Raw genomic sequence first — 144,179 nt, forward strand, 5'->3', positions numbered from 1 at the left:
CATAATGTATGGAGCACTGGGTGTGGTGCATAAACAATGAATCTTAGAACACTGAAAACACTGAAAAAAAAAACAAGTAAATACATGGAAATGATGCTCAACCTCATTAATCATTAAGAAAAAGCAAATTAAAACCAGAATGAGATATCATTACATTAAAAAAAAACTTATTTCCAAGTAGTTTTAGAAGATACTCTTTATTAATGAAGAGCTGTTATTTTGCTTTGCTAATTAATCTCATCTGTGATCTCTTCTCTTTTCTCTCTCTCATGCATATTGGTTTGAGCACATCAAGTTAAATAATCAGGTGAAGAGGAAAATATTATCATCCAAATATTGTCAACCACAGGATCATACCAACAAAATCTTGTTTTGATAGCAGACATGCTACATCTATCAGAATTTAGTTTCATTGTGTTATTGCATGAATAACCTTCGACAAATCATTTAAATCTTATATGTTACATTTTTCCAGGGCAGTAAAATCTAAAGCTGATACACACGACTTTTGCTTCCAAAGAATGTTGGTAAAATGGAATTGATACATCTGTACATATTCTGTGTTTCTTTCAAGCTATGTATGAGGTAAATACTGAACTGTGGTTAACTTTCAGTTGGAGAAACAACTCTATTCTTCTGGGTTTCTGTGAACCTGAATCCTCTTTCTTTTCCTTGGTAATAGCATCCTCCTTGTCTTTGAGGATAGCATCTTTCCCTCTTTCAGAGCTTTCTGAAGGGGCTACCAAATACAGAATCTCATTCCCCTGGCCAAGAGTGTAAATGCATACCTCAGGCCAAGCTTATTAGAATTGTCTACATCCATACCTCTAGTCCATCCATCCAAGTTTTGAGACATAAGTGAAACCAAGTCACTATAAGCCTCTCCCTGAGATTTCTGTATGCTTAACAGTCTCTTTCTTGCAGGGCAATGGCTTTCTCTCAATTTTAGAATACTTCAGGATCACCTGGATGTATATTAAGATATAGATTAAGGATGGGGAGCCCAGGTCAGAAGTTTCTGAGTCAATAGGTCTGTGATGTGACCTTAGCATTTGCATTTCTTTCTCTTTTTTTCTTTTTTTCTTTTTTTTAGTTGTGTTATGTTATTCACCATAAAATACATAATTAGTTTAAGGCATTTGCGTTTCTAATAAGTTCCTAGGTGTTGCTGATGGTGCTGGTCCAGGGGAAACACTTTGAGAACCACTCCTCTGGGATCACTAAAATGATGCAAGCCTAAAACCACAAGGGACAAATTCCCCTGCTATGTGGATAAAGTCTTTCAATTTTTAAAGGCATGTGATGAAGTCAAAGCTCGTAGAGGTGGGGAAAAAAGAGAACAAGGAAGACATGAGATACAGAGAGAGAACGGTGAGGTCACCACTTAGGCTCTGGGTCCAGTTGACCCTATGCCTGGCTCCAGCTGTTTTTCCCAGTTAAATAACTAAATAAGTGTCCTGTCTAGCTTACTCTAATTTGGGTTGGCTTTCTAATTTTTTAGAATAAACAAAAATTCATGTTCACTCAGTTTCCAAAAAATGAAGGGAATTTTATTTTGATAGTGATCATTTAATGACCAAAGTTTTATTTAAGAAAGTCCCCAGAAAAATGTATGGTACTGTGGCCATATTTGAGTATATGAGAGAAAATGCTCAGGCATCTTTATATATAACAATATTTTGTACTAAAGTTTTGCAAACAGGTTTACCATTTTCATGCATCATACACTGGAATATATTAGATAGTACAGAGCATCAGTGCATCCCTGATTGGTTTCTTAAGAAAGAGAAATACATAATTATTTTGAATTACCATTAAAGACGATATTTAAATTCAGCACAGTTTTTTTTCTTTGCTCATCATTCTCAGTTGGGTTTTGAAATAGTTCATCAACAGAGTTCAAATTATAATAATATAGGGGCAACATAATATTTCCCTTACTTACAAACATATTTCTAGTGCTCTAGCTTGGAAAATACCCAAAATGAGGGGAGAATCTCATTTTTTGCAAATTTGCCTTGTCAGTTTTACTAATTCTTAAGTGACTCCAATCACAGAATCTATTCAAAAGTTTAAATTCCTTTCCAAAAATAAAAGTAGAAGGGCATGAGAGTGATGCAGGGAAGGTGCAGCAGAAGAATTTTGATGATCCTGCTAGGTAATTAACACAATAAGTAATGCCTTCTTTGCATGAGCTCTCAATCCCCCCACAGAGCCAAAATCAAAGCCTTTTCATCTTCTATTTCACCCCCATTTTTAAGGATCTTTTCTTTACACTTCACTGAAAAGTCCTCCATTCCTCATTAATGCTTTAAGTACAAAGCCAGCTCTGGTGATGATATAATTTTTCCCAAGTCTAAATTGGATTTCATACAGAGCATTACAAAGTCAAAAGGCAGAACTCATGCTGTTCTGCTATTTTACTTAGAGTTTATATGAACGAACAAGCATGGAGTTTCAGAAGTTTGTTTTTTTTTTTTTCCTTTTTTAAAATCAAATTTTTGTAGTTGACTTAGCATTTACGAGAGTGAAAATAGCACAAGTGATCAAATTCAAGTATTTCTATCATTAGACCTGTTTACCTGCAGATTACAAAGAATACATAGAGTTTCATTCAACAGAGAATGTTTGTGTATGTAGCCAAGAAAAGCCATTTAAATTTTAGTAAAAACTTTCCTTGTATTTGCATCATATGAGACTCTATTAAATTCAACTTCCTGCTGCTATTAAAACCCAGTTTTTATTGGTTTCTTATTGTTCTGGGATTTCAATTAATCAGAACTATCTTATTCTACAGACATTGCTGATACTAAAGTTGGCCAGACACCATGAATCAGTTCTTTTATATTGTCGTTTATATTGTGCTTTAAAACATTGGTCATTCATTAGCAAACATATATTAAATCTGCTTAAAACATATATTATATTAAAAACAATTGAAGGGCACCTGAATGGCTGTCAGTTGAGCAACCAATTTTTGTTTTCAGCTCAGGTCACAATCTCAGTCAATGACAGGGAATCAATTCCTGTGTCCTGCTCCACACTCTGTGGGAGTCTTTCCCTCTGTCCCTCCCCCACAACTCTTTCTCTCTCTCTCTCTCAAATAACTAAATAAAATCTTTTTAAAAAATAAAACAATAAAAGCAGTCAAGGATATAAAAATTTTCTCTCTCAAGAAAATTCCAGGGGCACGTGGGTGGCTCAATTGGTTAAGCAGCTGCCTTCAGCTCAAGTCATGATCGCAGGGTCATGGGATCGAGCCCTGCATCAGGCTCCCTGCTCAGCAGAAAACCTGCTTCTCCCTCTCCTTCTGCCTGCTGCTCTGCCTACTTATGCTCTCTATCTCTTTGTCAAATAAACAAATAAAATCTTAAAAAAAATTCCAATCAACCATGAAAACAATATACATTATACATGCAAACACACACAGATACAACACACACACACACACACACACACACACACACATATACATAAAGCACATTTTTAATACTTTTATGTTACTGTTTAATTTCTGTTTAGTTATTTGCCCATCCAATATTATGGGTAAATATTGTAATATTAATCAATTCTTTGTACACAGTCATTTCTTTCAAAATCAGTAAACTAAGAATTTTTCTCTTTCCTAATTGCTTCCTGGAAGTAACGAATTCCTAGGATTTATTTGGTCTTCAATAGAACATTGTGTGGTAGGGGAGTGGGAAGAAAGGTATTTGGACCTCATCATCTGCATCTGTCTCTACTGGCATATGCTGACATTATGCTCATGTTTTTGTATGGTTTTGTGCAGGATCAACCCTCAATCTGTTGATATGTCCATCTCATTGTCATTCTCTGGTCTATTCTCATTTTGTCCAATTAGTTCAAACTTACAGACCACTCTTGCTATTTCTCTGTCCCTGTAAACAGGGCAGAGGAGTTTTCAGTCTCTTCTATGTCACTCCATATCCATGGAAGACTTGTGGTCATGCCATTTTAACATAACTGAATGTGAATTCTTGGCTTTATGTCATGATCTGCTTTTCCTCATTCTTCCACATCTCTGTAAATGACACCATCAATCCAACTGGTTAACAGAAAAACAAGTCTTTCTTAATTACACACCTAAGTCCTCTTTCTTTCTACTTCTCCCTATTTCCCAGTCCTTAGTTACTGCCCTGATCAGAGCTTCTTTTACCTCTCAGCTGGACTACTGCAATAGCTTGCTTACTGGTTCTCTTTCCTTGTCTTTAGTTCTCTCCAGTCCATTTTTCCACAGACCAGTTCAAGTGATAATAGTTGCTTAGGAACTTCCCACCACACTGAAAATAACACCTAACCTCCTTACCATGGCCTCCACAGTCCACATGAATCTGTCCTGTTACTTCTTCAAAATTACGTTGGTTCATCCCCCATCCCATCTCATCCCTCTCCGTACTCCAATCCCCCCCTCCAAAATAAAACTTTCCACACATACCCACGCTGTCTGGCTAAATCCTCCTTCCTCTATCTCTGTTACATGTTCCTTATTAAAGCCTATCTTCTTTATAGCCCTTAACTGCTAAGTAACCCTTGTTTTTTGTTCTTTTGTTTGTTTTCTCACTAGATGATAGAAATCATGTCTTTTTTTTTTTTTTCCTCTGTGTGGCTAGGATTGTTCTCAGTAGCTTGCAAGATTTTATTTGTTTATTTGACAAAGGCACTCAAAAGTATCTGTTGAAATAGGTACCAGATGGGCTGATGCAGAAGAATCAGACTTAACAAGTCAACATTCTTCTGTCAAAGCAGTATTTCAAGGACAAATTCAAGAAATCCTGGAGATTCACTCTGAAAATTCCCGAGGTCTAATTTTGTTTAGTAACCCAAAACTCTAGAGTCATTCTAGAATCTCCTCTCTCCCTCATTACCACATTAGTCCTAAATCAAGATCCTTAAATATTTTGTAGACCTAGACATTTCTCTTCTTCACTTCTCAAGTCTATACCATTGTCAACTTAAACCCCAAGCTTCACAGTGGGCTGCTGACCGGTAGCCTTGTCTCTAGTCTTACCCTTCTCAAATCTGTACACTGAACAGCAGCCTTAGTGACTTTTCTAATCCTTTAATACACTCACCCCGCATTGCTTTGGGAATAAAGACAAAACCCCTTAACATAATTTCTACAGCCTTTACAGTTTGTTTGTTGTCTGCATTTCTGGCATCCTCTCTCCCAATCTTTCTCATTCACTCACAAAGAAACTTTACTTGGCTTCTTTGAAATAACTCCTTCCTCCAGACCACACTAAAATGTAATTATTTGTCATTTAGGCCTACTTTCTCTGGCCAACTCCCACTTTTCCTTCAGGTATCAATGTAAACGTTCCTCTTGAAGACACCATCACGAACACTCTATACAAGTTTCTCCAGCTATAGGTCCTAATGACGTGGAATTTTCCATCAAAATATCCCTTAGAATTTCCTGAATTTATTTAATGTCTATTTCTTTCATGCCAAATTGAAATCTACATTAAATTATGGCCTAAGTCTGACTTTTTTTTAAGATTTTATTTATTTATTTAACACAGAGAGATATCACAGGTAGGCAGAGAAGCAGGCAAAGAGAGAAGGGGAAGCAGGCTTCTCGCTGAGCAGAAAGCCCAATATGGAGCTCAATCCCAAGACCCCGAGATCATGACCTGAGCCAAAGGCAGAGGCTTAACCCACTGAGCCACACAGGCGCCCATAAGTCTGACTTTTTGCTCCAAATAACCCCATATCTGGCAGAGGGCATAACACAGAGCAGGCCCTTGATAAATTTCTATTTAAATAATAAATTCCCAAACTTGGACATGAAAGAGACTCCTACTTCCAAAGTTCCAAAAAGCCACCTCCCCACACCACACACACACACATCTCCCCCACCTCAACCCTACCCCTGCTCTTGGCAGTTCTTGAGGACAACTTAAAAACTAGTAGTGATTTGATTCTGTCTTTTTAGAGGCCTACATCACAGTATCCATGGGTCCTAGATTTTCCAGAGGAGTTATAGCATCCAATAGACTATTTCATTACCTCCCTAAGTGCTCTTGTAGATACCTGACTGGGCATCCTGATGATTGGCTCAGAAAATATGGATGCTGGAATTACAAAGAACTACTCTGAGGGCAAACTGCCTACTCTTAGCCACGATTTCATCTTTAGGAGTAAGAAAACAGCTTCAAAGATTTCAAAAGATCTGCGTTCTCTTCCTTCTGCCTTCCCTGCACCTGGCGACATGTTAGCATAGAGACACTCTATTTTTAAAGGAGCTATAGCCTATGCCCCCTTTAAGTTATATATTTTTTTGAGCTGCATGGAAAACCTACTCAATTAAATGAGAGAATGTATGAATAGCACTTATTACATCATTCAGTCTTTAACAAAAGCTCAAAAGTATGTTAGTAGAATTCATATTTAACTTGGTTGAACATGAACAAATAAAACAATAGAGGTTTGTAACTTCCCAAAGGTCTTAAAGCTACTTTACTTGATAATATTGAAAAAAAGGACTGAGGCCTAGTTGCCTTTCAACACTATATTAAGATAGAAAAAATGTTATTCTTATTACTTCAACTATGTCATCATCTTAATCATTGTATAATCCTTTTAAGTACTGTTCATATGCATGTCAATATAAAATTCTCTGACAAATAATCAAAATGGATATTTTTTTTACTATGGAGTTATTTCAATTTTAAATAATATTTATTTCCAAGGAATGCTATCTCATGCCATATTAATTCATGAATCAAAAGTATAATTTAGATAGAGTTGGTTAAATGCTAAAAAGAATACAAATGGCAATTATCAATGGTAATTGCAGTGATAAAAATAAAGCTTACTTGTTTTGAGCAAATATCTCTTTCTTTACTAGAACTTACCTGGGAATTCAACATATCAAATTAAAATAAAAATACTGGGCGCCTAGGTGGCTCAGTGGATTAAGCCTCTGCCTTTAGCTCGGGTCATGGTCTCAGGGTCCTGTATCAAGCCCCACGTGGGACCCTCTGCTCAGCAGGGAGCCTGCTCCTCCCCCCACCCCACTCTCTGCCTGCCTCTCTGCTTACTTGGATCGATCTCTCCCTCTCTGTCAAATAAATAAGTAAAATCTTTTAAAAAATAAATATATACAATAAAAAATACACCTTAAAGAGAGACAGAACACACCACAAAATTTGAAACTGATTTTTGTAGCCTAAGTCATTTACATCTTGGCTGGCTTTCTTGCTACTTTATTTTCTTTGTTGCTATCAGAAAATAGTGGGCTAAGGAAGGAAGGACCTATGACTTGCATTTCTTGAAAAAGAGAAAGTTATCACCTGAAATTAAAGAACTAAGATGTAACAGCCAGGCCACAGAAAATGGTTCTCCCTTGAAACATGACTTTTATGGATAAGTGCATCTGTGAACAAGCCTGTTGTGAATTTTCTAGTTTCAAATATATATTAGACCCTAAATGACTAAAATGTGTTTCTTGAAACACAAAGTACAGTGCAGCTGGTTATCAAATCATTGTGTTCATATCATGCTGTTTAATTATTCCTGTATTGTATTTAAAAACTCATTGAATAGAGATGATCTAAGATGGTACATGAGAAATAAAATATAACTGCCATTGATGCAAGTTTTCTCCAAGTTTGACTATTTAGAAAACGTGTTTTCTTTTTAAACAAGTAATTATAAAGAGCTAAAGGAAGCAATGATTATACTAAGAGGCATCATTTAGAAAGCACCGTACATAAATGCTTAAATTAGAACACAAGAAAAACTCAAAATTAATAAACTAAGAATCCGATTTAAGAAGATAGAAAAAATGTTTTATAAAAAATTTATAAATGCAAATAAATTAGGAAGAAGATAATAAAGATGGGATTAGTCATTAATTAAACAGAAAACAAAGATACAGAAGAGAATACAATTAAACTAAATTTTTTCCTTTGAAAAGGAAAATGAAATAGACAAGTCTCTGATAAACTTGTTTAAGAAAGAAAAATAATGCATAAATTAAAGAATGAATAGTATGAGGAAGAAAAGTAAGAAATAAATGCAGATCCAAAAAGATTAAAATATTAATAGTAAGAATAAGATAAACATATTTCAATAATACAAAAACATATGAAATGGATATACATATACACATATATACATATGTATACACATATACATTTGTTGTTTATATTTGCTACAAATATTTTTTCCTCATTTGTCTTGTCCACTTTCTTTTTTCCTGTCTTTTGATGAGCAATGTTTTAAATTTCATGCAAAGTGTAGCAAACTTATTCATTCATGGTTAAGGCTTCCTGTGTCATCTTATATATTTCTTTTTGAGTCGCTTGTTATAATATTATACTTATCTATGTATATCCATATTTATATTCATATATTCATCATATGAAATATATAAATCTATTATTTATACAAATATATCATAATTATATAAGTTACATGATATATAATTACATATATAGTATATAAATATATATAAACAGTGACTCAAGAAAAAAATAGATAGTAAGATACAGAAAGCATTAACCATGAAATGAATAATTTCGCTACATGAAATTTAAAGAACACTGTTCACCAAAAGGCAGGATAAGGAAAGCAACCAGACCAGGCAAATAATTCAATAAACTGAGTTCATAAGGAACTAAATTTCACTGAGTTCAAAAAGCTTTTCTTTTTTTTTTTAATATTTTATTTGACAGAGAGAAATCACAACGAGGCAGAGAAGCAGACAGAGAGAGAGGAGGAAGCAGGCTCCCCGCGGAGCAGAGCGTCCAACACGGGGCTTGATCCCAGAACCCTGGGATCATGACCTGAGCTGAAGGCAGATGCCCTAACCGACTGAGCCACCCAGGCGCCCCTCAAAAAGCTTTTCTATATTTAATGAGTTTAGCAAATCATTTGTGGCTTACCAAAAGAAAGCTATATACTTTCTAATCAGAAAAATTTTAATAATTTTTGTAATTAAAAACAAAGCTTCCTCAAAACTTGTCAACAGAAATTATTTATGCCAGACACCATGCTAGGACTAGTCATCACATAAGCATGTTCCATGCCTTCTAGGAAATGATATTGTAGTGGGGATACAAGGAAGTAAAGTAGTAATGACACACTGGTGTGATAAGTCAAAAGCAGATTTGTTTCAGAATGATGTTTTTGACATTCATTCACTTAATAATTTATTTAGAAAATATTTATATATATAAACTGTGTTTGCTAATGCTAATAGGAATACTGAAAAATAAGGAATAGTCTTTACCTTAGAGCAGCTTACAGTTTCCTGCATATCATGTTACTAAGCCCTTATGATTATCAACTTAGAAAATAGAAAATATGCTCTAGAAATTGGAAGATTTAACATTTAAGGTTTTTTATTCAAAAGAAAATTATAGGTCAAGGACTTCCACAGACTTAATATCCCTGATGCAAAGTTCTAAACACTGTAAACTATGGCCCAGTTGTAAGAGCAATTGTAACATATATTAAAAGAAAGTCACCTAGGGCACCTGGGTGTCTCAGTTGATTGAGCTACTGCCTTTGTCTCAGGTCATCATACCGGAGTCCCACATTGGGCTCCCAGCTCCATGGAGAGTCTGCTTCTCCCTCTGACCTTCTCTGCTCTCATGTTCTCTCTCACTCTCTCTCTCCCTCAAATAAATAAATAAAATCTAAAAGAAAGAAAGAAAGAAAGAAAGAAAGAAAGAAAGAAAGTCAGTCACCTACTAATGTTGACCTTTAAAATAGGAATGATTAAGGGGGGGCAATTTAGCTTTGTGAGATTTGACTAACCTAAAGAAAAAGTGAGCAGTCTACAAAGACGATGACTCTTAGTCATTAATCAGAAGTCATCTATAACTTACACAGCAGAAGGTTGGAATTATTGGTATTCTAGATCCATGGTAAGATTCCTTCCACCATAATGATCATAAAAATAATGATGAGATTGGTGACGATAATAGGTGATATCTATTTACAACTTACTCCATGACAAGAATTTTTGCATATACTCTCAATTACTACTCATCATAGCAAGGGTTATAAGTATTTATTACTCCACTTGACAGATTTGGAAACTGAGTCTCAATGACTATAATTTGTTGACATGGGGCTTTCAGCATCTAGCTCACTGTCCTACAGAGAAAATGTACCTGGAAAGAAGCCATATGGTGTAAAAGCTGAGACCTTGAGAGAAAGGCAGAATATAAATGGAATCATTTAAGCACCTGGAACCAACCATGTGTAAAGCTAGCTCCCCCTCTTAATCACCTCTATTTCATAGGCCAATGTCATTCCTTTGTGGCTTAAGTTGATTTGACTCAGTGTTCTGCACCATATTTTCAAATGAGGCTGAGTACAAATGTTGGACATTCACAACCGTCTTGTGATGTATACCTCACAGATGATAACATTTGTCCTTCGCTGGTTAAATTTAGGAGATCTTTGCTGTAAGGACCCTGGAATCTTGGGCTTTCCTTAAAACACAATTCAATGACGCACAGATCTCTTACATAGTTTAGTGGTATTAATACCCCACAGTCCTTGACTCTAAATACTAGCACACTGTCATAAGACATTTCAGACTGGCTCAAACCTAAGGTACATCCAGCCTAGGCTGCATTCTGAGAGTGGCACCAAAGCTGATTTGTAGCCAAAGGTAAGTTTCCCACTATATTAATACTCAGAGGTTAGGGTATACCAACTTCTCACTAAAAGCTGATTATGGAACTTATTATTTGAAACTCTATCTAGGTCAGTGTCTGACAAAATTCCTTTTACAAAAGAGTACTTTGTGAGATAAGACAGGGCAGGACTGTCTATCTTGAGTCCTCCTCAATCTACCTAATCTCTCACATAGTAGCTAGCACCTTGTAGGGATATAATAAATACTGAATGGATAATGTGTGATTTCATGGGGATTTTTAGGAGAAAAGAGTCTGTAAGTAATTGTACTTATTGGTCACTGCTGAAGAAGGCCTGGCCAAGGTGAACAAGGACTGTATCTGGGTAGTGCTTTGTTAGTGGTCTATGAACTGTGAATCTCTACTATGATGGATATAATACAAGATATATCTTAAATTCTATGGGATTAGATACTTGTTCCCCTTATAATCTCAGAAGAAACATGGAATCAAACAGCTTGTTTTTACAGGCGTGGTATTTACAGAGAGGGGACAGATGTTACAGGAAAATGTATTGCCAGCCACTCTTTTTCTAAAGAATGAGACTCTTACTGGTGGTGTCTAAGGAGACATTGCACTCTATTGGACTTACCTGTCAATGACTTTTAAATTAGTTCCTTAAGATATGTTAGCAAAATGATACAATACTGTTCATTGATGAAAATGGAGAATATTTTCCTCTTCATTCAATTACCCATTCTTGACAGCGTTAGATGGATTTTTTTTTTTTTTCTTTTCTGCCTTCATTGACTTTTCTGGGCAGGGATGTATGTGTGTCCTGTAGAAAGTTTCCTTTCTCAGACCGTGGTACCTGACAGATTCATGCCTTTCTCTCTTGAAACATTTCATAAAACAGCAGTTTGGGAGATGATACTCACTTTTCCCTCCTTCCCCCGCCCCTTTGGAAAATGGGATCAACTCCTTCCCAAAGATAAATAAATGTCTTGAGCTCAGATTATCATAATCCTTTTGATAGGCAATGATGTCAAAGCAACATACAAAGTCCCCAGAAACTACTGTGAAGAACATGGGAAAGAATTTTTCCCTACATAGAATAGAATATATTCCCTAGAGGTTGAGGTTAACAAGACATGTAACAAGCCATGTTTATAAGACATGAAAGACCAAGCATTGTAGTACTTAGGACCCATGTATTAACCAAGAAATTGAGTCCATGAGCTAATCAATCAGTGAGAAACTGTTCCCTTATGTAATCTTAGTTCCTGTATTTATATGGGATGAACCAAAAACATATTTTCCATATTTATCTTCTTATTTATCTCTTGCCCTTAACCTATTCTCCACTGCACCTGGTAAAGGATGAGCACTCACCCTGCTAGCTTAATGTCATAACCTCCCAAATCAGTTGTCTTTCATCAGGATCAGTCAATGAGAGCCCTTGATGATAGTTTGGAAGGCATGAAGGAGGCTTACACCTCAGTGTTCATGTCCCTTTCTCTCTGCCTCACGTGGCAAACTGGTAAACAATGTTTTTTTCATGAGTCCCCCTTCCATCACACAGGCTAGTCATGTTTCTAGTTACTCCCAGGAAAGCACCAGCCCCTAGATTCCAGTAGTGCACCTCTTGAATTTGTTCCTTCACGGTATGATGGTGACTTCCCACTGTTGCTCATCCTGGAATGCTTCACCATCCTGTTGCCTTCTCTGCTCCTCCATTACCCATGCAACCAACTCTTTTCACTATATTCCTTCTGTTGGAGACACTTAGAGAGGTTTCCCTTCTTTTCAGTTGAATACCAACTAACAAATTTAATTCCATTTTATGCATTTTTAAGACAATTTGTGAATATCCATTTTAGAAACTTGGGGGGAAAACTTGTCATTGTCTACAACAGAATAAGGTAATATTCAAATACAGTAAAACAGGGAAAGACATGAGATCTATCTTCAAAATCTTCCCCACTATTTCTGAAGTACATTTCCTAATGACACATGAAGAAAGAAGCATTATTCAACTGAATAGAGGAGGAAAACTTTAATTCAATGTACTTCATGGGGACTATCTCCTCTTTTTCCAAGGAAAAACCATACACAGTAACCAGTTTAGACTGGAACCCATGAAATATATATAAATGGCACAAACTTCTGATTGGACAGTAAGAAAACCAGGTTTTGGTGCTCGCGGTATTTTCCAATCTGAATACATTGTCCTGGATGGGTTATGGACAATGTTTACCTCATATCTCTGCTATATTTTTTTCTTCTTTTTAAAATTTTATTTACTTTAGAGAGAAAGAGAGAGAGGAAAGGGACAAAGGGAGGTGGAAAGAACCTCAATCAAATTCTGCCTGAACATACAGCCCAATGTGGAACTCGATCTCACGACCCTGAGATCATGAGATGAACTGAAAACACAAGTCAAATGTCTAACCAACCAACAAGTCAAATGTCTAACCATTCAGGTGTCCCTTCCCTTGTATACTCCTAACACAAAATAGTAAGACCCCATATATGCAAAAAGACTAGAATTTTAAATACATATGCACCAACTGTGTGGTCTTTCTCATTGCTCAGTCAAGCTGAGGTGAGTAGGGCATACCTGTGGGCCAAGAAAACCACAGTGCAGGAGAAATCATCCAGTCATCAATCCAATAAATTCTGCAAATAGTTCCTAGAGCTGGTGAAAGAATGTGCCAACCACTATTTTCTAAAGGTTGATTCAGGAACTTTGGATAATAAAGATAGCCAAACATGCTCTTCAAAGTTGTAAAAATGAGGGAGTGCCTGGGTGGTTCAGTCATTAAGCATCCACCTTCGGCTCAGGTCATGATCTGAGGGCCCTGGCATCAGGAAGCCTGCTCTCCCTCTCCCACTCCACTTGCTTGCGTTCCCAATCTCTCTCTCTTTAAAAAAATGAAAAAATAAAGTTGTAAAAATGAGAAGCAACATTATTCAAAGAAAGACACTGTGTTGACAAACCTCAAGAATAGTATTTTCCTTGTCTCATTAGTATACTTCTGTCCCAACTAACCTTCGTCTTTTTTTTTGGTCGTAGTCTTATTACTGGACAAACATATCATATGTATTCTTATGGGGCTTACAATTATGGCATTTTCCTTCTTTCTTTCTTCACATCTCTGGGGTTAGCTTCCTTACCAGTTAGGTTCCTTCGAAAGGTAGCAGATTTTAAAACAACAAAATCTAGGCCTGCACTCTAGATTCACAAACCACAGTGTAAAAATCAATTCCAACAACTTTTATCCATCCACATAAAAATGACAAGAGTCTATCAACTCAATCCTATATGTGTTTTTATTCTTTCCTTTTTTCTATTTTATTTAAGTTCAATTTAGTTAATATATACTGTATTATAAGTTTCAGGAGTAGAATTTAGTGATTCATCAGTTGCATATACACCAGTGCTCATTAAATCAAGTGCCCTCCTTAATGCACATCACCCAATTACCTCATTCCCCACTTACCTCCCCTCCAGCAACCCTCAGTTTGTTTCCTAAAGTTAAAAGTCTCTTATGGTTTGTTTCCCTCTCTGTTTTTCTTATTTAAATTTTCTTACCTTCCCCTAAGTTAATCTGTTTTGTTTCTTAAATTCCACATAGGAGTGAAATCATATGGTATTTGTCTTTCTCTAACTGACTTATTTTGCTTAGCATAATACGCTCTAGTTCCATCCACATTGTTGCGAATGTAAAGATTTCATTTTTCGATGGCTGAGTAATATTCTATTATATATATTATGCATATATATAATAGTGATTATATATATATAATATCACATTTTCCTTATCCATTCATTTGTTGATGGGCATTTAGACTCTCTTCATATTTTGGTTATCGTGGACATTATTCCTATAAACATCGGGGTTCATGTGCCCCTTTGAACCATTTGAACATGGAGGTAAAAATGATCACTAAGATACTAGCTAATAGGATCCAACAGTACACTAAAAGGATTATTCACCAGGGCTGCAGAGGTGATTCAAAATCCATAAACCAATCAATGTGATACACCATACTAATAGGAGAAAGGACAAGAACCATATGATTATCTCAATAGATACAGAAAAAGCATTTTACAAAATATAGCATCCTTTCTTGATAAAAACTCTCAACAAAGTAGAGATACCTGGAACATACTTCAACATCATAAAGACTGACAGTGAATATCACCCTCAGTGGGGAAAAACTGAGAGCTTTTCCTCGATAGGGAGGAACATGACAGGGATGTCCACTCACCACTATTGCCCAACATAGTACTGGAAGAGTTACCCTCAGCAATCTATAACAACAAAAAAATAAAAGGCATCCAAATTGGCAAAGAAGAAATCAAACTTTTACTCTTCACAGAGGATGTGTTACTCTGTGTAGAAAATCCAAGAGACTCCACCCAAAAATTGCTAGAACTAGTACAAGAACTCAGCAAAATGGTAGGGTATCAAAAACAATGCAAAGAAGTCAGTGGCATTTCTATACACTAACACTGAAACAGAAGAAAAAGAAATCAAGAAATTGATCCCATTTACAATTGCACCAAAAACCATAAGACACCTAGGAATAAACCTAATCAAAGAGGTTAAGGATCTGTACTCAGAAAACTATAGAATACTTATGAAAGAAATTGAGAAAGACACAAAGAAATGGAAAAACTTTCATGCTCATGGATTTTTTTTGAAAGAGCAAATATTGTTAAAATGTCTGTTCTACCCAAAGCAATCTACACATTCAATGCGATCCCTATCAAAATACCATCAGCATTTTTCACAGAGCTAGAACAAACGATCCTAAAATTTCTATAGAACCAGAAAAGACCCCAAATAGCCAAAGTAATTTTGAAAAGAAAACCAAAGCTGGAGGCATCATAATTTCAGACTTCACGCTATTTTTCAAAGCTGTAATCATCAAGATCGTATGGTACTAGCACTAAAAGAGATACACAGATCAACAGAATAGAACAGAACAGAGAGCCCAGAAATGGACCCTCAACTCTATGATCAACTAATCTTTGACAAAGGAGAAAAGAATATCCAATGGAAAAAAAGACTGTCTCCTCAACAAATGGTGTTGGGAAAATTAACAACATACAGAAGAATTAAACTAATCCACTTTCTTACACCATACACAAAAATAAACCCAAAATGTTTATTTTGAGGATGAAAACCTAAATGTGAGGCAGGAATCCATCAAAATCCTAGTGGAGAACATAGGCAGCAATCAAAGGTGCTTTTAAAAGTGAGGTTAGTCGTCTGCCATTTTAGTGCATTATCATGTATTATTTCCTCAGTCTTTAGCATCTAAGGAATGTTTTAAAAATATGTTAACATCTGTGACAGAGACACATCACCTCACCTGTACCATTTCAGTGGACATCAGCCTGACATCCAACTCCCAGAACCTGCTTTTCTTTGCCTGTGGGTTTTTTCTTGACACTACAACCTGCCAGACCAGACCAACAGGAAATTCATGGCCCTCTGGAGCAATCCTGAACCAACACACATCCTTCATGGGTGACATTTATCTGAGGAATATATGAACTGTCACTAGTGGGATATGAACATTGCCTGTGGTACCACTTTGCTTCGTAATGCAGCCTTTGTTGTCTGCCTTCAATGACTCTACATCACTACTCACTCTCTTCAGTGTTCTCTTCACTGCTCAAACTGTGTGCACTCAAACCTTCATCTCAGAGGCTGTTTCTAGGGGAGTCCACATTGGAACAAAATCAAATAATTTCTCAGTCCTCTGGGGGAACTTTGGTCAAGGTGAATCAGCCCTGTGGGTATAATCTAGGGCAGAACCAAGTGAGAAGATGCTGCTTCTGATGAAGTTGCAGCGATTAATGGAGAAAGGAACTGCAGCTACACTCACCTTTTTGTGCTCAGCTTTCTTACATTTTCAGCTTGTCTGGTTTATCTAATCAGGGCACCTTTGGGCACAAAAGCATAGAAAAGTTCCACAATGAAAATTCTGATGACATGGTGCCCAGAAATTGGAGGCCACAGATATCCCACCATTGTAATTATAATCGGCCATGTTCACTTACTGATCAGCTTTGCTTTTTCATTTGTTAGTTTGCCATTTAAGATGTCAGTGAATTATTAAAAGATTATATCCTTTCCCAACAATTATAATGATGCTATTTTTGTTTTTCTGACTGTAAAGAACTAAAATAAAAATTAGATGCAAATTAGTGCCAATTTAGTTTACTTTTTAGAATCTCAAGTACTGAACTGTGAAATGGTTGTGATAAAAGTCTATTTATTCTTTCTGACTCATAGCATCAGGTGGCTGTTTTGTGGAGTAAATATGTTATCTTTCCAAATATAGCTTTGCAACTGGTTTTAATAGACTTTACACAAAGTGTACTGGATTCCAAAGAATAAGGGTAGTGTGTGTGTGTGTGTGTGTGTGTGTGTGTGTGTGTGTGTGTGTGTGAAGACTGTACTTCCATTGTTTGTTAGTCTCTAAACTTTTCCATTACTTACCAGTGATGGGGTTCAGGGCAGGCTGCCCCAGCATATGCCACTTTGACATATTGATCACTTTGAATTAAAGTTACTTGAGAATAGCCAGTACAATGATACTCTGACAACCCTCTCTGTAACCCTGAAAAAAGGAAATGAATCTCCTGTGTGAAAAGTACCCTCCAGGGTGCCTGGGTGGCTTAGTGGATTAAGCCTCTGCCTTTGGCTCAGGTCATGATCTCAGGGTCCTGTGATCGAGCCCTGCATCAGGCTCTCTGCTCAGCAGGGAGCCTGCTTCCCCCCCCTCTCTCTGCCTGCCTCTGCTCTGCGTATTGTGATCTGTCTGTCAAATAAATAAAGTCTTTAAAAAAAAAAAAGAAAGAAAGAAAAGTACCCTCCCAGAACCAGAAGATAGATATCTTTAGCATCAGAGATAGGGTATTCAGGGCTGAGAAAGCTATGTAAACAAACTCTGCTTACTTTCTCACCTATTAGTACCCAAACCTGGGTTTCTTTGTCTTGTCAGTTCTTCACAAATTTATTGTTCCTTTGTCTAGGACTTATAAAAGATGCCTGTTTCAGTCCTTTGTTTGAGTCTCATTTTTTCTATGGGGCACCTGTACCCATAGAAAATATATTAAAATATATAAATATATTTTAATAAATATATAAATATATTTTAATAAATATATTAAAAATATATTAAATATTTGTTTTTCTCCTGTAAATATGTTAATATAATTATTAGACTGGGCAAAAGAACCAAGAAAGGTGGTGGGAAATTTTCCCTCCCAGACACCATCTTCTTTACAGCACAGGCCATTACACAGTACAAAGAGTAAACTACCATAACAAATAGTTATTTCTTGTGGAGAGTTACTTTCCTTTTGAGTTCAGATTGCAAGTTAGATTAAGACAAATGAAAAGAAACAAATGTTAGCTCATTGAGAGAAAAATTAATATCTATTTCTACTGTTTTTGGCAAATCAAAAGCAAGACATGAATTAAGACAACATTCTTTGAAAAAATCATGAAGATGGTAAATTGGGGTTGCCATTGTTCTGTTATTTGCTTGTTGTTTTTGTTTCTGTATTTTGTCTGAAATACTCATTGGTTAAAGAAAGAAAGTGCCTCATTTCTACAAAAGAATGTCATGAACTTTTAAGACAAGTGCTGTCACACTTTTTGTGAACTATCAAAGTCAAAAAGGACATTATTATGAAAGAAAAAGAAAGACAACCAGAGAACTTTAAAGGCATTTAGCTGTTCTGCTGTCCTCTTTTAGTGTTTTTATATGCTCAGTGATATAAAGGAAGCAGAAGCATGGAGCCTGGGGTGAAACAAGAAAACAGTCACATTATAATAACAAGGTGAAGAGGCAAAGATTCCACTGTCACAGAGAACCTCACATTGCTTAATTTCAATTTAAGGGGTTACTTAAATGCATGGCCTTATGGAAATTTAATGATGTGTTATGGTTCATCTGAACTTGTCAGATGGCCCCAAGCTGCGATAATCAACTTTTCAATGTCAGATTCATTTACTCCTCGAAGAATCCTGAAATAGCCATTCTCTCCCCATGACTTTCCCCAGGAATTGGCAGCAATCTGTAGGGAAAAAAAAAGAAAATAAGAAAAGCTGAGTAGCATAGTTGGATATTTAATTCTGACTTTAAAAAACACAGGGAACTCACATGTAGCTTTAGATGCTTTTAATTTATTATAGATCATAACTTTAAGTGCCCAAATATTTTCTAAATAGGAATAAAAGTCATATTATTTATCAATTACATTAATATTCATGCATACTCAAGTTCACAATAACCAGAATTTGTATAAAACCTCTCTGTTTCCAACCATACAATGGAAATATGGGGTTCTCTGGGTAGCCCAGTCATTAAGCATCTGCCTTTGGTTCAGTTCCTGATCCCAGAGTCCTGGGATCTAGCCCCACATCAGGCTCCCTGCTCAATGGAAAGTCTGCTTCTCCCTCTCCCACTGCCCCTGCTTGTTTTGCCTCTCTTGCTGTCTCTCTTTCTGTCTCTCTTTCAAATAAATAAATATTTGATTTTCAAATAAATATTTTCAAATAAATTCAAATTCTCAAATAAATAAATAAAATATTTTTTTGTAAATGGCAGTATATTTGTGAGAGTTTGAAATACCACATCAAAAGATGATACACAATTTGCAATTATAGGGTCTCCCATATGACTTGTTCTGTGCTAGGCACCAGAGGAACACAGATAGATAATATCCATGTTCCTCTGTTCAGGGATGTAACAGAGGAAATCCACTGTTCAGAGAGACAACAATCTAATGAAGGACAAAAAACGTAAGCCAAGGACTAAGGTAAAACTATGCATGGAGAGCTACTGAAGATAGTTGAGAGGCATCTCATGGTTCAGGAAAGTTGTCATGGAAGAGGTGCCACATAGGGTGCATATTAAAGCCTGGGAATAAATTAACCAAATAAAAACAGGAGGAAAAGAAGTTCAGGTAAAGGAAAACAGTAAAAGCATAAACAGCAAAGGATGAAGCAGCATGAAACATTGAAATGAAGCAATGAAATTATAATAATTAGATCATAAAGCAGAGACAGGTTGGTAGGTTATGAGGCTGAAAGGAAGTTAAGGAAATACATACTGAGAAAATAATGGTGAAAATGATGACAAGTTCTTGAGTCCAGCAGGAGAGCAGGGTGGACAAATTTATATTTTGATTACATTACTCTGTGTGAACTGAAAAGGATGGATTTAAGAGGGTAAACACAAGATTCAGGGAGGCTAGCTAGTAAATTTGTAATAATTGAGTCAGATGTCTTAATGCGGATAGGGAAACTAGGAAAAGAAATAGGGAAAGTATTTGAGAAATATCCAGAATAAATTCAGTAAGAATTAAACATCTTCTTTCTATTTTATTTTTAATGTAATTTTATTTATTTACTTATTTAATTTAATTTTACCTTTTCAGTGTTCCAAGATTCATTGTTTATGCACCCCACCCAGTGCCCCATGCAATACGTGCCCTCCTTAATACCCATCAGGCTCACCCATCCCCCCACTCTACTCCCTTCCAAAACCCTCTGTTTGTTTCTTAGAGTCCAGTTTCTAATGCTTCATCTCCTCCTCTAATTTCCCCCAATTCACTTTTCCTTTCCTTCTCCTAATGTCCTCTATGTTATTCCTTATGCTCCACAAGTAAGTGAAACCATATGATAATTGACTTTCTCTGCTTGACTTATTTCACTCAGCATACTCTCCTCCAGTCCTGTCCAGGTTGATACAAAAGTTGGGTATTCATCCTTTCTGATGGCTGTGTAATATTCCATTGTACATATGGAGCATATCTTCTTTATCCATTTGTCTGTTGAACAGCATCTTGGCTCTTTCCACAGTTTGGTGATTGTGGCCATTGCTGCTGTGTTCACATATGGCCCTTCTTTCCACTATGTCTATATCTAAAACTATTTCTATTTTTAATTTCTTAAGGAATCTCCACAGTTTTCCAAAGTGGCTATACCAACTTGCATTCCCTCCAACAATGTAAGAGGGTTCCCTTTCTCCACATCCTCTCCAACATTTGTTGTTTCCTGTCTTGTTAATTTTGGCTATTCTAACTGATGTAAGGTAGTATCTCAATGTGGTTTTGATTTGAATCTCCCTGATGGCTAATGATGATGAACATTTTTTCATGTCTGCTAGCCATTTGTATGTCTTCTTTGGATAAGTGTCTGTTCATGTCTTCTGCCCATTTTTTTGACGTGATTATCTGTTTTTTGAGTGTTGAGTTTGAGGAGTTCTGTATAGATCTTGGATATCAGCCCTTTGTCTGTAGTGTCATTTGCAAATAGCTCCTCCCATTCTGTGGGTTGCCTCTTTGTTTTGTTGACTATTTCCTTTGCTGTGCTGAAGCTTTTGATCTTGATGAAGTCCCAAAAGTTCATTTTTGCTTTTGTTTCCTTTGCCTTTGGAGACATGTCTTGAAAGAAGTTGCTGTGGCTGAGGTCAAAGAGGTTACTGCCTGTGTTCTCCTCCAGGATTTTGATAGATTCCTGCCTCAAGTTGAGGTCATTTACCCATTTTGAGTTTATCTCTGTGTATGGTATAAGAGAATGGTCAAGTTTCATTCTTCTATACATAGCTGTCCCATTTTCCCAGCACCATTTATTAAAGAGACTGTCTTTTTTTCTACTGTATATTTTTTCCTGCTTTGTCAAAAATTATTTGACCATAGAGTTGTGGGTCCATATCTGGACTCTCTACTCTGTTCCACTGGTCTATGTGCCTGTTTTTGTGCCAGTACCATGCTGTCTTGGTGATCACAGCTTTGTAGTAAAACTTGAAATCAGGCAACACTATGCCCCCAGTTTTGTTTTTCTTTTTCAACATTTCCTTAGCATTATGGGGCCTTTTCTGGTTCCATACAAATTTTAGGATTGTTTGTTCCAGCACTTTGAAAAATGCTGGTAGAATTTTGATCGGGATGGCATTGAAAGTATAGATTGCTCTAGGCAGTATAGACATTTTAACAACGTCTATTTTTCCAATCCATGAGCATGGAATGCTTTTCCATCTTTTTGTGTCTTCAATTTCTTTCATGAGTGTTCTGCAGTTCCTTGAGTACAGATCCTTTACCTCTTTGATTAGGTTTATTTCAAGGTATCTTATGGTTTTTGGTACTATAGTAAATGAAATTGATTCTCTAATTTCCCTTTCTATATTTTAGTGAGTTAGTGTTTGAGAAAGCAACTGATTTCTGTGCATTGATTTTGTATCCTGCTTCATTACTGAATTGTTGTATGAGTTCTAGTAGTTTGGGGTGTGGAGTCTTTTGGGTTTTCCATATAAAGTATCATGTCATCTGCAAAAAAAGAGAGTTTGACTTCTTCTTTGCCAATTTGAATATTTTTATTTCTTTTTGTTGTCTGATTGCTGTTGCTAGAACTTCTAGTACTATGTTGAACAACAGTGGTGAGAGTGAGCATCCTTGTCATGTTCCTGATCTCAAAGAGAAGGCTGTAAGCTTTTCCCATTTAGAACTATATTTGCTGTGGGTTTTTCATAGATAGATTTTATGAAGTTGGGGAATTTTCCCTCTACCCCTATACTTTGAAGAGATTTAATCAGGGACGTGTGCTGTATTTTGTCAAATGCTTTTTCTGCATCAGTTGAGAGGACCATGTGGTTCTTCTCTCTTCTCTTATTGATTTTTGTTCTATCATATTGATTGATTTGTGAATGTTGAACCAACCTTGCATCCCAGGGATGAATCCCACCTGGTCATGGTGGATAATCTTTTTAATGTACTGTTGGATCCTATTAGCTAGGATCTTGTTGAGAATCCTGGCATTCATATTCATCAGGGATATTGGTCTGAAATTCTCCTTTTTGATGGGGTCTTTGTATGGTTTGGGGATCAGCATAATGCTGGCTTCATAGAAATGGAGTTATTTTTAATTTTAAAATATGAGGATGATTAGAAAGTTAGACTAGAATGTCCCCTGGGGTTTAGAGGTTGAGTGAATAAGTCTTTGGGGGGGTGGGTAGCAAAAATATTAATGGAGTACGTAAGAATATCATGAATGCCAGAAAGGAGCTAGTTGACCACAAGTAAATGTAACAGAAACAGCCTTGAAAGATATATAACCAGACATGAAATTGCTAAATCAACAGTAGTTCTATTTTTAATCTCCTGAGGAGTCTCCATACTGTTTTCCACAGTGGGTGCACCAGTTTGCATTCCCACCAGCAGTGCACTAGGATTCCCTTCTCTCTACATCCTCACCAACACTTGTTTTCTCCTGCCTTTTTGACATTAGCCATGCAAACAGATGTGAATTAATATTTCACTGTGGTTTTGATTTACATTTCCCTGATGGTTAATAATATTAAGTACATTTTCATGTAACTATTGGCCATTTGTATTATTTTCAGGGGAGGGGGGGATGTCTATTCATGGCAATTGCCCATTTTTAAATAAGATTATGTGTGGTTTTTGCTATTGAGCTGCATGGATTCCTTATATATTTTGGATTTTAATCCCTTATCAGATAAATGGTTTGTAAATATTTTCTCCCCTTCTGGTGATTGCCTTTTTATTTTGCTGATTTTTTGCTAGGCAGAAGCCTTTTAGTGTGGTGTAGTTCCACTTGTTGATTTTTGCTTTTGTCCTTTGCACTTTTAGTGTCATACCCAAATAATATTTGCAAAGATCAATGTCAAGGAGATTTTGTCCTATGTTTTCTTCCTGTATCTTTGCAATTTCTAGGCTTACATTTAAGTCTTTAATCCATTTTGACTTAATTTTTTGTGACTGGTGTAAGATAGAAAACCAATTCCATTCTTTCTGCATATGGTTGAACAGTTTTCTCAACACCAGTTATTGAAAAGACTATCCTTTCTCCACGGCTTCTTCCTGGCTCCTTTGTCAAATATTAGTTGATTATATATAAGTAGGTTTACTTCTGGGCTTTTGATCCTGTTCTATTCATCTGTGTGTCTATTTTTATACCAGTAATGCTGTTCTGATTATTATAACTTTGTAATAAAATTTGAAATCAGGAATTGTGATGTCTCTAGATTTGTTCTTTCTTAGGATTACTTTGACTGCTCAGGGTCTCTTGTGTCTCTACACAAATTTTAGGATATTTTTCACTTTTGTGAAAATTGTCATTGGAATTTTGATAGGGATTGTATCAAATTTATAGATGGTTTTGGGTAGTACAGACATTTTTCTGATCCATGAACATGGGATATCACTCCATTTATTTGTGTCTTCTTCAATTTCTTTTATCAATTTCTTCTAATTTTTATTATATGGACCTTTCACATCCTTGGTTAGATTTATGCTAAGTACACATTTTTTATTGTATTATAAATGAATTATTTTTTCAAATGGTTTACCATTCATGTATAGAAATGCAACTTATCAGAACTGAGTGGTTCAGTCCGTTAAGCATCCAACTCTTGATTTCAGCTCAGGTCATGATCTCAGCTCAGTTCATGTTGTGAGATTGAGCTCCACACTGAGCATGGAACCTGCTTAGGGTTCTCTCTCTCTCCCTCTTTCTCTGAGCCTCCTCTTTCCATCCCCCTGCTCATGCCCACACTCAAAAGAAAGAGAAAGAAGAAAGAAAGAAAGAAAGAAAGAAAGAAAGAAAGAAAGAAAGAAAGAAAGAAAGAAACTGAATTTTGTGGTTGATTTTATCTTGCCACTTTGTTATTCACTCTAATAGATTTTTGGTGGAGTCTTAAGGTATATATATATATATATATATTGGGAGTGTTCCCTCCTCTTCAAATTTTTGGAAAAGTTTGAGAAGGATTTGGTGTCAATTTTTTAATGTTTTGATTGAAATTCCATTTAATTAACATACAGTGTAATATTAGTTTCAGGTGTAAAATAGAGTGATTCACCAATTTCATAGAAAAGCCGGTGTTCATCACAAAAGTGCACTCCTTAATCCCCATTACCGATTTCATCCATCTTCCCGCCCACTCCTCTTCTGATAGCCATGAGTTTGCTCTCTATAGTTAAGAGTCTGTTTCTTGGTTTGTCTCCTTCTTTCTTTTTATTTCCCCTTTGCTCATTTGTTTTGTTTCTTAAATTCCACACATGAATGAAATGGTATTTTTCTTTCTCTGAATGACTTATTTCACTTAGCACAATACTTTCTAGCTCCATCCATATCATTGCAAATGGCAAGATTTTTCTTTTTTATTGCTGAATAATAAGGTATTTTACACACACACACACACACACACACACACACACCATGTCTTCTTTATCCATGCATCAGTCTATGGACACTTGGACTGTTTCCATAATTTGGCAACTGTAAGTAATGCTGCTATAAACATTGGGTTGCATGTATCCCTCTGCATTAGTATTTTTTTGTACTCTTTAGGTAAAAACCTTTCAATGTAATTGCTGGATCATAGGGTAGTTTTATTTTTAACTTTTTGAGGAAACTTTATACTGTTTTCCAGAGTGGCAGGACAAGTTTGCATTCCCACCAACAGTACAAGAGGGTCCCTTTCTCCACAACCTCTCTAAGACCTGTTGTTTCTTGCGTTGCTGATTTTATCCATTCCTATAAGTGTGAGGTGATATTTCATTGTAGTTTTGATTTGCATTTCCCCGATGATGAGTGATGATGAGCATCTTTACATGTGTCTGTTGACCATCTGCATGCCTTCTTTGGGAGAACGTCTATTCATGTCTTCCACCCATATTTCAATTGGATTATTCATTTTTGGGGTGTTGAGTTTTTAAGTTATTTATAATTTTGGACACTAACCCTTTATCAGATATGTAATTTGCAAATATCTTCTCCCATTCCATAGGTTGCCTTTTAGTTATGTTGATTATTTCCTTTGCTATCCAGAAGCTTTTTATTTTGATGAAGTCCCAAAAGTTTATTTTTGCTTTTGCTTCCCTTCCCTTCCCTTCTAATGCCAATCTACAAAGAAGTTGCTACAATTGACGTAAAGAGGTGCCTGTGTTCTCTCCGAGTTTTAGGGTTTTAGTCTCATATTTAGGTCTTTCATCCATTTTGAATTTATTTTTGTGTGTGGTGTAAGAAACTGGTCTAGTTTCATTCTTCTGCATTTGGCTGTCCAGTTTTCCCAACACCATTTTTTGAAGAGGCCATCTTTTTTCTATTGAGTATTCTTTCCTCCTTTGTTGAAGATTAGTTTCCCACATAATTGTAGGTTCATTTCTGTGTTTTCTGTTCTGTTCCATTCATCTATGTGTCTACTTTTGTGCCAGTACCATACTATTTTGATCCCTACCTCTTAGTAGTATAACTTGAAGTCCAGAATTGTGTTATGTCTCCAGCTTTGCTTTCTTTTTCAAGGTTGCTTTGGCCATTCAGGGTCTTTTATGATTCCGTACAAATTTGAGGATTGTTTATTCAAGCTCTGTGAAAAATGCTGGTGGTATTTTGGTAGGGATTGCATTAAAAGTGTAGATTGTTTTGGGTAGTATAGGCATTTTAACACTATTTATTCTTCTAACCCATGAGCAGGGAATGTTTTTCCATTTCTTTTTGTGATCTTCAATTTCTTTCATTAGTGTTTTATAGTTTTCAGAGTACAGATCTTTCCCCTGTTTGGATAGGTTTATTCCTGGGTATCTTACTGTTTTTAGTACAATTGTAAATGAGATTGATTCCTTAATTTTTCTTCCTACTGCTTCATTATTGGTGTATAGAAAATGCAACAGGTTTGCATACACTGATTTTGTATCCTGAAACTTCCTGAATTTGTTTATCATTTCTAGCAGTTTTTTGGTGGAGTCTTTCATATAAACTACCAAAACTGAAACAGGAAGAAATAGAAAATTTGAACAGACCAAAAACCAGCAAAGAAATTGAATCAGTAATCAAATAACTCTTGACAAACAAAAATCCAGGGCCAGATGGCTTCACAGGCAAATTCTACCAAACATTTAAAGAAGAGTTAATACCTATCCTTCTCAAACTATTCCAAAAACAACAACAACAACAACAACAAAGAAAGAAAGAGAAACAAAAAAAACAAAAACAAAAAGAAAAAAGAAACAGAAGGAAAATTTCCCAATTCATTCTATGAAGCCAACATTACCCTGATACCAAACCAGATAAAGACTCCACTAAAAAGGAAATTCAGGCCAATATCCCTGTTGAACACAGATGCAAAAATTCTCAATAAAACACTAGAAAACTGAATTCAACAATACATTAAAAAAATTTCCATCATGATTAAGGGAAATTTATTCCTATGTTGCAAGAGTGGTTCACTATTCACAAATCAATGTGATATACTACATTAATAGGAAAAGGATAAGAAACATATGATCCTCTCAATAGATGCAAAAAAAAAAAATCATTTGACAAAGTACAACATCCATTCTTGATAACAACCCTCAACAAAGCAGGAATAGAGAGAACATAACTCAACCTCATAAAGGCTGTATATGAAAAACCCACAGCTAATATCATCTTTAATGGGGAAAAATTGAGTGCTTTCCCTCTACAATCAGGAACAAGGCAGAGGTGTCCACTCTTACCCTGTCATGTAACATAGTACTAGAAGTCTTAGCTTCAGCAATCAGACAACAAAAATAAATAAAATTCATCCTAATCAGCAGGCAAGAAGTCAAACTTTCACTATTTGCAGATTACATGGTACTCTATACAGAGAACCCAAAAGACTGTACCAAAAACTGCTAGAACTGGTGTTGGTTTTTATTTAAATATTAGGTAGAATTCAGCAGTAAAACCATCTGGTCTTGTGCTTTCCTTTGTTGGGAGGTTTTTAATACTGATACAATATTTTCACTCCTTATTGTTCTGTTCAGATTTCCTGTTTCTTAATAATTCAGTATTAGTAGGTTGTGTGCTTCCGTGAATTTATCCATTTTTTTCTAGGTTATCCAGTTTGTTGGTATATACGTGTTCATAGCAGTCTATTTTGATCCTTTATATTCATTGTGACATCTCTTGCATTTCTGATTTTTAGTTATTTCCATCTTCTCTCCTTTTTTATAACCTACCTAATTTGTCAGCTTTGTTTGTCTTTTAACACACACACACACACACACACACACACACACAAATACACACACACCTCTTAGTTTTGTTGATATTTTATATTGATTTTCTGGCCTCCTTTTCATTTACTGCTACTCTGATGTATATTATTTTCTTCCTTCTACTAACTTTAGGTTTAGTTTGTTTTCCTTTTGCTAGCTGACTGAGGTATAAAATTATTTGTGATCACTCCTCTTTCTTAATGTATGTATTTAATGCTGTAACATTTCTTCTTATAACTGTTTTTGCTGCATTCCATAGGTTTTAATATGCTGTCTTTCATTTTTGTTTATTTCAAGATACTTATTAATTTCCCTTTCGAATGCTTCTTTGATCCATTGATTTTTTTTTCAGAAATGTGTGTGTATGTTTTTCCAGAAATAATTTCCATACATCTGTGAATTTCCATTTTCTTTTTGTTGATTGATTTCTAGTTCCATATAATTGTGGTCAGAAAATATACTTGGGGGGTGGCTGGGTGGCTCAGTCAGTTAAGCATCTGCTTTCAGCTCAGGTCATGAACCCAGGGTCCTGGGATTGAGTCCCAAATTGGCCTCCCTGGTAGGTGGGGAGAATGCTTCTCCCTCTCCTACCTGCTCATATTCTCTCTTGTTCTGTCACTATCTTTCTCTCAAATAAATAAAAATCTTTAAAAAAAAAAAAGAGAGAGACTTGGTATGATTCTAATCTTACATTTGCTAATGTTTTGTGACTTAATATATGATCCACTCTAGAGAATGTTCTGTATGGGCTTGAGAAGAATGTGCTTTATGTTGCTTTTGTTCAGTATGTGTCTGTTAGGTCCATTTGGTCTAACGTATAGTTAAAATCCAGGGTTTCCTTATTGAATTTCTGTCTTGAGTAATCTGTCCATTGTTCATGGTGGAATACTGAAGTGTTCTGATGTTATCGTATTGTCTATTTCTCTCTTCAGATAGTCAATATTTGCTTAATTTATTTAGGTGCGCCAATATTGGGTGCATAGCTTATATCGTCTTCATGAATTGATCCCCTTTTCATCATAAAGACCCTCTTTTCTCCACAATTTTTTACTTAAAATCTATTTTGTCTCATATAACAATCCCTGCTCTTCTATGTTTTCCATTGTATGCAATATCTCTCTCCTATCTTCACTTTGAGCTTATATGTGTCCTTAAAGCTGAAATGAGTCTCTTGTAAGCAGCATATAGTTGGGTCTTGTTTTTTAATCCATTCAGCCATTCTATGCTTTTGATTAGAGGATTTAGTTATTTACCTTTAAATTATTGATAAGTAAAAGCTTACTAATGCTATCTTAATCGTCTCTAGCTGTTATGTGGTTCCCTGTTTCTTTGTCATCTTTCTTACGGGTGATGATTTTCCATAGTGGTGTGCTTTAATTCCTTTCATTTTAACTTCTGTGAATCTACTATAGGCTTTTGCTATATACTTATATAGCAAAAAATATACTTAATATAATATATATTATACATACAGCAAAAATTTTCATATATATGTCTATTTTGTATTGATAACAACTTAACTTTGATCACATACCAAACTCTATGCTTTTATTCCATATATAATTTATGTATTTGATGTCATAATTTACTTCTTTTTATATTGACTCTTTGCTTTCCTTATCAGTCCTAACATCATAAAGGAACACTTTCAAAACTGTGTCTACAATTCTGACTTCAATTTACCATTTCAAAGATAGAATGGCCTTAAATTATCTAGAAATGAGCCAGAAACAAAGTGTGTTTTAGCAACAATGAGCTAAGCTGAATTCCAGTTTCTAAACTTTTTATTTGGTTCCAATATATATACTTTCAAAGATAAGAAGTCAAATAAAGTCATAACTTAAGATGAACTGTCAAAAATAATATTTTTAAATTCTTGTAACTATGATATGTAGTACTATACCTATTCTCTTTTGTGAGTCTGAGAATTATTACTACCCACATTTCATTATTAGACTTTGGTAAAATCAGAAGACTACGTGAACTTTTACAAGCAAGTACAAATTTATGTACTAATGAGAAGTAACCCCAGGAGTCTGCAAAAAAGACAATATTATAAATTACAAAGAGTAGTACTTAGTAAACCATCCCTAATAAAACATATCTAGAGTATGTGTTTTGTTCATTAATCTTATTCTTCCTACTGTTCTTTCTTCTATCCCTTCACCAGTTTTTTGTTGTTTCTTCCAAATGCCTGAATTTTTAAAAATTTAATTATAAGAGAATGGGTAAAAATGTAGGAAAGAAATTTTCTAAAGATTTAAATTTCTAAAGATTTTTAAATCTTCTTTTGAGATGTTTAGCATATTAATAATAAGTGCACAGTTTAGTGAGTTTATACATGTTTGTGAGGTTCATGACTATGTAAGCTCCATGTAGTCAAGATAAAAACTACTTCTAGAATTCTAAAAGGTCTGGAATGTTCCCTCTCTGTCAATATCTACCTTCTTATCTATCATCAGTTCTTCCTGGAATTGATATTTTTAATAAAGCAGTAATGCATTCTTTTATTCAATAAATAAATAAATGTATATGTTATAGCATATATAACTAATTTGTTATTTTAATTTCTCTGTATTTTTATATAACTGTACCACAATTTGTTTATCCATTCTTCTGCTGATAAATACAATGGACATAAGTTGTTGTACCATCTATACATTTAATGGTAGAATGAAAAAGTTCTAGTTACTCCATACCCTTACCCATACTTGTTAATATCAATACTTTTAATTTAAGCCAAGCTAGTGAATGTGTGATATTATCTTACTGTGGTTTTAATTGGTATTTGCTGGACAGCTAGTCACATTGAATACCTTTTCGTATGTTGGCTTGCCATTTGGATTTCCTCATTTGTGAAGTAAATATTAAAATATGTTGCCTAGTATTATTATTGATGTGTTATTTATTTTTTATTTCTTCCTGTATATTTGTAAGAATTTTATATATTCTACATATGAGTCCTTGCCAGATAGATGATAGAAGATAGATAGATAGATAGATAGATAGATAATCTTCTGTCAGTTTGTTTTACCCTTTCTATCACATAATTCTGTCTTCTGACAGTTTCTATTTTAAAGTAATCTGATCATTTTTTCTTATACAGTTTATTAATTTTCTGTAAAATTTAAGAAAGCTTTGCTTAATTGATATTATTAACATATTTGTTTTCCAAGTTTTCTTCTAGAGGTTTTATTATTTTGCAATCACACTTCTGTCTATGTTCCACTTCAAATTAGTTTTGTATGTATTTTGTGAGTTAGGGGGTGAAATTTCAGTTTTGTTTTGTTTTGTTTTGTTTTCCACATGAATAGAAAGTTGCTATATAGCTAAGCCATTGGCAAACTATGGCTCATGAAAAATCTGGTTAGTAATGTTTGGTACAAATCATGAATTAAGTGTTTTTTTGTTTTATCTTGTTTTGATTTTTTTCCTTAAAGAGTTGTGAAAACAACTAAAACAGAGTATGTAACAGACTTTTTGTGATCTCCAAAATGTAAAATATTTGCTACCTGGCCATTTACAAGAAAAACAAAAACAAAACAAACAAAAAAACCCCTGCTAACCTTGGTCTAAAACTGTTTATTATAAAGGTTCTCCTTTCTCAGTTGAAATTCAGAGGTTTCTTTGTTGTAAAACAAGTAACCATATCCTGTGTTTAAATCCAGATTATTTATTTTGTGATATCAGTCTATTACTATATTCTTTTGTTAATAAAATGATTTTTCCAGTTGTATTGATATATAGCTGACATCCATCAGTGTATAAGTTTAAGGTATACAGTATAATGGTTTGACTTACACAGATTGTGAAATGATTACCACAATAAGTTTAGTTAGCATCTATCACCTTATATAGGTGAAATAAAGAGAAAAAGAAAAAAAAAGACCAAAAAGTTCCTGATAAGAATGTTTAGAATTTACTTTCTTGACAACATTCATACATATCATACAGCACTGTTGCCTATAGTATATGTTATATATACTGTAAATTATATCTTTAGTCCTTATTTATCTTATCACTGAAGTTTGTACCTTTGCCACTTCTCTCCTACTCTCATCACCCTCAAACCCTTCTTCTATTAATCACAAATCTGATCTCTTTTTCTATGAATTTGGGGGTTTGTTTGTTTTGGTTACTACACATAAGTGAGATCCTATAGTATTTGTTTTTCTTTGTCTGACTTTATTTCACTTAGCATAACGCCCTCAAGGTCCATCCATGTTGTTGGAAATGGCAAGATTTCCTCCTTTTTTCTGGCTGAATAATATCCCATTACACATATATATCACTATTTTTTTTATCCATTGATTGGTTTATGGACACTTAGTTCCATATCTTAACTATTATAAATAATGCTGCTATGAAAATGAGGGTGCTGATATCTTTTCAAGTTAGTGTTTTCATTTCCTTTGGATATATTCCCAGAAATGGAATTTCTGGATCACGTGGTAGTTCTGTTTTTAATGTTTTGAGGATCCTTCATAATGTCCTCTATAGTGTCTGTACCACTTTATAATTCTGCCAACAATGAACAAGGGTTTCCTTTCCTCCATATCCTTCCCAGCATTTATTATCTTTCGTTTTTTTGATGATGACCATTCTAACAAGCGTGAGGTGGTATCTCCTTGTGGCTTGACTTACATTTCCCTAATGACCAGTGCTATTGAACATTTTTTCATGTACCTGTTGGCCATTTTGAAAGTCTTCCTTGAAGATAAGTCTGTTCAGATTCTTTGCTCATTCTTTAATCTCATTATTTGTTTTCTTGCTACTGAGCTACAGGAGTTCCTTAAACATTTTGGATATTAACCCTTTCTCAGAAATATGATTTATAAATATTTTCTCCATTCCATAGGTTGACTTTTATTTGTTAATTTTGTTTTTATTTTTGCCTTACTATGTGGAAGCTTTTTAGTTTGATGTAGTCCCACTTGCTTATTTTTTTGTCACTTGTGCTTTTGGTGACATATCCCAAAAGTCACTGCAAAGATCAATGTTAAGGAGTGTTTTCCCTGTTTTCTTCTAGGAGCTTCACAGTTTCAGGTCTTACATTTAAATCTGTAATCCATTTTGAGTTAATTTTTGTAAGTGGTATGAAATAACAGTCCAATTTTATTCTTTTGCATGTAAATATCCAGTATTTTCAACATCATTTACTAAAGACTACCTGTCCCTAGCCACCCATTATTTAATACTACTTTTTTCTGAAAGAAACCTATCCTTTTAAAAGCTCTGGTTCCTTAAAAATTTTTCTTGTTTATCTTTTATTTTCAGCTATTTGATTATGAAATTCCTGGGGGATTTCTCCTTCATGGAGTTTATTGAGCTTTCTGAATCTTTGGATTTATGTCTTTCAGTTTTGGAAAACTATTGGCCATCATGTTTTTAAGTATTGATTCTGGCTCATTCTCTCTCTCTCTCTTAATCCTTCTGAGAATACAATTACGTTTATGTTAAACCATTTGATTGTGTCCTACTATTTGATTTTTTTATTCACATTGTTCTATATTTGCTTTTGTTTTTTTCATTATATTTTTCTGTGTAGTACAAGTTGGATATTTACTGAATTTTATTTAAGACCACTAATTCTGTTTGCTATTTAACTTATGCAGTGAGTTCTTACTTTCAAAACATCACATTCACAAGTTCAATGATTCATATTCTAAATATATTTAAATCCTTTGTTAAAATTCTCCATTTTTCACCCATATTTTTAAAATGTTTCTTACAATGGTTATTTAAAAGCCTATGTCTAAACTATTATCTATTGCTTCTATTCATAGTTTTTCCTTTAGTTACTGGTCACATTTGTTTGCTTTACGTGTCTTCTAATTTTTAAATGTATGCTGGATATGTTGTCTTAATAAATATAAAGATTGACCTTGATATTATTTTCCTAAGAAGGTTAGCCCTTTCTTCTGCTAAAGAAATACAGTGAGGGACTAATCACCTTAGTTTGTGCAATAAACTAAATTGAATCAGGGCTGGAGATAAGCTTTTGTTGAGCTTACTCCAAACCTGATTTAAAATATTGTGGGGGGCAATGCCTATTATGTGTGTGTTTCAGCCTATTTTCCTTTTTTTTTTTTTAAGAATTTATTTATTTATTTGAGAGAGAGAAAGAGAAGCAGACTCCCAGCCAAGCAGAGAGCCCAACATGGGACTCAATCCCATGACCCTGAGATCATTACCCATGCCGTAGGCAGATGCTTAACTGATTGAAGCACCCAGGCACCCCATCAGAGTATCTTCTAATGCAACTCCTTCCACAGGTCTTCAAGACTGCAGACTTCCTTTCACTACCCTTCTCAGCTACTTACCCTGTTCAAGGGTGAGTGCTGTTCAAGCACTCAGTTTAAGTATTCCATAAGAAAAAATGGCTGTGTTTCAGGTTCCTCTAATTTCTAATATGGCTGGATTCTCTTTTTCTTAGAAGTCTCTCTCTCTCTGCATATTCAAATATAATCAGCTTGTGCCCAGCCCTACCAAATGCTCACAGGCAGAAAGTCTTCTCAAGATTCAGGTTTCTCATTTCTTTAAAAATATGAGCTTGGAAAATTAATTCTGATGTTATTTTCAACTTATTTAGTGGAATATATGACATTGTTATGTATTACATTTTACTTAGTAATGGAAGTCATCCATTTTTTATTGTAATTTACTATATTGTAGGCCTACTTGTAAATATTTTAAAACATTCATATATAATTGTGGCCAAATAAATCTTCTCTGAACTTCTCAGTGCCCTTGCAAAAAATTCTAATCCCCTGACACACAAAAAGTGTATATGCTATAGAGATAGAGAATATTTGCTTTCACTTCTGCCAAAAATATTTTATCTTCACATTCAATGAGAATTAGATCTATAGCCATTTGTCTAGTTAACTGATTTGATCCAAAAGGATAATAAAACTTCTCTTATCTCCCCAAGAGGGCCAAAGAGTCAGAGACCAGACAAGGTCCTAAATTAAGCCCATGGTGCCAGGAGTACTGGAACATTATTTCCCTTGGCATTTATATGTTAAAAAAGATTGAGTTCAGCATTTAGAGACATTATCTGTATTTATCTGGCCCTTGGAAAGACATATTTATATTCCTGAGGGTAAGGATAAGAACACAAGACCCTACCCATCCCATCTTAATGGAATTTATTTTTCTCTCCTTGCAAGAAATAAGGAGGTTGCCTGTCTCCTATACAGATAGTTGGAGAAAATCCACTGTTCTCTGTTTATGAGGTTTATGAGATATCAGGTGCTACCTGTATGAAAAAAGGTTGTTGCCTTTTATCATTGCGAGACTAAAGTGTGAGGACCTATGTGGTGACATGTGGCTGTTGATCTGGATGTGAGCATCAGTTAAGTACTCTTTTCTTCTGACCCAATTCCTTAATTCAAGTGGGATAACATCTCAGACCCTTCATAATTCTTTGCAAAACAGTAGTACTACTTAAAAATTTCATATTTAATTAAACCAAAATATTAATTTTTATGTAAAATGAAATCTATTTTAGTGAATTGACTAATTTTTTCCTGAATGCACACAATGTTATTCACTCCCTCATTCAACAAGTATTGTTGAATATAAGCCATCATCCATAGCAAAAAAATTGTAAGAACACAAAATTGACATATGGGAAAAGTTTAACCATTAATATAGCTGATAACAAAATGTTTTCCTGTTGATTCTCACTTTGAAAAAAAATACTGATTCTTCATTTATAATTTGAAATAAGAGGAATAGAGAAAAACTATTACAATAATATAAATGATTATAATGATTTTTCTGCTGGACAAAATACCATTATAACAAACAATATTACAATGACTTAAGATAGGACTAACACAAATCAGGAAGTAGAGACTCAGATGATTCTAAAATACTCACTTCACAGTAGAAAGTCAGTTGGAAAGAGTTACATACCCAGAATTTTTCTTTCTGTCCTTGTGCTCCTTTTAGTGTTCCCCATCTACAAATAATACAAAAATACTGGCATGGTTAAAAATGTTTGATTTGCACCTTGATAAAATATAAATTATTGTCAGAATTTTTTTGTTGTTGTTGTTATGGTCCGGTCTTGGCTTACTATGGAGTTGTCATCATGGCCCTCCAAAAATGTGCCTGTGCAGTTTGCTTTTTGACCATAATGTTATTTACTTGCTCAGAATATACTTATTTATGTCCAAATGGCTTAAAATCAAATTTGTTTATCAAAGAAGATAAATTCTAGGGCAACTGAGGTATGGAGGTTTTAAAGTACTTAACGATGCCTCCCCTCTTTATATCTAGCCCTCTGAAACTCTACCCTATATGGTGTAAGCTAAAAATCTCCAAGACTACTGATAACAATAATATAAATACAGATAAAAATCATAGATAAAATAATTTATGAGAAATATGTATTTGTATATATTACCTCAAAAATTGCTATGTGTCTAATGTGAGATTTTTGTTTACACATGTATGTATGTATGCAAACCAAATCTTTTACTCCTACAACTGGTTCATTTTCAATGTAGCATATAACAAACCATAAAGAATCCAAACTTACAGTATCTCATGTTTTCTTTTGACTAAACCCAGTAAGGGAGATGTTAATAACATGTTCTGTTTACTAATAAAATAACAAGCCTTGTCTAAGAACATAGAGTGGGAGATGTTGAGCCCAGACTCCAAATCCTATGTACTTCTTCATCTTATAAATATCCAGTCTCAAACTGCAGTGTGTCCTGAACAGCAACAGAGCAACAGTTTTATGTAGAGAAAGCATAAGGACTACCATTTTCACATGCTGTGATGGATTGTGAGAAAATAATTCTGCCCACATATCACCCCACTAATCCCAATATGCTTCTGTATAACAAACATTCTTTGGGGGGAAAAAACATTATTGGAAGATATACAAATTCATTCAAATATTTTCAACATTTCCATTTGCTTGAAAGCTGTTCTTAGAAGGATATAGAATAAAATGATGGCACCACAGCACAGAGATATTGCCTAAAGAAGGCAGGTTTATGGTAGAGATCTTGGGGGCATTCAAGAAAATATATTAATCCATATAGATCCTTTGGCACAAAGGGGAGGGAAGAAAAAATGATGTGGAAGATGGGATAACCCTGAAAAAACAACATTTCTTTCTCTTTTTCTTGGTAGAGGCTAGGAGTGGTGATTGCAATGCTTCCCATCTCTCTCTTGGTTTTCTGCTACACATAGGAATAGTAGACTAGAAAACTTTAAGGTTTCAAATATTCTGGGCAGCTTAATGTATAAGTTCAAGCAAGTTTAATTTTGAAAACCATTCTGTAGTTTTATAATTATATTTATATCCTTGTACTTTTCTATAAAATACTATTATCACCATTGACAAAAATTACTGCTTACAATAAGGGCCCCCAAATCTTCAAAGTCATTATGTACTTCAAGTAGTATGTCATATTTGAAACCTTGAGTTGCTCATTTTCTACTCATTTATCATTATTCTTATAACAAGCTCAAAAAACCTTTACCTCAATCAAATTTCCTTTCAGGTGGTCCAGCTACTAGTTACTTTAGCTATTTATATAAAATACAAGAGCAATCAGAAGTATCTAAGGAAACATTCAACTTAAAACAGGCAGGAAAGGAATCCTTTATCTGAGATTCCACCAAATACTTGAGAAGTTCAGGGTAATTTTCCTTGAGGCACTAATGAGCCTCCTAAGAAAGAATGCCTAATCAAAAAACAGTATCCAGACAGGACAAGCTTGATCCAGCACCTAAGCTGAGGTCAAAAGACAGGAGGAGCAACTGAGAGGATGGTTCTCTGTCACTCACATCTATCCACACTGGACTTAGCTAAGTTTAGACCTTCAGAAAAGGCCAGACTTGTAATATAAACCTCACAGAGCTACTTCTCTAAAAACTATATATTGTATAAAACCCACTAATGATACTCAAATAGAGAGTAATACCAATTTCTTCCCCTTTTGTAAGATCTCTCTAACTTCTTGGGTTCCAGCTCACCGAGGAAGGTGCATGGGAAGATGAAGGAGAATTGAACAGAGGGAACAGAAAAGACAAACAAGGAAAATAAACCAGGAGTTGAGTATTGCATTTACTGTTAAGTCCTTTTCAGAAACCCCTAGGCACTCTCAGAAATACTGAGACACTGTTTGGGGGCATGAAGATCCATAATCGCATACAAGGTCCAGATTTAGCAAAACAATGACTATACATAATTCTATTAACCAACAGATCAGAGACAAAATTTAAGGAAACAGAACATTTTCTCACAAAGGAGAAGAGACTTCAGAATGTAGTCATTTGTCTTATTCTTGTATTAGCAAATAAATTAAAAGTAAAATAAACTAATTTGAAGACATCTAAGAAATACAAACTATCATTTTTACTATTGTACAAGTTTTTCATATGCTTCATACATTTTGATAGGATTATCTAAATAATATTTTCAATTGTACAATAGACAGCAGTAATACTTATTTTGTAAATCTATCAACTTTTTAGAGTTGCTCTAAGTTTCAGGAAACAACACTGTTCATTGTAACTTTAAGATGTCTTTATGAAACCTAGAGAGAATGGCAGCATTCAGATTATTATAAATATTCTCAAAGTGGACATAAAAACAAAACATGTCTTCAAATAGAGGTGAAAGAGGAAAAAGAAAGTAAGTCCAATGAGGTTGAGAGTTTCAAAGACTTGCATGTTTGTGAAAGAAAATTATAAACAAAGAATACTAACCTTGACACGAAATTCAGATAAAAAGAAAATATCACACCTCACCAAGGAAACTATTGTTCAGTTCCCTATGTTATAGCCTCTATGTCAGATGACAGGCAAGGTCCATTCATCACAGGATCTAATGTTGGCACTGCAAATGTCCTTTATCTTTTTTCACCTGTATCATTTTTAGACAGTTTCTATGATGGTAATCAGCCCATGGAGTCACAGTGGGGTATTGCAGAGAAATAAACCTGTGGGTTGTTTTCTCAATATCCCATGCTTTCTGAGAGACTGGAAAAAAATCACTTTACCCTAGGTGATTTTCCACTGGTATCATAGTAAACTCATGTAATCAAAACCTTTATCCAAGCAAAAACAAAGTTTAACTGGTACAAAACAAGAAGACTACTTATATTGCTCACTTATAGGAAAGAGTTCCTCTTTATCTATGAAAGGCATATATATATATATATATATATATACACATACATACATATATACATATTCCTAAAGTACTAGACTTTGTCTTGCCTTTTTACCAGTAGGCTGAAAATTCTAGAAACAGGTATGTATTTTCACAGATATCCTCTTGTAAATCAATGGCTGTCCTTGGGGACATAAGGATCTTCACTACATTCATATATACTCTAAACATAACTATTTACACTTTTTTTTCACTCACTTATACATCTTCATTTTAAGGACTATTTGTAAACATTTCTTTAGCTAGATAGACCAGAACCATAACCGTATTCTGCTGAGATAGTTTCCTTAACCCTGCTAATTTGAAACAAATAATACAACAGGATCACAAGTTTGAAAGACCTTGATAGTGGCTTTTCTTGCTTTAAGAAATTCTACTTTATATGGACTTTATATTGTTCTTTTGAATTTTTTTCTGCCTCATTAAGTTAAATTGTTTCAATTTTCAAGATATATTAATACTTATTTTATCTCAAAATTTCATGACACCTGGGAAAATGCTGGTATTGGAAATATCTGGGCAGATCTCACCACATTCCCTGAGGAGGCCTGAGAACTGAGGGCTCCCTATGCTGAGTCTATGTTTACATCTCTCACTTCAAGCATGTGATCCTTTAAGCTCTTCCTTCTGGACTGGTCTCATATGCCCTCTTTTAGGTAGTTCTGGAAATAACTCTTTTGCATAACATCAATAGTCTTTCTGGAGAGACCATCAATTCTGTAGGGTAAAGCATCAAAACCCATTCAAGGATGATATAACATTTTGTATTACTAAGGTTATGAATATCTTGATGGATGTCCTCTGTAAAAAGGATGCTGTTCTTTTCAAATAACTGTGCTAATCAATACTAGAATTATGAAAAGCATATTTTAAGCTATTTCTAGATAACAAAATTATTAGAACCAAGTAACTACTTTGCACAGGATTTTAAATTGTAAGTGCTACTGTTGTTTCTCCCTTAGTTTTGGTTGATTTTGTGCTGGAGGTGCATATATTCAGTGGCGGTCATATTAGATACGGTACATAAGAGACAACTGAACATATGACTTTCTTTAGGTTATCTTTATATTCCCCTAAATATCTCTTTCAAAAAAGAAAAAAGCGCAAAATTTCTGTGTAATTCATCCACTTATTTCAGCCTTTATTCAGAAAACTGTTGTTTAGTACAAAGAAGATATCTTTTGCCTTCAAGAAGCTGACAATTTAATGAGAATGATTAAAGTGTTTAAATTATTTAAGACCCATTAATACTTCTTTTCTCTTAAAATTTAGTGACACCTGGGAAAAAGCAGTTTTGGAAAATCTGGGCAGCCACTGCACCACATTTCCTGAGGATGCCTGAGAATGGATAGTTTGCTGTAGTGAGTGAGAAATACATCTAATGGGAGTGAAATGAAAAATAAACAAGTATAAAAATAATCAGAAGCCCCCGAAGAAATAATTTGAATCCACAATTGCTACTTTTATAAAAGCAAGTTTTAAAAATTTTTATGGGTTACAGACAAAGACATTAACTGTCTGCAGAGGGCAAAGTTGACTCCCTTCACAGAATTAAATAGAAGTTCTTATGGTACAAATGAAACTGTAGAATTTTAATTACAATAAGTAAGTGCAAAATCACAAGAGAGCTGGTGAAACTTCATCTTATTCTAAGCCCATTCTAAGACCAGTACTTGGTCTTGTGGGATTCGAGAACAGTGAAGGGAGGAGCAGGAAATCAAGTTAGAAAAGCAGATTGAGATCAGGCCATAAAGAGCACTCATAGCCACCAGACTTGGCACTTTGAAAGTTGGTGATAAAGAGTCATTCAAATATGGTAATGCCATGATCCAGATAGTCTTTCAGAGAGAAAACTCAGGTGTTAGAATGAGAAAGAGATTCCAGGGGAAGGAGATTAAAAGCATGAGATAAATGTTAGTCATCAAAGCAAGAAATAATGTAATTCTGAATAAGAATGTAAGACCCAGAAAGGAAATCTTGTTTATTCTTTTAATACCTCTATCTCCAACACTTAGAATAGTGACTAAGACATTCATAGTCAACCTTAAATATATTTGTTGAGCAAAGGAATTGAACTCTACTGGCAGCAAGTGAATTGAATGAATAGGAGGACACAGATATGAGAGCTAGTTTGGAGATAAAATTGATGGAGGGTATTACGTTAAGCGAAATAAATTGGTCAGAGAAAGACAAATACCATACGATTTCACTCATATGTGGAATTTAAGAATCAAAACAAGTGATCATAGACAAAAAAAAAAAAAAAAAAAGAGGGAAACCAAGAAACAGACTCTTAACCGTGGAGAAGAGACCAATGGTTAGCAGAGGGGTGGTGGGGGGTTGGGTGAAACAGGCGATGGAGATGAAGGAGCACACTTGCAGCGATGATGAGCACTGGGTGATGTATGGAAGTGTTGAATCACTAAATTGTACACCTGTAAATAATATTACACTGTATGTTAACTAACTGGAATTTTAATTAAAACCCTTTTAAAAAAACGTGATGGAATTTGTTGTCCAAGTAGAAAGGGAGAAAAAAGAATCAAGGTTAATTCTAGGATGTTAAGGTTGAAAGATTAGGTTCCTCCACGGTGGTGTTATTTGTAGTGCACCTCACATTACTCAGAAATATGTTCCTGACGATCAGGTTGATGTGTTATTGCCTAAGACTGTAATTACAGAGTGGTTTCATCTACTCTTGAGCTCTCTACTGATAATGGTTCTGTGTATTAACCTTTAAATTCATTACTTTTCAAGGTTTCTGACAGGTAAAATACTGTAAGAATCAAGGAAAGCTGATTATTAAAAGAAACTGTGAAAGAGCCTTTCTACAGATTGAGGAATTCCTCTGTGAAGAGAATGATTATCTCCTAACTCACATGTCAAGATCACATTTGCTTAAGAATCAAGTTCTTTTTTTTTTTTTTTTTAATGTTGGGGGTTTTTTGTTTGTTTGTTTGATTTATTTATTTGACAGAGAGAGATCACAAGTAGACAGAGAGGCAGGCAGAGAGAGAGAGAGAGAGGGAAGCAGGCTCCCTGCTGAGCAGAGAGCCCGATGCGGGACTCGATCCCAGGACCCTGAGATCATGACCTGAGCGGAAGGCAGAGGCTTAACCCACTGAGCCACCCAGGCACCCCAAGAATCAAGTTCTTTAAAGCATATCTCACATTCATCTAAGAATCTGGAGTTACCAGGAGGGGAAAAAAGTTTTATTTTGTATCGATGGTAGGTGTAATATACTGGTGCAGAATCATCTAGACCATAATTTTTCAATGTGCCTGACAATTTACCACTTCTGGGATCCCAGTATGTACGCAATAGACTAATGATAGGAATTCAAACTCATGTTTTCTGGACACACCAATTCTGTATTAGTGAATATAAATCCACATAGATAAAAAATTAAGTTTATCAACAGTGGACATGTAAAGAAATTTTGTGCAGTACAGCCTACTAGAACAGGAAATTTAGGAGGAAAACAGGGAACCAATATATAAGAGCCTGATGTGGAACTGCAGCCCTTACTAAGGAAATGAAAGTCAGATAGGATATAGGTATAAAGAAAACACCAGATGAGCCTCAAGCTGATAAAAGTGATAGGAGTACTCTGGATATAGGATTTTGCTTTTAAAGGTGAGATTGCAGATAGACTCTCAGCTCCCTTTACACAAAGATTTAAAAGATTAGTGCAGGAAGAATGAGGAAAAGATAAGCAGGCTTTTGTTGCCTTATGAATGTTCTCCCAGAGACACTCAGTTAACTTCATTCAAAAAAATGCTCAGGCCGGGGCACCTGGGTGGCTCAGTGGGTTAAGGCCTCTGCCTTTGGCTCAGGTCATGATCCCGGGGTCCTGGGATCGAGCCCCACATCGGGCTCTCTGCTAGGTGGGGAGCCTGCTTCCCTTCCTCTCTCTCTGCCTCTTTCTCTGCCTACTTGTGATCTCTCTTTCTCTCTGTCAGATAAATAAAATCTTTAAAAAAAAAATGCTCAGGCCTAGTGAGTGTGGCAATGTTGAATAGGACAGAGAGCTCTAGAAGGCGCTAATTAAGACTAGATCAAAGATAAAAGAAAAGAGACTGCAGGGGAAATCAAAATAAAATGAGGGCACTCCCCATCTCCCTTCATTTTCCACTGAAGCAAAATGTAAATCAAGTCAGGTTTTACTCAGCTTAAGATCAGGTACTCTTATTGATATGTTCTGCCAAGGGGCTACCAATTTTGTCATAGTTTGGAGAAGCTGTGAAGATTTGTGAAAGATCAATTTTTTTGTGTGTATGAAAATGTCAAAAATGACTATGTGCATTCCTAATATTAATTACTCATCCAACCAACACAATTTACTGAGTTGCTGATATATTGCTTTTCCTACCCCACCCTAATATTTCAGAAAACAAAAATATTGTAAGTATAATGCTGTAAGGGCCTGCCCCTCCCAGAAGAGCTGGCTTGTGGAGCCCGGATGTAGGGCCAGGGCAGGCCTGGTGGAGACGTCCAATCGGTGGGGCGCGCGTATATCCACTGGGGTGAATTGGGATTCAATTGGCCACCTGTGTAGGGGCGGGGCTCAACCACCCCTGTAAAGGTTGGTCTGCGAGGCTGTCGAGGGGAGTAGAAGGAGAGCTGTCAGAGGAAGAAGAAGGAAGAAGAAGAAGCAGCAGAGAGAAGAGTCAGCGGGAGCAGAAGAAGAGCTGTAACAGCTCTTGTAAGAGCTATAAGCCACTCCAGAGGTCCCGACGCCGGCGGCCCCGAGCCACCAGCGGTCCCGACGCCAGCAGTCCCGATGCCAGCGGTCCCGACACTTGCGGCCCCGAGATGCCTGCGGCACCAAGACACCAGCGGCCCCGACGCCAGCGGCCCCACCCACACACTGTGACCCTCGGTAGCGGCGCCTCGGGGAATGGCCTAGACGGCAGCAACCTCGCCCGCAAAGCCTGAGCCGCTGCCTCGCCGGAGCTGTGTCATTCCGGGGAGCAGCTTCGTCTGGGAAGAGGCCTCCTCGGTGAGCAGCCCTGCGGGAGCAGCATCATCAGGAAAGAGGCTTCCTCCAGAGCAGCCTCACCGGAGCAGCCTGGTCTGGGGAGCGGCCTCGCCAGAGCAGCCTTGTCAGAGTGATGTCATGGGGAGCAGAGTCTATGTCATCAGTGTTGTCCTCCCTGTCGTCACTGTCATTATCGCCTCTTCGTCATTGGGAGCGGCCTTGTCCTGGGTGCAGTTTCCTCCAGAGTGGCCTCTTCTTGGAAGCAGCCCTGTCCCGGGAGCGACCTCACCAGCAGCGGCCTTCCTGGGAGTGGCCTCTTCTTGGGAGCGGCTCCAACCAGGGAGCCGCTTCCAACCAGGGAGCGGCCTCCTCTGCGGAGCAGCCTCGTCCGGAGCGGAGTGACCTTGTCGGAATCATCGTCGTCATCTTGTCGTAAGAGACAGCCCTGACTGGTCAGTTTGATTTTTGATGCTTGGCGTGAAATAAAGCTTTGTTTGATTTTTCGCTTTATATCAGTCTCGTTCCTTTGATCACAGACCCTAACAATGCCACATGGAATTTGACCTATAATAAGACGTATGGAAGAAAATGACAAAACAGTTGTGCCCAGGTATGCTCTGGTCAGAATGATCGGCTGTGGAACTGAGAAAATGAACCCTCTGCATTTGCTATATTGACAGAATATATGTTAAGATATTCATAATCATGTGAAATGTACTTGGGAGAAGGAGTACAAGATCAAAAATTTCCATCATCACCAATGACAATTAACTAGGGTGGTATATTTTTGGGGGAAGGGGGTAATTTTATTTTATTTATTTTCAGTGTTCCAAAATTCATTGTTTATGCACCACACCCAGTGCTCCATGTAATACATGCCCTCCTTAATACCCACCACCAGGCTCACCCCATCCCCCACTGCTACCCCCTCCAAAACCCGCAGTTTGTTTAGTATCTTATGAAGACACACTGTGAGGGAAAACTTCAGTCCTTTAATATTAGGAATAGAAATTGCTTATCTTCTCATAAAATCTCAGTACTTAAAGGAGACTCAGAGATTACAGTACACTCCAGGTTATGTTTCACAGACTGAATCTGACCTACTGTCTTTTTTCATAAATAAACTTTTATGGAAAAATCAAGCTCATTTATTTACATATTATCTCTGCCAGCTAATGGCAGAGTTGAGTTGTCAAGACCATTAGCACTAAGTGTTAATTTGATTCTACTCCAATTTCTTTGCTTCATAGATAAAGCAACTAAAGCCCAAAGAGGTTAAGTAACATTTCAAAATTATATGGTAAGTGGCTAAGCTGGTATTAGTATCTAAAGCACAATTAATAACACCAGCAATAAAAAATAGGACTAGCAGAAGATAGAAAGGGGTGGGATCATTTATAGTTAAGATGGAGAAGGCATTATGGATCTTGAGTAATTTGGAGCAGATGCCAAGAGGAAATGAAGGCATACCTGAGAGAAAAGCATTTAATGCCAAGAATTATTCTTCATGCATTCATAGAGAAACCATGAAAGTTTTAGAAGGAGAAAGATTGTTGACAGCCGTAAAAAGATAAAAAAGATAAAGCTGGTCATGGTGAGCAAAGACTAAAATGGAAAAGAATAGAGTTGGAGGTAAGAAGAACAGTTTGATCATTATAATATTCCAATCAAGGATGCATTCATCACACCCAACCATCTCACTTGTATCCAGAAATTTAATGAACATAATCATTACAATGATGGGGATGGAAAAGAATGAATTTATCTGAGTATCAAAATAAATCAAAGTTGTCAATATCACATCATATTCACATTAATATCATTTAATTCATCCCCTGTAAATTTTATATTTCTGCAACTTTTCCCTTTTTATTATAATACAGACTTGGTCTGACCTTCTCTTTAGTCTTACGAAGGTAGTCAGTAATATCTTCCATATTTCTGCTTAGAGAAGACATTGGAAATTGCCATAACAACCCAGATGTTTTAACAAAATCTCCCAGTTTGTTCATTCATCATGATTATCATATATATCACATTCTTGGAACACAGAATAGAATCCTGATCTTTGATTCTGAAAAGGTGAGCTTGTAATATATGCCTTCTAAAAATGTACAGTGATTACCCCAAAAGCGCTCTCTTTTTTAAGAAATAGCCAATCCATATTCCAGCTGACAGAAGTCAGAAGCCACTGTATTTCCTGCTCCTGATGTCCCCTCACCTCTCTGCATATCTCTGGAAATTCAGACATTTACTTTACCTTACCTCCATGTAAATTCTATAACTTTTGGAATTTTGAGGGCAACACCTGCCACAGAAGATACAAGTTTATAGGACAAAGTTACAAAAAAGAATTTAAGCTAAATCTAGAAGGTAGCACGCTACCAGGGACTAATAAAATCCCATCACACAGGCCCCCTCAAACCTGAACTACCCACAGACATTAACACTCATTCAACAAGAAGGTAAAGTGCACTTTCCCAATTACTAAAAGCCATTTTCAGCCTTGGCATAACCCATTGCCCCAGGTCTTTATGAATCTAAGAAATTGCCTGTGATCATCTTCCTCAACTGCCCATTTGTTCACATGCCATGTCTTTCCCTTATGTCTACCAACTAGAAAATTGTTATTTCCAACCATGCTGATTTCACACAATCCAGTAGAATTAAAGTGTCCGTGACCAAACTCCTGCTATTTACACGGCTTTCTTGGTAGAAATAGAATCATATATTCTAAGGCCATGAACCATTTATCACATTTACCAAAGAAGTTACTCATTTACTCCTACAGTCATATTTCTTTCCTGTATCATTCTTACCCATCTACTTGTGTTCTCAGTGTAAGCTGGATCAAAAAAACTTAAATAATAATATTATGTGTAAAGATGTATACCATTTTTAGGTAAGTACTCATTAATGCCATAATTAGAATGCCATAATTAGAATCAGCTCCAAATTATAGTTTCTAAAAATAATTCTGAAAATATGTTCAGAGTATTAAGGAAAAAGTTAAGGAAGTATGAACTTTTAAAAAATTAAATTGACTGTAAAGTGAGTAGCCTACTAGGTGGCAGACACACGGTCTCATTTAATCCTCACAACAAGATGGTGAGCATTCAATTATTATCCAACGTCATAGATGAGAAAATAGAGATAAAGAGATTCAACTCCCTGTCTGAGGTCACCTAAGGAGAAAGTCAGAATAAGCATTTAAACCTAAACTTGACTCCAACACCCAGTTCTTTCGCTCTATAGTATTGTTTCCACAATCTCTCGTGAAGCAAAAGAGACCTTAGAGACCTTTGTGTGTGTGTATGTGTGTGTGTGTACACATACACATTGTTTTATATGTATTTTATAAGCCACATTCTTATGAGAGAAAGAGAGCTTTCTAAGAATTCTTTTTAGAACAATGCTTCTACCACGCCTGCACCTAAATAAAAAAAAAAAAAAAGCTTTTTTTTTTTTTTTGACTACCGTTTTGTTTTGTAAAAGGTCAGTTCATAGTAATAGCGGTTATAGAGTAGAATGGACCTGGTCAGGGTTTGAGATGACAAATCAATGAGACACCAATGTCAAACAAGAGAAAACAAATGGAGCACAAACTGTTCTGTCAATTTGATTCAGTGCTGACAGACAAAGGCAACAGGATTCAATCAGCACTGAAAATAGAAGAAAAATAAACCTCATTTATCAGCTGCACCGTCTCCAGAGTCCCTCTCCACTGCCGCTCTTCTGTTAGTGCAACTCAAAGAATCTCAAGAGTCTGCAGAATCCCCCCAGCAGCTTCCTTGAATGATTGAGTGAGAGCTTTCCATCGCTGCATCAAATTAGTAGGTCTTATTTTACTTATTAAGGCTCTTCACATTATTTATCATATTATCCTCAGCATCTAGCAAGGCGTCTGGTAAATAATCACTAATCACTGCACAATAAAATGTGTTTAAATTTTCAGTTGAGAATCAATGTGGGGGGTATCTACACAAACTAAATTATTGCACTTTTTTTTTCCCCCAAAGAAGTCAAAGTACTTTTGGAAGTCATTCAATATAGTAGCCAAAAAATTCTTTTAGCTTTTGTATAGTCTTAATTAATTAGGTTTATTTTCATCAAGTTTAATACACACACAATAGAAAAACATATGAATGCTAAGTAAACTCTCATAAGTGAAGTCAAATCTGGAAGGATTTAAGATGGAGATAAAAAATATTTTCAGGTAATTTGAATCTCCAGTTATAACTACAGATAAAAATGCAAAGCTTTAGCAAAAAAGTACCAACTGCTATTTATACTTTCTTTTTTTCTGCAGACTTTGATAGCACCAAACCCAAAGGGCATTTTTCAGTAACTGTTTTCTGAGACCTCTTAGCTACATTTCACATTGCTAACTACTCCTGCCTGTTTGGACACTTTTCTCTCCCATGTCTGTGTGATACTTAGTCTGGTCCTCCCTCTCTGATCTTAAGCCCCTTTACTAGCCCCTTCTTCTCTATTTGTCCTTTAAATATTAGGGTTCTTCAGGTTTGGGTCTGCAACTCTTCCTTTCCATTCCCATGGTTTCAGCTACCATCTAAAAGCTGATCACTCTCAGTGATCAGGCTCGTAAAAACCTATAGTTTCACTCCAGAAGTACAAATAATTGGTTATTTGATCTTTCCATTTGAATGTCTCCAGGAATCTCAAATTCAATATGTCTACATTGAACTCCTGATTCTTCCATTTCTACCCACTCCTCTTCTACTGCTCCCTGTATCAGTAAATGGAAATCTATACAATCTCTTCCTCAAGAACGTTACCTGGGGTATATTCATGATACCTACCTCTCTAGTCACTACTCATTCAGACAAATTACCAAGTCTTGTCAGTTGTACCAAAAAAGATATAACCTCACACTCATTTACTTATATTTAGAACTACCAAGCTAGTCCAAGCTACCATTATTTCTTGACGTTAATTTCCTAATTATTCTTCCTGTTCCACCTTTAACCCCATGAATTCATTCTCTAAGCATCACATAAAGTGATCTTTTTAAAAAAATGCAAATTATGCAATTTTCCTGTTGAAAGCACTTGAAAATAACTTTGCTAAAGCTTGGAATAAGGTTCAAAACTCTAACCCATAAATAACAAGCTTTTTCTGATACCTATTTCATCTCTTATCTTTTGACCACATTGTCCATACTTGTGTTTATCCTAAGTCATCCCTAGTAATTCCCAAAAGACATCAGGACAATGACTAAGAGGAGATAGAGAAGCAGAGCATTTCAGGCAACATAATCCTTATAAAGAAAGTGTAATAATTGGCTGTAAAGCAGGAAGATTTATCCAGTAGTGCTGAACACTGATCAGCCCTTAGTATCATGCGCCATGTTGGTGTGGTAAGGGCTTGAGTAGAAGCATCAACATAGCAGAGCACTGAAGCGAGTTGCTGCACACATCAACCTGAACTTCAATTCAGAATGTAGACTGGGAATTGTACCAGTGAACAACAAGATGGTGAGTGAGGCAAAGAACAATCTACCCTCTCTGTTGGCAATCACAGAGTCTGGAGAGATTTCTTTTACTTTATGGAGGTGGTGAAAAAGGGAAAGGCACTTGACAGCAAACATGTATTCATGAGATATAAAACTGTCCTGTGCTCTTGGAAAAAGATAATACCTCAGAAAACTTATCAACAATAAGAGAACTTTCTATGAGATTAATTTGCATTCTCAGGGACTGAAAGAAGGTTTGGATTTAATGCACTTGATGACATTAGTAGAGAGCAGGTTGAGACATATGGGTAACAAGATAAATAAAGTGCAAGTATTATAAACAAATTGAAAGGAAAGCAGGTAAGGAAAGGAAACTACAGATTCAATAGCAGATTTTTACATGTGAGTCCAAGGTTATTGTGAATTAGAATTGAGTCTTTGGGAAACTAAAAGATATAAGGTCGGGGGAGGGGGTGTGCTCCTGGATGGCTCAGTTGGCTAAACCACTGCCTTTGGCTCAGGCCAGGATCCTGGCATTCCAGGATGGAGTCCTGCATCAGGCTCCCTGCTCAGCAGGGAGTCTGCCTCTCTCTCTGACCCTCCCCCACTCTCATGCACTCTCTCTTTTTTTCTCTCTCTCTCATTCTTTCTCTCCTAAATAAATGAATAAAATCTTAAAAAAAAATAAAGCTATAATGGGCTCATTTGATAAAACTCCACACAATGCTCCATGGTATCTTGAAACGAGGCATCAGAAGTCCAGCAAATTATGTTGTCTTTCACAGCAAGTATTTTATGACAGCTTTCTGATATTTATTGTGCTTTTTACTTTATATGAATTTGAGTGAAGAACTGTATTTTTGTAAGATTAATAGCATGTTTTGTTAATTAAACAATTTTGTTGGCTTTGATTTCATGCTTTATGAAATTGGGTAACTTCTACTTTATTATCTTTTTCTTCACACCAGTGATTCAACTTTGTGAGTAATTTTAATATTTCCCACATTATGACTTTTTAAAATAGCACAAAAATACCTATATATACAATAATCTCTATATGGATATTATGCAAGGAAGTATAAATATAGATATAATCCCAGTGTTTTTGAGCCAAAATATCAGAATCTTGTTATTAAAATCCTTTTTCAGTTATACATCTTTTGAGAATATTTTTAACTCTATCAGGAGCAGGATTATGGTGTTGAGTTCATGTATGGGAAACATTTAGAACAGGGCCAAGAATTTAAACCCTACACAAAGGAGTTAGCAACAACTGCTACTATGTTGTCAGCACATTATTATCATACCTGACTAACCAAACTTGATGACTTAATTTTCTGGAAAAATATCAATTTAATCAAACAGTTAAAGGCAAATTAAGTAAATGAATAAAAAGTATGTTACTAAAGATATAAAATTATTATTACCCCAAAATAGCTTTAGAGTCAGCTAGTTTAATGTGAGTTTTAAGGAAAAGTTACCTTCCATATTGCTCCAGAAGTATGAAAATTATCCAATATATTTTTGAGACTATCATAATGTTACCAAAATCTGAAGAGGCAATAACATAAAGAGACTTTTAGTTTCCTTGAGAAGGAAAATTGTGAAACTTGAAATAAAATGGAAATAAATCATGCACATTGATGTATATAACATATGAGCCTTCACAACATAATAAATTCTAGAAATATAACTAGTTAACTACAGAAAATTACTGATGAAATATAACATTGTATCTATTGAAAAGCATTCACTCATCTCAACGTGTTTTGGGTATTATGGAGGGCACGTATTGCATGGAGCACTGGGTGTGGTACATAAACAATGAATTCTGGAACACTGAAAAGAAATTTAAAAAATAAAATTTTTTTTAAAAATTTCTGTTACATTTTTAAAACTCACTGTGATCAAAACCCTTTATTTCTTTTAAGTAATCTCTATACCCAACGTGGGGCTTAAACTCAAGACCTCAAGATCAAAAGTTACATGCTTTACCAGCCAAGCCATACAGGCATGCTTGACCAAAACTCCTTAAAAAACAGGACAGAAAGGTATTTCCTGACTTTAAAAAAAGACAATTGAACTTAAGTCAAGAACCAACACATAAAGATTAAACCTCAGAGGAATTTAATTTAAAGAAACAAAATTATGGTGAGTATTCTTTCCAAGTTCTTAAAGCCCTGGACATTTTAATATTCATGAAATAAGCTTTTGTTTTGCTCTGGAGTTATTTTGATGTGTACAATACAGTATTTTCTGTACCTACCAATGCACCAAAGCTAATTTTGTTTTCAAATTTCACCAAATTCCTCTATTACCTAATGTCATCCTTTTATTCACACAAAAATTTAGGGTTTTTAAAATTTTATTCAAAAAATTTAAATCCATACTGTCCAGATTTCCTCCAAGGAAATCAAGAAATAGTTTTTAATTAGATGTCTTCACTAGCAACCTAAGAAGCTCCCAATCACACTTCTAACACATAAAAGATATTTTATTCTGCCTAATTTTTCCTAAATTCTGTACTAAATAGTGTTGTGTCACATTTTTATACTTTTAGGAAAGTATCAGTCCTTAAAGAACCCAAATAGTGGGGCGCCTGGGTGGCTCAGTGGGTTACAGCCTCTGCCTTCGGCTCAGGTCATGATCCCAGGGTGCTAGGATCGAGCCCCGGATCGAGCCCCGCATCGAGCCCCGCATCGAGCCCCGCATCAAGCCCCGCATCGGGCTCTCTGCTCAGTGGGGAGCCTGCTTCCTCCTTTTTCTCTCTGCCTGCCTCTCTGCCTACTTGTGATTTCTCTCTGTCAAATAAATAAAATCTTAAAAAAAAAAAAAGAACCCAAATAGTGCCACTGAAGCTAATATTTTCAATTAAATTCATCCAAATTTTGGGAAATATTAAATTACACAATATAATTCTGCATTCCATTCCCCAGCAAAATTCATTCTGAAGTTGATTACCAAATAACAATCATGGATTTGCCTTGAGAAATCTTTAAATTAAATTGCACAATGTTATAGCTATATTATAATGCATAAATTTGAAAATATTAGAAAAGGAATATTGAGTCAATTTTTAAAGAAATTTTTAGATGATATCACTTGTCTATTATACACATGATAGTTTCATTTTCCAAACAATCAGTTCAAATTTCTCAAATCAGAAGTTCAGCTTTCATCCACAAGGAAGGAATCTGAAGAACATAATTGGAGAATGTCATCTAAAAAATTTAACCTATTTCGAAATGTTATAGATTCAGGGCAAAGTGCAACATATTTAAAAATTTGTTACTATATATCTAATTACAAATATAGCCTCATTGGTTTCCACTTTTTATATTAACTAATAGTAGTCAATAGCAATAACATTTATTGTAGTAAGAGTCAATGATATTTATTAAACACTTTCATATATCAAGCATACAAATACTGTGTCTGCATCTCATGTAAACCCTCACAAACACCCTTTTATTCTTGGCTTACAAAAGGCTAAATACAGCTAAACAAATGGCAGCCATATCATTTAGATGTGCCTGACTTCAACACACATACTCTTAACACAGTGTTGTGTCCCAGTGGTTTATCAAACAAGATTAGTATTGAAGTGGATTGAACTGAGTATTGGTTCTGAAGCTAACCAGCATGTAATCTCTGAAAAATCTATATTACAGTGTCTTCTTTTACATTAGGTTACTTGATATATAAAATCTATGGTATTTTACTGATCTTAAACAGACAAAATATTTTAAGTTTGAAAATTAGTAAATTCTTTGGTCAGTTTAATCAGATTATCATTTTAATATTTCTTTTATTTTTAATATTATTTACTATTGAAATACTTCAACTTGGTAACATCAGTGAGATAAAAAAACAGCTTAGCAGCCAGTTAGTTCCATTTTTGAAAGTTGCCTTTAAGAATGATATTAAGACCTCAGGCTATAGAGAAAAAAGAAAGTATTACAAAAACAAAATCCTTGAAGAATAACATTTCTCTAGGTAAAAATAAATTCAGTGTTCTTTATAATAGTCTTTAGAAAGTAAAAAAAAAATGCTGTCTTCCTTATAAATAAAACAAGTTCTAATTTAAGTTGCTCTGAGTTTTTTTTTAAATCTCATTGGGAAAAATAAACAGGAAAAATAACTGCATAAATATTGAAAAAATGAGAGCAATGAAGCAATGCAAACACCATTTGGTATTAAAAATAGTAGAAGTTGAATAATAGATATATTTTGAAGAGGACAACCAAGAATTAAACCTTAGTAAATTTATGTAAGAATTTAATATGTAATAAAAATACATTATAAAGAGTAAGGAAGAAGTGCGTTATTCATTTTATGGTCTTGATGCTTTTAACTTAGAGTTTGGAGAGGAAAAAATTAAATCGTCCTTATACATCGTTTACCCAAATATCTTCCAGGTACATTTTTACTCAATTAATTTAAAAATATAACTTTAAAAAGATAGAATAAAAGTTCAAGTATTGTCTCATTCAAAATCATTAGAAATTAATTTCTAAAAGCCAACAATAAACCAGAGTTTAATCAATAAGATTAAAGGATTAATGCTTTCAATGCATTATGAGCTCATATACATCTAGATTTTAAAAACTGACCCCATTAGAGAAATGAGTAAAGGGGAGGATAAATTAGAGTTCACAGAAGAGGAAACACAAAGGAATAATTAATATATTTACCTTTATTCTAGGGTCATTTCCTACTTTACTCCTCACTTGTACTATCTCCAAATGTACCTACGTACTCTTGGATGAGGTTCCCTCCTCTGTGTTTCCATTCATTTCAGAACCAATGCACTTATATTATATGGGTTCCAGGGCTGCCTCCACTCTTGACTGTAAACATCTGAAAACCAGCCAAGTTCATGGATGTTTATATTTCCCAGAGCTCAGCTCTGCCATAAAGCATCAGGAAAAAAAAGATCCCTTTTCCTTTTCAAACCATGTTTCAAATCCCATTTCTTTTCTTTGATGATAGTTGCTGCTCTTAGATATATCTCATCTCAAAGTAGAATGACAACACTAGGATGCTGAACTGAACTGCTCATAAATGTGAAAGACTTATCTTGGTTTCTATGGGAAATATCACTTAACAGGATATGGGAAGAGATGTCACATGGACACTTTTGGGATTTTTACCATAAACCAATGTTGCTGAAAAGACACTTAAATTAATATAGAGAAAATGGAGGAATATGAAGCAAACTTAGGGTGAAGCCTACAAAGCCAGGCTATGCTTCATGGGATAAGTAAGAAAATTATGATTAAATAGAATGTCTCTGTGACTTGGCTACCTCTTAGTCTTATTTTTTACTAGATTCCTCCTCGCTTTTCGGTCAGCCCATATTAAATTCTTTCCAATTTTGTAAATATGTCATATTCTCTCTTACTATGAAAGTATGCATTTTGCTGTTCAGTTTTCCTGAAACTTGGTCTTCTCTTCCAATATGCCTTTAGTTAACTCCCACTTGCTCTACAGCAGAAGCCACCTTTTCATCAGAGTCTTCTCTGGCCCCTGAAATGGAAGTTTACGAGCCTTCCTATATGCTGCATATCCTCACTACTCAGTATAAATTCCTATCCTACTTCCATCTCTACTCTTAAGACATTGTGTGTTAACATCTTCTTCCTCCTTTTGGTTCTCTCTCTCCCTTTCCACTCCAGCCTGCTTTCTCTCTCTCAACTTACGTGAGGACAGGAGTAATATATTATTGGTATTCGTATTCCTAATGCCTATCACAGTTCTTGACACATGTTATGGACTTTTAAAAAGTTTCTTGTTAAAAAATTGAGCAAAAGTCTTTATGTACAGATGAAAGATGTGTGGTCAGAATAAGTCAGATTAGAATTTTAGATAGGAAAAAAGCATATATTTATTTTTACCCTAAGAAAATTTTTAATAAAAGAGAAAACGCAACAATTACTTCAGAAAGCCTAGGTGTAAACAGACCTTGGATGAATCTTGGCACTGGACTTTCCTTAGAGTATTGGTAGGATATTCTTATTGAAGCTAGAAGGAAAAACCTGAAAAGTTTTTTGTTTTGTTCTGTATTGTTTCTAAACATTCTCAGTCTCCGATTTCTGGTAAAATGGAATAATAATTCTCAAAAAGATTTTTAAGTATGAGGGTTGCACAACACTACTACCTCAGTGCAAATGGATAAAGTTGGCACTGAATACTTTCAGTAACTTATTCAAGCTTGCGAAGCAATGATTCTCAAAATTTTTCAATGAATATTTTCTAAAAAGAGAACACATAATCATAGTGGGTCTGAGAGACCCAAACTGAAGTCGACACTCCCCAAACTGAAAATTTGTATCTTTGTTTTTTTTTTTCTTTAAGATTTATGAAAATTTAGGGGCGTGTGATTGGCTCCGTTGGTTGGGTGACTGCCTTTGGCTCAAGTCATGATCCTGGAGTCCATGATCAAGTCCTGCTTCAGGCTCCCTGCTCAGCAGGAAGTCTGCTTCTCCCTCTGATCCTCCCTCATCTCGTATTCATTCTCTCTCTCTCTCTCAAATAAATAAATAAATAAAAATCTTAAAAAAATTACTTATGAAAATCTGGAATTCTACTCCAAAAAATATAACTATTTATTCTGATATTAAAATGTTCCTGCCAAATCTCTTATATCTTTCAGCCTCCTTTGTAGTTGGGGGGAGCCATGTAAATGAATTCTAGCCAGAAGGAATGTGAATGGAACAATAAGGGTCAGGAATGAGTCAAGGCTTTGCATAAATGAATTTACAAAGCCCTCCTCGTGCTCCTCTTCATTTTCCATGAGCTGACTGAAATCACATGTGACCCTAAGAGATGGCAGAGCAACAGTGTGCAAAGAGCTTGGGCCCTGAAACCATATATGGAAGAGAGTGACCCAAAACCCAGGAACACCCATCTTGAACTATTATGTGAACAAGAAATACAATTTTATAAACATATTTGAACTATTCAGTATTTTTAGTGCATTTGTTGCAGCCACTACTGTTATCCAAACCAGTACACCCCCACAAAAAAAGAAAGAACTAAGCATTTTGCAGTTCAAAAATATCCTAACACCCAAATCAAATGTTTTTGTATTGTCTATACCAATTTTCACATATTTATTTGCATTTTTGAAATAAGTATATCTGAAATGTTTATTCAACTCTCTTAGACTTTGCTATGCATTATAAACCTCTAATTAAGGGGCGCTTGGGTGGTTCAGTGGGTTAAGCCTCTTCCTTTGGCTCAGGTCATGATCTCAGGGTCCTGGGATCGAGCCCCTCATCGGGCTCTCTGCTCAGCAGGGAGTCTGCTTCCCCTCTCTTTCTCTCTCTTTTCTCCTTCTCCTGCCTCTCTGCTTACTTGTGATCTCTCTGTCAAATAAATAAAAATAAAATATTAAAAAAATAAAAAATAAAAACCTCTAATTAAAACATCTGCTCAGAATTTATCAATTTGCCATGGGTTAAACATAATCTAGCATGAAAATTCAGGCTTAATGTTTAGTTGTTATTCAGAAAGGAAATAGGAAAATAAAAAGATGAATGGGGAAAAAGAAGTGGTGACCACACTAAGGCTATGTCAAGTAATTTGTAATGACACTAAATAATAATAATGCTCCTGGAATCCTTGCTACTTATGATATGCATAGAAAATATGGAAAAATATGTTGGAAACTTAACTTTGAAATATTTTTATACTTTCTTAGACAAGTATCTTTGTTTGGATGGATGGATCACTGGATGGCTAGATATATAGTTAGATATAATAGATATCAAAAGTTTATGACTACAAAGTAGACAATCGGTATTACAACGTAATTAGGCACTAACATAAAAAAGTTATGGCCTATAGTCATCCTTTAATACTGTATTCATAATTTGTAAAGTATTACTTCCTTAATATTACATGATTATATTTTTTCTCATAAATAATGATTAAAAAATCTAAAAGTTAAGAAAAATAGAGAATTGGAAAATCACTGAAATTAAATCATCATTGCCTCTAATCTAATGATTTTTCTATTTTCTCCAAGTCTATCAATTCTCTCTTTTAATTGGGCTTATTAAGCTTTCTGTCATTTTAGCGATATTTTCAATATTCACACCTAAATGCCTTGTTTTTCTGACTCTTCATTGTATCCATCTGGAAAACTGCCCAACTTGAATGAATTCAACTACTCATTTTTGCTACAAACACCGAAGCAGTTGACTACAACTGCGAAAGGCACATATAAGGGGGCTGAAAGGTACCATCAGCAATGTGCAGCAATCCCTTCAGGTTCCTCTGGGCAACTCCTTCTCCTAAACTTCTAGATGATCATTGCAAATCATCATGGTTCAACACATCAAATTTCTGATAATGCATCTCTCTCTCACTACCTCTTTCCTTTAGAGATAACCTTACCTTCTACATTCTGGAGATAGATGGAAAGAAATAAAGAGAGAGAGAGAGAGAGACGAACAAACAATTTGGTGGGAATTTTCCTCAATTTACCCTTATCTTAAATGCTAAAAATGTTTCATCTCACCTCGTCCTCTTTGCCTTCTCCCAATATAAGAAATTTGCCACTCAGTCTCTCTCTAAAACCAATCCCTTAAATTACTCTGGAACGTCATTCTTATAGCTTTATAGCTTTCTCAGAAATCTTCAAAAAAAACAAAAACAAACAAAAATTGCTGGCCTCCTTTCTCCTTCTTTGTAGACTCATCATTTTCTAGCCAGTCATTAAATATTGGATTTTCCCAATGGTGTAGTCTCAATCAGTCTTTCTTTCTTTTTTTTTTTTTTTCCTTATTCTGTTTAGTCTCATCTGTCTTCAAATCTTATCTCTCCTATGACCTTGAGATCAGTACATCTGTCTCCTCTGATGCCGATCTGCATATCTATATCTTAAAGACATCTCAAAATCATCAAGCCCATTAGTGAACTCTTTCCCCATCTCATTGTCCATGCTCTATTCCAAAACCACGTCGCATCTGCCAGCTTTTCTCCTTAACTATTTTTTTATTCATTCATGTCTCCCCAACTCCTCCACCAACTTATCAAGTCCAGACTGTTATCTTTTACTTGGCTTATTATAATTTGCCTTTTTGTATCACATTCTTTATAGTCAAAGCAATCTTTAAAAGAAATACTAAGATTATTTGTTCAAGTAAGTTAAATCTAATAGCTTTGTCTTCTACAGAAAGGGCAGCAAGTAGAATTTGTTGTGATAAATTTGCAAGGTACTTCATAGGAGAATATTTAAGCTTTCTGATAAGGAACATTAACTTACACAGTCTATTTGATTACTCTCTAATTCACTGATGCATTAATTTTCTGAATGCAGTAATTACCATCAGGAATTACTAATGGAGAAATGAATTAAAATCTACTGCTCCAGGGCACCTAACAATGCCCAGATGACCTAAAATATTTCTGAAAAACAAACATATTCTCTAAAAGTAATTTGCCTACTAGCGAATGAGCCTTGCTAATTGCCACACATGTAAGGTAAATTTATAAAGGTCTCAATTTCCTAGAAGTTTATAAAACTGAACACATTACTGCAACTGACATACTGAACATGGAAGATATACAAAGAGTGTCTGTGTAATTAAATAGAAACACATTTATATCTTGTTCAATCGCAGCATGAATGAATTTAGGAATAGAGTAAAGAAAACATGACCAACATGGCTAAATAGGTGGAAGAGATGATAAACAATCAATTCTAATAAATCAAGAAAGACTCTACCTCAATGTTGGCATTTTCATAGTTCTCTAAATGAGAAGAAACATCATTTCAATCATCAGGTATGTGGTAGGAAAATTTTTCTAAGAACATCATTAGAAAAGACAAAAATTAATACTGAAATGTGCATAGGAAGGAGAGCTTTAGAAGGACTATGACTTACAAACTGAAGAAAAATGGAACTAAAGCAAAGCTGAATTTCTAGTTTGAGTGGAGATACAAAGGTATTTGTATACCATTTGCCTTCCTGAAAAGTCACTCAACAATTAGAAATGAAAAAATAAAATAAACAAAACAGATTTTAAAATTTCAGTACTTCTTCTTATCTTTAGTGAACCAAGCAAATAGCTATAATGCCAAATGACAACTCTGAGTAATAATGACAACACACATTTTGTTCTGTACCAAAACAAGAATAAATGCTGAGCAACAACACTGACCACAACCCTCCCCCTTCATCTCCAGACCTTGACAGTTACATTTTCCCCCTAAAAATATGCAAGACAGTCCAGAAGTACCTCTCAAGATCTTTATAACAAGAACATGAGCAGGCCACAGCAATCAGATTATGTCAATCCCTTCCCACTACATCCAAGAGGGGTCAACTGAAGAAGAAACTACACTGGAAGCCCACTGGGCTGTCAAAGTCCTGGCTAACCTGTCAAAGACAGTGGTTGGAAGATGGAGTAAGAGGAGGCAAAAATAAAGGCAAAGAGTAGCATATAATGGCAAAGATACATGCAAGATATTCTGAGAACCACCAAATTCTCTGAGCTGTGAACAAAGGGACCAGAGTTGATTTGATGAGCATGGGCCCAAGAATTAAAAATTTCAGTTAAAACTGAGTGCATCAGATATCTCCTCCAAACTGCCCCTCACTCTATTTCTCAACAAAGAGCTGTTCCTTTTAAAGTTGAGGACTAAATAAGAACTAGCATTGAGCATAAGGTTAAAAAATATATAATTTTTTTAAAAATTTATTTTATTTTTTCAGTGTTCCAAAATTCATTGTTTATGCATCACACCCAGTGCTCCATGCAATATATATCCTTCTTAATACTAGTGAAAGTATTAAATACATTATGGGTCAGCACTGTATTATGTAGTTTGGCAATGTTAATCAATAATACAGACACCTGTTCTCCTGTAGCTTCATTCTACTAGGGATGCAAAAGTCACAATGAACATAAAAAGCTAATTAAATTAAATTGTATATTAGAAAGTGATCATTGTTATGAAAAAAAAATTAAATAGATCAGGTAAGGGGGCTCAGACATGCTGGAGGAGAGGGCAGGTAACAGCATTAAATAGGGCAATCAGGAACTCACACTGAGAAGATGAGATCTAAGCAAAGAGTAGATGGAGATACAGAAACTAAGGAGCTGGAAATCTGATAAAAAGCATTTTGGCAAAGGGAGAGCCTTGGGGTGTGGGTTCCTGGAACATTAAAGGGTAGCAAAGCAGGAAGAACAAGGTAAAGATTAACAGAAATTGAGATCAGAAGTTGAGGGGGGTGTTGGCAGACAGATGGGAGGGTCCTCAGATCATGCAGGTTTTTGTAAAGACCCTGGCTTTTACTCTGTGGGAAATGGGAAAATATAGAGTTCTGAGCAAAGGAGCGACAAGATCTGACTAATGTTCTAAAGGAATATTTCTCTATTGAAACTAGACTGTTAAAAGCAAAGGTAAATTCAGGAAGACCCGTGTACAAAATAATGGGTAATGGTGGTTCAAGCAAGGGTGGTAGTAGTTCAGACAATGAAAGGTGGTTGGATTCCAGATATAAGTTGAAAGAACCAACAGAGTTCCTGACATTGGAAGTGAGTTTTAAGCAGAGGAATAAAACATAATTCTAAAGACTCCAAGGTTTCCAGTTAGAGCACATGGAAAATGTCATTGTCATCAACTAATATAGAAAAGCTAGATATTGTTCATCATGTAGAAATGGGAAGATTTGCAGGTCTGTTTTGGAACTGCTGAATTTGAGTCATCTATTAGGTATCCAGGTGGGGATGTCAAATAGCCCAGGGAACATAGGAGTCTGGAGATCAGGAGAGAGATCTGGGCTGGAGATATCGATTCCATTGGTGACATACTGAGATGGTACTCAAAGTCAGGATGAGTTGAGAGCCTGTTAAGAGAACGACTGAGAATAGAAGGGAGAAAAGGACTAAGAACTGATCCTGGAGCATTCCAACAGTAAGAAGTATAGAAGTACAGGGGGAAAAACTAGCTGAAACTGACTGAAAAATCACAGCCAGTAAAGAAAAGTCAGATGGAGGGGATGGGCAAGTCTGGATTTTGACTTATAGATATAACAATGAAAAAGCCATTGATAAACTTAAAATGAATATTTTTTGTGAATAGGAGAGAGGAAATGAAAAATGATGAAGAAGTTTAAGAAAACATGGGCAGAGAAAAATTGAAGAAAATAAATCCAGACAATCTTGAAAGTATTTTTTTCATACTATCTGAGAAATAATTGCATGCTTATATTGTAGCAGAAATAATATTTTTTGATTACAGAGAAAAAAAACAGAAAATCGTTTCCCTATATTCTTGAATAATGGAGAGGGTTTGGGGTCTACACTATAGCAAGAGGGATTTAAATAGGAATATGGATGTTTTATATATGTAAGAATTGGGAAGAAAGAGTATGAGGGAAGGCATGTGAGTAGGTGGTATCTGTGATACTGCGGGTTGTTCTCAGATTGCTTTATTCTTTTTGGTGAAACAGAATTCAGGGTTATGAGCTAAAAACACAAGGATGTAGGTACTGGGAATTCAAGGAAAAAGAGTAAGTTTTGAGATAATCAATTGAAGGGAGGGGCATGAAGCAAAATAGGAATCCAGAATATGACTGCCTGGTAGTATTAAATAACTGCTTGAAATATGTGGTTAAATGAAACCTTTCGAAAAAGACATACAGCTGTGTATAGAAGAATGAAACTCAACCATTCTCTTACACCATACACAAAGATAAGTTCAAAATGAATAAAACACCTCAACGTGAGGCAGAAATCTTTCAAAATCCTAGAGGGGAACACAGGCAGTAACCTCTTTGACCTCAGCCACAGCAACTTCTTTCAAGACATGTCTCAAAAAAAAAAAAAAAAAAAAAGTCTCCAAAGGCAAAGGAAACAAAAGCAAAAATTACTTTTGGGACTTCATCAAGATCAAAAGCTTCTGCACAACAAAGGAAACGGTCAACAAAACAAAGAGGCAACCCATGGAATGGGAGAAGATATTCGCAAATGACACTACAGACAAAGGGCTGATATCCAAGATCTATACAGAATTCCTCAAACACAACACTCAAAAAAACAGATAATCATGTCAAAAAATGGGCAGAAGACATGAACAGACACTTCTCCAAAGAAGACATACAAATGGCTAGCAGACATGAAAAAATGTTCATCATCATTAGCCATCAGGGAGATTCAAATCAAAACCACATTGAGATACTAACTTACACCAGTTAGAATGGCCAAAATTAACAAGACAGGAAACAATAAATGTTGGAGAGGATGTGGAGAAAGGGGAACCCTCTTATACTCTCAGTGGGAATGCAAGTTGGTATAGCCACTTTGGAAAACAGTGTGAAGATTCCTTAAGAAATTAAATATAGAGCTACCCTATGACTCTGCAATTGCACTACTGGGTATTTACCCCAAAGATACAGATGTACTGGAAAGAAGGGCCATATGTACCCCAATGTTCACAGCAGCAATGGCCACAATCACCAAACTGTGGAAAGAGCCAAGATGCCCTTCAACAGACAAATGGATAAAGAAGATATGGTCCATATATACAATAGAATATTACACAGCCATCAGAAAGAATGAATCCCCAACTCTTATATCAACATGGACAGGACTGGAGGAGATTATGCTGAGTGAAATAAGTCAAGCAGAGAAAGTCAATTATCATATGGTTTCACTTAGTTGTGGAGCATAAGGAATAACATAGAGGACATTAGGAGAAGGAAAGGAAAAGTGAATTGGGGGAAATTAGAGGAGGATACAAAGCATGAGAGACTGTGGACTCTGAGAAACAAATGGAGAGTTTTGGAGGGGAGGGGGATAGGGGATTGGGTGAGTCTGGTGGTGGGTATTAAGGAGGGCACGTATTGAATGGAGCACTGGGTGTACTGCATAAACAATGAATCTTGGAACACTGAAAAAAATTAAATTTAATTTAAAAAAAAAGACATACAGATGGCTAACAGACACATGAAAAGATGCTCAATATCACTGATCGTCAGGGAAATACAAATCAAAACCACAAAGAGATATTACCTCACACCTATCAGAATGGCTAAAATAAAAAACACAAGGAATAAGTGCTAGTGAGGGTGTGGAGAAATAGGAACTCTCATGCACTGTTGGGAACGCAAACCAGTACAGCCACTGTGGAAAACAGTATGGAGGTTCCTCAAAAAGTAAAAATAGAATTACCATATGATCTAGAAATTCCACTACTGGGCATATACCCAAAGAATACAAAAACATTAATTTGAAAAGATATATGCACCCCCAAGTTTATTGTAGCATTACTTGTAATAGTTAAGATATGGAAGCAGTCCCAGTATCCATCAATAGATGAATGGATAATAATATCAATAGATGAATGGATACACACACACACACACACACACACACACACACACATATGTATATACACATATACATGTGTATGGGTATATATATACATACACATAAATACACACACATACACACAATGGGATATTACTCAGCTATAAAAAAGGATGAAATCTCACCATTTGTAATGGCATGGATGGAGCTAAAGAGTATAATGCTAAGTGAAATTAGTCAGAGAAAGACAAATACTATATGATTTTACTCATATGTGGAATTTAAAAAAACAAAACAAATAAATAAAGAGACCACCACCAACAACAACCACGACCACAACAACAAAACAGATTCTTAAATATAGAAAATTGCTGGTTGCCAGAAGCGAGATGGGTGGGAGAATGGGTGAAAGAGGTGAAGTGGTTAAGAATACACTTATCTTCATGAGTACTGATTAATGTATAGAACTGGTGAATCACTATATTTTACACCTAAAACTATATACACTGTATGCTAACTATGCTGGAATTTAAAAATAAATAAATAAACACAATTTAAAAAAAATAGGCCAAATAGAATTTAACCAGAGTTGAGATTTTTATAAGCAAGTATGATGAATGAAGCAGGGCCAGAGGAGTCCAAGGTGCGTGATTGAGTATAATGATTTGCCATGGTATTTTAACTAGATAAGAAAGGAAGTGTAGCCTCAAGCAGAGGGTTGGAATAGTGGCCAGACTGAATGCCATAATTCATTGATAGTATGTAGGGGGCTGAGGAACTTTTGAGGTGAGGATAGAGAAAGTGCAGTAGAAAGAAAGGACATGATAGAGAATAAAATGCATAACTTTAAGATTAAATTTTGCAAAAGAAGGTAGGGAAAGCCCATGAAGATGTACAGCTCAAAAAGAATTATTCAAAAACACTAGAGAAGTCAGACATACACTCAAAGAAATTATATGAACTCTCTAACCCATAGCTCAAGGAGCTTGAAGGACAATCAAAAGAAAAATATATATAAAAATATTTCAGAGATGGGGTGCCTGGATGGCTCAGTGGGTTAAAGCCTTTGCTTTCAGCTCAGGTCATGATCCCAGGGTCCTGGGATTGAGCCCCACATTGGGCTCTCTGCTCAGCAGGGATCCTGCTTCCCCCTCTCTCTATCTGCCTGCCTCTCTGCCTACTTGTGATCTCTGTCTGTCAAATAAATAAATTAAATATTTTAAAAAATAAATATTTCAGAAGCAAGAGCCATTTGGAGAATAAACGCCAAATATAATAAATGTTCTAGGATAGGTGGGACAATATAGAAAGAAATCATACACAACAAAACACAAATAAATTTACAGTATAAATGTTATTAAAAAGATAATAGGCGGTATAGAAGATCCAACATATGTATAATATGTACTTTAAAAAGTGAATATATTTAATTCAAGGATGAAAGAAACAAGTATGAGTGTTCAAATAAAAAAAGTCATGTCACTTCTAAGGAGACAGAAACATTTGGTTAGCCAGAGGTTTTTCTGCAGGAAAACTTAATGCCAGAAACCCTGGAGCAACATTGGCAAAGTTCTGAAGTTACTATAGTCCCAGAATTTTATACATAGTATTATTCTTGAATTAAAGGAAAACAAACACTTCCTCAAACATGTAAGAAATCAGGGAACACAGGCATTAAGAGTCCTTCTTGATTAAAAAAAATTAATTTAAAAAATGATAAATTAAAACAATAATTGCTGGAAAATAATTTAACAAAATTATTCAACAACATAACTGATAAAAATTAAACTCAAGGACAGAAAAGCCATCATAAACATATTTGCTTATCATTGACTCTATTAATACACCATAAAGCTTAAGCAACTATTAGTATTATAGTTTCAGAGCAGAATGTAAATTCTATAATCCTGAAATATGTAAGAATCATAATATTACTAATAAATATAAGATGTGGAAGAGGAGGAGAGGTGAGGAGATATATAAGAATGATTTAACCAAATTTTGACAGGAAGGACATGTTCAATAGGAACAAAGTCATTTACCATGATGGCAAAGTGAGGACATGAATGGACATGGAAAAAAAAAAAAAAAGACCCAGAAACATTTCCTGTAGCATTTTGTTGGAGTGGGACTGAGACATTAGAAGAAAGGTCTTAAAGGCACGGCAGAGTCAGAATGAGCTGGAGAAGGCACTGGGGAAAGTGGTCTCAGATGACCCCACTCTCTTTTGAGTACAGTCTATTTATGAAACTACTTACTCATAATGCAAGCCGATTTTGAAGCTATTTCTTGCCCTCATAGAGACGAATGTATTTTACCCACAATTTGCTAAGTGTAATTTCTAAAATGCTCAAAGAAATACAAAAAAATAATTTCGTACGGAATTAAAGGTTACCCTATTTTTTCTTTCTTCCTGCTAATTACTTCCATTCATAATTTGTCTAAAACCTTCTTTCCAAATCCTAATATTCTCTGGATTTGTACTCTTTCCCTGCTTATGCCATATGTAGAATTTCTTCCAATAATATATTTCCCTTGTCCTTAAAACAGATTTTTAGAATACACTCACAACTGAGAGAGAGGAAATGAACATCTTTTCCAGAATATTGAGTTACCCTTTAACCAGACTTTAAAATAATGACTAAATAGTGTCCAGGTTTGGATAACCTTTAATTTGTAAAGAACTCTTTCATACCAAGGAGAATTCTGATACCTGTATGCACATGTATGTTCAGTTTCATTTCCCAAAAGAATTAAATGAAGATTTTTAAGAAATTGCCTTACCCAGTAAGTTTGACTGCATGCGTCTGGAGCTTTCGATATTTGCTTGCTTCTTCATTTGTTCTGGTAACATGTCTATATATCCCTGTCTTATAATGGAAGAAATCCTCATGGACTTGCATTATGGCTAAAATAAAACCCAACAGAATGAAACAGTTTTAAACAAATCTCCTTTTAAAATCTCTAGAAATTCTCACAGAACAATCAACGGTTAAAATGCCAGCAGGAGAATCTAAGGGGGGACTTTGCAACTCAGCCTAATTTTCTTTTCTACTTTATTTAATTGCTGCAATTTTTTGTTGTTGTTCTCTTATAAAAACAACTTTTAGCTACTTAGGATATTACTTAAGTACACATTATACCTTTAAAACACCATCTATTCTTAATTGACAGTACCATTGTTACCAGGAATTCAGACCCTTGCAGAGAAGCCCCAGTACACTTGGCTGGTGATTGCTATTTCTCCATTAACCTTGGACTTCACCAGGAGCCTCTTAAAACTCCAATTAAGCTAGCAGTGAAAGGTGAACCTAGCAAACAGGGCTTAAAGTAATTGTCCTTAATCCTTGGAAATAAGTGCAAACCTTTTCTTGGTGAGTGTGAATAAAAAGCAAACCTTTGGCCCAAGCATATTCTGACAAAGTTTCATCCTCCCAGCTCTGGAGAGCTAAGTCATTGTTGTATTCTTAAGAAAGTAAAAGCTTATATTTGATAAAGCTCTCTTTCATTCCCTCACCTAGATTACGTCTTTTCTATATCGTGTGCTGCTTTGTTGAAAGGCTTAGACAATTCAGGGTGAAGACTTTAAACTTCCAGAAGACATGAATTAAAAATATTTTTAGTTGGGACTAGATGAGTATACCTTGATAAATGCACAATGCTTGTCTATATTAGTTTGGCATGTTTTTTTAAATAATAATAAAAAAATTAAGGTCACAAGTATTCGACAGATCCTAAAATGAAACTTCTACTCCAAAGTCATATATAGCTTTTTGATGTTCCATCTTTTATCTCCTTTTTCAATGATTCATGCTTTTTCTTATGCTGTTTGAATATTCTCAAAAGAGGTTAGGTCTTCTTTATCTACTTTAAATACTTCCCCTCAAAATAAATAAAATACATTCCCATAGGATTTTAAGAATTTATATAACTGTACTTTATGCAGATCTTGTTTCGTTCTCTTTTCAGCACCTAAACTTATTTTTAATTCTACAGATTTTAGAAGAATGTACACCCTGTTATTTACCCAACATTCTATTGCCTTTTCCATTCTTTGGACTGAGCGAGGAGAAAATGCCGTATGTTAACCAGGCAATGCTGTGCTGACAATCATGTGGCATCTACAGCAAGATGAGTCAACCAGCATTTATATAAATGTGAAGATACTGCTAGTGGGTTTTCTCTTCTGTGGAACCATTGACCCCTTCAGCTCCTCTCAACTCTCCTTAAGCACCAGGAATAAAATATATGCTTCATTACTGAGAAACAGTACTGACAGAAGAAGCGTGGGAGAGAGACCATTACAATTAACTTGAAAGGTAGGTCTTTGTTTCAGTTTCTGACACCAAAACAGACCTGATGAGCTCGTAAGGACATAACATATGTTAATGTAGTGCAATTTTGCTTTTGGAAAACGGCCACAAGCATACACAGAGCATTGTTAGGAGGCCGAGGGCAGGATGGAGCTCACCTTGATGGCAACACTATCTTCTGCTCCTGGCTCGGGCTGGCAGGAGGTCCATTCTTGACACAGGCATTGAATAATTTGGATTTCAACTCCACTATTTTAAAATGTTTATCATTTAATTGTGATTCTCACTTTTGATTATTTTTTATGTATTATGTGAAATTCATGAACATTTAAGTACTTGACTATAAAATAAACCCCTGGGGCTCTCAGTTTTAAAGAATTATGATCCAAATTTCTTCTGACTCATTAAAAGAGAGAAATAGAGAAACTTGAAACAGTTATACAATGACTTGAAGATTCAGGGAACTGAAATAACTTGCCCAAAGTCATTCTAAGTAGCAAACGTCAAAGGTGGAATTTTGAATTCAGCCTTGTCTCCCAATGCCTGTGCTCCTTTAAATTTGTCACACGAACTTAACTTACTGAAGCATGCGTGTAAATTACATATGACTCCCCCAGTCTTATAACACCTAATAAAAATTACATTATTATAAGGAAAAAAAATTCTCTTCATTTGTCCAGGTTTTGTTTAAGGTCCCAGGATTTTTAGAATTAAATTCAGGACACGTTTAGTGTAAGCTCTAGTTTCTCAATAAATGTTAAGTGATGATAATGATCAATAAAGATCGTTTCAACACAACTTTAAAATCTGTGATTCCTGCTAGATGCTGAACCAGTACTAATTAGGTCAGCATTCAGAAAAGCTAAAGCAGCTGTTGACCAATAATTCCTTAGGAGTATATCAAATGTTTTAAATTTAATTTTGGTTAATTTAAATTTATTTGGTTCATTCCACTGATAATATATTTGGGGGCTTTCACATGTTCACAACCTGAATTTCCAGTTTAGGCCTTGTTTGCTTTGTTCTTCCATGCTCTTCAAGGCAATGTTTAGTACAGGGAATATATTCTATAAACCTATCTTCTTCATCCATTGCAGTGGTGCAAAATAAAATTCAGTAGGTAAACAGAGGAATTACATCTCACAGATGATATCTTAAAAATGAAAGTTAATGTAAATTCAGTATATTATTTTCTTATTTACTGTTAACTTACTAGCCCTAACACATTTACAAAATTGATCAAAATACAAGGCATTTTATAAAACACAAAAATCACACTGGCTTATTTAATTTATTTTGAGTTTACAGAAAAAGGAAAATATTTAGATTTTTTGCTACTGCTACAGCTTGATTTTTTTTCAATCCATTACCTAATCCCTTTAAACTAAAGGTGAGGAAATTTCTAATACTATGTATGATTCTTAAATATGACTGAATAATTAAATGAGCTCTACCACTTAGCATTTCATGTTTGATTGTCTATTTGGCCCATGATCACTTTTGGAAAGATTTAGCAGACTTTCATCAAATGTGTTATTAATATTTAGGAACTCAATGAATGTGCCTATCTTATTAAAATAAAATGGCAGATAATGAAGTTATTAGGTAGCATATATGCTATAATTGCACTGATATTAGAACTGTTGAACCTTTATGAACACTCTAAAAGTAAAAATTTTCTTTTATTAAGCTCCTTTTGCATGAATTGAAAGGTCATATTGTTTATGAAAGAAATAAATAAGACACAACCATATTTCATTCAAACTTACCTTGAACTGGTCCATTTTGCAAGATTTCTTTCATTATCTCAGTTTCCTAGAAGGGAAAGCATCAATAAACATTATTATCAGAGCATACTATACCTATTATTTGATGTATAATGTTAGGTGCTGCATAATCAATTTAAGAATTATACAATCCAATGTGCCTTGACCACTTATAATTTACTCTTAATAATACCTTGAAATACTTAGTGTGAAACAGCACATTGATTAAGTTGCTAAAGACAAGAAGGACCCATTTGTTTCATTGACTTTTTCCACTGGTGATAATTTTGGAATGAAGAAGAAATAAAGTAATAACTTTTTCTGGTCACAGATAAAAAAATAATTAAAACCATGTTTTATCAGTGGAGATTTGTGTCATCTCCATTCTTTTGATCACAAGAACCCCAGATGATTGTTTAGTGAGGTCCTCAGTGTGGCTACAGTGTATAAATATTTCTATGTTGTCACCCACTGTGTGATGCAGCCCTTAGTAAAAAGGCAGGTCATTCATTTATTCATTCATTCATATATGTGCATTGATCACAAAGTATATACAAAAAACTAGGACAGAAACAAATACTGACCCTGTACCTGTCTCAAGGAATTTACATTTTGGTGGAGTAGACAGACAGTAGCACAACTAATTGCATTATAATATATTAAGTTCTATTACAGAGATAAGCTCCAAGTTCCCAGGGATGCAAATGAAAAGGAAAAGTAATCCTGTGTAGGAGTCAAGGAAAGGTCACAGAGGAGATTAAGTTTTAACCTGGGCCTTGAACCATGTGTGGGATTCTACCGATGGAAATAGGTGGGCTAACCAACATGGGTCAGAGGAATCATCACCTGCCTAAGTAGACAAGCATGAGAGAGCACCATGTGTCTAGGGAGCAGACAGTAGTCCTGTTTATCAGGAGCATTACAAGCAGGTGGAGGAGCATATGCAGACAGGACAAAAGTCTGTAAAGGCAGTAGGTCAGAACCAAATCACAGAAGACCTATATGCCATAGTCTGTAGGTAACTAAACCATATTCTGTAGGTAACTGAAAGCCACTGAAGTTTCAGATATTCTGAAAGTGAGGTCTGGGTAACACTGATATGATGAAGTAAAATTTATCCACGCTTTCAACATGAAAAACTAGAATCTAAGGGAGTCATTTTCCTATAATGGCTATGTCTACTTCAATTATTTTGTGGACTAAGGCAAAGGAATGGCACAATGAACTACTACTGCTGTAAAGTCAGTGAAAAAAGGTCTGATTTAGCTTTTTTTTTTAAGATTTTGTTTATTTATTTGACAGACAGAGATCACAAGTAGGCAGAGAGGCAGGCAGAGAGAGAGGAGGAAGCAGGCTCCCCGCTGAGCCGGGATCCCGATGTGGGGCTCGATCCCAGGACTCTGGGATCATGACCTGATCTGAAGGCAGAGGCTTTAACCCACTGAGCCACCCAGGCACCCCTGATTTAGCTTTTATTTGTCAAGTATGTAAATATATGTCACATAATTATTCATGCTGTTAATAATACAAAGATCAGGAATCTGAAAGCTTTTAATGGACACTTTAGGAATATAAAAATTATTTCTGAAAACTAACATTACTTTAGAATATAATAGTTTTTAAAGAATTTTAATAACAGCAGAGCTATATCTTTTTGAGAAAGTTAACCATTGTTAATTCTTGCCATTTAGACTTACATTGGAGGACACTCTGTATGGAGGAGAACATTGGTAGATTCTGTTCGATTTCTCGATGTTGTTGGGACATGGCTTTGTGGCATGCCGTTTTCCGCGCCCATCAGACCTACTTGCCATGGCGCAGCCATCATTGGTAGCATTTTGGTCCTTGAAAAGTGGATAGCATGCATGGGATACCAGTCTACGAGGAATTAGCAAAGAAGTAATACTTAGGAAAATGCTGTAATACACTATCTATGTGCAATTTTACTGAATTAAACATTTATAAATTTTCCTAACTGCTCACAAGTGTAACATTCAAAATGTGGATTAACTCCAACCTACCAGTTCAATATATTATACTCTTCTCTATCCCCTCATTTTTATTGTAATTTTAAAAGTCTTGTTTCAATCCATTTTAATAAATAATTTATCTACAGTACAGAATTTCCTAAAGATGAAAACTGACTGCCAATAAAATCTGTGGTAATATTAATAGGGGCAGGACTTCATCCTGTATCTATAATTATAATGTAGAAAAACCAAGTTTAATGTGAAAAAGACAATGATTTTATTATGTTGAGATGGGGTATTTTGATCAATGATGTAAGTATTATAATTAAGGATGTTTTGTTCTTTATTTTTAAATTTTTATTGAGTTATAAATAACTCCTCATAGGATTTCAATTGTTCAATATGTTTCTGTGGTTCAGCATATTTTGGGAGAAATACTATACACTAAGATAGTGTTTAAAGTTAATAGAGTAGAAAGTTATCAGACACACACATAGTACAGAAGAATAAACAAAATAATTTTGATTTCTGATTTTGAAACTGAACATAGAAAAGTACAAATTATTTGGAACCAAAACTAAAGTTATTTATTGAATATAGAAGAAGATCATAAGGAAAATAAGCCATAAAATTGATTTTATATGAGGGTTCCTGGGGGTTGGGGGGTAGGGATAGGGTGGCTGGGTTATGGACATCGGGGAGGATATGTGCTATGGTGAGTGCTGTGAAATGTGTAAGCCTGATGACTCACAGACCTGTACTCCTGGGGCAAATAATATATTATATGTTAATAAAAATTAAAAAATGTTTTGAGGAAATTAAAAAATAAATAAATATCCCAAGTTCAAAAAAATTTGATTTTATATATATATATATATATATACATATATATATGTATATATATTCAATTTGAATTGGCCATAGAAATATCCAATAGGATTGCTTCAGAAAAATTCAGTAGTGTTCAAGAGAATAAGAGAATCTGAGCAAGGAGCATGATGAAAGCAAAGCCATTAAAGACTATGAATACTTCCAAAAATTCTTGCATTAAACATATTGCTTTGGGATAATCAGTGCTGTAGCTTGAATTGTGTCACCCAAAATTCATGTATTGAACCCCCCAACACCTAATGTAATGGTGTTTGGAGGGGCCTTTGAGATAATTAGCTTTAAATGAAGTGATGGAGTTGGGGCCCTCACACTGACATTCACGCCCTTACAAGAAGGGAAAGAGATACTAGCACTCTTTCTGCCACGTGAGGACACAACAGAAAGGCAAATGAGAAGAGGTTTCTCGCCAGGACTAATTCAGCTAATATCTTGATCTTGGACTTCTCAGCCATCAGAACTATGGGAAATAAAGGCCTGTTGTTTATGCTCCCCAGTCTATGGCATTTTGTTATGGTAACCTGAGACCAACACAGTAAGATTTAGTTGGGTCTCAATGTTAATTTCTATTTCTGAGCTTCTTCTATAGCTTCTGTTAATTTTTGTCATACTTCAAAACAGAAGCCATCCAAACACTACTATACCAGGAAGGTATCAGCCCAAGTTGTTCATTCTAACCACCACATTATTAAGCAAAATGTATGAAATATTTTTAAAGAAATTTATTGCTACCTATCAATATCTGACATCCATGCTTTCATAGAAACTGACTCTTCTGTAGCAAACCTAGAGTACTCAGTGGATGATAAAAGGATAGGTGAGCAGTACATATGTATACTATTAGTTATCAGCTGCAGTTTCCTTACCCAAATCACTTAGCTTTTACGTAGATTATCTCCTACAGTAGATATGAGGATGCAATAGGTATCAGACTACATGTGCATAAGGAAATACAGCCTGCCTTTTCCCATTGAATGGGACAGTGACACTTAGTGATGTTGATAAGCTGAGGCAACTATATATTCTTTATTTTATTCATCTTATTCTTCATCTAATTTTTACCTAGCATTATCCATCTACCTGGGTAACGCAAAGACTCATCAGGGTATCAGCAATGCCAACTACTCTATTCCCACTGCGACTCAGTAGATCCATTTAGCACAGAGCAACAAGAAGACAATGCTTACTTGAGCCTTTCCAGTAATTTAGTCTGGAATGTATACATTCTTCAAATAATCACTATCACTATCAATCACTATCACTATTAATCAAATAATCACCTCCAATAGCTTGTAATCTTGGTAGATAACCAAATATATTTATATATTTAAAGGTAATACACATATTTATATAGGTGTAGCATATATATATACATTTTTTTTAGTAAAAATCTTACAATTTATTTTTTTCCTTATTCTAACCCCAAACAAACTCATAAGAATCCTAGAAACATATGTCAGGTAGCTATTTACCCACGTTTTCTCAGGAACCACCAAGCCCTATCAATGCTTCCACTATTGCATCCATGTCGGTTCTTGGCACAGCAGGAGATCAGATTCTGAGGAGATAGATTGGCTGTGTAGCGACCTTTGGATTGAATTGCTATTCGGTCAGCTGCCACACCTATTTCAAACAGAATACTGGTTAATATTCAAATGGCACGTGGCATTTTTAATAATTTAAATAACTTCTTTTGAATCCTAGTCTTCAGAATTTTATGTAATTTAAAATCAAAACCATTGTCAGTAGTGTATCCCTGTATTCCAGCAAAGTCAACTGGGTCACAATTTCAGTCATAATTTTTATCCAATTTTGGTTTGCTCAATTGTCTTATTGACTTCAAAGACTTTTCTAGTCCCTTGTTCCTTTCATGTTCTATACACTTATGAATTTTTCATTAAGAAATCTGTCAAGTGAAACTCCTTGAAAGCAAGAATCATGTCTCATTTACATTTGTAACTCCTATACCTCACATATAATCATGGATAAACATATAAATTTTGAAATGAGTGCAACTAAGTGGAAGAAATCAGAAAAATTTATAGAAATACTAACTGGAAATTCATCCAAGTTAATCTGATGTATTGTAATAAACTGAATGCTTGCTTTTTAACCAGTATCTGGGTTGGCTACTCTGAACACCATAAGTTAATCTATACTAATATGAACCTTATAAATATCTAAAAACTAACAGCACAGTTTATCTTTATAATACTTTTGGAAATCATGATCCTATATTACATAGACATGGAATTCACCTTGTTTATACTTGATATAACTTGATAACATATAAAATTCCCATGGCTGTCGTTAATTAATTCATTCCTTTTCCCAATACATAATTATTGACTGCCTATGAGGGGACAGGCACTGTACTAAGCACTAGAAATTATAATGATGAACAAGAATCACAATGCTACACTCACAGAAAAATAAACTAGCGAAATTAACCAACCAGTATCAGAAAACTACTTACATTATCTTTTTGATTATGCTACCATGATAAACTAATACGAATGATGAGATCATGGGAAAATTTTGGTACAAATTTTTGTGGTTGTTGGGTAACTGGTATAGTTTGTTCTTGATATTTAAACTTAATTACTTTTAATTAAAAGCAAAAAAGTAAACTTTCTTTATCCATCCGATTTTCTCAGAAGAAGCTGTAGTTTTGCCCATCAAAATTGTCTGTATACTGGAACTTCTCAAGGAGCTAATTTAGAATTATTCTAAAATAATTCATTTTTAAATAATTCATTTACATATATATTTCTGTATGTACAGGGTTTTTATGTAACTACAGCATATGTATAATTCTGTAGCGCAATTTTGGCACATTTTAAATGTTCAATATCTGTTCAGTCTATAACCTCCTACTTCCTTCTCAATTCCCACCTCTTACTATGCTGGGATATATTTCATAAGAGCAGATGACATTCTACTATCACCTCTGCTATTCTCAAGAAAATAACTCCTTGGGCGCCTGGGTGGCTCAGTGGGTTAAAGCCTCTGCCTTCAGCTCAGGTCATGATCCTAGGATCCTGGGACCGAGCCCCGCATTGGGCTCTCTGCTAGGCAGGGAGCCTGCTTCCTCCTCTTTCTCTCTGCCTGCCTCTCTACCTACTTGTGATCTCTGTCTGTCAAATAAATAAATAAAATCTTAAAAAAAAAAATCTAAAAAAAAAAAAAAAGAAAAGAACTCCTTCTTTCATAGAAGAAAATAGAAAATTTCTGATGCTTTGACTTTCAGATCAAGGGTTCAGAATCCAATGCAAATTTGAAAGTGTTAGTCTAACTATTCCCTAGTTCAAAAACTAGTTGAGACAACAGCAGTCAAGGAATCAGTAACCTGACTTCCAGGATCATTTCTGAGATAGGGTTAGTCATTTTATCTACTTGTACCTTTTTTAGAAAACCAAAGGCTTGAAAAATGCAACCTCTAAGATCCCTCCCAACCATGAATCTGTAGATTTCAACTCAAGGATAAATATTTTAAATTCCAACAGGACACAATATGTTGCTCTTTGACAAACATTTCTGAATCTCAGTGAATGTTTAATCCAAATTCATTTGAAATACCTAAGAATGACTCAGCTCAGTGAATTGATTTCTACGCTCCTTTTGAAAACTATTATGGCCTTTAACTCTGAGACATACTGCCATTTCTCCTGCTTATTTATTATATCTCCATCTTTGCCTGTGACATGCATCACGCCTCCCATTTCAAACTCTTTCACCTCTTCAATCTCTGACATCGTCCTTAAATTGTATTTGGCTGTCTAATTTTTGTTTTATATATGTATATTTTAAAATGTCTTCTTTATCTCATCTAATAGCTTTTAGCTTCTTTGAAAAACATTTTTTTCTTGTTTTAACTATTATTTTCTGACACAGTTACGGATTCTTAAAAGAACCTAGTTTATTCTTTTCTTTACCTAACACACTCAGAAAAAAACCAGCATGAGTTTGATTTGTCATACTGAATACACAATATAAAAACCATGTCATCTGAAACCACAGAAGTGTTGAAGACCCTCTTTCTGGTGTTTTGGTGAATTAGGTAGGAGACAAATCCATACATAAACCTGGGCAGAGGCCATTCATGGGACTATGTCTTGGGGACACCAAAATACACCATCCAAATCAGACTAGCATGTTACTCTCACTATTTAACCAGCAACATCTTTCCTAAGATATCTTCAGAAATATGTCTAGCTTCCATTTAAAGCAAAATTCTTATATATCCCCTAAGAGGTGTAATACATTAACCACATGAACACAAAATGACAAATGATTTATCTAATTAAGTATCTCCCTACCCATGTGAAGCAAGGCTCAAACAGGACCACCATGTGGATCCTTAATAAGTGATCAAATATCAGAAATCCAGAAAGCATTTGTTTTAGAGGAGTAGGAAGTAGAATAGACTTAGTAGATAAAGCCATTCCAGGGGCAAGCTTGGCCAAAGTCATCATTTCTAAAACAAACTAGCTTATATTATGAAGCATTGATATTTAGACAAGTATATCAGTACTTTTCTGTCTAAAATAGTATTACCCTTCAGAGTTTGGCATCTCTGTAAACCTATGTACCTATTTTACAATGTTTTCTGTGCTAAGAATTTAGAATTCTGAGCACTCTTGAAATTACCTTCAAAGCCTAGAACATAGTTTAATGAAGACCTTTGATAGTAGCCAATCAACATCATGTTAGGCTTAAGCTATTTGCTGCAATATAATTAACATTCCTTTGAGGATACCTTAGAGACCAAAACTTAAGATTAACTTGAGTATTGATTTATTGGACTTGTGAACTTTTATGAAAGTAACTATAAAAGTAGTATTCCTGATCCTTTTGAAGTAACAGCAATACTAATTTGGAAGCTACTCTTAACCATTTTAGAGTCAAAAGCTACAAATTTGCTTTCATCTAAATGATAAAACCCATTTAATCCATTATTATCTTGTTCTGAAGTATTTCTTTACATCAAAGTAGTTTAATAATAAGACTTTTTTTTGCAAATTTGTAAAGGAAAAAGAACATATGAATTATATAGGTATGTGTAATTTCATATTAGTATTACAGATAATATTATGAATGAAGACATACCTTACACTCTTCTTATCATCTGGCTTTAACTCAAAGGACAAAAAAATTTTGGTAACTTTTCTTTGTTGCTCTTTTGATTTATTCTCCATTTAAAATTATACCCTAAAAATCAAGATGAATTTTCAGAGTGAAAATGGAATTTTTATATAATGTTCAGGCTGCTTTCTCTGGTCTGAATATGATTTTATTTTAATTGGCCAAATGTAAATATTGAAATATTCTAAATTTCAAAATTTTTTAATTACTGTCCCAGAATCTTGACTTAAAGGGAGAATTACAAGGAAGTAACTAAAATGACTTTATTACTTGCAGTAGAAAATGCCCATGATGCAGCACAATTTTTTTGATCCAATGGGCCATGAGTCCATCCAGGCCATTTATAAGAAGCAATAAAAAACTCTGGAAGATCAGTTGTTGCAGGTAAAGAAGCCTAAAGAAGAGAAGCAGACATGTCAGATTTCTTCAAATGTATCCCAATAACTGTTATAAGAATGCGCCAAGGCTTTTTATAATGTTTATCATTATTTTTTATACATTCATGTTTTCTGATGACATACTTGAAAGGTATTAATAGTGTAGGATTTCTATTTCATATACATTTTAAAAGAATTCAATGCAGGGAATCCTAACATAGAGCAAAATCTTAAGAACAAGATGTAGAATTTTGGAGGGATAAGCATACAACACAATAATTTTAGTCAATGTTTCTATCATCTTGAATCAGAGTTTGGATCATCACCCATATGAAAAACAATATGGTTATTAAAATTGGTCTCAGAAATAACATTTACTTCTCAGAAATAACATTTACTTTTATGTCCCTTCTTACATTAGAGAGTGTGATTCTGTATGAAATTAATTTCGAAACAATGCATCTGTAGCAACTATGCATTACTACACTCGGAAGTCCAGGAAGAACCAAACTTACCCTGGCCATTATGAAAAAAACTAGGATGAATTGGTTGATATTATAAATATTATTGAAGATCCAAAAGGGGCTTTTGTGGAATGCCAAATGTACAATACCATTATGTCTTCAGAGAACCATGTTCAAGTCCTGATAGAATCTGTTTCACCTACTGTCTTTCCAAGAAGGTAAATTAAAAGTTATGGGCCTTGCTTCATTCAAGTCACTCAAAGAAGATCTCAAACACCATACCCTGTTTTTTTCCCCAAATTTTTCTAAAGAGTGATAACTTTCACTTCCATAAATAATGACTCAAACAAAATAAAATTATGTTTATTAATTTTTATCACTTAATTATACACACATTCATATATATCATTTTTGAGAGTGCTTTAAGATTTTCATTTTTTTCTCAACATTTTATCTTCTTGATAGCTCTTTGTTATATAATCATGGAAAATATCATTTACTCTACTTTATGAATGAGGAGATAAACTTCTAAAAGTTAAATGACATTAAGGTTAAATAAGAAATACCCATGAAACCAGACCCAGGTTTTAGAATTCTTAAAACTAAGCTCCATTTATCATTTCCTTCTTTATTAGAAATACACTGATATTTTGCAACAGAAGTAAAAAGTCCATAAAAGCTAAAAGTTTACCTGTTTAAAAGTTTAATGATTATGCATTCCATTAAACAAGTTGGGCTACTGATCCAGTATCTTGCAAACAAAATTATTTCTGACAGGTATATAATTGCTTCAGAGACTAAAGGAAGATTTGGAATTTACATGTTGGCTTGAAAAGATATCCCTCCAAAATATTTATAAATTTGAATTTTAATGAGAGAGTTTAGTTTTGATTTAAAGAGACTATTATCACCCAATAAGAAAGTTATTAAATCCTGAGTTCAACTACTAAAAACACTGCTATTTAGATGATGGAAGAAAAGTATAGAAAATGTATAGAAAAAGTATAGAAAATGTATAGAAAATGTCAAGTAGATCACATCAAGTAGAGTGCCTGCATGATACCTTTAGGAGCAGTATTGTGGAAATCCATGATATGCGGAAATCCAGGTGATGTTAGATCTGTAAGCCATGAGACTGACTACACTGCTGAAACCTACAGTTGGAGCAAAATAAATTGACTGCTCCGAAGAGTTAGTTCCAGAGAGATAGATTCACTCTCCAAAGGAGTCTTTTCCAACTGCAGTGGAAATACACCTATCTTGTTAATTAGTAATACCTCCCAGTTTCATTATCATTGCCATATCAGTGTGCTTCTAAATATTTATAGTACTAAGTGGTCTCAAGTTTCTAGGAAAACAGGTGAAGTGTTGGTTGTTATGCTATCACTTTATAATTTAATAAAATAGCTAGGATATTTTCCTTTTACTCTATTGAAGCAATAAAAATACAACTATTACTTCAAACACATTTCAGCCTGGTTGAGTTATTTAGAATTTGACTTCCATATGCCAAAACCTATCAGAATGTTTTGCACATAGGAGGAATTCTATAAATATCTCATAATGATGAAGAAATATAGACTTAACTGGTAGATTGCATCTCTTAAAAAAATATTTCCTCCTTAGGTGCATTAAGTTAAATTATAAATATCAACAATCTGTTTTTGTTGTTATAAATACAAACAATCTGTTTTTGTTGTTTTTATGATATTTTGCTTAAAAAATACTAATGGTTAATCCTTCTTAATAACATAAGGCAATAGAGAAATAACAAGCAAAGTATTTATCAACCCACTAAGCCAGGTCCAATTCAAAAGGCTCACATATTGGATCTTTCCGAATTTTTATCACTTATTTAATACCTCTTTTCCTAAAAATAAGCCCATAGGATTTGAAGATCAACAGGAATATACTATCTTGTAATTTTATTTGCCTTATGATATCAGATAATCTGACATAATAAATAAAGAACAAATTATATATCCCATTATTCCATAATTATTGCATGCCTCTGTAAAGTAAGAGTGTTTTTAATGGCTTATAAATAAAGGCAAGCATCATGGAATAATAGCTTTTAGGAACCGGTAACACAAATTTGGCTTCAACACATACTTTTGAATGTATGCCAAAGGATAGATTAATAAAGCAAAAGCATCAAGAGTATCAGCTGAGAGTGACAGAAATTTCAAAATGACAATGGCTTAAATAAGATACAAATTTATTTTTAAAAGGATTTACACTGTGGCATATGGTCATTTTTAATTATTGTAACTGTAATGTCAAAAAATTTCAGTCATAATCTAGTCATACTTCCAAATTAACATTAGTCAAATTTGAGGTTAAATATGAACAGTCTCCCAGTTTCAATATTTCTATTTAAAATTAGAGATTAAAGATACTGCAAATATAAAAATTAAAGACAATGGTGAACACTGAAGAATTTTTTAACATACTTTCTGCATTTAGTTGAATCAAAATCTCTGAAAGATTTAATGCAAACATAATCATAGAGCATTTGAGAACACTCTAGTCAAATTCTGTACATTCTGGACATTCTTACTCAGAGCCCATATCTCCACAATATCCACCATGTGAGACTGCCTCTATCTCTGGCTGCACTTTCCTCCACTTAAATTTGGATAATCAGAGTGACCCGAGAATCAAAAGAACTCAACAGAGAATATCATTTTGTCCTGCCCTTCACAACCCAATGCCACGAATACCAAGAAATTTCTTCTAAACTACTTCTAAACTAAATTTCTTCTAAACTAATTGGAGAGGATAAGATTAATTTTCAGGTTGCTGATGGCAAAATGAATTTTTCATCTTCAACAATATTCTTCATGTTTTTAATTCTGGACGGGTTAACTTGGATATTTCCCTAGTTTCTATTTATGGGGTAATTTGCTTAATGATCTATAAATATCAATATTTCATGATCATACTATGGCAGGTAGTACTAATTCTTCTCCAACCATTCCCCTTTTCATAGGATTTCCCATTATTCATAGAAATAACAATTTTAGCTCATCATATGCAGCTCGAAAAAAAATGACTGCATTGCCCAGTTCCTCTTGGCTACTCTGTGTGGCCACCTTACTAAGTACTGGCCCCTGGGATATAAGCAGAAGTGTCATTGGCAGTTTCTGAGAACTTTCCTTAAGAGACAAATGACGCTTCACTTTTATTCCTTTTTATTTATTTATTTATTTTTTCCTGCCACCAGAAATTACTTTCCAGCTACAGATAGACATGGAATAGCCTCCTTGAACCATGATATGACTTTGGATATAAAGACTTGAATACAGAACAACAAAAAGGAAGAAGCCTGGGTCTCCAACACCATGGAGTGCAATTCTAATGGAGGACCATCTATTTCCAGATTTGTTGGTGGTAGACCAATTCCAATGTTATTGAAGCCACTATCATTCTGAATTTTTGTCTCTCTCAGATGAGCTTAATCATAACTAAAATAGTACACATATCTGACATTAAATTTGCTAGGCTAAAACCATATTTCACTGAAGCCAGGACATCATCAAATATAAGAAACATCCCAATTCTAGAGGTGTAAAGAAGTGAAGACAATAAGCATCTAGAAATTAATGAACTATGATATTTCCTCAAATGAGTTTCTTAGAACACTAGTTCTGGGGGAATTATAACAGATAATTACAAAAGAATGAGTTGATTAATCTAACAGTTCTAAGAAACACTGGTTTTGAAAATTAAATATATTTTCATCCTCACTGAAATATTTTTTTTTTATGATCTACCTAAGTGTAGTGAGACTCCAGGAAGTAGAAATCATATCCATGGTTTTAAATGTTCATGACCCAATGCCAAGTATTTTATTTCATCTTGTTTCATTTCATTTCACATCCTTTTGATTGTAAAGCAGATCAAAGGACTAGTGTTTCCTGGAACAGGCTCTGGGAAGAACCGTAATCTGGACTAGCTAACCCAGGTTTGGGAATTACCCAGGGAACAGGTGCTTGTTCTATCAACACACCAAATCATCTCAGGAATCTACTTTTTCACAGCCCCAAATATTTATTCACAGAGAGGGAAAAAAATAAATTTTCACATTTCTTTTTGGAGATTTGCCTTGCAATGATCAATTCAGGTCCACGGTGTTGTTCAAGTCATGTTCAATTATACCACAGTGTTACGCACCAGATTGCAACTAGTATAGAAAAATAAAACTGAGAACTAAAAACTCAAAAACTGATGTGAGAGATAAGACACTGCCATGAGCTCATTCTGCCAAAAGTTTGGCTGAATAAGGAGTAAGGCAGAGTGCATATTTTCTAAAGTTTCTCAAAGGGTGTGGGGTTCCATTCTGGGAAGGAGAGAAAGGAGGCATAAGCACATGTTTTAATGATCTTTGAATTCTAAAACTCTTAATTCATGGACAGCAAGAACTGGCATCTTATTCTGTTCCTTGCTCCATACCTACATAGATAAGAAAATTCTGAGATGAAGTGAGGAAAATATACACTTAAACAGACTCCATGACATCTGGCTGTGCCCTTCTGCAGTATCATCGGCACCTGCATTTTTATTAAGTTATTACTCAAGCCTGATGCCATTTACCTACGTTCATGTATGTGGGAGCTAAACATCATTTTTATGGGAAAAATGATCATTTTGTTTCATATTATATAAAGAACCAAACCATATAACTGTGTCCTTCACATTTCTACTTAGTGTTTCATTTGCTGCAGAGGCTTCTATTTACATAGGTAACAAACATATTTGGAATCAAGTAGATTATTTTTAATCAAAAAAAATTTTCAATAACCTATGGAGGGTTACAAACTACACATGGTAATATTCCCTTTGATTTTTTCCAATGGTACTTCTCATCACTCACTACTTGCTATCATTGAAACATACTTCAGAAAGGAAAAATCAAATCCTTTTATTATAACTGATGACAAGAGAAATAAATCCAAGGGCATCTGGGTGGCTCAGTTGGTTAGCATCTGCCTTCAGGTCAGGTCATGATCCCCAAGCCCCAGGATCAAACCAGGTGTCCTAGGGCTCCCTGCTCATTGGGGAATCTGCTTCTCCCTTTCCCCCTCCCTGCCACTTGTGCTTTCTCTCTCAAATAAATAAATTAACTTTTTTAAAAGAAAGAAATCCAGTCAGTCAATACTGAATATTGTCTAGACAATGATCAAGTATTCAAACAATTAAATAAATTTTCATTTCTCATTCTCAATGATTGGTGGCTTTAAAAGTTATTATATAATACACAAAATATTTTACTTTAGCTTCCAACAAACCATAAAGACATTATTTTTCCTGTGTTAGTAACGCCAATTAAAACTCACCAAAATCATACATCTTGGGTGACTGGGAAAAGATGTTACACTAGTAAGCTATAAGGTGGATGAAAAAGTTTTTAAAACATCTATAACAGCTTTGTTCACTTCATTGTTCTCCCTGGGGAATCAACAACAACAAAACTATTTTGAAAACTTTTTTTTAGCTGAGACAAATATAGAAGTGAACTCTTATTTCCCTATTTCTGTTTGAAAATAGTATTTTTCATTCAAAATATTCACAGTATTTGTAATAGGTTATAACACAGTGAAGCTTCTTAAAGTTATCTCCCAAATTAAAAAACACTTGAATATTATGCCTGGAAAAACGCTCAGGTACAAAGCTGTTGATTTTTTTTGATATGATTTAATATGATTTAGGAGCATAGTAGAACTTTCAGGTTCACCAGAAATATGTAAACGTCATCAGGGCCAATAAATCCAGAGCTATAATTTTCCTTATGAAATAAAAATCTCCAAGTGATGAAGCTTTTGATAATTTAGTTCTTACCAAATTAGTAGCAAGGAATAGTAGGGAATTGACCCGAATATTCTCCCAAAGTTAATCCAAAGGAGAAAGAACAACTTTGTATGGTATATGATAACATTTCTGTTATATATGTATATAATATGGTATATAATAAGCACTTATTTTTCAGCATTTCATGACTTCTAACAACCCTATGAGCAAGGTATTACTGCCATCACCATTTTACAGAGGAGAAAATGGAGGCAATAAGTGAAAGAACCAGACTGAGCCCCAAGTGCACTGGCTCCAGAGCTCATGTTCCTCATGGTAAATGGAATGGTGCCCACTTGGGTAAACACACTGGCTCACACATGCCTATTAACAGACTTCAACTGTGATGTTTCTGCTGGCTCAAAAGGACCTCAGTCAATGCCAGATTTGTTTGCATACTGTCATAATAATTGATTGTCTCCGTTGTTTTCTTTCTGAGACACTGAGAAAGTTCTGATTGATCCCTAAATATACTTCTGCTCTAGTGTAAAGATATAATGCACCATTACACAAATTTATTTGACCACAGATGGGACACCTTTAGTCCTAATCTTGCAAGATTGCTAGCCCATGGAACAAATGTTGAGAAATACTGAAATAAGGGTCAAATCATGTCATAGACTATTTTGTAGTTTAAGAAGACAAAATGCTCAGTAGGCAGAATCTGAATTTCTTGTGGTGAGCTGCATTCCTTCTGATGGCCAGCTCCCAATCAGTCCCATTGTGAATCTCTCCATACAACATACAAAGTTTCAATGGAGTGCCAGAGAATGGTTAATTAATCCACTAGTTCTTTTTTTTTTTTAAGATTCTATTTATTTATTTGACAGATAGAGATCACAAGTAGGCAGAGAGGCAGGCAGGGTGTGGGGGAGCAGGCTCCCCACTGTGCAGAGAGCCCAATGCGGGGCTCAATCCCAGGACCCTGGGTTCATGACCTGAGCCAAAGTCAGAGGCTTAACCCACTGAGCCACCCAGGGGCTCCTAATCTGCTAGTTCTTAACTCTTTTAGTGTAGAAACATTTAGAACAGAACTGTCCAATCAAGACATCACTTTAAACAATCTCAAACTAAGAAAACCTTCAAAAAGGGGAATGGGAAGAGGAAGGAAAGGGAAGCAAACCATAAGAGACTCTTAATTATAGAGAACAAAATGAGGGTTGATGGAAGAGAGGTAGGCAGGGGATAGTCTAAGTGGGTGTTGGGTATTAAGGAGGGGACTTGTAATGAGCACTGATGTTATATGTAAGTGATGAATCACTAAATTTTACTCTTGAAACCACTATTATACTATACCTTATTAACTAATAATTTTGTTTAGTATTTAAACAAAAACTTGAAACAAACAAAAAATTAAAACCTTTGGGGGAAAAAAAAATAGGCATGCATTTACCAGCCAGTCAGGTTTGTTGACCTGACACCAGACATAATTACTCCATTGGGGGTGAAGTGAGTCTTCATACACAGCAAGGAGTTCCATGGTCCAAACAATGTCCCTCTCAGCCTTCTTTCTTTCCCTTTTTTTACTTCCTCTCAGGTACTCTACTTGTACCCAGGGAAAACATTAAGTTTATGTTTCCTTTTTGACTGTCCTCACTTATGATTGTCATCCAAGAAGGGCTCCCCAAAACCCTAAAGTTAACTTTTTTTCATCCTCCACTATCAACATCTTTCTATTCTTCACTGCTACTAACCACACTCTACAAATATTCGCTTGAATTTAATAAATTCATATAGATGCAACAAATTTTTCATAACTATATGATCATAGAACTCTGTGTACAATGCCTCCTGATATTTCTTTAACTCATGCTCAGCAAATACATTATGGGAATAGTGACTTAAACAAAGGAATGAAACCAGGAAAGAGAAGAGCTTTCTCAGAAACCAGGAATGACTCATGGTTCATCTTGCCTACCCCAGATAAAGAATTATATGAACCCCAACTCTCATCCAGGTAATATAGTCAAGGAAAGGAAGATGTTTTGGGGTAGGGATGCAGTGGAGTTCTTCAACAAAATCATTACAGCTATTGGCAACTCCCTACCCCAGCTGTATACATAGACCATCCTATTTTGAAAATGGTATTTAAAAAAGAAAAAGTTGGGAAAAAGTTATCCAGAAGCATATCTACAAAGAAATAAAACTCATTTCACTGTACTCTGAGGCAAGTTGCTGTATTGAGGTAATTATCTATGTAGTCCCCAGGCTAAGAATTAACATGTTTTTTTACCTCTTTCTGTAGCAACCTGTTCAACTCAATTCACTCCCTGGAAGTAATTGTTATATTTATGATTTTATTCTATCTCCAGACATTAGGACAACTCTAACACTCAGAAACTTTTTGGAAGACCCTCAGCCCTCAAGCTATTATGACCTAGAAATAAGAAGCTAGTTCCTTGCCCTACATTGTAAGTGGACAATGGAACTCTTACAGATCAGCCAAATTTTCCTTATCGCTGTTCTGGAATAAGCTGGCAACTATATTATACTAATTCATAGCACTTGGCAATTGTAATGTTCCCAAAATATTAACCATTAGGATTTTTCATTTAAATATTGCCAGAATGACTTTCATACAAACAAATCCCTAACAGCCAATAAATGCTGAATTAGAATTCAACTTCCTTTTCTATATCAGGCTGAGTGACAACCTCATATTCTCTAGAATATAAAATATTCCAGGTTGCAAAAATTAAAGTTTAAAAAGAAATAATCCAGAGAAAATATGTATAAACACTCAAATGACTGAGGCCCTTAATAAAAGCAAGGGAAAGAGAAATCCTAATAAAGGGAGTGAATTTATTCTTTTTTTAAATAATCCTGCCTCTTTTTTTCCCCCAGATAGTAATAAAAATAAAAAAGAAAGCAGCCAGAAAAAAAAAAATAGTAATAATAATAACTCTTCCAATTGATCGTATAATTAGGTCACTAAAAACCATGAATCCAAGCCATATCTCTAAAGATTTTATATTTTACTGGTTCTAGGAAAGATCCAAGAGTATATCTAAGCTGATCATTTCATAAAGTTAGCTTTGCTTTTTTGCTCTTTTGAACCTGTGTTGGCCAAGGCTAACAGATTCTACTGGAACTCTAGGGACTATTTTTGGGAGCAGATGTTTTAAGATGTCCTGGCTCTGCACTTTAAGTAATTCTGCGGTGGCTTTTCACTTTTCACTGTGACTTAACCTCTCTCAATCTCAATTTTCTCATCTTTAAAATGGGGATAATTATAGTACCCACTACATTAAGCTGCTGTGGGAATTAGATGAGATAATGTATGAAAGTACTTATAAGAGCGCTTAACACACATCTCTTCAATATGTGGAAGCTATTATGATCATTTCTGATACTGGTTATAATTTAGCAGGCCCTGCTACTGCACTTTGAATTGGTATAATAACTCAGGGGATTACATCTCTGGAAAGCAAAGTACATTAAATGCTTCACAAGAAAGTTGTAGATTTACAACTCATCCAATGGCAAACAACAACCCTGCTTGCTTCGAGCCACTGGGAGCTTGCAGGCAGCCAGGACCCAAAGCCTGCATTGTAAAGAGAAGAGGCTGCACTCCCACCATCTGTGAGCACCGCTTAGGCTTGGGCATTTGAACTAGGCCTTGAATACTGTCAACATCCCAACTGGGAAGATGTGTGCCTGGGACACTACACACATGGTGGTCAAATTTTAGCTCTATGAGTTAGAGGAGTGTCATACTAGAGAGATAGAAGTCTCTTTATACCAGATACCCATTATGGGATAATAACATCTCTTAAGAATGAAACGGAAAGCCAATACAATAGTATAAAACATAAGAGTATAGGAAATGCTGAAATTTCATGAGGGAGTTTGTGAGGTCACCCGGAAAAAGTTGAAGGTTTTCCTGTAATGGAAATTTTGAGGATAAACCTTCATGAATTATCATAGCATAGACATCTGCAGTGACTGGCATTTCTCTTAGCCTTATATGAAAATGGATAGCCCAAAGACAGCACAATTTTGTTTGGATGAATTTAAAAAATAACTATGTTTACTTAAGAAAGAAAAATAAGGACAACTGATAAGTTGCTTGTGCACTGGGTCACTAAACAGCCAATAATCAGAAATAGGAATTTCTAAGAAATCATGAGCAGTATAAAGGAACACAATCATTCTTGAAGACAGGACACTTCATCTAATTGACACTGGTGAACTTCAAAGTTCACATGAAATGTTCAGGGAAGGTAACAACCATTTTGGTGGAAGGTTTTTTATTTATATGACAAAATTACATTTCCAAAAGCTCAAAACCCACTATTTTAGTTATTTAAAATTTCTTTAAATGCACACACAAACATACCTGTACAAACACACACACATTTGAGTCAGACAGAGAGGCCACTTACTGTCATTTCATTCATACTGAGAAGCATGGGGCTAGGTGGCAGGGTCCCAAGACGGTATTTGAAACCTTCTTCCAGAGTCATTCCCCAGAACTGGCTATAGTTCTGGGCTGTCCATCTGCCTTACAAATGAAAGAGAAAAATTGGTACACATTATGCAATATCACTTTTATAAATAATGTTTGTTTATATTTCTGAAGTTATACAAAATTAGAATTACTATAAGCTAGATATTCTTTATATAAAGAATGTATGATTATTTAACGGAAAGCCTATGAGCCACTCTTCCTAAATTAGGTCTCTTCCAATTATTTTAATGACTTATATGAGGAACCTAAGGCTATATCAATATAGACTAAATATAAGAATATGGAATCTTTACATATTATAAGGGATTAAATGGCAAAAGGCCAATCTGTGTAATCTTTTAAATGTCATTAAATGCATTTTAGAAAGAAGCTTGAATGTATAGAAATGCACTTATAGATAAATAGGGTAATTGTTTTATATACAATTTAGATCTGAAAAGAACTTGACCATGTAAAAGGAAGTATCTGTGAAAAACTGGGGATAAAATAGTTATACTTAAGAAGATTACATCAGTGCTAATTAATTGTACTGAATTAATTTATTTAAATACTGGAATATTCTATCATATATTAAAGAGTTAATTTGTGTTAAGTGATCAATAATCTAAGTTATTATTAGTGATGATACAAATTCAATTAATGTGAAATTAGATACTTAAAAGCACATATTTTTTAGAGACAGGGTTTGTGGCCCTGCATAGGAAAAGGAGCTTTGTTTTCAAAATCTAACACTGACATTTAAATCCAACAAAAAATTTCTGAAGGGATGAGAGTAGATGAGAAAGATGAAAGTACTTTAATCATCACTTGTTTGAATTATTTACAACTTGAGAACAATATATTTTCACTACTTAAATCAAATCTAAACTTAATCCTGTTAGTTAATTACCAAAATTGCTTATATTGTGATAGACTCTTATGAATGCTTGAAGATACATTTGATTTTCAATAATATGCCTAGCAAATTCATGCTTTTCTAAGAATCTGTTAGATCACAAAATCCTAAGCAACTTGGAGCCACAATTTTAAGAGTATAATCTCCATCACCAAAGGAAAATGCTGACTTTGTTAAATTTTGCAAGATTTATAAGAGACCATCAGGACCAGCCTTAGGCAAAGCCATGACATCAAGGAAGTGTGTTTTTCGTTCTCTACCCTAGCAGTTTTGAAACATTCAGATACTTTTGTGGTCATTTAATCACTTAATTTGGTGAGCAAGGAATCAGTATTTTAAAAAATAAATAGAATACAGGAGAGATAATAGGAAATATTAGAACTTATTGCACATAGTGAGGGTGAGTACTGTTTTTATACGTGTCAGGGTGTATGTGTGTATAGCACGTATTTGTACGGATATTCATGTGTGTGTGTGTGTGTGTGTGTATACACTAAATCATAAAGTTAGATGCATGTTTTACGGTGACTTATGCTTAAAAAAATTACGAAGGGACTACCACTCTATACCATCCTCTTTGAGCAAGACTCATAACTTTCCCTTTAATCCAATTTAGCATTTACTGGACATTCTTCATTTATCATATTCTCTCTTTAATCATAAGAATAAGTAAATTTCTCTACCCGCACGGAGCTCATACCCTAAAAATACTGCAAAGCTAGATATGACTTCAATGTGCATCATTTATTAGCAGTAGGTTAAGGTATGATCAGAGTAGAGGTTTCAAATATAACTCTGCCTGAAGGAGTTGGCATAATTTCATTACAGAAAGTGACTTTAGTGCTCAGTTTGGAAGGATGAGAATAAGGTTGGTGGACAGATGTGAAAAAAAGGACATTTATTCTTTAAAAAAAAAAAAAGAAAAAAAGGCAACTCAGGAGTAGAGCATATGGGTTTGAAGCTGGGTAGCATGTTTAAGAATGAGCAGGTAAGTTCAATGCCAAACCCATGAGAGACCAAGGGAAGCTGGAAAGAACATAAAAAAATGAGGTAGTAAAGAAGCATTTGGGCCAGACTGTTTCTTATGCTGAGGAATATAATGATATTCTACAAGCAATGGAGTATCACTGAGGATTTTTAAGACCATGAACAACAGAGTCAAAGCTTGGATTTAGAGTGATAACCATAAAGAATTGGTTGCAGTTTGGTCAGACTGGAAACAGGGAAAAAGATCAGGTCATCTCAAATGAGGCTTGATAAAGAAATGCACTAGAATGTAACAGAGAGGTAGAAAAAATAAATATCTGAAAGGAACTATGGTGTGGGAATTATAAGAGACTAGTGGCTGAGAAAGAAGAAGAGAGAAGAATCATATTAATTTCCAATTTCCTGGCTTGCCTGACAAGGCAGAGGTGAAGGCCAGTCACCAAGGGCAGGTCAAAGAGGTTAACACTTTTGGTTTGGGTTATGTTGATTTGAGAAACTGGTGAAAACATCAAGGCGAACTTATCCAACAGACTAGGTTTTGAGTTCATTAAAAAAAAAAGAAAAATCAAGTTTAGAGATATGACAGATTAAAAATGGCCACAAATTATCTGTGGCTCTTAGCACCAAGAAGTGGAATCTATTTCCCCAACCATTGAATGTGGGCAGGGCTAGTCACTTGCTTCACTCAACAAAAGGTAGGAGAATTGTTGCTGTGTGTCTTTCAAGCTTAGGCCTACAGGGAAGGCCCTCCCTCATGCCATCTTAGAACACTCGTACTATGTGAGGGGCTAAGGCAGTCTGCTGGAGACAGGTGAGCCCACCAACAACCAGCACCAACTACCAGGCATCGGAATGAGGCCACTTTAGACAATTCAAGCCCATTTGAGTCTCCAGATATCTGTAGACATCTGAGGAACCCCAAGAGAGATCAGGAAAAGAGCTTCAGGTAAGTCAATGTCAAGGTACTGAAGTAAACAAATGAAAGGCTTATGGTTTTAAGCTGTTAAATTCAGGTGTGGTTTACTGCCCCGCACAGTTCTCTATCTCCCTTTTGTTCCACCAACTTGCTGATTATTACTTGCTACTAATTTGGCACTTACATATTGCCCTATCATAAAAAATCCTTTTACAAAGGGATGACATGTTGACTGCTCAGCTAGACTGGAAATTCTTGTAAGACAGAAATTATTTATTTCTATCCTCAGCAGTGCCACCAAAGAAACACGGTTTCGTTAATATTAATTGGTTGCACTGAAAAATAACACATGGAATAAATATGCACTGAAGTAACTTATATAGAATGAAGGAAGATTTGAATCCAAAATGCCACCAAGATGAGATAAATGAATGTTTTAAGCAAAGATTGTGTATATTTGCATGTAGACTATTTTAAAAAGCACTCAGTAAGTATCGAATGGTATGTTCTATTTTCACACATGAAAACAATTTGAACATCAGGACCAGAATATATCTGAGAGTCAGAACTTTCTTTTAAATTCAAGGACTCCCCTGCCTTTTTGTCTTCTGGTAAATAATTTTAGTTTTACTGTTTCTTCACAGCTTGTCTCTCTTCCTTAACTTTTTTTCTTTGGGCAATTGGTGTTTCCTTTTGCTCCAATTATCCCTCACTTTCTGTCCTTTTAAGGTCATCAATGTTTGCTACAAAAGGCAAAGCCTGTGCCTCTTAACTCATTGCAGAATTATCTCACAGTGAACAAATGATGGCAAGAAAATTCTTCTTTCCAAAGAAGATAGCATTCCCACCAGCTTGTGTATTCTTAGGTGTTTTTTCCACATTGCCTTCAACTATGGTTTCCCGCGGGTTCTGGGACAGTGGAAAAGTAGACTGCTGAGAGCTTCTTGGAAGTATGTGCTCCATGGGTCAAGTATTTGAATTATTTTAAGAACCTGATTCAGATAATTTCTTATGATGACACATACTCTGATGTCCTTTTCATTATTTGAGTATCACTTAGTCACAGAAAATTATGATGTATTTTCCCTAGAAATACTTAAAGTGTCATATTATCAACTACAATATTGGGTAAACATGTATACACACACACAGGAATTGAGCATGCTTGAAGAATATTAATGTCAAAAAAAAAAAAGTAACTTTCTAAATTTCCTGTCTTCCAAGAAAATACTTTGGGGACAGGGGCTGTGCTAGGAAATCTGGGAAATATCTGTCTTATGGTCTTCTTTGTGAAAGCAAGGGATACTTTTAAATTTTAAAAATATATTTCAGGATTACATCACTTTTATAATTACTTGATAATAGATCTTCTTACATTTTCCAGAATGTGGAAGATGTTTCTGAGGGTATCTAGAGATTTGGTCAATGGCAAAGGAGCAATCCTGAGGCAGATAACCAGGTAGGTCATCCCTCTTCCTTTCAGTTCAGTAAAGAACATCCATGTTAGTACTGATATCATTATTCCTTCTATGTAATTGGAGAAGCCACCTAATTTATTAATCTGTCAGAGAGCATTAAACCAGTATTTGCCATGTTTAAGGGTCAATCAGCCCCATGTTTAGCTTATAAGCAAAGTAAAGTGGCTCAGCACGTCTTTCCATTCAAGTCTAAGTGAAACTGGCTACATAGGTCATGTCAGTGAAATTGACTAGATGGACTGGCTATTTGGGGAATCACCAAGATTAAATACTGACCTCTTAGGGTCTGATTCTCCTGTGACAGCTGATTGGCTGGGTCAGGGCAACACCAGAGGGAGAAAGATGGTTTATTTGAAAAAATCAATTTTGCCTACTTTTTAGTCTTGTCTAAATATTTATTCAAACTAACACTCCCTCTATTGCCCTCATTCACCCCATGACAATGCTCCTTCCTAGTAATTTTAAGACCCCATCTACATTTCTTTGTGCATTTTAATTTTAATCATCTAATATTTACTTCCATGCATTCCTATTTCACATGTCTTTCTACTTCTCTTCCCATTTCTCTCCCATTTTTTCTTTTGAATAATGGCCATTTTTAGAAGTAAATGATAGGAAATAGATTGAAACCTGAAAAGGAACTGAGGCTGCCAAAAAAGTCTGTAAAGCAAGATTTTGCTCACCCATAGTCTCCGTTATTGACACGTTCAATCAGTTCTGGTTGAACAAGGCAGACAAGCTGGGAACATTTCCATTGCTGTCCTGAGCATGTGCTGCAAAGATGTAAAAAATTACAAAAGTGGCCTAGCCTTTACGAAGTACATGTACAGAATTAGTAACCAGAATTGCACACTGTTAAGGTGTAAAACATATCTTTGATTAATGATAGCCATAAGCCTATTTGATTCTTGGCAAAAATAAAATAATAGCATATGCATTAGCTATCACTCAATATGCTCTTAACTTCTCCTCCAGGCAATGAATAAGTGAAATGACCACACAGCCACTGACATTTGAAAACATAAGAAAATTTAGACAGTAGAATCTTTGTATTTGTATTTGGAAACTTTCTGCAGGATAATCATTTGAAAGCAGCCTGTTTTTATCTATAGCTACTGTGATCAAAGAAATACAGTTTGCCTGTAGCATATCTTGTCTGTGGAATGCTTTAATTAAGAGGTATAGTTAACGCAGGCCTGCTATATGATGAAGGTCACTGTCATGAACAAGCTCTAGCATTGAAAGATATATCTAAGATTAGATTTGTCAACATTCATTAAATATGCTTATATAAAGCTACAGGTATGCAACATCCTAGGACTTATGATTCTATCTGTATTTATCATCTTATTTCACAATACTCCTTTTATTTGAAGAAAACATATACAGACAGTAGAATTCAGTTCTGTGCCACTTAAATTCATTACCAGGAGTTGCAGTTTTCTTTAACTACTGATCCTTCTTCATAAAGTTGGCCATTTCTGAGGCAACCTGTCAACATAACATTTGAACAAATGAAAATTCTAAATTGAACGATAAAGTGCATCAACATTCACAAGAAACCTACAATTCTGTTTAGTTTCTGTTTGGTTCCACTCTGATGAAAATCCACATCTGGTTTGTGTCGAGGTTTATGTACAGGATTTTTCTAAGCTTGTTTCATGAGCTATTATCTTTAAAATTACATATTATGTTCCAACAGAGGATTTGTAAAGCATGAAAACTTGATTACCACAGAATTAATCACTAACCACACTCAAAAAATAATTTATGTGTTTAAATAGGTGAGAAATAAGACAATGCTTGAATAAATTTGTGGCTTTTCTCATTTAAAAAATCTAATCAAGTCTCATAAGTAAATATGATTCGTTGTATATGACAGGAGTAAGGAACTCAAAGTTTTGGACCAAAATGTGAAGCTCATTGAATTTACCTTTTAAAGATAAATTCTATTTTTTCTTAAGAATTTGTATCAGAAGAAAAATTCATGAAACCAGTAAGATAGTAACCATTTGTGTTCTAAATCCAAATGTTTCTCAATTAACTGAAACTGGCTGTTAACTAATTTACCTGATTATATAAACTACTTAAAAGGGACCAACAGTGTATTATCATTATATGAAAACCATCAATAAGATATGGTGAAAATATTACCCTGGTTACAAAGGAAATCCTTTTCAAAAATATAATTCACACAGATTTGAAATCCACTCTGACTTAACAAGGTAGTAAAATTTACTACTTTGTCATGTGAAAACAGAAATATGTAATTGATAGATCACATCAGTGGTGTCTAATTAAACAAAACAAATCCTTTTTATTCATATGATCAGAGGGGAAAATCTACATGTTTAGAGATCATTCCAAGGGACTTGGTTTAACTTCTAGCCACAATATCACAAAAGCCACTTAGGGAATTTTCTCTCCTCTGATTTTTCAAATAATGGTTTCATTGAAAACTTCACAGCCGCCACTCTGCAGCATATAGTTTTTATAGTTCAATATGTTGCTTAATGAATATAAGATCTCTACAAATTTGCATCTATTTACCTCTTTCCCAAGGTTTTTGAACATTCCACAACCATGGGAAGAGAAGCAAAAACTGCCTCTCTCCTGGACCACAGGCTTCTGGACATCATGAACTCAGGGAAGGGGAAAGATTTAACTTTAGAACAATTCCGGAGTTTTAACTACTATTCAGTATTAGAGACTTGAAATAAATGAACTTCTACTATAGAACTTAAAGAAACCCTCAAACTTTTATTACCTAGGAGTGACAGAAAATTCATGCAACAACTCAAGATTTCAAAGTCAAAGAAAGTACTTTCTGACTAGTTTTAAAGGACAGAGAAGAGGCCAAAACCAAAGCTGATTTTTTTAATCATACCTCATAAATATTCCTTGCCCAACATACCAGTTACACAGATGAAGGAAACAGAAATCACAAAAGTCTTAAGGAGGAAAAAAAAAAAAAAAAGTCCCTTCTCTGACCTGTACTCTAGCTCATAATTTTAAAGTCAAGAGAATGCTATCACCAGGCCTAACCCAAATCACCAGTACTAAGTCTAGTGTTAGCAAAAGTTTCCTTTCTTGGTCATCCTTCCTTAATATCAAGTCAGAGTTTACTACGAGAAACTGCATTTATTGTAATCTCTTGTAATTGTAATTATTGTAATCAACTTGAAAGTTGACCTCTTTTTTTTATTTAAATTCAATTATCCAACATATAATACATCATTAGTTTTTGATATAATGTTCAGTGATTCCTTAATTGCATGTAACACCTAGTGCTCATCATACCACGTGCCCTCCTTCATGAAAACCATAATCAGTTCATCTGAGCCTGCTCAAGGGGCTCACAAAGTGGAGCATCAACTTCTACGTTACAGATAGTCCAGTCATTTTCTTTACTCCTGCCTGGTTCCAATGTACCCCTCATTTCCCTACCCAGCATTTAAAGAGGACTTTTAAAATCTCTGTTGTGTCACTTCCTACTTAAAATCCTCAAGTTATTTCCCATCAAATTTAGAATAAAACCCAATTTATTTTTTTATTATTATTATGTTAGTCACCATACAGTAAGTCATTATTTTTTGATGTAATGTTCCATGATTCATTGTTTATGCACCACACCCAGTGCTCATTGCAATCTGTGCCCTCCTTAATACTCGTCACCAGGCTCACCCATCCCCCCACCCCTCTAAAACCCTCAGTTTGTTTCCCAGAATCCATAGTCTCTTATCGTACATCTCTCCCTCTGATTCTGTCCCCCCTTCACTTTTCCCTTCCTTCTCCTAATGTCCTGTATGCTATTCCTTATGTTCCACATAGAAGTGAAACCATATGATCAATTGTCTTTCTCTGCTTGACTTATTTCACTTCAAATAATCCTCTCCAGTTCCATCCTTGTCAATGCAAATGGTGGGTATTCATCCCTTCTGATGGCTGAGTAATATTCTATTGTAGATATGGACCATATCTTCTTTATCCATTCATCTCTTTTTCTTTAAGATTTTATTTATTTATTTGACAGAGAGAGAGAGATCACAGGTAGGCAGAGAGGCAGGCGGGGGGTGGGGGAGCAGGCTCCCTGCTGAGCAGAGAGCCCAATGCAGGGCTCGATCCCAGGACCCTGAGATCATGACCTGAGCCAAAGGTAGAGGCTTAACCCACTGAGCCACCCAGGTGCCCCTATCTATTCATCTCTTAAAGGGATCAGCTCCTTCCATAGTTTGGCTATTATGGATATTGCTATGAATATTGGGGCACATTTGCCCCTTCTTAAACTCAACTTCTTACAGTAACCTCTAAGGCCTTACTGAAAATGTCTCTGCCCTCATCACTTACCTCGTGCTGAATGGGGCTAGGCTCCCAGTGGAATGAAGGATTTTCATAATAGTAGTAATGGGGAGAGCAGTGGATGGATGTTACTTGGAGATAAAGCAATGGAACTTGCTCACAGACTGAGTTTGGGGAATGAGGAGAAAGAGGAATTAAGCAGATCTCACTGGAATTTTAGCTTGAGTTATAGAGGGGCAGTGAAGCTATTGCTGAAATAAGGAACATGTTTGTTGGCAAGAAATCAAGAGGTCTGCTCTCATATTTTAGATTTGGATTAAATCTAGGTGAGACATCCTAGTGGAGAATGTCAAGTAGAGTAGTTTATGGAAGTCCAGACTTAAGTCAAGTCTGGAGCACAAATTTGAGAGATAGTAACATACATTAAAAAAAAAAAAAAGGCAGGAGGAGGAAGCAAGATGGTGGAGGAGTAGCAGATTGAAATATTATTGGGTCCCAGGAGTTCAGCTAGTTATCAAACCATTCCAAGCACCTACAAACTGAATAGGAGATAGAAGAGAAGAAGTGCAGCAATTCTAGGAACAGAAAATGGACCACTTTCTGGAAGGTAGGACATGTGAAGAAGTAAATCTGAAGCAATGAGAAGATAGACCATGGGGGGAGGTGTCAGCTCCCAGCAAGCGGTAGATCAGCGGAGCACGAAATCAGAACTTCTAAAAGTCTGCTCCACTGAGGATTATTGCTCCAGAGGCTAAGTGGGTGTGAAGCCCCCATGGGGAAAGTGTGGTCTCAGGACCTGTGGGGCCACAGAAAGATCAAGGGTGTCTGAAGGTGACAAAGCTTCCAGGTATTGAAGCAGGGAAGCCGGCTACAGAGAGGAGCCAAGGAGTGAGTTCTCAGCTCGGCATTACCTTAAACCATGATCTGACGCACAATCAGACCACTTCTCTTTGAGCAGGGACCCCACAAGTGGCAGATCCGGGGAGACCCCCCCCTCCTTCCTCCTCCAGGAGGAGTGGCGTGGGAGCACATGGCAGGAATCTGCTGGATTTGGAGACTCCAAATGGGGCAGTGCACCAGAGATAGAAGGCCTGGTGAGCTCATAGTGCAGCCGGAGACCAGGGAGATGGGAAGGACTGACTGCTTGTCTCTGAGGGTTCATTGAGGAGTGGGGCCCCAAGCTCTCAGCTCTTCCTGGCTGGAGATTGGGAGGCTGCCATGTTCATTCTTGTTCTCCAAAGCTCTATAGAAAGCATTCAGAGAACAAAAGCTACCAAGAGCAAACAGGAGCAGATTACTTAACCTGACCCCTGGCAAGGGTGGTGCCACCTTGGGCAAAGACATTTGAGAATCACTGCAACAGGCCCCTTCCTGGAAGATCAGCGAGAACATCCAGCCAAGACATAGTTCACCAATCAACAAGAACTATGGAACTCCAGAGCTGGGGAAAGCAGCACATAAATTTATGGCATATGATTCTTTAGTCTTGCAAAGTTAAGGTTTGTGGGGGTTTTTTTTATTTTATTTTTTTCTTTTTCTATTTTTCTAAATTGTCCTCTTTCCTCTTTTAATGTTTTAAAACTATTTTATTTTAACAATGCCTTTGTAAAATTTTTTTCTTAATTTTCATCATTATAGTCATATTTTATACCTTCATTTTTTGTATACATATAGGGTTTTTTTTTCTTTAAAATTTTAAGATACAAGTTCTTCTAATGGATCAAAATATACCCTAAATCTAGCACATGGCTTTGTTCTACTCTCCAGCCAGATCACATTCTCTCCTCTTTTTATTTTCTTTTTCCAGCAAACTTATCAATTCCTCTTTTAGAATCTTTTTTTCATCTTTACACTCATATTCCATCCCTTCATCTTGTTTACACTTATTTTTGTGTATATATATATATATATAAGTTTTTCTTTCTTTAAAATTTTGGGAGGTAGTTTCTTCTAAGAGAGCAGAATACACCCAAAATCAAGTGGGTGGCTCTGTTCTATTCACCAATCTAAAACCCCTCCCCCTTTCTTCTCCCTCAGTTTCAGGTCTCTTCTGATTTGGGTAATGTATATTTTGGGGGGGTATTTGCCACCCTTTTAGTATTTTATTCTCTCATTCATATATTCTTATCTGGATAAAATGACAAGGTGGAAAACTCACCACAAAAAAAAAAAAAAAAGAAAGAAAGAAAAGAAAAAAGAACAAGAGGCAGTACTGAGGGCTAGGGACCTAATCAATACAGACATTGGTAATATGTCGGAACTAGAGTTCAGAAAGGCAATTATCAAAGTGCTAGCTGGGCTCAAAAAAGGCATGGAAAATATTAGATAATCCCTTTCTGGAGAAATAAAATCCCTTTCTGAAGGAATAAAAGAACTAAAATCTAACAAAGTTGAAATCAAAAAAGCTATTAATGAGGTGCAATAAAAAATGGAGTCTCTTACTGCTAGGTTAAATGAGGCAGAAGAGAGAATTAGTGATTTAGAAGACCAAATGATGGAGAATAAAGAAGCTAAGCAAAAGAAAGACAAACAACTACTGGACCATGAGGGGAGAATTCAAGCAGTAAGTGATACCATAAGATGAAATAATATTAGAATAATTGGGATTTCAGAAGAAGAAAAAAGAAAGAAAGGAGCAGAAGGTATATTGGAGTGAATTATAGTAAAGAATTCTGCTAATATGGCAAAGGGAATAAGCATCAAAATCCAGTAAGCACAGAGAATCCCCCCTCAAAATCAATAAAAATAGGTCCACCCCCCTTCATCTAATACTAAAACTTACAAGTTTTAGTGACAAAGAGAAAATACTGAAAGCCACTCAGGACAAGAAGTCTGGAACATACAATGGTAGAAATATTAGATTGGCAGCAGACTTATCCACAGAGAACTGGCAGGCCAAAAAGAACTGGCATGATATATACAGAGTACTAAAAGAGGAAAATATGCAGCCAAGAATACTATATCCAGTTAGACTATCATTGAAAATAGAAGGACAGATAAAAAAGCTTTCAGGACAAACAAAAATTAAAAGAATTTGCAAACACCCAACCAGCCCTACAGGAACTATTGAAAGGGGTCCTCTAAGCAAAGAGACAACCTTAAAGTAGTAGAACAGAAAGGAACAGAGATAATATACAATAACAGTCACCTTACAGGCACTGTACAATGGCACTAAATTCATATCTTCCAATAGTTAACCTGAATGTATATGGGCTAAATGTCCCAATCAAAAGATACAGCATATCAGAATGGATAAAAAAAAAATAAGACACATCGATATACTATCTATAAGAAAGTCATTTTAAACCCAAAGACACCACTGAAAGTGAGGGGGTTGGGAAACAATTTACCATTGTAATGGATGTCAAAAGGAAGCTGGGGTGGCAATCCTTATATCAGACAAATTAGATTTTTAAGTCAAAGACCATAATAAGAGATGAGGAATGACACTATATCATACTTAAAGGGTCTGCCAAACAAGAAGATCTAACGATTTTAAATATCTATACCCCTAACATGGGAGCAGCCAACTATATAAACCAATTGATAATGGAATCAAAGAAACACATCAACAATAATACAATAATAGTAAGGGACTTTGACACCCCTTCACTGAAATGGACAGATTATCCAAGCCAAAGTTCAACAAGGAAATAAAGGCTTTAAATGACACACTGGACCATATGGACATCACAAACATATTCAGAACATTCCATCCCAAAACAACAGAATACACATTCTTCTCTAATGCACATGGAACATTCTCCAGAATTGATCACAACCTGGGTCACAAATCAAGTCTCAAATGGTACCAAAAGACTGGGATCATTCCCTGCATATTTTCAGACTACAATGCTTTGAAGCTAGAACTCAACCACAAGAGGAAAGTTGGAAAGAACTCAAATACATGGAGGCTAAAGAGCATCCTACTAAAGAATGAATGCGTCAACCAGGAAATTAAAGAAGAATTGAAAAATTCATGGAGACAAATGAAAATGAAAACACAACTGTTCAAAATCTTTGGGATACAGCAAAGGCAGCCCAAAGAGGAAAGTATATATTGATACAAGCCTTTCTCAAGAAACAAGAAAGGTCTCAAGTACACAACCGAATTGTACACTTAAAGGAGCTGCAGAAAGAAACGCAAAGAAAGTTTAAACCCAGCAGGAGAAGAGAATAATAAAAATCAGAGCATAAATCAATGAAATAGAAGCCAAAAGAACAGTAGAACAAATCAACAAAACTAGGAGCTTGTTCCTTGAAAGAATTAATAAGATTGACAAACCCTGGCCAGACTTATCAAAAAGAAAAGAGAAAGGACCCAAATAAATAAAATTATGAATGAAAGAGGAAAGATTAAAACCAACACCAAAGAAATACAAACAATTATAAAAAAAAAAAAACCATATTATGGGGCGCCTGGGTGGCTCAGTGGGTTAAGCCTCTGCCCTCAGCTCAGGTCATGATCCCAGGGTCCTGGGATCAAGCCCCGCATCAGGCTCTCTGCTGAGCAGGGAGCCTGCTTCCCCCTTTCCCCTCTGCCTGCTTCTCTGCCTACTTGTGATCTCTCTCTCTCTGTGTCAAATAAATAAATAAATAAAATCTTTAAAAAAATATTATAAGCAACTATACACCAGCAAATTTGACAATCTGGAAGAAATGGATGCATTTCTAGAGACATATAAACTACCAAAACTAAACCAGGAAGAAATGGAAAACCTGAACAGACCCATAATCAGTAAGGAGATTGAAGCAGTCATCAAAAATCTCCCAACAAACAAGAGCCCCAGGGACAGATGGCTTCCCAGGGGAATTCTACCAAACATTTAAAGAAGAATTAATACCTATTCTTCTGAAACTTTTCCAAAAAATAGAAATGGGAGGAAAACTTTCAAACTCATTTTATGAGGCCAGCATTACCTTAATTCCAAAACCAAAGACCCAATTAAAAAGAATTACAGACCAATATCCCTGATGAACACAGATGCAAAAATTCTCACCAAAATACTAGCCAATAGTCTCCAACAATACATTAAAATGATTATTTGCCACGTCCAAGTGGGATTTCCTCCTGGTTTCAAGATTGGTTCAACATTCACAAATCAATCAATGTGATAAAATACTTTAATAAAAGAACAAGAACCACATGATACTCTCAATAGATGCTGAAAAAGCATTTGACAATGTACAGCATCCTTTCATAGTCAAAACTCTTCAAAGTGTATGATACATACCTCAATATCATCAAAGCCATCTATGAAAAACCCACAGCGAATATCATTCTCAATGGGGAAAAACTGAGAGCTTTTCCCCTAAGGTTAGGAACACAGCAGGGCTGTCCACTATCACCAGTGTTATTCAACATAGTACTAGAAGTCCTAGCCTCAGCAATCAGACAACAAACAGAAAATTAAAGACTTCCAAATTGGCAAAGAGAAGTCAAACTCTCACTCTTTGCAGAAGCTATGATACTTTATGTGGAAAACCCAAAAGACTCCTTTTCAAAACCACCAGAACTCATACAAGAATTCAGTAAAGTGTCAGGATATAAAATCAATGCACAGAAAATCAGTTGCATTTCTATACACCAACAACAAGACAGAAGAAAGAGAAATCAAGGAGTCGATCCCATTTACAATTGGACCCAAAACCATAAGATATCTAGGAATAAACCTAACCAAAGAGGCAAAGAATCTGTACTCCGAAAACTATGAAGTACTCATGAAAGAAATTGAGGAAGATACAAAGAAATGGAAAAACGTTCTTTGCACATGGATTGGAAAAACAAATATTGTGAAAATGTCTATGCTACCTAAAGCAATCTACACATTCAATGCAATCCCTATCAAAATCCCATCCATTTTTTTTAAAGAAATGGAACAAATAATCCTAAAATTTATATGGAACAGAAAAGACCCCAAATATCCAGAGGAATGTTGAAAAAGAAAGCCAAAGTTGGCGGCATCACAATTCCAGACTTCAAGCTCTATTACCAAGCTGTAATCATCAAGACAATATGGTATTGGCACAAAAACAGACACATAGATCAATGGAACAGAATAGAGATCCCAGAAATTGACCCTCAACTCTACGGTCAACTAATCTTCGACAAAGCAGAAAGAATACCCATCCAGATGGCCAACAGACACATGAAGAAGTGCTCAACATCACTCAGCATCAGGGAAATACAAATCAAAACCACAGTGAGATACCACTCACACCAGTCAGAATGGCTAAAATTAACAATTCAGGAAAAAAACAGATGCTGGTGAGGATGCAGAGAAAGGGGAACCCTCCTACACTGTAGGTGGGAATGCAACTTGGTGCAGCCACTCCAGAAAACAGCATGGAGGTTCCTCAAAAAGTTGAAAACAGAGCTACACTATGACCCAGCAATCACACTACAGGGTATTTACCCTAAAGATACAAATGTAGTGATCTGAAGGGGCATATGCACCCAAATGTTTATTGCAGCAATGTCCACAATAGCCAAACTATGGAAAGAACCTAGATGTCCATCAACAGATGAATGGATAGATAAGATGTGGTATATATACACAGTGGAATACTATGCAGCCATCAAAAGAAATGAAATCTTGCCATTTGCAACGTGGATGGAACTAGAGGGTATTAAGCTGAGCAAAATAAATCAATCAGAGAAAGATAATTATCATATGATCTCTCTGATATGAGGAATTTGAGTGGCAGATCAGGGGATTTGGGGTGTAGGGAAGGAAAAAATGGAACAAGATAGGATCAGGAGGGATACAAACCATAAGAGACTCTTAATCTCACAAAACAAACTGAGGGTTGCTAGGGGGTGGATGGGGTAGGGAGAGTGTGGTTGGGTTATGGACATTGGGGAGGGTATATGCTATGGTGAGTGCTATGAAATGTGTAAGCCTGATGATTCACAGTTCTGTACCCCTGGGAGAACAGACATCTGAATGTTGCCTTTGGTGATAGGAAAGTCACTGACCCTGCCAAGAAGGATTTCAGTGAAGTAGCAAGGAATGGCATCCTGTAGGAATTGGTTGATGAGACACTTGGAAGTCAGGAAGCAAACATTTCTTTTAGTTATTTTCCATCAAAGAAAAAAATAATAAAAGGAAATGAGACAGATGCTGGTTAAGGACATGGAGCCAAGGGAGGGCTTTTTCAAATTGGAAGCTAGAAAAACACATTTTGTAAATTGATCACTGATCCATGAAATAAGGGGGAAAAGGTAGCTTTAGGAAAGAAAGAGAGGGAAAAGAAAAGGAGAGAAGGAGAAAGAAAGGGAAAAAAGAGAGAGAGAATTGTAATGGTGAAGATTAAAAAGACAAGAGAGGACTGGATTCAGAGCTTAAGAGTTTAAGAGTAATCCAGAGGGAAGGAGGCTGAAAATTATGATAGAGATGAAAGAATTCCTGATGGTTTTATTTTCTCAGTGAAATGTACATGAAGTGCCTCAGAGTGAGTTAATCAAAATGGTTACTCATATAGCATCTTGGAAAAAAAGATAATGGCTGTTGAAATTAATAGGGTTTTACACATTAATAGACATTAACACAAGATCAAAACACAAGGCAAATCAGGTATCTGGAGAGTGAAATAGTTGGCCCATTGATTTTTTAAAAAGGATGGTAATACAATGTCTGTTAATTTATTTTAATACTTCATCATAATGCTTTATAGTATCTATGCTGTTCTAAACTTCACTTTAGGAAGACAGTTATTTGCTCAGATCAGGAATCCACATCCCATGGGTGGTCAGTAGCAGTTATTCTGAAAGTCCAGATTCCAAGGCAGCTGCTATAAGTGCTTCTGTTATCCATCTTTGGATGAACACTAGACTACCAGTATAATGAACATCAGAAATGGGCTCTCATTGGTAAAATTAGTGTCTTGTTAATCAACATAATGGATATATGTAATCAACTCTTATTGGTTAAATTAATAGTATTCAACTTATATATATTAGTTAAACTATTTAAAAGTCATGCCCCACACTCCCACTCTTAACAGCTAACAGTTTATGTTTCTTTTAAGGTCAAAAGCCTTTATTCATAGACCTGATGCCCTAGAATTGATCTCTAAAAAGTTCTGTGTCCCAGCAACTGGTTAGCAGGCATTCTCATTCCCTGATGCCCACTGCAAGGGTAACAGAATCCTACCTCTGCATTATTATCATATGTGCCTCCAGTAAATTACTCAACCAAGGTAAATATGGGAACCTCTAAAGGATAGGGACTTCAGACTTCATGACGCTTACACAGGTTGTTGAACTGGTGTATGTCTCCTTACCAATATATATTTTTGTAACTATCAGTGTGTATGGCAGAATTTGGACTGTGACTTATCTTCATTACAATGTGGTTGGTTAAGGAGGTTGTGAAGGATTAAATAACACTTATCCAGTTCAAATGTGTCAGTGGCTTACACACATTTTTTACCAATGTGAACATAAAAGTTCTGCATAAATTAAATTAACTTATGTCTCTTCACAACAGATGGTATACTAGACTCTTCCCTTAAAATCTTCTACACCAAAAGATTTGTCTGGAAAATCCATTCTGGTTCTCTTTCGAACTCTATCACTTGCTTTCAGTATCTGACATTGAAATCCTCCAAGTACCAGAAGTTACCATCAGAGATGGAGAAAAAAAACAAAAACAAAAACAAAAAACACAGAAGGAACTTATTTACCAGTATGTCCTACTTCCAGTTTATAGAAAAGGTACATATTTATTTTTATAACCCTTAAGATGCTGTACATAGTGTTAAGTCACTTGTTTAAAAAGAGCTCTTGGGACAGTTGTAGGATAAAGAACTAGATAATACCACGTAATTAGATAAGTGAAAAATAATGCTTAGTAGATCAGTGAGTGAACAACTTAGCATCTCAGAGGAAAGTCATAGTACTGCAAAAATTGGTATAAATAATATACCATTGTGTTTTTATTTTAATTTTGCATGATTTTTAATATTGTGTAGTGCTATTTTCTTTTGACCAGCTACTTTCACAAGATAAAACAAAAGAAAACAAATTACCTTCATAAGAGCAATTATAGCCTAATGTGAACTTTTTGCTACTAAATAAAATGATTAATTGCTTCCCTTCATAAAGAATGGAATAAAACCTATACCTGGAACATAATTTCTACCTAAAACATGACCATAAATTAAAGTCAGAGCAAAATTCTAGCTCAAGCAAAAATGGACATTGAAAAAGTACCAATAACTTTTTTCTAAATGAGCTATATGTTTCAAATAAGAAAAACTTAAAAACATTGTACGCATCAAAAACACTACAATTTATATGTAATATTGAGACTCAACACCATGAAGCCAACAGTATACCTACTTAACATCTGCCAATGAGTCTTCATAACAGAATAAAAGCCCAAATCCTTAATATAGCCTACACATCCTGGCATAATCTGACCTCTACTCACTTCTCAAACCTCATTTCATGTGCCCCCCCCCCCCCACCAAGCCTTCCGCTAGACCCTACTCTCCAGAAATGTCGGCCACATTCCAGTTCCACATTCCAAGCTCCTCTCTCTCAGATCTATACCTTTCTATCAATTCTTCAGGTCAATTCATTCCTCCTCACTCCGAGAGCCTCTGTTAAATATTTTCTCTTGCTGACTCTCCCCTATAAAATATAACATTTTACAGATTAATGTTACACTCTGATACACTCTCACAACACCCCAAGTGTTTCCTTCAGAGAATTTATCACAATTTGCAACTACACCATGAATTTGTTAAATATCTTACCCTCTCCCTGGTAAATTGACCGTCACTTCAAAGAGAGTAAGATCTTTTCTTCCCCATTGGTACCCCAGCACTAAGTTCGATGCCTGGCATAGTGAAGATATTCAGTGAATAATTTTTCATGAATGACTACATTCTCCATTACTAGTAAAGGATCTGCCCCTTTTTAGGATAAAATAAATGTTTGATTTTTCTGAGCTATATATTGGTAGAGGTAAAGGTCTAGGATAAATGACAGTTCTGTGGAAATTTAAATCTAATATATACATGTTTTAAAAGGCATTCCCTCAATTTTACAAGCAATATGACATTACTGAGAATGAAGGCAATCACATTTGGATTTTGAAATAAGGATGCCAAATCCTAGTTGACCTTTAATTGTCTTCACCTGAAATTTCTAGTAGTGTTATAGAGCTCTGATTAAACCTGCATTTTCTGCTGAGGAGATTTGATGTGACAGGTAATTAAAAAAAAAATGGGGTTTTATTTAAGTATAGCAAAAGGGTGCTGCTTTGTGGTTTGTTGCAAATCTTAGATGTATTGATTGCTCAGAATCTAGAGCCTTTCTCCTATAATTAGACCAATGTAGTAAATACAATCATTCTCCTCATTAATTATTTGTACTTAACCACTCAATTTTTGACTCTTACAATTACTCCATAGGAAGTTTTCCTTTGTTTCAAAGGTTTAAAAAATCCCAGATAAAAGTGAAACAAAACAAAAATACATACGAAAGATCTGTGTGGTATTACTTAGGCAGGTAGCTAGCTGCCTTTATTTTGTTTGTGGCCTGGTTTTAATGGCATTAATGGTTCTAATGTCAGGAGGTCCATTAGTCAAATGACATAATAAGCCAAATGTTAGGCGAGTCTGCAGATGATCAGGCCTGTGATTGATGAGATACTCTAACAGGTTACATTCAAAAGAGCTTAAGAGTCCTCTGTCAAAACATTTTACTAAGAAAGAAAGAGTGTTAAGTAACTCTGATGTATATTGAGTCAGTATTCCCAAAAAGATCCAGACCAGAATTCATGACCATCACACCAGAACTTTCTTGAAAGTTCTAATACAATACAGGTATCTTGCATCTAAAGCAAAGCACTTGAGCAATCCAAGGATGTTTGTTTAACCATAATATTCATTTTTCACCTCCTCTTAAGAAAGGAAGAAAAGTAAGATGGGAGGAGAGGAAAAGAAAGTTTGACAGATCTGTAATGAACCAGGCACTTGTTCAAACACATTTCCAAAGCCTACCTTCTGGATCCCAAGGCTTTGTGTGAGGAGGCCATTCTTTCTCTTCAAGGCAAAATGACTTGTAATCAGGACAGCAATCAGAATTTTCCCTTTCACAGAATTTATCGCAGTAACATACTGCATTTGCCTCATAGAACTGAGTGGCACAGCCATCATCTCTGTCTTCACAACAACCAAAACTTCTACAGTATTGTCCTTTGAAAATGGCTCTCTTGAATCGAGAACCCTCCCAAATCGTGTGATTCCTAGTGAAAGCAGGTCCTGGGATCACTTCTCTTTGAGATAAATACTGTTTCTCCATCCAAATTTCTGTGGTAAGATAGGAAAAGATTAATATCTTATATCCAGTCCACATTCTCTAGATGTCAGGTAGGGTTCCCACTTTCTGTTATAGTCAATACCCTTGGCTTTGGGGCTTCTCCTTGGAGCCGGAATTCTAATCATCAAGACAACCCAGCCTGAATCCTGAAGTGGATCCTTTACTTGAACTGAGTATACTTCTTGTAGTTAAACATTAATCAAGAATTTAAATGTTTGCCCAAGATAATGTAAGTGTTAAAAATAGACCCTTGTCATTCCTTCAAAGTTAAAAATATGTAATATTTTATATCATGCAAAAAAAATCCATCACCACAAAAATAAGTACATAAAATCTTAGCACTGATGAAATACATTGAATAAATCTTGCCTCAAAAAAAATCTAGATTCTTAAATCAGAAACCTCTCTGGAATACACATGGCCCAAATTATGGCTGCAATAACCACTGGCAAGGTGTAGGAAATTGGAAAGTCAAAAACACAATTATTCATTTCACCTACTTGCACAGCAACTAAAATCCAAGCTTTCATGAGGTTACCTGCTAGGATCTGTCATATCAATAACAGTTGCTCTAAATCATGCCCAGTCACACACTGGTTTGATTTCCCATCTGTACTCCATTTACCTACCAGAAGCATTTTGATTTCAAGGCTTAGTTGAGCCTAATTCAGCTAGAAATTCCCTGAGGGTGACCTTAGTTCCTTCCACCTGAGTCCCTTCTTGGCACCAGTGTAGGAACCTGCAGTATCTAAAAGGCATTTTATAGTCAAGGAAAGACCATCTCTGTGCTAGAAAACTTCAGGAAGAGGTAGTCATGAAGGAAACCCAAAGGTCAAGATGTCTTTAGTAGAACTGTATATTTACAGTGGGTTTTGTTATACTGTGTTTATTCATTAACTACAGTAACTCCCTTTGGATTCAGAAGAGGTAACAAGTGAATGATGAATCAGCAAGAGTGGCTGGGTGGCTTAATAGAAAGGACTTGTCTTGACGGTCAGAAAAGCCGGACTCTGGTCCCTGGCTACTATTTAATTAGCTTTATGACTTTGGGTTCACAATTTGCTTCTCTGGTTCTCAGTTACTTTTTCTTATAAAACAAGGGTCTTCTCTAAGGCTAATTCACAATTCTAACCACCCCCCATAATTTATCTGATTCACACATCATTGTTTCACTTTCTTGACCCTTACTCTCTGGCTATAAACCAGCATAAGTTCCTTTATCTTTTCTGTTTCAAATTTACACATCTTGGCATCCCTGTCCATAATCATCCTGACTCTCCAATCCCAAAAAGGCTAGTGGAGATTTCCTCAACATTCACTCACTAAACTACTGCAAAGTGCTGTGAACATTCTCACCACCTATGACCAATGACCCCTTTATATCCAGTTCCCATACATCTCTGTCCAACCTCATCAGACATGAATCTTTGGCAGCATTTAGCACTATATTACAAACTGGAGCCAAAGAGACTAACAGAGTTCAAAACCTGTGTCACCATTAACTAGCAGCTTGTCTTTGGGTTTATATCTCAATTTCTTCATTTGTGAAATTTGCGTAATAATATTGATTACCACACCAGGTGGGTGGCAAATTTAAATGAGATAATACTCAAAGTACCTGGCACATCGCACATGCTAAGTAAATGTTACCAACCATTAATAAGTATGTTGTCCCCCTAGAACACCTTTTCAACTTTAGCTTCATTCTTTCCTTATTCTCTTCCCATTCTTTACAAGGCTTTACAATCTGCTTGGACTCTCTTTCCTTTTCAGTGATAATTTAAAGTATGTTTTTACCAATAGTCTCAATTCTTTTCTTCCCTTGTCTTTATACCTCATCTTCCCTCAAAAAACCCCAGCACTCAATCAGTCTAAAAGCCATGGGCTATAAGACCTTATAGAAAGTGGATGTCTGATAAGTGTATCTACCAGAATTATAGTATCTTGCTTTTACCAACATAACTTCTCTAAGTTGATAAAAGCTTTCAAATATCTCTGCAAATAAACATCACATTGAAAGAACATATTTTACACAAGTTCCACTACTACTGAATTCCTTTAGACCAGTGTTTTCAACAGGGATGACTTTGCTTCCCAGGAGAAGTTTAACAATATCTAGAGTTTTTGCTGACCTGACTGGGGAGGTGGCACAAGTCTGCAGGGTATAGAAGCTGGGGACACTGCTAACACCCCAGAATGCACAGGACAGAACCCACAACAAAGAGTTATCCGACCAACAGTGTCAATAATGACCCCACTGATAAACACTAACTTATACACATTACAAACATTTTAAAAAGAACAAGAAATCAGAAAAAAATAAAAATTATCATGCTTACTTGCAATTTGGATTTATATAAATGTTGATCATCTGGACCTCCAATAATGGTTGCTTTGAGATAATAGCTAATGACAGCAGCACACTTTGACAAATCAGTATTTCTCAGCACACTTTGACAAATCAGTAGATCTCAACCTTTCTAGTTAAGAAAGGTTGAGATCCACCATGCCACACTCTTTTCCAGCTTGACCACTCTCCTTGGATGATCTATGTTTTAGGTAAGGAAAGTGTCACATTCCTTCTTCTAGTGATTTTTACAACCCCCATTGCACAAAGAACAATGGAGGGAATCAGCACCTTCTGATTTTTCCTTGGGAGGAAGGAAGTCAACCAAATAACTTTCTATATGCAAGATCTTAGTTGCTGTGAAAATGGACTGGACACTGGAAATTTCAGTGATTTTTATAATTCGAAGTTTGTGGATTTAAACAAGTGAACTATAAACTTGAATGGGAGAGGGGATGAGAGGAGGGGAGAGAGAGAACAGAGAGGGGGGCTTGCTGAAACCACTTTATTTTATTGACTTAAATTCTGTCATTAGAGATTTATCTCTTTAAGCTTTTTTTTTTCTTTATGATTTTGTTTATTTATTCAACAGAGAGAATGAGAGAGCACAAGAGCGGGGAATGGCAGGCCAAGGGAGAGGGAGAAGTAGGCTCATCGCTGAGCAAGGAGCCTGATGCAGGGCTCCATCCCAGCACCCGGTGATCATGACCTGAGCCAAAGGCAGATGCTTAACCTTCTGAGCCATCCATGCACCCCATAGATTTATCTCTTTGAATTATGGAGGCCGCAGAAGTGTCCTGTGGTAGTAAGTGCTAAGAGATCTAGAATGGGGGCACCTGGGTGACTCAGTCAGTTAAGCATCTTACTTTCAATTTCAGCTCGGGTCATGATCTCAGAGTCAAGGGATTAAGCTCCCCAGGAGGCTCTACACTCAGCAGGGAGTCTGAGTGTTTCTCTTTCTCTCTCTCTCTCCCTCCACCCCTCACCCCACTCACACTCTCTCTCTCTAAAATAATTTTTTTTTTTTAAGAAAGATCTAGGATGATCTCATAAAGGATTGGTAAAGATGATAAGAAAGGGTAGAGGGAAGACTTGTTAAAAATGAAATGTTCTTTCTTCACACATTGGTCCATTAGTTAACTATTTGAAGCAACACTCTTCTTATTTCTACCCTACTAAGTTATTTTAAATTTTAGAATAGAGGACTTCAAAGAGATGTAAAGAAGGGGTAGTTGTCTTTAAGATTAGGCTGTGAGGGAGACTGAAGGATGTGATACATTATAATTACCATATACCTCTGTAATATATACATATCTATGTCTGTATAATACACAACACATATTGTGTTAGCATATGTACACAATCTCTTTGATCCTTGCAACCAATCGTGATGGCAGCAATTATAATTACTATCTCTACATTAGTTTTTACACAGGAAGGACTGAGGCTCAGGTGACAATACCAGACACACAGCCAATGATAGAATGTTTAACCACAAGCTCAGTGTATATTTCCCTGACCTATCCAGCCTTTCTGTTTAAATATTCATCTGGTCATCTTGCCTAAAGCCTGGTCTTACCCATGACATGGATTATCTTTCTAGATCCTTTTTAACCAAGTGCTTCCTGAGGTGGAGAGAGTATGGGAGAGGGTAAGGATCTTGGGAAGGATCATAGGGTTTTCCCTGATTGGTTGTATATTATAAAAACACTCAAGTGAAACTCCACTCTTCTGTGAAGTCTACCCACTAATGCAGATTTGGCTTCTAATTATACATTACTGAGAGCACCAAAAATAATTAAAAATTTAGCAGATCCATGAAATGGAAAAGAGGATCTTGCAATAGCTCTCCAACTGACAATGGTTCAGGACACTGGGCTCAGGTCCAGGCTTCAGAAATTTTTCTCAAAACCATCTAACCTTTTATAATAATTAACATTTCTGTTGTTTTTTCTGCTTCTTAAAAAATAACAATTTCAACATCCTTTTCCTTTTTATTAACTTTCCAACATAAAATTGCATCTGCAGAATAATACAGCTGGGAAGGATATCTGACTTAGATCATAAGGCACCAAAAAAAAAAAAACCTCTTACAGGCCAAGAGTATATGTCCATTTGGGTCTGGAGCAAGGCAGAGAATGGCCCTGACAAAGGCCCTATTTTAACACCCACCAGGTCTCCACTCTGGTGTAAGGGCCTCCTGCAGAGCTCGTGTTGCCAATTCTTTGCCTTGATGTGGACAAGGGAGGAGCCGTTAAAATTTTAGAATGACCAAACTCAAAAATAAACTAGAAAAAAGAAAAAATAAAATAAACAGAAATGCATGAAGGCAAAGGGGATAGTAAAAGACTACAAGGGAGAAAAAACTAATAGAAAAAACAAGTTATTAGATGAAGAATTGTGCGAATGTTTAAAAACAAAATTTTCTTTCACATAAAAATTCTAATTTCAATGTATTTAAACAGGAAACAATGGGGAACACAAAAAGTCACCTCTAAAGCTAATAAAAAAATGTTGTTTTGTTTCACAATAAATAAAACATTGTTTTATTTCTTACTTAAAAGTAAGAAAGAGACCTGCTATCTCATTGTCTTACTGTACTTCTAGCAGTATAGCTTTGAAGAAAGGCAGTTGTAGTCATTCATTCTCTTACTAAAAAAAAAAAAAAAAAAAAAAGTTGTACTCCAGATGTATTCTGGGGGGAGCTAAATTCTGTAGATACAAATACTAAAAAAATCTAACCCTAATACTTAAAGAACAACCCAGGATAGCCAGGGAAGCTAACTTGTTAAAACAACAATAACAACAACACACACACACACATGCACAGTATTACAATGATCCTTGATAAGTGTTATTACAGAGAGAGGATTTAATGAGAGAACAAAAGAGGTAGTGGTCAATCCTTCCTGCTAGAATTAAGAAAGACTAAGAAAATGACATTTCATGTGAGTCTTAAAGAGTAAACAGGCATATTTTTCATGTAAAGTAAATAGAAATTCTAGAACCAGAAACAGAAAATACATGATGTATTTGAAAAAGTGGTAGGGCCAGATCATTTTAGACCTTGAATGACAAGGATATACTAAGTGTAGACTTTCTTTAAAAATGAAAAGGAATAGGAGTCAGTTGTTGTTTTTGCTCATCCAAAATTCTTTAAGTAACAGCATGAATTTTCTTTTGGGGATCTGCTCTCCCCCACCTCACCCCACCCTGCCATGTAGTCCTGGTGAAAAAAATCAGTCACAGGTCTTCACCTTCACCACTTCCCTGAGGCCTCCTATGACTTAACCTGAGCCAGTCACTCTCTCCAAAGAATGTGACTCTTGAGTGGAGTGCCTGATACATAGTCCAGATAAGGCTGAGTCATTGAAATACTGACATTCCCCCCAAAATGCCCATGAGGTACTAACCAAGATCCCTGATCAGTTTTTCCTTATTTCTATAAATATCAATATCCTTCAAAAATTCTTTTTGGGGGTGCCTGGGTGGCTCAGTGGGTTAAGCCTCTGCCTTCTGCTTAGGTCATGATCTCAGGGTCCTGGGATCGATGCCTGTATCGGGCTCCCTGCTTAGCAGGGAGCCTGCTTCCCCTCTCCCTGCCTGCCTCTCTGCCTACTTGTGACCTCTCTCTGTCAAATAAATAAATAAAATCTTAAAAAAAAAAAAAATCCTTTTTGGAGGACTTTCAACGAACCCATGTCAGTGTTTGTCATTTGTAACTAAAGAATTGTTGAGACAGGAAGTTATTTCAGGTTCATGACAAGACAAGGTTACGGCCAGGATAGCATTTTCAGTAGATAATTATGTTAGAATAGAGGATGGATTGGATGAGGGTGGGATTGAAGGCTAGGAGATCAATCTGGAAACTACTATAGTAGTCCACATAGAAGATAGGAACTAGCCCTTGAGAAGTGGTTCTGAAATAGAAGGTAAATATGACACATAGAAAGGACTTATATCTTGTAAGTTATATGTTTACAGGTTAATACAACTATTAGCTTGTAAATTATCTAGTTGGATGTGAGGATAAAGTAATAGAGGTTGCTTAGCATGAGTTCCCTGATTTCTGGTGTAAATGACTAGATAGCAGTATTAGCTATAGAAGAAGCAATTTAGGGCAAAGTTTAGCTCAGTTTGCAATTCATGGTTTGATTTACTAGTGGATTATCCAGATGCAGATGCCTAAGGAGGAACTGGCTTCCATCTCTGCTAAGCATAGATTTGGACGTCATCAACAGACAATTGATAGTAAAAGCATGAAAGTGAATGACATTACCCATCATCAGACAAGGTGAAGCATGACTCTGTACGATATCTGAATAGTCTAAATGTGGTTGTAAAGAATTGTATTTTAGAATCTCATGGACACTACTAAAAATTTTTTTAATCACTTTTTTTTTCATGAACTATAAGAAATTCCTGGTGTATTTTTATGAAACATCATAGTATATCAGAATGATTCTTAGTTTTGGGTTCAAATCAAAAGAAATTAAAAAAAATAAAAATTTTTAAAAATCAAACTGAAATTCCTTACCAGCCATTAGTCAAGTCCATTACCTTCCTATAAATTTGGTTGACTCAAATATCAAAATAGGAATCCTACAGAGTATCTTTGAAGATTAAATAAAATGATCTTTAAGAGATTACTGGAACTATGCAGAAGCTCCTTTACTTGCAAAGACTTAGATTGCATAAGGCCAAACTTAAGTCAATGTGTTTAAATCCAAAGAAACACCCAGGTTTCAGCTTGTCGTCCTAGACACATTTCTCTAAAATAACTTAAAACTAAACATAGTCTTATCTTCCACTGATATATATAGATATAGATATAGATATAGATATATATAGAGAGAGATATATATTCATTCATTCAATTAGGAGTCTTTTTCAAAATATGACTGTTGCATTTATATGAAAATATGTGAATACAGTGAAGGGAAACTTGTTAGCGTGTGGCAATAGTATTTACTGCCTCATCACTGGTTTTAATGTGTGAAATCTGAAGGAGCTCGGAGCCAATGGAAGCTCCACCAGCTCGGGGCCATCATCCTAACTTTAGGACAGAGCACATTTAGTGCTTACAAGCCCCTCCATTTATAAACCCACAGCCTTCCTCGTGAACTTCTAACGCAGTAGTGGGCACACTGGCTGCAAATTAGAATCACCTGGGAAGTAAAAACTACAAAAGATAAAAGCAAGCCATTTTCACATAGTGAAAGCCAACAGATGGAAAATTTGCAAGTAGAAAATTTTCTGTACCGGATATAAATAGGCACTCAATATATATTAGCTTCCTCTCTAAATTACATGCTTGCTCTGCCCCTCCTTAACCCATCATCCACCTTTGGATAATAAATGCATTAGGCAGATCTTGTCTAATCCTGAATTCTAATCTCTGGTGAGCTATTAATATTCAGTGATTGTGCTTCTTCCCTTCGTAGAATGGAAGAGAGTTTGCGTTCCTGAGTGGGGCTCCTCAGGGTATTCCCATCCCATTTACTCACAGAGACAGTGATAATGACCCATTCAAAAAGGATGATGTTTATTCAAAACAGAATGAGGCAAAAGAGATGAAACACTGAGAGAGATCGGTGTGTGGGGGTTGAGAACGAGATGATGGTTCCAGACAAGGACAGGGCTCCTTTTCTCTCATCACAAACAGGCGACTATTGGTGCATTATTACAGGGATGGGCCCTTTCCTCCGCACCATGAGGCACACACCACAGCTGACTGGAAAAGCTGACTCATTCTGAGCAGCTGCCCTAGTGAACACAAGGAGAGAGAGAGAAGGGAAGAATTTCCACGATCACAAACAAACAAAAGGGAGCATGGAAACTAACATCTCTTCCTAAAATGTTTCAAAGCTCCGAGGACCGGGAGGGAGGCAGAGAGGAAGAAGAAGGAAGGAAGAAGGGAGGAAGAAGTAAGGAAAGAAGGGAGGGAGGGATATAAATACAGAAGCATATAAATAACAATACAGAGCCATATAAATAACACATCAGAAATGACTTCACATAAAACAGTGTGGTCAAGAAAGGAGAGTATGGGATTTGGAATTAAAGAGAACCAAGCCTAGGTTCGAGCTTTGGCCCCTATATTTTGCTGAATTCCTTTTAGAGGTCACTTAACCTTTCAGTGACTCCATTTAGGAGTGAAATGATAATAAGTATAAAATATTAATATAAAAAATGCTGGTTATCTGTGTGAAAAGGACAGTAACAATTTAGTCCACAGTTAGGGTGAGCCAAGCAGAAACATGACTTTGTTTCTTCCCCACTTGCAACATGGTACAAATCTCATGCCCATGCCCAGACATTTTTGCTGCTGAACAGAGTTGGGTTAGACATCTAATAGCTAATGTTAAGCAGGAACGAAAACATATCTCTGAACACGAGTAGGCGAGAGTGCAATTACAGTAAAGGCTGCATTTATAGCAGATCCCATCTTACATTTTTATCCCCCCAAAGCAACAAAATCTGTAACATTTTGAAGCCTATTTCAATCATATAAAACGTACATTACCAAATAGCTCTCATAGCTTCTGTGTCTAAAATAGCAATATGCAGATTATTTTGTAGTTGTCAACAGCAATGTATTGGTCCTTATTTTACATTTGTGTAACCAAAGGACCCCTTTTGACAACTTTCCAAACAACTTCTAATTTGAGTTTGAGACATCACTTCAAGGAAGCTGGAAACTGATTGCAGGTTTTTAATGATAATCGTTTGGCTTGCCCTGCTCTGCCATGAAGATACAGGTGGCTCTTCTCCTTCCTTGCATTCCAGCAGGGCACCCTGATGTCTACAGAATTATGAAGTAGGAAAAAAAAAGAAAAAAGAAAATAGTTTTGTAATGTCTGATGATATTGAGATTGACTTATATAGTAAATGCAATTTTAAAACTAAAGGGTAAAGTTTTCTCTACTTCTATTGCTTTCTACAAGGGATTAGAAAAGACCATGAGCAGGAAAATAATGTGTTCAGATCACTTTAGATTGGAGGGTTTAATAATCCCATCCTTCACAGGACTTCATTTGCTGGCTATTATGCCTTTCAAAATCTGTATCTCCAGCCTAGATTTTGCTTCAAAAGCCTTGCCACGTTTTAACTGCATATTGGACACATCCACTTAAACGTTTCTCAGTTACCTTGAACTCAACCTTTTTTTTAAGATTTTATTTACTTTTGTGAGAAACAGAGGAGAGCATGAGCAGGTGGGGGTGGGTCAGAAGGAGGAGCAGACTTCTCGCTGAGCAGGGAACCCAACGTGGGACTCGATCCCAGGACTCTGGGGTCATGATCTGAGCCTAGGGCAGACACTTAACCAACTGAACCACCCGGGTGTCCCAAACTCAACATTTCTAAAACTCAATTCACATTTTTCCATTCTCCGCCCCCCTGTGTGTCCTTAGACACACACACATGCACACACAACCCCCCATGACACAGACGATCTCTGTGTTCCAGTATTTGTCATGACAGGCTAGTCTCATTCTGTGACCACAAACAGCCCCCAAATCTCAAAAGCATAACTATTCTAAAGTTATCTCCAGCTCACACAAGGTCCTACTCTCTTGACCGGGTAACAATCCAAAGCAGCTGTCCTCCACGGTGTGGCTCGGAAGTCTTAGCTGCTTTGATTTTGTGGTCCAACCATGTCAAGAAATGGCCCTCCTGCTTCTCACCAAAGAAGAATTAAAAGACTAGAGAATGGCCCGAGGGTTTCCATGGCTTTGTCCCAAAAATAACATACATTGCTTCCATCCACATTCCACTAGCCAGAGATAGTTCCATGGTCCTTCCTAACTGCAAGGATGTTGCCAAGTATAGTTGTTGGTGCGTCAGAAAGAAGGCATAAGAAATGCACACCACATGGCATTGTCTTTGGCTCAATTTCCTAGGCCAGAAAACCCTGGGAATGGGCTTCCTCCATCTTTTCCCATCACCCTCACATGCCATCAGTCCATAAGTGGATACCATTAATTCTACTTGCTCCGTATCTCTTGAATCAGTATATATATATATAGAGAGAGAGAGAGAGAGTATATATATATATATATATATATATATAGTATATGTATATATACACACACATATGATCTGTTTTCCCACCTCCCTACTTTATAAATCCGAACTCTCATCACACCTCTCTCTGATGGTCACAACTTCCTCACAGATCTCCCTGTCTTGAGGATTCTCTCTCAAATCATTTCTCTATACAACAGCCATAATGATCTTTTTAAAATGCAAACATGATTGTATTGACTTAAGCTCCTGCTTAAAACCTTTCTGTAGCTCTTTCTTTAAAAAAAAAAAAAAAAAAAGCCCAAATCTGTAAACATGATTCATAAAGCCCTGCATTACCTGGTCAGGGCTTACTTCTCTAAATCCATCTTTTGCAAACATATACCTTGCTGTGGCTGCAGTGATGAGCTGCTTAGGTTCCCCTTCAACTCTGATGCACTCATTTCTCCAACCACTGAAACATTGCCAACTGATAGCTCACAGCTGAAATTATTTTCCAGAAATTGCCTTCAACCAGAGGAAGTTGCCTCACCCAAGTTTATCCCATTACCTTTGTGGCAGCCTTTATCTGTGGTCAATGGAGGATACAAAGACCCTCTCGTTACTTCAATCTGTGACAAATTTAAGGAGCCATCCGGGTTCCAGAAATCTCTAAGGGACAGCATCAGATCTCTGTCATCACTCCTCAGGGCTCAGCTGCTCCAGCTTCTGCTCAGGTCTGCACCCCCTGACTCCCTGACAGGTGTCATCAACTGAGAGCATTCCTCCAATAACCTCCTACACTGACATCTTTGCCTCAGAATCTGTTTCCTAGGGAACCTAAAATGTGCCTCAAATTCTGTGCTTCAAGCATTTGAAATGCAACACCCAGAATATGTTCTTCCTTCTGGCCCCTTGCTCATGTGGTATCTGAGACCTGTAATGCCAATGCCACCTCCCTCATTTTGCCAGAGTCATCCCTACTTATTCTTAAGGACTTGAATGTCACATCATGTCAACAAAGAACATTATACTTCCAAAGAGGCCCTCTCATGGAGTCCCTGTTAAGGACTGCATATACATCTCCCCTTCCTCAAAACCCTACTCTCAGATATGCAATGACAATTAATTTTAGGTGACATGAGGAACTTACCATAAAAATCTGTGATTCCACATATTTGACTCTGGGATTGAAGTCCAGAAAACATAGGTTGTTTATTTATTTATTTTATTCCGAACATAACCCTTACTAGCTCTCTGGGCTCATTAGCACCTTCTGTTAATCTGGGAATCTCTGATTTCCCTGAACTCTGCAGCAGGGCCTTGGGGAGACAGAGTGCTCTCGGGATTCCTTCCGCTGCCTCCTCTACCCAATCACTTACAGACCATTTGGATGTGGCAACAGCTGAAGGCTTGGATTCTTTCAGGGATCTTCAGCTTCTTCTGTGTTACATCTTCCCCTTCGCTTCTCTCACCAACCTCAAGGTCAGGGGCTGACTCTCTGCGTGGTCCTCCAACATCCTGAGACCTCTCTACCCCTGCCATAGCGAGTCTACCTCTTTGATCTAATTTTTGACTTATCTTTCGGTATCCTAAGGGAGGATAAAGCAATTTAGAAAATTACTTCCTCTCTTACAATCTGTTTCAGAGTTACTACCTTCCTAAAAGGGTCAAGAAAGTCAGCTTCAAAATTTAAGACTAATCAGTGGCCTCTTTTCTAAGCAATACCCTCCTTTTCCTTCCCTGGAGCAGGAAGCCTGGCAGCTCAGCGTGAGGTAGGTGAAAGCTGCAGGAAAATACACATTTAGGAAGAATATGAAAACGTGTGGGTTTGATGTTTGCCAAGAATTATCCCCCATTACATTTATTCATGTGTCTGACACTCCGGAGTGTTTCCTGTCAGCTGTAAGTATTTTGATTTGTCTTTGAAAATTCAGTGACTAATATAGTACATAGCACATGGCAGGTGCCCAAACATTATTTGTTGAAAGACATTCAGAATATCTCTACCTCCAAGTTCAGGTCTTTTATGATGCTTCTCCTATCCCGAAAAGCTCCCTTGGTTTATCTCTTTAAACTCTTGTCTCAATTCCCCTTTAAGTAAAATTCATCCTCTGAGATACCAATCTCCTCCATTTTCACCAGTAATCTATGCATTTGAGTATGTAGTAAAACAAAAATAGGCTAGATCTTTGTACATACAGTAAACATACTGTTATTTTTAGCACTGGTTTGCACTTGTGGTATATATTTATATACTTATTTTTGATGTTTATTATTTATTTTTTCATCTTCTTCAACGATTTCCCTCAGACCTTTCGTTAGACTCTAAACTGCTAAGGATAGAAAACTTTTTTTTTTCTCTCTTTTGTATCATCTGTCTTTGGTATAATTTTTTGCCACATACAGTTTAAAAACTAATGTTAACCAGCACACAAATAATTAAGAAAGGGAATTAGACTTCAGGCTTATAAATAACTTCCAGGTATTTGTTCTACTTAGGTACTGAGGTACACAAGAATTTCTAAACCTGGCTAAGGCTACATAGCTGTGATCATAAAAATAATAGTGGGATGCCTGGTGGCTCACTCAGTTAAGCGACTGCCTTCAGCTCAGGTCTTGATCTCAGAGTCCTGGGACTGAGCTCCACATTGGGCTCCCTGCTCAGTAGGGAATTTGCTCCTCTCTCTTTCCCTCTCTCTCTCACATAAAAAAATAAAATCTTTAAAAAATAGTAATAACTCACATTTATTGAGCTACAACTACTATGAGCCAGTCTACTTATAAAGAATACTACTTCAGGGGACACCTGGGTGGCTCAGTCATTAAGCGGCTGCCTTTGGCTCAGGTCATGATTTTAGGGTCCTGGGGTCAAGGCTCCTCCACATCAGGCTCCCTGCTCAGCAGGATGCCTGTCTCTCCCTCTCCTACTCACCCTGCTTGTGTTCCCTTTCTTGCTGTCTCTCCCTCTGTCAAATAAATAAATAAAATCTTTAAAAAAAAAAAAAGAACACTACTTTGTGGTACCTGGGTGGCTCAGTGGGTTGAGTAATCACCACTTGATTTCGGTTCAGGTCATGATCTCTAGGTTGTGAGATCAAATCTCCACGATGGCCGTGGAGCCTACTTAAGATCCCTCTCTCTCCTTCTGCCCCTCCCCACCTCTTCTTCTCCCTCTCTCTAAAAAAAAATTAAAAATTAAAAAATAAAATAAAATAAACCTTAAAAGGTTACTATTTAAATAACTTGTCCAAAGACACATAGTGGCTAAGTGTCAAAATCAAAATTCAAACTAAGATAGGGTAGTTCAGAATTCATACTTTTACAGCAGTACAACACTAGCTACTTTCTGCATATCTGAGTGACCTGTTATTATTATGAAACATTTTCTTCTATGCTGACTAGTTTTCTAATGTGATGGAAGGGTTATGGTTCTCACACCCTCTATCTGCTTAAATGGATCCAAAGCAAATTGTACTTGACCTCCATTTAGAGTCTTCTGCCTTAAACCAAATTCTTCTTAGGGTACACTTTAACAGAACTTCCCAGAAAAAGTTCCAATTGACTCTAATGAACCACACTGCTTAATAAATCTAAGCTAAGCTAAAAGGCACTGGAAAACCTGATCTGAATATCATTAGAACACATGCTCACTAGGAGTAAAGAATGCTGCTGAAAACAATACATGATGAAATCTACAAAAAGGGGTCATTTGTCTCTAAACACAGCAGTGGCCCCCAGACTAACAGGCTGTGTTTTAATTTCATATCAGTCAGTTACACATCTTTTAGTTAACCAGTAACAGATTTCAACTTGAACTAGTTTAAGCAAAAACAAGGACATTCATGAAAAGGGTGCATAGAGAGCTTATGCAGGCAGGGAGCTAGGTAGCCCTTTGGAAATCAATGGAACCAGTGGCTACAAGGCCAGAAGAAATTCAGATTAACCACTCTCATCTCTATTTCCTTCCATGCATTTCCTTCTCTTGTCACTCAGTGAAAAACATATATATATATATATATATATATATATATATATATACACACACACATACATATATATGTATATATATATATATATATATATATATTTTTTTTTTACTTGCCTATATCCACTGTGGAAAATAGCTCTGAAAGTTTCTGAGATGGTCCAATATCTTCCCACCTATATAAAAGATAGAATGAATTCTCTCTAGTCAAACTCCAAATCTCTGGATTTGTTCAGTTGGTCTAGCCGGAGACATGTACCCATTAAGACCAATTACGGACTGAGCTAGGTTCTTAAGTGGGGGTTTCATTTTTGTACAATTGAATGGTGACCTGGAGATACCAACATGACAGCTCCCACAATGACTGTGTAGTTGGCCAGTGTATCAAGAGAAGGGCTGGGGAGTCCTAGAAAAGAGGGTATGAGATAAATAAATTAGTAGGTGTTCAGCTCAAACAAGGAGGAAGGAAAGCATATCTATAATTCTCAAACATGCCTAGGTATGTCATACATATTGAAGATAAAAGAAGAATGGTATTCTAAATCACAATATAAAATATAAAAATATAATATAAATATATTTAAATATAATATTAAATATTATATATAATAATTTATATATTATAATATATATTATATATTATATAATATTAAATAAATAATATTGAAATATTAAATATAATATAAATATAAAAGATGGATGGTATTTTAAATCACAATCTCAAACACAATCTTCCTGAGCATGAAGGAGCGTACACATAGTGTTCCTCTTCCTTCACTTGGGCTACTCTAGATGCAGAGTTTTGCTGAGTATGAATAAGACTAAATGAAAAACAAAGAATAAAGATCCCTCATGAGGTTTGTTCTTCGTGATGTTCTTAGTAATATGAGAAAAGTCACAGAAAACTAATCTTTTCTTAATCCTCAAACAAAACTCTGAAGTGTTCTATAGTATCCCCATTCAGCGGATGTGAAAACAGGGACTCAGAGAAACAATAACTTTCCCCAATCTAATAAGTACAAAAGGAGAATTTAAACCCAGTCCAAACTTAGCCCAAAGACTGTCATTTTTGGTTTGTCCGTTTTTACCAAAGCAACGCATTTTGGAATATAAAAGGAAAAAAAAAAAAAAAACTCAAGCTCTGAAGAATTTTGGTGAGAAAATATAAAATAAAAAAAATACAATAAATCATATAGGGAAAGAAAATATCAGCACCAGAGCAAGGGAGGGGAAAGCCCTGGGAAATAAGGCTCATATGTGCAGTGATGGAATCTGTAAGACATACTTGTTCAGAAATTCCATTGAACATTTGCTCAGGAAATAATGTCATATAACTCAAGACTTGGATACCTTGGTTAATGACTAGTTTCTAATGAACTTTGAAGCTCTGACTGCAGTTCCCTGGGCCAACTGGACAGGGTTAATGACTTCATACAATCATTTACATTTGGTGAAACATGGGTTGGTACCTATTAATCAGAGAATCTCAGAGTATAAATTCCAGGAAGGTTCTGAGATGTCACTTGATAAGGGAGGCAGTGGAACACTCACTTCACAAGATAAGGAAACTGAAGCCCAAACAGAGTAGTGAGTTGGCCACACTCACACTGAGAATCAAAGTTAGAGTCAGTGTACTGATTTTCACTCAATCCACTGAGAAGAGATCTCTGTGAAAGAACAGAGCCAAGCTGTCCAGTGTTGGGAGATGAGCCCCAGCCACAGTCAGGGCCCAGCCTAAGGCAAGGTGAGAGTGTCCAAAACTAGAGAACAAGCCAGTGTTGGTGGGGGAGGGGCCCCGCACCTGTGGGTTCTCCTGTGGTCTGAGGGGACTTCCTCAAAGTAGCTGTTACAACTTTAAGCAAGTCATTAAAATACAACTCAGAACCTCTAGATGTACTTGGACTTTCTGAAATAGTCATGTTCAACTTTTGTTCAGTTCTGAGAGTAGTCTAATGTTCTTATATTGGGAAAAACAATTGGATAGAAGCTTCCAATTTACCAAGGCCAATCTCTTCCTCAACACAGACTGTTGCCATATGCTGATCTGGTCTCTCAACTCCTTGCCTTGGTAGGAACTTGTTACCCCCTCTCATCTGAAACTTTAATAATACAATGAAACATGACTCCATGAACTTCCTTACTCTGACACTAATCCAACCCTCTTGTTCCACACTGAACAAGTCTAGATATTTTGGTGCACCTCAGAGATACTGCACATTCGGTCCCAGACCACCGTAATAAAGCGAATATCACAATAAAGCAAGTCAAATGAATTTTTTTATTTCCCAGTGCATATAAAAGTTATATGTGCAGCACACTGTACTCTATCAAGTGTGCAATAGCATTATATATGAAAAAGAAATATACATACCTATATTTAAAAATACTTTATTGCTGTATGAGTTCTAGTAATTTGGGGGTGGATTCTTTTGGGTTTTCCATATAAAGTATCATGTCATCGGCGAAGAGAGAGAGTTTGATTTCTTCTTTGCCAATTTGAATACCTTTTATTTGTTTTTGTTTTCTGATTGCTGTTGCTAGGACTTCCAGTACTATGTTGAACAACAGTGGTGAGACTGGGCATCCTTTTTGTATTCCTGATTTCAGTAGGAAGGCTGTCAGCTTTTCCAATGAGAATGATATTCACTGTGGGTTTTTCATAGATGGATTTTACGAAGTTGAGGAATGTTCTCTTTATCCCTATATTTTGAAGAGTTTTAATCAGGAACTGACGCTGTATTTTGTCAAATGCTTTTTTTGCATCAATTAAGAGAACCATGTGGTTCTTCTCTCTTCTATTATTGATTTGTTCGATCACATTGATTGATTTGTGAATGTTGAACCACCCTTGCATCCCAGGGATAAATTCCACCTGGTCATGGTGGATGACATGGTGGATGATACTGTTGGATCCTATTAGCTAGGATCTTGTTAAGAATCTTGGCATCCATATTCATCAGGGATATTGGTCTGAAATTCTCCTTTTTGATGGTGTCTTTGCCTGGTTTGGGGATCAAGGAAATGCTGGCTATATAGAGTCTGGAAGTTTTCCTTCTGTTTCTATTTTTTTGAAACAGCTTCAGGAGAATAGGTATTATTGCTTCTTTGAATATTTGGTAGAATTTCCCAGGGAATCCGTCAGGTCCTGGGCTCTTGTTTTTTGGGAGGTTTTTGGTCACTGCTTCAAACTTGTTACTAGTTATTGGTCTATTCAGGTTGTCAATTTCTTCCTGTTTCAGTCTTGGAAGTTTTATAGGTTTCCAGGAATGCATCCATTTCTTCTAGGTTGCTTAACTTATTAGCATATAGCTGTTGATAATAATTTCTGATGATCATTTCTATTTCCTTGGTGTTAGTCATAACCTCTCCCCTTTTGTTCATAATTTTATTAATTTGGGTCCTCTCTCTTTTCTTTTGGATTAGTTTGGCCAATGGTTTTTTGACCTTATTAATTCTTTCAAAGAACCGGCTTCTAGTTTCATTGGTGTGCTCTACTGTATCTCTAGTTTCTAACTCATTGTTCTCTGCTCTACTCTTAAATATTACACAGCCATCAGAAAGGATGAATACCCAATTTTTGTATCAACATGGATGGGACTGGAGGAGATTATGCTGAGTGAGATAAGCCAAGCAGAGAAAGTCAATTATCATATGGTTTCACTTACTCATGGAACATCAGGAATAACATGGAGGACATTAGAAGAAGGAAAGGAAAAGTGAATTAGGGGAAACTGGAGGGGGAGACGAACCATGAAAGACTGTGGACTTTGAGAAACAAACTGGGTTTTAGAGGGGAGAGGGTGTGGGGGTTGGGTGAGCCTGGTGGTGGGTATTAAGGAAGGCACATATTGCAAGGACCACTGGGTGTGGTGCATAAACAATGAATCTTGGAACACTGAAAAAATGAATAAAATTAAATTAAATTAAATTAAATATACTTTATTGCTTAAAAAATGCTAACCATCATCTGAGTTTTCAGTGAATCATAATCTTTTTGCTGGTTGAAGGTCTTGCCTCCATGTTGATGGCTGGTGACTGATCAAGGTGGTGGTTGCTGAAGGTGGGGGGGGCCGTGGCAATTTCTTAAAACAAGACAACAGTAAAGTTTGCTTCATCAGTTCACTCTAGTTTTCACAAACAATTTCTCTCTATCATGTGATGGTATTTGATAGCATTTTACCCACAGTAGAATCCTTTTAAAATCGGACTCCCATCCTGCAAATGCTGCTGCTTCTTTATCATCTAAGTTTATTTAATATTCTAAATTCTTGGTTGTCATGTAAACAGTCTTCACAACATCTTCACTAGGAGTACATTCCATCTCAAGCAACCACTTTTTTGCTCATTCATAGAGAACAACTTCTTAGCCATACCAGTTCTATCATTAGTTTGTAGCAGCTCAGGCACATCTTCAGTCTACTCCTAATTCCAGTTCTCTTGCTATTTCCACTCTGTCTGCAATTATGTCCTCCATGGAAGTCTTGAACCCCTCAATGTCCTCCATTGGAGGGTTGGAATCTACTTCTTCCGAGTGCTCATTAGTGTGGATGTTTTGACAGCTGCCCATGAATCACAGATTTTCTTAATGACACCAAGAATGGTGAATCTTTTACAGAAGATTTTCAATTCAATTTGCCCAGAACCTAAGAGAAACCACTATCTAGGACAGCTACATTTTTACAAGATGTATTTCTGAAATAGTAAGACTTGAAAGTTGAAATTATCCCTTGATCCATGGGCTGTAGAATGTTGTGTTAGCAGACATGAAAATAATATTAGTCTCATTGTACATCAGAAGAGCTCTTGGATGACCAGGTGCATTATCAATGAGCAGTGATATTTTGAAAGGAATCTTTTTTCCTATGTAGTAGGTTTCAATAGTATACTTGCAATATGCAGTAAACCATGTCATAAACAGATGTGCCGTCATCCAGGCTTTGTTGTTCCATTTACACAACACAGTCAAATTAGATCTAGCATAATTCCTAAGGGCCCTAGAATTTTTGCAAATGGTGCATGAGCACTGGCCTCAACCAAAAGTCACCAACTGCATTAGCCTCTAACAAAGGAGTCAGCCTGTCCTAGGAAGGTTTGAGGCCAGGCATTGACTTTTCCTCTCTCGCTATGAAAGTCCTAGATGACACCTTCTTCCAATATAAGGCTGTTTCATCTACATTGAAAATCTTCTGTTTAGTATAGTGCCTTCATTAATTAGCTAGATATTCTGAAAAATTTGCAGCAGCATCTACATCAGCACTTGCTGCTTCACCTTGTACTTGGATGTTGTGGAATTGGCTTCTTTCCTTAAACCTCATGAATCTCCCTCTGCTGTCTTCAAACTGTTCTTCTGCAGCTTCCTCACCTCTCTTGGCCTTCAGAGAACTTAAGAGAGTTAGGGCCTTGTCCTGGATTAGGCTTTGGCTTCACGGAAAGTTGTGACTAGTTCGATTTTCTATCCAAGCCACAAAATCTTTCTCTATATTGGAAATAAGGCCGCTTTGCTTTCTTATCCTAAGTATATTCACTGAAGTAGCGCTTTTAATTTTCCTTGCCTTCATTCGCAACCTGGCTAACTATTCGGTTCAAGAGACCTTTCAACCTACCTTGGTTTTTGACATGCCTTCCTTACTAGGCTTAATTATTTCTGGCTTTAATTTAAAGTGAGAGATGTGCAGCTCTTCCTTTCACTTGAATGCTTAGAGGCCAGAGGAGCAATCAGAATATACACACCATTTATCGATCAAGTTCACCATCTTATTTGGGCATGGTTCATGGTGTCCCAAAACAATTATAAAGTAATATCAAAGATCACTGATCATAGATAACCATGTTAAATATAATAATAATGAAAAGTTTGAAATATTGTGAGAATTACCAAAATGTTACCCAGATACACAAAGTACACAAATAGTGTTGGGAAAATGGTACAATAATAAACTTGCTCAATGAAGGGAGGCCACAAGCCTATAATTTGTGAAAAAACACAATATCCATGAAGCACAACAAAGTAAAGCACAATAAAATGAGGTATGCCTATAACCATAAACTGTTCTGTTTTTCACTTTTAGTAATATAGTAGTCAATAAATTATGAGATATTCAATGCTTTATTATAAAACATATATATAACTTTGTGTTAGATTATTTTTTCCCAATAGTAGGCTAATGTAAGTGTTCTAAGCATGGTTAAGATAGGTTAGGCTAAGCTTTGATGTTTGCTAGATTAGATGTGTTAAATACAATTTTGATTTAGGATATTTTCAACTAACAATGGAAGTTCTAAGTTGTTTCCATTTTTGAGAACTAAGAAATCCTTACTAGAAGACCCCAAGTGGACTTCCTCTTAAATACCATTGACCTGAATTAGTTCTATGCCCCTTCTTAAGAAACCAATGGCAGTAGGTTCCAGTAACATTAGGAACCAGAACAAGTACATTTTCAATTTTGGAAGCAAATATTGGGAGTAGAGTATTTCTTTTCTGCAATAACATAATAAATAAATAAATAAATAAATAAATAAAGTGTTGGAGGGTAATTAGTAGGAAGGAAAGATGTGGTAGAACACAAATGGTGTTAACATTGCAGGAAGACTGTGTTTGGGAACCCCTCTGTCTAAAAGAGCAATTGGAGTCAGCAAAAACAACACGTCAGCTCCATGTAGAGGTCTGATCTTGCATGATTCTGTGAAAGATATAGCACATTAAGGCAGCCAGAGTGATATTCTTACCAGATCACTTTCCTAGAACTGGGGCTAGACCATAGAACCTTGGAACAACCCAGAGTACCTGGTAGACCCAAAGATTGAGGGTCAAGATACCCTGAACAGGAGAAAGAGAGGATAGGGATGAAAGGTATAAAGTTCCTTCTACAAACTTAGGAGGCCTGGTTTGAGTGGTACTGTCAACTCTGACTCATTTGAGCAATGAAAGAGGAGTTTGGATATTTTTGAGGAACACACTCCAAAGCTCAGAGTTTCCGACAGTGCAGAGTCCAAGGCATAGACCTCACTTGCTCAGGGATGAGGGGAGTTTGGGGGACCTGAGTTGGTTCAGACAGCCAGAGAGAATGGTTCTTGAAGAAAAAGAAGACTACAGAGGAAAGAATTGTCTAATGGCTAACTTGCAACAGTTCAGGGCAGAGGCCATCACAGATTTCATTCTGAATGTAAGCTACCATTTAATTATGGATAACTGGAGCTCTAAATGGAGGATTCTAAAACCAAACCTAAAGTCCATAGCTCGAGGCCATGATCTGGAAAAAGATTCTTCCATGAGTATAGGATGGGAGATGGGGAGACTATGTCAGAGGTTTACCATTCTTGTAGGAAAGGGCTGTCTGAAAGCTTTATACTTTGGATCTACACAAAGGTTTACATATACCATCACATGTGTTCATTGGTCTGCTCTGAAATATTTGAAAGAAGCTTAGATTATTCTATAACCATCAAAATTTTAAAAATGCCTATAATTCAGCTGCTAATGATAAAGTATAGGAGTATGTCTATTTGCGTGTGTAAGTATGTATGTGAGGAAAAGAAAGTGTGCGTGTGTGTGTGTGTGCTGGTAAATAAGTTTGGAAGCACTTAGAGACTGGGGGAATGTGACTGGATTAAAAATGAAGGACTCATTTGACAGCCCATCTTGACAGCTCCCATGCCCTAAGAGGTAGCTAAAAAGTGTTTGCCAGGAAAACCTTCACCGAGCTTGTGTCTGGATGGCCCTCAAGAGGAGAAAAGTTGTCCTCGTAGGAAATATCTGAAACTCATTCCCCAGGGGCAGTTCAACAAAGCAGAAGCTTATCAAGTGAACAAAGCACATTTTCTTAGTAACGTTCTGGCTGTAAGCATAAATGGAAGTGGGATGCAATCTGAAAGGACCATTCAGTCAGCTGTAGGTTTCCATTTATAATTTTTATTAATTGTAGCGATAAAGCATTTACCAAGGAAATGGTCTGACATGGAATATTTTTTAATAAGCCTAAAAAGGTGTCTTATGAAACAAAAATGACTTTGGGTTTCAGGCTTGATGTGCAAACCTTAGCCTCACGTATTCTGTTCCATTTAAATCCTCTGAAGTAAGTACAACTCTCACGTAGCCAGTCAATAGAAACTGAAAAGTTTTCTGGGCATTTTTCCAGAAAGTCAAGTGTATTTTCCATCAATGGCACTTTTCACCATTTCTCCCAATATTGCTACCTACTTCTAAGATAGAGTGGAAAGCACAGGTCACCTTCAACATAGCTTATTATTCAATATGTAAGCAGAGTTACATATTGTTGTACACAGTTAAGACTCCCAAATGGTTCAAGTCTAATAACCTCCCACCTATTTTCCATATGGGTTGGTGCTGGGGCCTGAAATCGCCATAGCTGCACCAGAGACAGAATATGGTGAATTTTGTAGATTATAGGTCCACAGCGTTAAGGGATGAGCTCCTGAAAGAAGTGTCAGATTAGAGCCCAGGATGTAACGCACACCCAAACTGCTAATCTGAAGGGGGCCTGGACATGTCAGTGACTAAAACGATTAAGAATGTGGAAGTTTCGCGGCCCCTGGGTGGCTCAGTCATTAAGCCTCTGCCTTCAGCTCAGGTCATGATCCCAGGGTCCTGGGATCGAGCCCCACATCAGGCTCCGTGCCCAGAGGGAGGCCTGCTTCTCCCTCTCCCACTCCCCCTGCCTATGTTCCCTCTCACTGTGTCTCTCTGTCAAGTAAATAAATACAATCTTTAAAATAAAGAAGAAGAAGAAGAAGCTGATAGGTTTGAAGGTAAAAGGGGCTGAAAACGGCTTGGCATGGAAGTCCTATATCCAGTTACGGCTTCCTTGGACAGAGGATGCCGGAACGAACAACTCCAGAGCAGACAAAGCACAATAGTTTTTGGTTTTATTATTATTTTTTACTGTGATGATTCCAATTTACTTATATTTTGTCACATTTTTGCTTTCTTTAAAGGAAGAAAAAGAGAAAAAAGTTAGGGTAGATTTTTAGCTGAAAGTTTTGGATGCTACTCCCTGTACATTCATGGTATATCATCATCATCATCATCATCATCATCATCATTATTAATATTATTATTTAACTCTTGGGAAGGGCTCTGAGGAAAGAAAACATTTTTATTTAGGAAAATCAATAAACTACTTGGCTGGGTAGGGAGAAGATCTGAAAAAGAGATATTAACAGTGATGCATAAAAATGAAGAAGCAATCTAAGCATGGAATGGAACTAAGGAGTCAAAAAATGGAGAAGAACCCTAAGCTCCAAGGTAGAAACTGAAGACACGGATTTGGCATTAAATGACTCATTCCCTTTTAAGAACAGGGAAGTCAAAAATCCAAATTAAATAGCCTATCCTCTGATACCATGCTAAATGACCTTGTCTCCCCCATTCTTCAACATTGCCCACAAATCTCCAATAAATGTCCTTGCATACCTTGTTGGAGGGGACTTTTAGGAGGATATCATCGTAAACTGATGGTAACCCACACTGAAGACACTGTGAGAGTACAACAGCAAGATAAAGAGCAGGGTATGAATATTCCACAGGACGTGGGAGCTTGTTGTAGAGGAGGTTAGGAAAGAAATCCTTGCAAATTCACAGGAATCTTGGAGAGGGCATTGGATTTCTTTTTGCAAGTGTATGTGTCCAAGCCAGTCTTAACTAGAGGTGACATTCTATATATAATATTGAGATTGATTTAGCAACCGTATTCTGAAATGGTGAATGAATCATGCTAGGCTTCCTTGACTCTTCAGGGAACAGGGTGGCATATATAACAGCAGTTTTCAAAAATCAGAGTGGTAAAGCATTCTAAGAAAAAGGAGTGAAAGACAGCTGGCACACCACTGAAACACACATAATCTCGAAAGCCTCTTCTATCATGATAGAGTGCTAAGTGAGGCAGAATTTCTTTAAAATAAAAGAATACATTAGTTCTCTCTAGTTAAGAAACAAGTCACCTCAAGGCAGATTTTGTTAACTGGGGAAGAATTGCTTGAACAATATGTTGCCCAGGAAGATTGGCTGAGGGAAGTGGAAGCTAGGTTCCCAAAGGGGGATCATCATGCATGAAGGAGTCTTTGGGCAAAGGACACCAGAGAACAATGTCAAGATATGGACATTCAGATTACCCACGCATAAGGAAGGCAAGGGCAGACGTAAATTATCAGTCTCAAAAATAAAGGACTTGAAACTGTTTGCTGCCCAAGCTGGTGAAGAGGTTTCCACCTGTTATGATCTCTAGTTAGTAGGTCCTGGTGTTGTGCCCTTAAAGAAGGGAATGTGTTTTCCATGGGAGAGTTCTCTGGCATGTAGCAGGAGAAAAATGGAAAAGCTCTTATATAACGTAGAGAAATTTGGAACAAAGAAGAGACCAAAATTGAAGTCCAATCCTGTCACATCCTGTCTAGCCTTGAGATTTAATATCTCTCAGCCTCAGCTTACTTCTCAGCATTACTGTGCCAATAATGTACACCTTGTTTGACTTTGGGAATAATTAAATTAAAATGAGGTAAAATATATAAAGGAATCTGTCTCTCATCTTGGGCCTTTTAGGGGCTCCTATCAGTTGCTAGATCTTTCATTCCTTGGTGTCAATTGGCACATGGAAGGAAAATAAAGAATATAAACTGTTCCTTTAATCATCCCAATGTTCCCTTCTGCATATTTGACTTAAGATCTATTCTAAATTATTACTATTTACAACTGAAACAATGGTGAGTACTTTTCTCTTCTTCAAAACTCAGTAGCATATTTCCAGTTCTAGATCATTTGCTAGTTCTATCATATACTTAGCCTAACTGTATTCAGTTTAATTATACTATTTGCCCTTACTCGATTAATGTAAAAACACTTAATATAGGTTCTCTCTTTTTCCCTCCCACCATAAGTAAAACAAACAATGTCATCACATGCTTATCTTAGCCATGGAGTATATCCTTATTCTTCCTGCTTACCTATTATACTGATCTGAGAATCTACACTTATCAAAAGTTCATCCGCATAGTAATAATCCATAGATTTTATTTAAAAAGCAGATTTCTGAGCCCCACTTCATATATTCTAATTCAATAGGTATGGGAAAGGAACAGAAAATGATCTTTTAAAAAAACAGCCTCACTCATTCCGATACAAGTGGTCTTGGTCACTGTGAAAGATACCGCCAAGATTTTAAGAGACCCAGAGGGCTAAAATATGCCATATTTCCCAAATTATTTTGTTCCTCAGTTTCAGAATGTAGAGGAGAATTTCCTAAAACCAAGTAATAAATTCACATAATTATTTTGGTTGGAAGGAAACCAAGTGAAGAAAAATCTAGTCTGGCACGTATTTTGCAGATGAAAAAACTGAGCCTCATAAAGGTAGACTGATGGGTACCTAAGAAGTCACAGCTAGTTTGTCTGGAAAGTTGTTACCTAAAACTGCTCCATTTTCTTGCCTACGTGAGCACAGCACCTCAACACCCACTCTTGCAATAAATATAATGTTTGGAATAACTGCGTATGTGTGTGTGTGTTTGTCAAAGATGAAATCTTCTCTAGACAAGCTTAAAACAAAAATAATTAAATATTATCAATTTAAAATGCACCCTAATACTATTAATATTGGCTGCTCTGAGCTAAATGTTGCTTCCAAATAACTTATTTCACATGGCTTTTCATTGTTTTATCAACATGATAAACTGTTCATTTTTTTCCTTTACCCTTCTTGAGGAAAAGATAAAACCAAATGGAACTACAATTTTCAACTTGTATTTTTAGAAACCCTAAAGATGTCATACATCCAGACTCCTGTTTATTGGAGGTTAGGGTTGGTCCTTCAACAAAAATTACCATAGCAGTTCAATACATTTCTGTTTAGAGATTTAGCTCTTTTTCTACAAGTAAAATCTGTGCTTAGTGGTGGGACTGAAAACTTGGAGGAAAACATACATATTTAAATTTTATCCCACTTGGGAAAATCTGGACTCAGGTGCTTAAGTGAGGCTGAACAATTCCAAATAAATCCATGAGGAAAAATGTTAATAAGAAATTAAGGTGTATTCATTAAAGTATAAATTAAAGAAGAAAAATCAGTTTCTGGTCAAATAAATTATTGGGGCATCGGGGTGGCTCAGTTGGCTAAGAGGCTGCCTTCAGCTCAGGTCATGATCCCAGGGTCCTGGGATCGAATCCCATGTCAGGCTCCTTGCTCAGCAGGGCATCTGCTTCTTCCTTTCTCTCGTCTGATGCTCTGCCTACTTGTGCTCTTTCTCTCTCAATCTGTTGAATAAATAAAATCTTTAAATTAATTAATTACTTAAGAAGAACATTCTAAAACATGAGAGGAAATAATGTTGAATTTTACAGCATACCATAGAAACATGAAGTCCCCAACATGTAATATATATTTTAAACAAATTCAGTAATATTTCCTAATTACTATTCAATTATTCCACGGACTCTAGACTTGTTCTAAGCAAAACAATCTCTTCCTCTTGCAAATGAAGTTATCTTCTCATATAGTTGATTTAATTTCTAATGATACAGTTTCTTTCTTTTTTTTTTTTTTTAAAGATTTTATTTATTTATTTGAGAGACAGAGATTACAAGTAGGCGGAGAGGCAGGCAGAGAGAGGAGGAAGCAGGCTTCCCATGGAGCAGAGAACCCGATGTGGGGCTCGATCCCAGGACCCTGGGATCATGACCTGAGCCGAAGGCAGAAGCTTTAAACCACTGAGCCACCCAGGTGCCCCATGATACAGTTTCTTTCAAATGTGGAAATCCATGGCAGTCCAGAAGGATTTTTGTTCCCAAGCCTAAATTTTCTGTTTGTCCAATAAATGCAATTCTGAAAGTATTCCTTTATTATTAAGCTTTCAACTAACTCTTCCTTCTTGCACTTTATTTCAAAGATCATACAGAACAATATTCATTAGACTTTCCATATTTTCCAAATTGAAATATCACAAGAAAATAATAAGTCCTATTAGGTTTGCACAATGAAAAGTAAAAAAAAAAAAAAAAAAGAAGAAAAATCTTTATAGAGAAAGAGATCACAGCTCTGTGAAGGTTGATAGTCAAGCTTTAGAATGTTTACCATTTTCCTTTCCTCTGGGTTGAATTAACTGTGAGACATGTTCAACCTTGTATCCTTGAACTCCCCATGTGAATGAGCTCCAGTTACCCATTGCAGTAATTGGCTTTGTAATGGATTCTGTTTCCTTCTCTTCCCTAGCTAGCTTCTTCACTCTCTCTGTGGTCATCGTCCAGAGAAACTATTTACACTAAATCTTTCTCAGAATCTGCTTCCTGGGGGATCCAAATAGACAACCTCAATATCTGTCCATTCCGTATCACTGTTCTCACCCTCTTCCTCCTTACAGACAGCCATTGTGCTCCTAAGCGACTCAGGGTACTGAAAGCTGATACCAACCAAACTAAAAAGCACCCAATTCTCCATGTTGTTTCCACAACCAACATTTGCCCTTCCTGTATTCATGCTCTTAAGACTCAACAATCAAGATTTTTGCTGAGAAGCTGAATAAATAGGTTAGACTGTGATGTTCAGATATAGCTTGTTTGGCTAGAAAAGCACAGTAGGAAAATCAAAAGACTTTGTTCTTGGTCTGTCATTCACTACTTTGGTGACCTCAGTCAAATTACTCTTGTGGTTCAAGTTTTCCATCAATGAAATGAAGCCAATATCTGACATCTGTCATGAGTTGGAGTACAAAAGGCTCTGAGAATTGGAAAACTTAAGATAAATAGGACAGCATTTCAAAGAAAACTCCCAACTTAGAAGTTGCCTTTAATGATGGTATAGCGTGTTTCAAAGTTCAGACCTTCAAAAGTAGAGAAGAACCCAGGGATAGAAGAGCCCTAAAGCATTGTTGGTGGGGGAAAAAAAAAATGGGTATGTCCACTCTAAAGAGCAGCATTCTGAGAGGATTTAGTCAAATCAAATACATGAGTACTTTTGATTAAACAATTCAAATCCTAGGTATATACTTCAGAGAAATTCTCAAAAAGATCCACAAGGGAAGGCACCTGGGTGGCTCAGTTGGTTAAGCCACTGCCTTCAGCTCAGGTCATGATCCTGGAGTCCTGGGATCGAGTCCCACATCAGGCTCCCTGCTCGGTAGGGAGTCTTCTCTTCCCACTGACCTTCCTCCTCTCATTCTCTCTCTCTCAAATAAATAAATAAAATCTTAAAAAGAAAAATCCACAAGGGAGTATATGTAAGGTGGTGCATCACAACCATAGCTGATAGAGGAAAACAACTTGGAAGACCACCAATGGACAGGCGGCTGAGTGATAAGTGATGAAAACATACAACACAGCTGTGCAGAAATAATCCATTTGACATTTACAGAGGATTGTGAATAGAACTTAAAACCAGGGTGACTGGGTGGCTCAGTAGATTAAACTTCTGACTCTTGATTTTGGCTCTGGTCATGATCTCAGGGTCATGGGATCGAGCCCCACATCCAGCTCTGTGCTCAACTGGGTGTTTGCTTGAGTTTCTCTCCCTCTCCCTCTCAGAATTCCTCTGCCCCCTCCCTGCTCACTCTCTCTCAAATAAATAAATAAATCTTAAAAAATAAATCAAGAACTTAAAAGCCATAGTGCTGGGAGAAAAAAAAAAGAAACAAAATAGAAACAATATCATTTATGATTCTTACATATTCAGACAAAAGCAATGCACATCTTCAAAACATGTAAGTAGGGACTATACATTAAACACATAAGAATGTATGTCTATAGCATGGGAAGGAAAGACAGATATTATTTATAAAGTTAATCAACCATCTAACCAATAAATACACTGGGGAAGGACTTGCCCAGACTTATTACAGGAGTCTGCCATGAACTGAAAAGTGTGATAAACTCAACTTTTCATACCCAAGGTCACCAAAAAAAAAAAAAAAAAAAAAAGAATGAATGAATGAAAGGTTTAATAAATGGGTGGTCTTTGAGTCAGAGTATCTGGATTTGAATTCTGCCTCTACCATTTATGAGCTCAATTTAATCTTTTAGAATCTGTTCTCAAACATAAAATATAAGTAATAATATTACCTACCTTGCAGTCTCATTGTGAAGGTTAGGTTAAATTCAAATGAAGCACTTGGTGTGAGGCCTGGCACATGAGAAGAACACAGGGAGTATGAAATTGTTACTAATACTCTAAAGTGATGCCTCACACCGTGTAGAAGGTTGATAGAGAAGTAGTGTTTTTTGGGAGAGACAGATGAACAGAGAGCTTTACCAAAGCTCTGCTGCTCTTCATATGCTAATGGAGATGATAGGAAAGCTTTGTATTTCCAGGCACCAATCCATGACTGACAGTAGATCATTCCAAAAATGGCAGGTAGAGAATGAGAAAGAACAGTTGTTCTTTGGTAGACAACTTTCCCTGCTTTGCCTTGGGCAGGATTGTGGGGTAATGCAGCAGTGGTCTAAGAGAACTGTGGTTCAAACAGAGCTGGCTCCAAGGGAACAAGGATTATGTGCAAGAAGTAAGTAGAGGAGCCATTACGAAGGCTCACCTGCTACCAGGAGCTCCCTGTCTGGAATTGCCATGGTTTCCTGATTAGTGCATATTGCTCTAGGCTTCCCAGATGGACAGAAGGTTAGAAGAAGGAAACCAGGTAGACAAGACGAGGACCAATGGCCAATATGGTGAGCATTAGATATGCTGTAGAGTGGGCTCCCAGGATTGTCATCAAAGTATGGTTTTGCTCTGTGGTCTTTACTGCTCCCAAGATTATAAGAATGAACTGACTCAGAAGTAGCCTTCACAAGAATTGTGTGACAACAGAGAAACCACAATGTGAAGAACATCCCAACAACACGAAGCTCAACATCACTGGGCTGCCCCTAGTATGGGGTCTGTCCCGGTAACATGGAACCCAAACAGAACAGGAAAACTGTGTGAGTTATGTGAAATGGCAACTTTCTCATGTTCAAGATCACCACAATGAACCTCTGAATATTAGCATCCCCTGAAAGCAGGCAGGGGCTCATTTCTTAAAAGTTGCTCATTTTTTTAAACACATAAAAAAATCAACCAATCAATCTAAAGGGAAATAAAACCTGATTCAGTAAGTAATGTATGCATTAAATAAAAGTGGTGTTGAAAAATAGTCACAACCATTCTTCTATTTACCCATGATTCTTCTTTATTTGGCAGCTAAATATAGGGGCATGTTAATATTGTTGTCAGCTTAATAGAAGTCATTAAAGGCTCTAACAGTGGTGCAAGAAGCTATAGATAAATCTTTTCTACGCTGGGTATTAGTAGGGTACTGTGATGTTATATGCCTGCAGGACACTTTTTTTTTTTTTTTACTTCTACTGCAGTTCATAAAGGAAACACTCATAGGAAAAAAAAATTTTAAACATCAAATCTAGCAAGTGATTAGCACCAGCATTCCAGAAAACTTTAGCGCAGCCTGTTTCCAGCTTCTGCTCCAACTTCATTGCTAGGAAACAAGAGGGAATAGTAGTTAGGTTGATGAGATAAATAAAATACCAAAACTACACCTGAAAATGTATATATTAGCATTTGGACATAGAGTCTCATATAAAAAATTATTTATAGTGGGAAATTTTTATTTTCCCCTTAGGAGCTATTTTCTTGTTACACAACTAACGGCATAATAAAGACCTACAGCTGTACCTTCACATCAAACTCTGATCTCTTGAGAGTTCAGCAAGCAGCTCTGGCCTCATGCAAAGGATTATGATGGCTTTGGGGGGCTGGTGCAGCCTTAAGGTACAGCATTTCCACATCCCACCCATAAGCCCTCACCTACTCGTCACTTGACTGCTGTCCCACCCCTTTCCTTTAGCGCTGATGACTCCACCATTCCCTAGAATGTAATCTCTCAGACAAGGAGGGAACGAGAAGTGGGACTGGAACAAATCCCAGCTTTTGCAAAATGGACCATTACAAAAGACAGACAGCAAGTGGGGCCCCTATTGTTGTTTTTGTTGTTGTTCCATATACTGATTCAACTGGATTTATAATGCTACTGTATAACATGGGAGTGATTTTCATAATTTCTTTATCCATCCATCTCCATGTGTTCCTATTTGACAAGGTTGGACTCTCCAGCACAGAAGATATAAACTTAATGGAGGGATTAAGTAGATTATACAAGTCAAGAAAGGAAGTTTAAAAGAAAGTATCAGAGATAAGGGCAGAAGAGAAATTTAGTTCTAAAACAGCACTCTGATTGAACAATGACGAAATGGCACTAATGGAAGGAGATGTCCATAACTTTATACTTCTGGGTGCCAATGGAGCATTCCAAAATGGCAGGTGGAGAAGAGAAGAGGCCCACTGCTCTTCTGTAAGCAAGCCTCCCTGTTTTGCCCTGGGCTGGATCACAGGATGATGAAGCCATTGTCTGGGAGACCTGACTCCAAAAGAAGCACCAGCTACATACAAGGGCTAAGTAAAGCAGACCAGAAACCTGAGTATTGCATGGCCAAGCAGTGAAGCAGAATTGTGAAACGTGGACACATTCTGTATCATTTAGGAGAAACTACATTTGTTAGATGAGAAGGAGGAGGTAAGGAAAAAGCTACTAAAACAAGGGGGTAGCTCCACCACTGCACTAATTTTTTCTGGCCACAGAAAATCAGTAGTCATGAAATACCTAAGCTGTAGTTTTCATCATCTGGGGTTCTCCAAAGCTTTAAAATAGAAGGAGGAAATGACTAAATCACATCTCCTCCTTTTCTAACAAATAAAAACTACTGTCTATTTGATTTTCCTGAAAGTACCAACATTCGGTAGCTAATACTGCAAGAGATTTAAAGGAATCATCATCCTTTAGCTAATGCTTATGAAGTGTTATGTATTTTATACACTCAGCACTTTGCATGCATAAATGCAAATCTTCACCATTATCCCTTGATCTCATTTTACAGAGAATGAAATTGAGGCTCAAAAAAATTAAATATAGTGCCCAAGGCCACAGCATTTGAAATTAAACCCTGGTTTGTCCAGTGTTTTCTATTTGTTTTTGTTGGTGGTGTAGTCATTAGACTGTCTTGGCCATATATGAAAACCCATATTGTGTCTGGCTTATAAATGATCAACTGCATCGTTGAAAGTACTTAAACAGATGATATTCAAGGATATAAGTACAGACAGGATAGTAACATTCAGTCAAACACTAGACTCAATGTCCTCTGAATTCTTTTCATTTACGATTTATAATTATGTAAGTAATTAAGTCAGATCGAAGAGGACTAGGTAGCTCATCCGCTGTGACCATGCTGGCAAACACAGCACTATTTCTCAGTTCTTCCTGAACTCACAGGCAGATCAAAGTCATGTCTGGAATCACAGTTCCGCAGTTTGAAGGGATGCATTATGCTATGACAGGTAGAGTTGGGATTTTCGACATTTTGTGAAGTCTTTAATTACCTTTGCCAATCTCAGTACATACGGCATTCAGTAACTTGGGAAAAACAAAGGTCTGACATTTCAGAAAGATGAAGTTCATTAATAAGATAAATAAATAAATCCTTATGTTTCAGACGAGCCCCCTGGTAGTTGAGGCTCGGGATTGTCTCACGCTGCCAGTTGAACAACACACTTATTTCGGATATAAGAAAATATAAATAAGAACTTAAGGCATTTTTAAACATCATAATTTTGAAGGGACTCAAATCCCAATTTTTTTAGTGAACTTTGGATAATAAGTAATGTAGGGTGTAAAACTTTAAACCAATGTTACAGAAAGCATTTCCTAAAAGAATGTGCTGTGTGAGTTTTTTTCCCTTCTTATACAAAACCATTCATGTATACTTCTCTCTGCCAAAAGAAAGCAAAACGATCTATGTATGTGCCCTTGTAACTATGAAACCAGACTTCCCCAAAAAATGTTATTTACAGGAAATATATATAATCTTATTGCTATATACTCATTGTTTTCCAAAAGATTTTAAATGTATTTTGGACATTTATGTAACTACTAACTTCAGTGTGAAAACACAAGATCCAGATCAGAATTTATTGTCCAGAAGCCAGAGTTATAAAACATGCAGTAATTAAGCGTGCTATAAAAGTAGCCTGATAGATAGAGAATATACATATAACAGATACCAGAGAGCATCACATTAAATCTGGGGTCAAACATTTAATATCTGGATAACCTGAGCTCCAAATAATTATAAGCCCTGATCTTATTTTGTTTATCTTGAGAAATTAGCACACAGAGGAATGTAAGTCCACTTAGTTCCCTGACTTTTGCTCAGCTTTACCATGACTCATGACAATGCCCAAACCAACAATAATCTACTGAGATGACTTTGAAGGAGGGACCTCAATTTTACAAAACCCCCACCTCTCTTACATTGGATTCAGCTGTGTCCCTAGAAAAGAAAAATAATGACACTTGCTTGTCTTTTTATTGACTACTTCAGAGTAAGACTTTCAGATTGCAGATCTGCCCCTTGTCCACCAGTTGAAAGAACAAAGGGAAATTAAAAAGAAGAGGCTTCATTCTCTTTGTTGAAAATAAGGGAAGCTGGGTATCTCTGTGGCTCAGTCAGTTAAGCATCCAACTCAGGTTTCAGCTCATGGGTGGTAAGACTGAGCCCTGCACTGGCTCCTTGCTCATCAGGGAGTCTGTAGAAGATTCTCTCCCTCAGCTCCTTCCCCCACCCCACTAAAATAAATAAGTAAGTAAATAAATAAATCTTTCATAAAAGAAAATATGGGAAGCAATTTCCCTCCCTCCTTCATAGAGCATCTACTTTAAAAAAACTTGTCACTGTAATTGACTCCCTTGGAAATACATATACATTCTTCTGAAAAGTCAATGGGCATTTTGTCAGCTTTAAGACCCAGCAATGTCTTTCTCAAGGACTTTGAGAACCATTCCTTTGTATATAAATGTCCAGATGAGACAGCTTCCCTGTTTCCTAGTCTCTGAGAGAGGGTAAGAGCCTAACTTTGGCTAAGTTTAGCTGACACCTGGCTCCAAGTGGTAAAACTAACTCTTATCATAAAGATATGAAAAGTGTACTTTTGCTTGTAATAAAGACAATTAACTAACATGGTTGCCCCAATTGCGAGGCAATTAAGGATGAACTATGTATAATAAATACTACTGCCAAGTCATTACTTGAGGATGCCTTGAATTATTGTTTATCTTGACAAACATGTATATAATGGGTTGTATCCCCTTGACTATGTGAAGGGTGAGATTTCTTCCTGTCTTTGCCATCTCTGTGTGATTGTGATGCATATAACGTTCTAGTTTAATGCTTATTTAATAACAAAAGTGTTTCCTTTCTCTACTATCTTTAAGAAGATGATTTCTGGGCCAGCAGAATTTTTTAAAATTATATTTCCCCAAAACAGGCAGGAGGCTTATAACCCAAGAAAGTCATTTCAATGGGGGTGCCAAACCTGCTCTAGGAACGTCCTTCTCTTTTTCATTGCCTTGTCTACCTGGATACCTAAGCAGGGTGGCTAACCATTTGGGCGTTCATGTTATTTGTGTTTATTAGATAAATTTACTCTGGCTCTCTAGGCAGTTGTTTATCAAAGCCTATGAATTTTCTTTTAATCAGCAGTTAATAATAACCGGATCCTGAGTTCCTGCCCGAGATTACAACCTTGAACTCAGCAATCCAGGATTTATCAAAGCCTGATTTTGAGAAATAACATTTATGGGAAATTGCCTCAAGGGAACAGAGTGGGCCCATTTCTCTTGATAATTTCGTTTTTACCCTTGAATCAAACCAGAAAATGAGAGTGGCTTCCATGGACAAGACACTCATTTTCTCTTCCCTATGTTCTCATCTGGAGACTGGAGATAAAGGAAGGAGACGTTCTTTCCCCTAAGATTAGAATTTGAAACGTCAGTGGAGGTTCTGGAATTTGAAATAAAATAGGCACAAAATGCTTACGTGCACCACAGCAGCAAATCAGTTGTAGTCACCTTGCTAGCACTATTGCTATCTTGCCAACTCTTAAATGTTTATCAAAACT

General features: G+C 36.0%; 2 protein-coding genes across 6 annotated transcripts in view; both read right to left on the minus strand.

The window, feature by feature from the left end:
• Positions 1-18,278: 18,278 nt before the first annotated feature.
• On the minus strand, positions 18,279-109,001 carry TINAG (tubulointerstitial nephritis antigen). 2 transcript variants are annotated; one of them, XM_032864509.1, is made up of 11 exons: positions 108,524-109,001; positions 94,636-94,699; positions 93,892-93,981; positions 88,847-88,961; positions 78,041-78,164; positions 74,098-74,248; positions 71,465-71,645; positions 69,771-69,816; positions 66,473-66,596; positions 35,623-35,668; positions 18,279-18,726 (listed from the first exon to the last, which is right to left on the minus strand). In XM_032864509.1, the coding sequence occupies exons 1-11, from the start codon at positions 108,876-108,878 to the stop codon at positions 18,592-18,594; spliced, it is 1,431 nt and encodes a 476-aa protein (XP_032720400.1). In that variant the 5' UTR covers positions 108,879-109,001; the 3' UTR covers positions 18,279-18,591. The 2 variants fall into 2 exon arrangements, with proteins under 2 accessions (XP_032720400.1, XP_032720401.1); XM_032864510.1 differs by lacking the exons at positions 18,279-18,726; positions 35,623-35,668 and adding an exon at positions 57,971-58,004.
• Positions 109,002-138,881: 29,880 nt separating this feature from the next.
• MLIP (muscular LMNA interacting protein) overlaps positions 138,882-144,179 on the minus strand; it is a 247,151-nt gene continuing 241,853 nt past the window's right edge. For 2 of the 4 annotated variants that reach the window (XM_032864514.1, XM_032864511.1), the window contains one exon: positions 138,882-139,644. In XM_032864514.1, the coding sequence (XP_032720405.1) occupies positions 139,639-139,644 (6 nt within the window). In that variant the 3' untranslated portion in view covers positions 138,882-139,638. The remainder of the gene's footprint in view (positions 139,645-144,179) is intronic. The other 2 variants (XM_032864512.1, XM_032864513.1) reach the window with 2 other exon arrangements.

Source organism: Lontra canadensis, unplaced genomic scaffold (assembly GCF_010015895.1).
Source record: "Lontra canadensis isolate GAN:19392208 unplaced genomic scaffold, GSC_riverotter_1.0 scaffold27, whole genome shotgun sequence".
Classification (NCBI taxonomy): Eukaryota; Metazoa; Chordata; class Mammalia; order Carnivora; family Mustelidae; genus Lontra; species Lontra canadensis.

Coding starts and splice junctions, on each gene's coding strand:
- TINAG (XM_032864509.1), bottom strand. CDS start 108,878: ATGTGGACTGGATATAAGATATTAATCTTTTCCTATCTTACCACAGAA. Junction 66,597..69,770: donor GCAAAATGGACCAGTTCAAG/GTAAGTTTGAAT, acceptor GTTTTATTTTAG/CCATAATGCAAGTCCATGAG. Junction 18,727..35,622: donor GACAGAAAGAAAAATTCTGG/GTATGTAACTCT, acceptor TTTTCCCTACAG/ATTGCTGCCAATTCCTGGGG.